The sequence below is a fragment of the Paramormyrops kingsleyae genome, chromosome 5 (assembly GCF_048594095.1).
Source record: "Paramormyrops kingsleyae isolate MSU_618 chromosome 5, PKINGS_0.4, whole genome shotgun sequence".
Lineage (NCBI taxonomy): Eukaryota > Metazoa > Chordata > Actinopteri > Osteoglossiformes > Mormyridae > Paramormyrops > Paramormyrops kingsleyae.
In genome coordinates this window covers 6,640,135-6,783,337 of record NC_132801.1, presented here as the reverse complement: position 1 = coordinate 6,783,337, position 143,203 = coordinate 6,640,135, and the positions used below count along the sequence as shown (strand labels likewise).

General features: G+C 45.1%; 6 protein-coding genes, 1 long non-coding RNA gene and 1 other non-coding gene across 12 annotated transcripts in view; 5 read left to right on the top strand and 3 right to left on the bottom strand.

Moving 5' to 3' along the window:
- The window catches only part of LOC111859737 (somatostatin receptor type 5-like), a 15,219-nt gene extending 13,761 nt beyond the window's left edge, over positions 1-1,458 (top strand). Inside the window, exon 3 of the mRNA XM_023842711.2 lies at positions 1-1,458. This exon is cut by the window's left edge and continues 1,710 nt beyond it. The gene's annotated coding sequence lies outside the window, so the exon portion shown is untranslated.
- LOC111859738 (uncharacterized) lies at positions 1,433-3,518 on the bottom strand. The gene is made up of 3 exons (XR_002841882.2): positions 3,201-3,518; positions 2,904-3,014; positions 1,433-2,619 (listed from the first exon to the last, which is right to left on the bottom strand). It is a non-coding gene; the product is annotated as an uncharacterized lncRNA (long non-coding RNA).
- A 4,591-nt stretch (positions 3,519-8,109) lies between these two features.
- On the bottom strand, positions 8,110-12,219 carry LOC111859734 (protein CutA homolog). 2 transcript variants are annotated; one of them, XM_023842704.2, is made up of 7 exons: positions 12,089-12,219; positions 11,419-11,484; positions 10,649-10,797; positions 9,911-9,970; positions 9,776-9,821; positions 8,677-8,726; positions 8,110-8,389 (listed from the first exon to the last, which is right to left on the bottom strand). In XM_023842704.2, the coding sequence occupies exons 2-7, from the start codon at positions 11,479-11,481 to the stop codon at positions 8,290-8,292; spliced, it is 468 nt and encodes a 155-aa protein (XP_023698472.1). In that variant the 5' UTR covers positions 11,482-11,484; positions 12,089-12,219; the 3' UTR covers positions 8,110-8,289. The 2 variants fall into 2 exon arrangements, with proteins under 2 accessions (XP_023698472.1, XP_023698473.1); XM_023842705.2 differs by having other exon boundaries at positions 12,037-12,136.
- An 87-nt stretch (positions 12,220-12,306) lies between these two features.
- On the top strand, positions 12,307-21,478 carry eif3d (eukaryotic translation initiation factor 3, subunit D). The gene is made up of 16 exons (XM_023842703.2): positions 12,307-12,444; positions 13,530-13,655; positions 13,996-14,041; positions 14,441-14,577; positions 14,786-14,871; positions 15,504-15,576; positions 15,675-15,790; positions 16,099-16,231; positions 16,631-16,778; positions 17,221-17,351; positions 17,907-17,992; positions 18,455-18,584; positions 19,285-19,427; positions 20,174-20,366; positions 21,035-21,128; positions 21,380-21,478. Exons 2-16 carry the CDS (start codon positions 13,533-13,535, stop codon positions 21,391-21,393), a joined length of 1,653 nt encoding a protein of 550 aa, XP_023698471.1. The 5' UTR covers positions 12,307-12,444; positions 13,530-13,532; the 3' UTR covers positions 21,394-21,478.
- LOC111859740 (small Cajal body-specific RNA 18) lies at positions 13,344-13,430 on the top strand. Its single transcript, XR_002841883.1, has one exon.
- Positions 21,479-38,823: 17,345 nt separating the features above from the next.
- LOC111859722 (voltage-dependent calcium channel gamma-2 subunit) lies at positions 38,824-101,848 on the top strand. Of its 3 annotated transcripts, none has more exons than XM_072711971.1 (4): positions 38,824-40,976; positions 86,116-86,199; positions 99,634-99,774; positions 101,264-101,848. In XM_072711971.1, exons 1-4 carry the CDS (start codon positions 40,751-40,753, stop codon positions 101,800-101,802), a joined length of 990 nt encoding a protein of 329 aa, XP_072568072.1. In that variant the 5' UTR covers positions 38,824-40,750; the 3' UTR covers positions 101,803-101,848. The 3 variants fall into 3 exon arrangements, with proteins under 3 accessions (XP_072568072.1, XP_023698450.1, XP_023698451.1); XM_023842682.2 differs by lacking the exons at positions 38,824-40,976; positions 86,116-86,199 and adding exons at positions 94,096-94,320; positions 94,915-96,713; XM_023842683.2 differs by lacking the exons at positions 38,824-40,976; positions 86,116-86,199 and adding exons at positions 94,335-95,141; positions 95,652-96,713.
- A 6,011-nt stretch (positions 101,849-107,859) lies between these two features.
- Positions 107,860-113,080, bottom strand: ift27 (intraflagellar transport 27 homolog (Chlamydomonas)). The gene is made up of 7 exons (XM_023842691.2): positions 112,903-113,080; positions 112,101-112,180; positions 110,401-110,460; positions 110,218-110,277; positions 108,882-108,999; positions 108,657-108,766; positions 107,860-108,174 (listed from the first exon to the last, which is right to left on the bottom strand). Exons 1-7 carry the CDS (start codon positions 112,934-112,936, stop codon positions 108,076-108,078), a joined length of 561 nt encoding a protein of 186 aa, XP_023698459.2. The 5' UTR covers positions 112,937-113,080; the 3' UTR covers positions 107,860-108,075.
- Positions 113,081-117,948: 4,868 nt separating this feature from the next.
- Positions 117,949-138,369, top strand: LOC111859736 (synaptogyrin-1-like). 2 transcript variants are annotated; one of them, XM_023842708.2, is made up of 4 exons: positions 117,949-118,507; positions 130,387-130,624; positions 132,518-132,663; positions 135,688-138,369. In XM_023842708.2, the coding sequence occupies exons 1-4, from the start codon at positions 118,409-118,411 to the stop codon at positions 135,883-135,885; spliced, it is 681 nt and encodes a 226-aa protein (XP_023698476.2). In that variant the 5' UTR covers positions 117,949-118,408; the 3' UTR covers positions 135,886-138,369. The 2 variants fall into 2 exon arrangements, with proteins under 2 accessions (XP_023698476.2, XP_023698477.1); XM_023842709.2 differs by lacking the exon at positions 135,688-138,369 and adding an exon at positions 133,471-134,700 and having other exon boundaries at positions 118,181-118,507.
- Positions 138,370-143,203: the final 4,834 nt, after the last annotated feature.

Genomic DNA, 143,203 nt, shown 5'->3' with positions numbered 1-143,203 from the left:
AGATATCTACACATATTGTAAATAACTATTTAATCACCGATGGTTTTATAACATGTTTTTTAATTACAATTAGAAGCATAAAATAAAGTATTTGTTACACCTTATTATTCATAAGATAAACTGACGTTATTTCATTCCCACCACCAATATTCCCCAAATGCTCATTATCTAACATGGTAATGAGACGGCAATATGTTGATAGGAGCTAGACTTGAGGATTTCCTAAAGAATTCATATTTCTCGCTGGACCTCTTTAATACGCAGTTCTCAGATTCATTCTCCCATCTGTCCTAGCGGCTAAGACCCTTCGCCTTTTTTCCTATATACTACCAAAGCTGCCAAATTTTGTTTGGTGATAAATAACCATAAAGTCCATCTGGGTTTGCATAAAATAAATATCTATAAGGTCAGTTGACAAAGAAACTGAAAAACATTACCAATATGAAAAGGATGACCAGTTCCTCCCAGTGGCTGATCTGAATTTAGTTTATGAATTATGGGAAATGTCAGATCCCATCAAACAGTTTTTAAACAGACTGAGAAAGATCGCTATGATTGAGTCTCACAGGCCGGCAGCTAATCTTTCTGCAACGTGTCGTCTTCGGACTGTGGTTGATACCTAAATACCTGGGAAGTTGCAATTCTAGTTCAGAATCATCCATACATCCATCTTTCAACCACTTGCCCAAGGTAGCAGGTAGCCTGAAGCCAATCCGAGGAAAGCACATCACACAGGGGATGTGACACACTCACAAAACATAAGCAATGGACTTATGCACATATGGTTCTGGAGGAAAGCCATATAGACACAAGGCGAACAGAACCCAATCACACAATTCATTTGGCCGGATTCGACCCCCCGACTAGGGATTTAATTGTTGACAATGTTACACACTAAGTGACTCTGCTGCCCACTGATGCATAAACAAATCAGTCTCGATCACACATTACATTTAATTGGACACATCAACCCAAGGTTCTGGTTTGTGGTTGACAGATTGCATAGCTTTAGTGTCCACCGCACTACTGCTAGGGGATCCAGAGCTACCTCAAAGACGTTCATCTGTCAGCAAGTCGCATGAACCTGAATTGCATGAGTCACGCCTCAAATAACTGAGTAAGTGACAGCAACTTCTGCTGATTGAGTCAGATGGAGGTGCGGGCAACACCGCAGCCGCATCATCGTCTTGGCGTCAGGATCACCAGGGTGACGACCACCCCAAAACTCAGGGGGGCCAATGAGGAGCCGTCTGGCCGCTGGGTCTGTCTCTGTTTACATCAAGGACTACCATATAGGTGCTAATTTATAGCACAACATCTTCTTACCTATTACAGTCAAGCACTACAGGAATCCAGAATTTCCCCTTGGGATCAATAAAGTTAATTTTAATTTTAATCTTAATCTTACAGGTATGGTCAAGGCAGTAAGAAATACACAAGAGATCACAGTAGTCACAACAACCAAGAGAATTTAGTGATTACCCATATTCCCCAAATGAGTTAATAAAAAAAAATATTAAACATTATATTACATGCCAGCAAGATTATGCCAAGGATCATTTAATGTAGATAAAAGCCAACACTGAAAGACAACTACCAGATATACAAGCTGGATGCAGGAAAGGTAGAGGAATAAGAGACTTTATTGCTGACACACAATGGATAGTCCAAAAAGCAAAGGAATACCAGAAAAGGAATGCAGTATAGATGTTAACATGTGCTATATTTGCTACAACCAAGTCTTCAATTGTGGAATGGAATACTTTCTGAAATATTGGTGCACCAGAACATCTCATTGTCCTTCTAAAGAAGGTCTGGACAAAAATCCACAGTCAGGATGAAACATGGAGAAGCGGAGTGGTCCCACATTGGCAAAGGTGTTAGAAAGGACGTGTACTATCACCAGACCTATTTCACATGTATACAGAACATACAACGAGAGAAGCTGGACTGAAAGGACTGTATAGACATTGAAGGACCTACAGTATAGAAAAAAAAATCTTCAAAGTTACTGACTTATCTCTAAGGACTTAGATCAGATTTATTCATAAAAAGATATTTCCTGTGACTTGTTATGGATGTGGAAGCAGAACAACAAAAAGAGGGAGGAAGAGTATCGATGCCTTTGAACTTTGGAGCTTGAGGAGAATTCTATGTACTGCAGGACAAACAAACAAGAAGCTCCGAGCAGACTGAAGCTGTTTTATTTGGGGCTTATTGCAGGAAGACCCAGTGCTTTGGAGAAGACCACAATTCTCCGAAAAGGTGAAGAAACAGGACAGTTAGACAGATAGACTCAAACATCACAGACCACCCATCTATATATGGTCTACATGGTCACCAGCTGTGGTCAGGAACCCCTAATTTACTAGTGAGGACCAGAGAACAGGGTCAGACAGGCTCAGTCTTGCTGAGGGGCCCAACAGTGACATCACTCTGCCAGCCACCTGGTTTGAACTGAAGACCTTCCGATGAGTCCGAAACCACAGAAACACATTTTGTACCTCCACTTACCACTCACCCATTACCCCTGGTGTACGTAATAGCTTACCTCCTCATCATATTCTGCTGCTTATGCTTTACACATTCCCATGACCTCATTTATCTCCAGGCAGCCACCTGCACAAAAGTAAACCAGTGCAGCCCTATGCCTATATTTTGTACCACTCTCATTTTATTTATTTATTCATCCATTTATATATTTATTTATCCCCATAATTGTCATATTTCTGCGTGCCCTAGCATGTGTATGTTTCTGTGTGTAACACCACAAAAAAAAAAAGAAAAAACATCCCTTACAGCTTCTCGTGAATGTGCTTGGCAAATAAAAGGGATTCTAATGTTCTTGAGAAAATTTGTCCTCAAGGTGCTATGCTTTCATGAACACGTTACCTAACACTTACACGAGTGAGTGGAAGGTCTCCGACTTGAGGCCAGCCTCAGCAGAATACTCACATCTGTGGGGCCTTGAGCGAGGCCCTTAACCCCCAGCTCCATGGGCCGGCCGGGCATGACTGTAAAAACAGTATATACACACTCAGAATATAATTTTATATTATAATCTATTATGCAACCTAACCCTAATTAATATGTCCGAAGATATACTCCCTTTAGCAGTAAGAACATTATTATATGTATTATGAAAAATTATACACCTTTTAACTTAATGAATTCGGACAGCTTAACACTGACACTCTCACCTATTTTCCGTGTGTATTTCTCATCCCTTTTCGCCGCCTGCAGAAGTCCCTGCTGTCCCTCGGTGAATACTTTAAACTCCAAGCATGATAAAGTTTAATCTAACTTGATGCTCTGCTTTGACCAAAAGTTGCAAGGGGTAGATTTTTGCGTTTGCTTAATACAACACGGTGGTGCTACTTCGTTTTGCATAATTTTTAGCGCTGCTTTTCCTTCCTATTTAACTGGATTTTTGGCTGGACACAAAACACAAGTGCGGGGAGGGGGGGGGTATTCCACAGTGCAGTCTTTTTTGATTAGCCAGATAACTTAAGCCAGATGTAAGGATTGTCCAATAGGAAGGTCGCCTACCTCTCCTCCTATTGGACAGTTTTCACGTTTGGCTTAAACTATCCGGCTTACTAGGAAATTCTGCTTTGTGGAAACCCTCCCCCCCCCCCAAGTCTATTTGGTTGGACTTTATCCGTTCAGAAGAGTTTTCTCTTTTCGCCCTCACTACGTTGTATTTTGTAAATCGCCTTTTTGATGCTGGTGGCTCATCCGATGTTTTATTGTCCTCCTCGCCCGACACGCCACCCCCTTTTCAGAAAACTAGCAAAATAAATAAAGTTCCTTTTTAAAAAACTAACGTTACCTCTAGCTAGCAATTTAAGCTGCGCTGGGGTGGTGAATGGCGATGCTGCGGCAGAGCGACAGCCGGCGCTGCTGATAAGTAATAAAATAAGCTTTCGCACGTTTGCCGCCAATCAAATAAAAGTATAAACGTGGCCGATCGTCGCTGATGTTTCAACCGTTTTTACCCGTGTACAGATACTGTATATAAACATGACCGGGAAGAAAAAGGAATTCTTGTCCCGGGAAAAACGGGGACAGGTGGCAACCCTAGTTCATGTAGATGACCCCCCAATAAAAAAAAGATATATTAAAAACATCCCCTTCTACCACCATTCCCCTAGTTAGGTCTGAGTAACTAAATCTCCTATTCACAGATACATCTACCAGCTATATCAGGGGTACTCAACTGACTCCTGTCTGCATCCACTGATCACCCAACCAGAGACATGCTAATGGTTGATAAATTCATTTAGAAGATGGTACATTACAAAGAAACCTCAGCGAAAATGTCATTACTGCTGCAGCTTTTACATTCCAGAGGCCAAACTCAACATCCCCAATAGGCTTCCCTGAGGGGAGGGGGTCATTTCCACTAAAAGTGAAAAGGAGTAGCAGCAAGCAGCCACCATAAGCAAAGTGCCTTGACAGCGATGTCAGGTGATATTAAAATGTTACTCCCTGTTTCTCAGTGCCACCCAGCTTATAATGAGCAGCACTGAGGCTCAGGCCGTGCCTGTCAGACCACTGTTTGACGAGAGACAGACTCCGCGCCAGGCGTCTGTGAGACTGACAACGCAACGCGCACTCAGATGAAATGTAGAGATAATTACCAAAACAAAAAGCATTGTGAGAAAATAAAACACATCAGGGTCACTGACAAACACCTTCAAATGACAACTTTGAATAATGATTGTTTTTTTAGCAAACACGTTACAACTATTTAAAAATCAATCCTCTATGGCAACATGATTCGGCACATAAACTGGGTGATTATAACCGACGGTGCAGCAATTTACCCCCATAACTGTTCTATGGAGACCCTGGGGGGAAGTCAGTCATTAGAAATATGGAAACATGGAAACCCTCTGGAATGCAGAAGCTGGAGCAGAAATCAACTTTTTGCTAAGATGACTATGTCACGACCATCTTCCGAATTCACTATTTAAGCCAATATGTTCTATAAATATTTATTAAAAGGAATAACAGATTTTAACCATTTTTACTATGTATTGTGAATGTTTTATGAAGCTCTTGTTTTATAATGCATTATAGATACCTACTAATGCAGTACAAAGCATCCTTAATGCTTATCCCGACTATTATAATGCATTATAAAGCTTCATTGGAGCTTATGAAGAATTAAAATAAGCACCATAATGCTTTATGACTGTTATTAGAACATGTAATGCATTGTTAATTCTTATTTTGACCATTATAATGCATTATGAAAGTATCTATATTGCATCATAAATGAGAGTTTCAAGTAAAATGTTACTGGAATCGCTGATTAAAATCAATTAATACCCATCAAAATAAAAAAAAGAGACACACACACTCGTCGTTTCTGGGGCTTCTGCCCTCCCATATTGGCTTTGACGTCTATCCTAGAGAGAGCGTCCAACCAGCATGAATGTAAATGTCACAAAGATGAGTAAACGAGAGCGGGCAGACCGTCCATATCCAGGCAGCAGACGGACACGTCATGCCGCGCGTGTGATGTGCACATGGAGACACGCGTGCGCGCCGACACGTGCTTCGGTGTCCGTTCCATCTGCAACGTCAAGCTCGGGAGGGGAGTGAGTCATGTTGCTAAGAGACTGCTGATCGGGAAGGCAAAGGAAGATGAGAACGTCGTGTGGTGTCATTAGAGTATAAGCGGGAGTTGGAGGAGCAAGTACAAGTGGGAATGGAGGATTTCATTCAATGGATAATAGATCTAATAAAAAACGCACTATATATATATGATCCCCCAAAGTAACAATATGGTTTTGGTAAAAGCTTAATTTTTGCATCGAGACAGATCTTGAGGCTTGCATTAGAATGCTTAACGGAATGCACCGTAATAAAAGAAGAGATAAGAACAATCTTGTGTGATAAAGCAATCCTACAAGATAGGCCTCATTCTCACATTGGCTCAGTGAATAGCACTGTGGCCTCACACCTCCAGGGCTATAGATGTAATTCCCACATCTTCTCCCTGTTTTTACATCTAGAAAACATGCAGTGGATAGATTAGACGTGTTTGAATTGCCCATAGTGTGTGTGTGCTGCAATGAGCTGACACCCCCTTCGTGGCCTCATGTGCTGCAATGAGCTGACACCCCCTTCGTGCCCCCCCCCCCCTCTCTTGTGCCCTGTTACTACATTTTTGCTTCCAATTATACTGCAGTGTATCTTGTACAAGAAATTGGCGTCAAGTACCTTGCTTAAGGGTGTAACTCTTCGGGCTGCTTGGTGTCCCAATAGCTGCATATTTTAAAGTTATTTCAAAAGTTTTGGACTATAGTTTGTTCCCATATAGGAACATAAGATTGACAGTGGTGTCTCTATTCGGGAAAAAAATTACTTCTTATGCTCAATCATGCTTCTGGGGCTAATAGGCTTTTGTGTGCTTCACAAATGCTCTGATATAATACTGCCACACATATTGGGCATCTCAGTTAATAGTTTTATCCAACACAGGTTATAGTTTTACCAAATTAATGCCCTTTTCTGGAGCAATTAAGGTGGAGCGACTACTCAAAGCAAGCAACACACACGTACAGCCAGGGTGAACTGGAGATACCAAACTGCGTGTGGCATGTGATGGAATGGCACCCCATCCTACGTTATTCCCTGCCTCGCCTGTATAGCTTCTGGGATAGGCTCCAGACCAACGCAACCAAGTGGGCATAGAAAATGGATGGATGAATGAATTTCTAAAGCCACAATTATGCTTTAAATTGACAATCTATCGAGTCTGAATCTTTAACTGTTATGCTACTTAGTTCTGATAGTCAGTGCTAATGAATGGAGGAAATGCTATGTACAGTGTAGAAAGATCTCATCAGGAGTGTGAACAGTCCTCTTCTAGACAGCATGGGCAAAATATGTTGTCATCTCAATGTGATTTTGAGACAGATATTTTCTAAATAGTTATGAATCCATTGTTCTGGATAGAAGCTACCTCACCTGTATAACAGTGTGAAAAAACACTTGACAGCTGAATGGCACATGTTGATTTGTGTTTCGGTTTTTACTGCATGATTGTTTATAACACCCCCAATTCAGGGACAGATTTACTAACGGTTTGCGCCAGCGCAAACCCACTTGGGACGTTAAAACAGTACGGTTGGGATTTAGTGAAGATACGCAGTGAAAAGTTAGCGCTAGAAAGGCGTTAACGCAGTTAAGTTTGTTAGTGGTCATACTGCACACGCATCGGTAGGAGTTCCCCTTCAAAGCGCAACATATGGGGGGGGGGGGGGAGTTTTTAAATGAATCATGCGACGTGATGTGCTACTGTACGTTGTAGGAAATTTACTGAAAATTACGCCATTATTTAAGGCCAGAAAAAGCTTTCTTAATTCGCTCTGTCATTGGTAGACTGAGTCGGTCGTTATTTACAGACTGCGTCTGTGTTAATAAAGTAGCGTATTTTTAGAAGATCACCCGCAGAACTCCCCACTCAGATTAATTGGCGCTGTTCTTTTGATTGCGTCCTCCCGCTAATTTGCCCTGCTTAGTAAATCTGGCCCCAAAATTTCTAGACTTTTAATAAGTTCATATAAATGTAAAAGAAACACTTCTTTTCAATTGCATCACACCATTTGTGGTGTGATAAAACCCAGAAAGTAATCTCAAAAGTTAAATCAAAGGAATGGGGAAATATTTTTATAAACATAAAATATTTATTGTTAATTTAATAATTCTCTCAACAGTAGTTGTGGCTGATGTGTTCTTCGGAATTATCTAGACCTCTATGAAGTACTAAGAAGAGAGAAATCGCCGGGTACACTAATAACACTTAATTAATACGGCATGTTTAAACAGAATGATTTGCACACAGTGTTGTATAATTCAGATAAACAGGGTTGAAGCCACCGGAGAGCTTCTCTCTTGTATGTCTCTGCATAGCGAGGAGTGCCGCACAGCGGGGAAATGTCTCCATCTAGCGACGGACGTGCACCGTGAAATAATTCAGATACCTGACGTTGCCGTTAAACGTTACGGATGCTTTCTAAAGTCTGATAGAAACACCACCACAAAAATAGAGTCCCGTGTGATGACTCATATATATGACAATCTTTAAGGGCCTTTGTTTCGAACAATTTTATTTCCATTTCAGTACAAACAAACAGAACAAAATAGGTATGGGAAATACTTTAGATCAATTCTTTCGGACTGACTTTTTTTCGTTGGTTGATGCATATGGATTCGGTGCCATTTGGAAGATGGTAGCAGCCAGGGAAGGGGTGTTCTGGGGGAGAGGTGCGTTTATTCTGGCACAGTCTCACCCAGCCACTTTAGGTAAGGTGGGTTTCCCTGCTCGATGGGCAGGCTGATCACCTCTGCCACCTCATAGGGGTGATTCGACCTGCAGTCAAAAAAGGCAACATATCTGCCTCATTGACAGCATTTAGTCTGCGGGATTCTCAACAACCAGGCAGGAAGGAAGCACACGCTATATTTTACATAAATAACAGCATGTTAAGATCTTGTTTATTTACACACCCGCAGTGGGAGGTAAAAACTGAAGAGCGACTCATTTTCAAGGGGAGGTTTGAGCACGTCTAAAATAAATCTTAAAATGAATAATTTATAAGCATTTAGTGTCCAATTGTGCATACTTAACCCATAAGGAGATAGCTATTTTCTACTTACCTTACATATTCTGCCAGGGCTGAAACTTTCGAACTTCTGGTTTTAATCATCTGGCATGGATTAAAATCACACCACAGTACCACAATGTCAGTAATTCATTACGGAGGCTACACGTATAAAGTATTTTTAACATTTCAGGCCAAAAACCTTACTGAACTCAACTATGCTCAAAAGACTATTATATTACAGCCAACCATATTCACTTGGGCTTTTAACATACTCCTAATATATTTTACAATGTCAGTTAATCAAATATTTATAGACTGAGATTAAAAGTAGAATTTCACAAGTCTGTAACAAGCATTTCACATCAAATTAACAGTAAATGATTTTGCCATTGTATTGCTGTTGGGGACAACTTGCCCATTTCTTGGTTACTACACCAACTACAACAATGAATCTCCAAAGGTTAGCCAATGCAACTCATAGAAGCTGTGTGTGTGTGTGTGTGTGTACGTGCGTGCGTGTGTATGCGTGCGTGCGTCTGTGTGTGTGTGTGTTTGTGCACGCGGCCTGTGTGACAGGACATAGGACATATTACTCCTGTGACCATCTTTACAATTATCTGCCACAGTAGCCCTTCTGCAGCTTTGTACCAGACAGGATAACCTTCATGTAATGTTGTGAAAACGCGCTACACAAAAATAAATTTGTTGTTGTTGTTGTTCATTCAAAGCCTACATTGATAAGTCCTGGTCGCCCAACACCTTGACAGCAATTCATGGTTTTTCCCTCCTCAGACCTCTCACAGTAGGAATTCACCATGGCCGACCATAAACATCACATTGCCGTTTCTGAGATGCTCTGGCCCAGTTGTCTGACCATAATGATTCAGCCGTTGTCAGAATCACTCAGATCTTTACCCCTGTCCATTTCTGCGTTCAACATGTCGACTTCAAGTAGGCTACGGAATGTTAGCTTGACATCTAATATATCTCAGAGCTTGACACATTTATTAGTCAGCATTATTCGCTTCAAATGGGGGTGGTCGCAAAGGTTTGGCTCATCATTGTATTTAGACACACAGACATTCACACGTATAAATTTTAACAAGCTCTTCACAAGGTGAGCAATGCACGCCAGGAACAAAGACACTCACCAGCAAGACCTCACTGTCCTCCTCAATCTTCCCCTGCCACTCGTACCTGGAAGATAACAGGCAGAGCTCAGCCTTTAGGTTGCCGGCCAGTAGCGGATCTTCACACCACACTGCATTGGTGCAATTCACACTTACACGGATGTGATCTTGGGCACAATGTTAACACAGGCTGCTAGTTTCTTCTCCACCATGCCTCTGTGGAGACAGCATCACACCATGAACACGGGGAAGTAAGCACACTTATATATCAGGTTTGCCTAAAGCAACCAGTATTTTAGTGAATCAATTCAGGTTAATCATCTTCTTCAAGGGTACTATAATGAGCAGCCCTCATTGCACATGAGCAAACAAGCTTCTGGTCTGTATCTATGAACCATCTACTGCCTCTTTCCACTTCTGCTTTAGGTATAATTCTTAACCATCATTTCGTCCGGCCTCTTCTGTTTTCTGCTCAGCACATATGGTGCAGACCTCATTCTCAACGGATAATAACTAGACATCTGATTTCGACAGGATTCAAAAAAAGCTACACTCATTCTGTCTCTAAGGACTAACCGGGATTTTGGTTTCCGATACACTCTCAAAATTTATGAAGCCTTATTTTTGAAAACATTTTCTTTTAATTTTCATTCACTGTCCCCAGATCTCATCACTCCATTTAGTCAGTCAGAAACCCCCACCTGTAAATCCCAATTTTTCAATGTGTTACCAAAAATTCTCTATAAAAGAAGAACTGTTGCTTTAAAGGTGAAAGGTTGTTCAGAAACTCGTTTTATAATAACTGTTTATAATTCTTACTCCTTGTGTTGGTAAACCCATTGTTTTAAGAATATATCAACAGCCAGATATCGTCGCTAGGTTTGAAATTGTTACCTGGCCAGATCTTTGGCCACCTGCTCATTAGGACAGGTGACAAAAGCAGCAGAATGTGTGCCAGACGAATATGTTTCCGACGCCATTGAGAATGCTCGCAGTCCCACAGTTCTCAGCAGCGGGAGCATCAATGCACCCAACGCTACTGTCTGGATGTGCAATGGACACAGAAATAATGATCACGATTGGTTCACAGCCTTCGTTGAAACCCCAACTGAAAATGTCAAGTTACCCAAACACACTTGTAAAGCAGGCAAGGGAAGACATTATTTGCTTTTTAACAAGACGCACAAATGTTTACAACACAGATGCTTTAACTTAGAAACAGTTTACATTTTGCACTGTTTAAATTTGCATAACATTATAGCTAATGAAGAGATTCAATTTAATGTTTGATGTGAATTAAGACACAATCAGTGCACCTTGAGCTTAAGTTGCTGCTTATGAGATACTGAAAAATTGCTGTTGAAATCTAAATACTGTGCAATTCAAGATACATGAAGATGACCAAAGTGAATTAAACTCTAATTTCCATCCTTTACAGTAAAATCTGGGTGCATTTAAAATAACTGAGGGAGTACAATCGCTCCTGAAGTTGCACATTATGAATCTGAGGTGCTACGCAGTTAGACACCCATGTAAACCTGGGCCCAGTACACACCAACTCAGCCTAAACATACAGGCAAAATTGCATGCACTGTAATTCCATACATTTGCTTGAAAAGCGTTTGCCTTTATTATAGTCCGGGTATTTGTTTATAGTAACTTACCACAAAGACGGTTCTTAAGTTTGTGTTTTTCAGTCCCTCTACACTGTTGAGTCCAAAGCGCATTGCCTATATAGAGAACACTATTATTAATATTACAGATGGTGTGTGTGTGTGTGTGTGTGTGTGTGTAACATTCTATGCTGGGTGCATGTGTCATGGTGGTTGTTCTTCGGCGATATGGGGTTAAATTATAATCCTATTATTAAGAAAATAAGAACATGAATAAGTTCATTTCTCCGACGGCAATTTAAAATAACAGAATCCAATTATCTGATACATGAAGCAAGACTGAAATCAATATTTGTTTTCAAATTTATTTTGAGGCACGATAATGGAAACCTAAAGTACATTAAACGGCATTTCTACAAGCATCTTAACTACATCAAAGGACTTCAATAATAACTGTCAACAGTTTCGTCTGAGCAGTTGGAAAAGCTGCATAAAAGCTTAATGTTAAACAAGGGGGTGTGGGCTGGGCTCGCGCCCGCTGAATGTATCAGGCAACTACCCATAGTGTTGCTACGTTAGTTTAACTGGAATATCTGTTGGTGTAAAACTAACACCACCAAATTAAAAAACACGGGGGTATAACAAAACAGCAATAACAACAATGCATACGCAAAAACAGCAGACAGAATGAAGCGGCAACAATCGCACTACGGCCCTTTACCGTCCACCCTTCTCGTTTGTGCAGAAGTTTCAGCCCCAGCTTCCTGCCGTAAAGCGTATTGTTTGCGACATTTGGTTTGTTTCCTAATTAATTGTATATTTTTATTGAAACAACATTGGCCACAGATAATATGTCTATTTACGATAATTGAATATATCTATAATATATTTAATATGGTAATTTTACAGTCTCTTTCTCTTTGTCACTGGTAAAGGCGGTCTGTGACATCACGGCCGGAAACGGATTCTGCTTTACGGCTTTTCCGCCGGCGAGTTTCCAAATTTCTCATACTGGAAGTCGTGGATTTAAAAATTATAAATCCAATAGTCATCCGTAACATCCAATAATACTTTAAGGTAATAAATACGGATATATGTGTGTGAGGGGTATTGGGTAATGTAGAATGTGTCATTTACGTACATTTTTTTTGCATTTGTGTTGTTTGGTCTCTTTTTGTCTTATCTGCTTGACGTTTCGGCAAGTCGCTTCAAAATTGCAATTCTGAACGGTTATTGTAAGTTTTAATTTATGCCGAAGACACAGATGGGAAGTGATTCTGATTTTATGTAGTAGTTTAATTAGGCTGTTTAACCGTAAATATCACGTTTGTTGACTGAATGTAGAGAATGACGTAGTGTAACTAAATTGCTGTGTTTTAGCTGGCATCTATAGATTAAGTTGGCAAATGTGAAACTGTAGTGTCTGCTGTATCAGCATTTTGGATATTAAGTAGAGGCGTTAGTATGATAAATGTCTTAATGCTAAAAGATGCGACCTATTTCTGAGTCCAGTAATAGGCCTCGTTGACTCGTGTAAATGTTTTAATTTGCAGAAACGAATAAAAGCTGTCCAAATTTTTACGGGAAACCAACTATTTGTAATGCGGACGTAAACGTTTTTTGAATTTGCATGTTCATCGTTTCTACTGCCGTTTTTTTTTACCGGCGTTGGGATGCAGCTTAATTCTGCAGGAGTCGCGGTCGTTTCCATGGCTAAGCTGTTTAACCTGTTTCTGTAACGTTATGCCCTGTTGCCGAAAATGTGTAAATGCATGGCATTCCCAGTCAGTTGGTTAGGTTGGGGATTTAAGCCGTTTGCATTAATTCCGTATTCATTGGTCACGGTGTATCATGCGTTTGAAACTGCATTTGCATGATGTGTCTCCAAAGTTACTGCCATTCCGTGTTAAACACCGTATGTTAGTAAGCGATCGTGATCACCCTCAGTGTTGGCATGAATATTTGGCTGTTTCCCGTGGTCTGTGATGACTAGTCCACTGCGCAAGCTGACTTATGCCTTGGGCATGGTTGGAGATAGCAGTGCTGAGCATCGTCTGAGACCATCAGGAAAGCGCAGGCTGATTATGCTTTTTTTTTTTTGGGAACATTGCATATGAATCGATGAGGAAATAAAGTAACTGTACTACCTTCATTCCCCACAGGCTATGGCGAAATTCCACGCCCCTGTCATCCAGGACAACCCCCATGGCTGGGGTCCCTGTGCAGTCCCAGAGAAGTTTAAAGACATGCCCTACCAGCCCTTCAGCAAGGGGGACCGGCTGGGCAAGGTGGGTAGGAGCGTGCCTTAAGCTGCCCGTGACTGTGGCAGGCGACTTGCACTGCCCCTGTGATTCTGTGACATCCTGACCTGAATTCTGCAGCTAAAAATCCCTGGATGGCATTTCCTGTAAAATTCATCCTAAAACATTTGTCTGTGCAATAACATATCTAGCTATATATGGGGAAAGTTAAGCTGATTTTAAGGTCCAATCAACAGGCCATAGTAATGATGTAGTTTGTCAATAATTTTAATATGTGCTAATAGGCGTATGATTCAGTGATGTGTGGCTTAGATGTGTGTTTTGAAGTACGCTTCATTTATCATCTTCACAATTTAATATTTGATAGGTAGCTGATTGGACCGGGGCGACGTACCAGGACAAGAGATACACAAGTGAGTTAAAATGGTTATAGACATACAAAATTTAATCCAGCTTTCTGTTGGATTGATTTAAAAAAATAAATAAATAAATATATATATATATATATATATATATATATATATATATATATATACATACACACACACACACACACACACACACACACTTAAGAGAAGTATCTGGTGAAGTCCATTGCAGTCTAAGTCTAATAACTGTCAACAGTTTCGTTTGAGCAGTTGGAAAAGCTGCATAAAAGCTTAATGTTAAACAAGGGGGTGTGGGACTTAGACTAAGACTACTGGAATCACTCTGGATCACTGTGCCGACAAACTCATTGTTTTAGAAATGCATGTAGAGCCTAATATGTGTCAATGTATGTGAATAGTGACACAGGGATTTGTATCCTTCAGATAAGTATTCCTCCCAGTTTGGTGGGGGCAGCCAATATGCCTACTTCCATGAAGAGGACGAAACGAGCTTCCAGCTAGTGGACACAGCCAAGACGCAGAAGACGGCCTACCAGAGAAACCGCATGCGTTTTGCACAGGTGTGCCTGTCACCCCGAATGCCTCTTATCTCTGCGACGCATGTGTTGCCCTCGTCCCGCCCTGGAACAGGCTCAATCATGGGCGGTGGCTGTATGGAGGGCGTGGCCTGTTTGGCAGTCAAGTCTGCTCAGCTGATTGGTTGCTGTGAATGTGTTCAGTGGTTTTTGACTGACTGACTTCTGTAACCGACCAACCTTCCTTCCCCAGAGGAACTTGCGCAGAGACAAGGACCGAAGGAACATGACGCAGTTCAACATGCAGACGCTGCCCAAGAGCGCCAAGCAAAAAGAGAGGCGAGTAGGCCGGCTGGACTCGGCATGTTTATGTGGGGAGCATTACGCTCTGAACCCCTGTGCTGCCATGCCACCCCCTGCCGTCACACCAGCCCTGTTTGGTGATGGGCGGGTACAGCACCGTGTAGCTGCACCATGTACTATGTTGGCCTTTTGTTTTTCAGCCGCCTGATGATTTCCGTCAGTTCCCGCGTGTGTCTTTTTTTGGTTTACTATGTTTAAATCTGGATAAACAGTTTACCGAAACGCCAGCCTGACGTGGCACTGTACAGTTCTTCAGTACTTGGTTCTTCATAATTTTATTCGTGCCTTTTTCATAATCTGGTTAGACTTTGGGATAGAACGGAAGAGCTTTCATTTTCCTTCCAGTTTTCTGGTCTGAACCAGAGTTCTTATCTGCTTTTTCAGCTCCAGCTTTAGGCGAAAACCTAAAAGGAAAGAGGCTTGTTAAAATCTGGTATTAGTGTTGCATTGAAAATCAGCCTCATCGTGCACATTCACGAAGATTTGAGGCGGCACGCTTCCCTCGCGCTTAATGCCGTAGCAAACTAAAGTGTAAGCTGTGGTCTCTGGTACACAGCGTGGGACTGACCCCCCTCCGCCTGAACTCCTGTCCGTTTCCGTCTGCCCAGGGATCGCATGCGGCTGCAGAAGAAGTTCCAGAAGCAGTTTGGCGTCCGTCAGAAGTGGGACCAGAAGTCTCAGGTAATGAAATCGATTCTGCCATTTGTGGATTTTTGTTAGACGCCCCCCCCCTCCTGTACCTCCCCTAACACTCTAGCCTCCCTATATTTAATGCACAGCTGAAGCCCAGAGACTCATCAGTGGAGGTACGTAGCGACTGGGAGGTGAAGGAGGAGATGGACTTCCCCAGGTTGATGAAGATGAGGTACATGGAGGTGGCTGACCCCGCTGACATGTGAGTGTTGCCTTTTGGTCTCTGGAGCGCCATTAGCATCCAAACTCAACCCAACTTCAGTTTGCCTTCATTTGTGATTCTCTATCCATTGAGGTTTTGGGGGGGGGGGGGGCAGTGGGTTTGGGAAGGGAACCAGAAAGGCTATATGTAGTGTTTATTTTTTGTTCTACTTTAATAAACCTTTAATTGGCTCTGTTCCTTTTTTGCTTTACCTTAATATACCTTTAATTGGCTCTTCCTTTTTTTTGTTTTACCTTAATGTACCTTCAATCTGTGCTCCTTTGCTCATCCCCTAACCGCCCCCCCAGCGAGTGCTGTGGTGCCCTGGAGTACTACGACAAGGCCTTTGATCGAATCACCACTCGCAACGAGAAGCCCCTCAAGAGCATCAAGAGGATCTTTCACACGGTCACCACCACCGATGACCCCGTCATCCGCAAGGTAGGCCTTCCCAAAGGGTCAATTGCTTAAGGTGACTAGGTTTGAGATTTGGATGTTTAGGCTGAAGAGGCTAAAGTTGACCTCAGTGGGTTGAAATGCTGTGCCTATAATCAGATGGTCACTGGTTCAAATCCCAGGTTTTACCTGAGCAAGGCATTAAACCCCCCCCCCCCTTAAAATGTATGTCACTTTAGATAAGTGTCTGCTAAATCAGTGAAATGTAAAATCGCTTAAAAGACGATCGCATTTAGTGCTGATGTCATTCCTGGGTGTCACTGGCCCTAAGCAGGACGAGCTAAGCAGTTGTAGGGTGGGTCTCTTGGGCTGCGTCTGTTCCCATGGCGCCTGTTGCTTGTGCTGCTGCTTGACTAGTTCCTCCCTGTGCTGCTCCTGCCCCAGCTGGCAAAGACCCAGGGTAACGTTTTTGCCACCGACGCCATCCTGGCCACGCTGATGTGCTGCACGCGCTCAGTCAACTCCTGGGACATCATCGTGCAGAGAGTCGGCAACAAGCTCTTCTTCGACAAGAGGGACAACTCCGACTTCGGTGAGCCGTGCTTCTTTACGTTTATGCTCCGCTTGCTTGTGCTGTATGTGACCCAGGCAGTAAATCCATGTCTGACCTCCTGATCAATTATGATTTTAAGATTTTGAGAGGTCCTCATCCACCGCCTGTCCTGACACCAGGTCGAGGATCTTAACCTGAAATCTAAAAAAAAAAACAAAACAAATTGTCATCTTAAATTTGAATGTTGCTTCGATTGCGATAACTAAACCACACTGTGAAGATGTTTAACAGATTTTAGCAGTGCCTCTGGCTCGCTGGATCTGAGGCTGGTCAGATGTGTGTGGTTTTCCCTGAGTGAGGCTTTTCCTCCCAACACTGTCCTGGATTAGCAATCTGATCTGCTAGCGCCATTTGTCATTAAATGGTATTGAACCTGGCTCTTTGACATCTCTCATTGCTTTTTGTACCCCCCCCCTCCCAGACCTGCTCACGGTGAGCGAGACCGCCAACGAGCCCCCGCAGGATGAGGGCAACTCTTTCAACTCGCCGCGGAACTTGGCCATGGAAGCTACCTATATCAACCATAACTTCTCCCAGCAATGCCTTCGCATGGTAGGTCTCTGCTGTCATCCAGACCCAAATGGGGTTTGTTTACGCCTTTGCTTCTCAAGTCCGGTTCTAGGCTAAAACATAAACGATTCCCTAACTTCTAATCACACATAGTCCCTGTAATGTTAGTGGGCCAAACTGCACTCAATGGACTGCTAATAGATGCAACATATAGGTCTCTTATTTGTATCCGTCCATTTATCATTGACACAGTCATGCACGGTGGTGCACTCGCTCATGGGAGTTTAACTTACAAAAAAATGTTCTGAGGGCAGAAAAAAAAAAACTGCTTCAGAGAGGATAACCAATCAGGTTGTAGAGAACTTGGATCCAAGTAACTAGACGAGGCAAGACCAAGCAATCAGATGTCTTAGTCCCGTCTCCTCTGCAGCCTGATCTGTTATCCTCTCTGAACTAATCATTTTTCGTTCTGCCCTCAGAATATATTTTTCTAAATAAAACTCCCATGAGTGATGCCCTCAGGCCAGAGATATTTATCTCCGAGTTGCTAGAAAGTGCTGTGCTTGGAGAATAGTTACTTTTAAATTGCCGTTTTAGGGAGGAGAGCGGTACAAGTTCCCCAACTCAAACCCCTTTGTGGAAGAGGACATGGATAAGAGTGAAGTGGCTTCTGTGGCCTACAGGTGAGCCGTCCTGCCCTTCCCCGTCCTGCCCTTCCCCGGCCTGCCCCTCCCCGTCCTGCCGCTCCTCTTGCTGTAGGATTGTGTGCGTCATTTTAACTGGGTGGCTGCTGATTTATTTAAACGTTCTTATTGCGTCTTTTGGTCGCTTCGGCTCATGGGGCTCAGGAGGAATTCAGCCTCTTGGTCACAAAGTCCTGCTTCTAGCCATTCCCATTCCTCGGCCGCGCGCCATTCCGGCGCTGTTCCCCCTCGGCCGCGCGCCATTCCGGCGCCATTCCCATTCCTCGGCCATGCAGCATTCCGGCGCCATTCCCATTCCTCGGTCGTGTGGCATTCCGGCGCCATTCCCATTCCTCGGTCGTGTGGCATTCCGGCGCCATTCCCATTCCTCGGCCGCGCGGCATTCCGGCGCCATTCCCCATTCCTCGGCCGCGCGCAGATGCAGTGCTCGTTTCTCCGCAGGTACCGCCGGTGGAAGCTGGGCGACGACATCGACCTGATAGTGCGCTGCGAGCACGATGGCGTGATGACAGGGGCCAGCGGGGAGGTGTCCTTCATTAACATCAAGACCTTGAACGAGTGGGATTCCAGGGTAAGAGGAAGCAAAGCTGAGTGTCTGTTGTCCCTCCCTGTCAGTCACAGCATCCATCCATCGATTAATTTCAGAGTCAGCACCACTGGTGTATCAGACAGGCGGAAGAACAAACAAGATAATATTACCTAGTAATGCTTTTATGTTAAACATTCATGAAAGTCAGTTTGAAGGATTCTCTGAATATACTGTCCCTTGTCTTAAGACTTGTTTCTATGCATAGTTCACTGTTATGGATGACAGTATATGGCTGTGTTTTTCATGTATATATAAATAATTTAATTAATGTAAATTAGTTTAATATAAATACAAGTAACTCTGCATGATAATGGGAATTACAGAGATGCTTGGGGGGATGTCATGTTTGTTTTGTTTGTTACAGTTGGGCTCTTGTACTTGTGGACGGACCTGGGGGTCAGATAGACCCGTGTTGTTACTCAGCCCAGGATGGGCACGATCTGTCCTTCCAGGGTCGTTTTATTACAAATGGAAAAGTACCTTTGTTTTTTAATGATAGTTTTTAAAATTTGCTCCTTTTGAAAAGGGAATTTTGAAAGTGTGTTTGACCTTTATTGGGAAGGAGACAGGAACCGTACATGGTCCCAAGTCGATGGGAAGTCCTCTCAAAGGAGTGTGTGTTTGTGTTTCTGGAGTGTCCCTGCCAATTGGATGCTTGTATTCCTCACCCCCCCCCCCCCAGTACTGCAATGGCGTGGACTGGCGCCAGAAACTGGACTCCCAGAGGGGGGCCGTTCTGGCCACAGAGCTGAAGAACAACAGCTACAAGCTGGCCCGCTGGACCTGCTGCGCCATACTGGCCGGCTCCGAGTACCTCAAGCTGGGGTGAGATATCATGGGGGGGGAGCATAGGGGAATCGGGGGGGTAGCGGTTAGACTTGGCCACACATGACTCACGATAAGCCTAAATATTACGCAGCGTTTTTAATGTACGGACCTCCTCTGCGGATGGAGGCCATGTCTAAGGTCCAGAAGCGCATCTCAGCGGGTCAGACCTGGTGGTGGAGATTCCATGTCTGCTGAAATCGTCATGCATGGCCTTTGATGTTAGGGTGCAGGCCCCGTTCATTTATCTCTAACCACGGCACACAAACTGTAAGCTCATTTCTGCCCTCCTGGTCATTTTGTTCAACATCTTTGTGTGTCACTGGTGATTCTTCAGGGAGGGACAGAGGTTTTAGTCCGTTTGCGAGCTGCTTGTTTCTTAGCCTAAGCTTATGGGTTGAGTAGAACCATAAATAATAAAATGGTGGGGGTGGGGGGGGGGGGGAGTGGGTAAATTTTGTTCCTCTGTCCCTATTCCACATTATTCTTAGCTTTTAGTGTTTTTTTTTTTGTTTGTTTTTTTACAGAATTTAGCAAGTATTTTGAAGTAACTTGCATAATTTATGTGGGTTTAATGGAAACCACAGCAACGAAAAAACGATTACCGAAGCCTTCATACATATTCTACTCTAGCAAGTAGTAGCATTAACCTGTAGCTATAGGCCAGTCCAGTATTAATGCACGGTATGTAGTGGGGATACTGGGTCTGCGTTGGGGGTGTAAACTGAGCAGCCGGCTTCCTGCAGGTACGTGTCCCGCTACCACGTAAAGGACTCTTCGCGGCACGTGGTCCTCGGCACGCAGCAGTTCAAGCCCAACGAGTTTGCCAGCCAGATCAACCTGAGCATGGAGAACGCCTGGGGAATCCTGCGCTGCGTCATCGACATCTGCCGTAAGCTGGACGAGGGGAAGTACCTCATCCTGAAGGACCCCAACAAGGTGAGGCCGCACTGTGGCGTCCTGGCTCAGCAGATGCCTGTTGGATGTTTGGATTTCTCTGGTGCAGTGTGTTCAACAAAGTGCTGACGGGTAACTCGTCACTGTTTTAAGGCAGCTTGTTATTAACTGTTGGTCTTGACGTGGAGCCTGTAAGAGTTAAATGGATAAGTTGTGGGATTTAAGGTAGTCTAGGCTAAACTTAAGTGAACGAAGATAAAAAGGTGTTTCTCAATACCAAGAACGCAAAGATCATACTTGTGGTTTTGGCAAGACCAGTCTTGCTAACTTGCTTCCCAAGAACAAGCTTGGATTGGTCTCATTCAGGGAAGATGCAGCCGATGCGTCTTTGATGTTTGAGTAGGAGCAAGAACCACAACCAGGGCTTTTTACGGTCCTCAGTACTTCTGTTCTTGAGTGTTGGAACTGGTCATCAGGAATGGAAGATGATGTAAACGGGTACGCGAGAACACAAGAACGGTCAAGTACGCATACGGAGAAACAGCCCAATGTCCATTTAAACTGTGCTACCTTAAATCTTATAAGCTATCCGGCTTAGCAAGAAATCCAGCTTTGTAATACATGTCCGTGCTCTATTGGATTCAGTGTACCCTGAGAAAATGCTATGAGGCAACACCAGATTGTGTGCTCATGTGTCTTCTGGTCCACAGCAAGTAATCCGGGTCTACAGCCTCCCGGATGGGACCTTCAGCTCAGAGGAAGAGGAAGATGAGGAGGATGAGGAGGAGGACGAGGAGGATGAAGGTGGAGAGGGCTTTGTTATATTTTACCTACTGGAGCAGAGAGTCTTCTCTGCTTTTCTCATATATAATTGAAGCAAGTCTCTGATGCAAGTACTTCAGAAATAGGATGTAATCTTAAGACTGGTTACTCTTTCAGTTTGGTTGTGAAGTTAAGTAGGTTTGTTCACAATTCATTTTAAGCTTCAAACGTGATCGGGCTGCAGGCGGCATCACATCTCCTCACCTTTTATCTCTCTATTCCATGTCCTTCAGATGAGGAGAACTGAGAAGCGGAGACCTTCGACCAAACAAGCAAACCCCTCCGTGATTATGTAATCCTACATCAGTGGTGAAATTAAAGATTAAACAATATTTCAAGCAATTTCTGTCTTTTGTACAGAGTAAATTATCAATATCAATGGTGTGGGGTGATGATCTTACACTGAGCGTCAAATAGGTGAAGGTTTCAGATGGGTTGGTTATTACATGATGCTGCAGACACTGTTTACACAAACTCTTCTCTCCCAAAGGCACATTTGGGTTTGCAGTTTAAGTACCAAACCTTTTTACTCTCTCTGAGTATATTACTTAAATTTTTGTCGTCTTGGGTGGTAAAGAGATTCATTAATTTTTATTGTATCATTCATAACAGGCTTGTTGGACATAAAAGTAAATTGTTGTAGTGTTACATGCGCATGAGGCTATGCTTCTTTTTTAAAGGACACCGGCGTAAAATTGGTATTTTGGCATCATTCATACAACTAAAACTTCCATTGTCCATAGTCTGGCAGGTGCCTGTCAACCCATCTTCTCCGGGTACGCCAACTTCTGCCCGTTTCACTCTCTCGCGGATGGTGCACTCTGTTTGCTCTTTACAGCTAGGGGGTGCTGGTGGTGTTGCTTGGCCAAGGCTCTACGTGACCAGTGTCGGTGCAGGTTGAAGCCCAAGACCGCTGTATTGTCAGGATGGACTTCACTGCAGTTCCGTTGACCCGGAGCCTCTTTTGTTAGCTAAAATGAATCGTTGTGTGGAAACTGGGGGAGTTTTGTGCTGCCCATGTCACAAACGCTAACGTATCTGGGACGTGGCTCACGGGCTGCCCATGACCTCAGGGCAGTGTTCTCTGTAGTGCTAAGCCGTGCGAGAACGTGCTAAGCCGTGCGAGAACAACGGCCTGAGTCCCCACCCGCCAGGCCCGTGTGTGATTTGGCTCCCGCTTCAGCTCGCACATCTGATGTGCCACTGTGCTCTAAATGCATAGCTTTATGTCTCCTCATAATCTGTGCAAAGACTGTTTTATAGCCGCTTTTTCCCGACACTAAGGAGCACCTGGTTCATTGGACAAGTAATATTTGTCAGCAGGAGCACATCTACCACGGTGTACTTTTTGAGTTATTTCCTGTATTGTAATCTGGAAATGGCTCTGTCAGAATCCCGATAAACACCATAATTCTTATGGGAAAACTGCTGTATTACCTCTACCACAGTTGCTAAGGGAGGCTGTGGGGTCACAAGGATGGGATGCTTAGCTGGTGGGGGTGTGTGTGATGATGACTTGGCTGGTGCTGTGGGCCATGCTTTAGCAGGTTAGGATGTTGTGGCCATGATCAGAAGGTTGCTGGTTCAAATCCCTGGGTTGGCAAAGAAATTCCGCTGTTGGGCCCTTAAGTAAGACTCTACTGCTCCGGAGACCGTCTGACCATATTCTCTCACAAAAAGGTCTGTCCCTTTGGATAAAAGCGTCTGCTTATATCAATAAAATGTAAGTGACTATAAAAAAATGGATGAAAATGTGAATGTTGGAAAAACATCTTGTATAAAATCTCAAGACGCATTGAAGCCTCTAGTACTGAATTGCTGGGGTTTCCTAATATGTGCAGCGTTTTTGTTCATTGTGTCCATTCTTCAATTATTCCATTATAGGTGTCCGCAGGCTTTAATTCATGCTTGTGGTTCCAAGACAAATGAGGATATATTTATACTGTTAGTTGGCTGAGTAGCATGTATCTCATTATTCCTAAAAGCTGCAGGTCAAGCAATGTCCGTGAAATGGCTTCGGTGTGATGATTATAATAGTGATATTGTACGAATCGGGCATTATGTGATCTAACAAATCATGGAGCTAGAGGCAGTAGCTTCACCATCAAGGCGGTTCAGGATGGCACACGGCCGAAATGATGGCATTCGGTCGCGTTTGGCTTGTTTTGCGTTGGGGGTGGGGTGGGGAGAGACACCTTCAAACGTTGAAGGGCAGTCGTGTCCGCTGATGGCCTGTCAGGTTGTCATGCCGTTACCCTGGTACGCCACACTGGGGCAATGTGTCGCCGGGTTTGGAGGCCCGGTCTGACAGGAACCGCTGGCTGGTGGGGGGTTGGGGCAGGGGGGGGGCTGCCCGGCACTGGCTGGAGGCTGGCATGTTATCAGTCATGCTTTGCATCCCAAATAAACCCCCCTGGCAAACTGGTGTTAACCTTGACAGGAAGCATGGAGAGTGACACTCGCCTCCCCAAACCGGTGCCCTGTGCAGTCTGACCCTTACTTGCTCGTGTCTCTGTGCTTTATTCTGCTCTGAACCATCTTCTGTCACTTGTGTGCATATGTGTTGGTATTTATTGCTGATCTGCCTCTGCAATCCTTCATTTGCTCACTGACTCACCCGCGATCTCTCTCTCACCCCCCCCCCCCCCCATTTCGTTCCTGTCTTTCAACTCCTCCATCCCTCTTTCCGTCCTCATCCTCACTCACTCCCTTTTCCCCTTCAACCCTCCGCCTCCTCCCCTGCCCCTCCCTAACCATCTCCATCTCTCAATCACAAACCCCCCCCCCCCCCCCCAGCCAGTCAAGGTTAGGGATGTGACCGGTTTAAAAATAGTTCAATAAAACGAAGAGGCAGACGGAGCGGCCTTAGCATACAGAGCAGGCAGCTGCAAAGAAAGAGAGAGAGAGAGAGAGAGACGCCGCGTAATACCACTGGTATGGGTGGGGGCGATGGGGGGAGGAGCAGGGGGCATGAGATGAGAAACAGCGAGAAGAAATAAAACGGAGAAACAGCAAAAGGAAAGTCAAAGGAGGTGAATCGGGTGAAACAAACAGGCAGAGATGGAAGTGCGTCTTTTCGGGTTTGGCCCTGAAAATCGTTTTCTGAGGTGACCCCGTGTTCCTCGTAAAGACGGAGGTCGTCTCTTCAGGTCGATGGACCTTTTCTTTCTTGAGAGAAATTTGGCGTTCCGGAACTCGGAAACGTAACGCGTGTTTTGCCGTCGATGGTTTGGCAGCGATCACGGTCTGATCTCTTGCGCCTGGAATCGCAGCCAAGCATCACAAACCAAATCACGGCGCGCAGGTAAAGTGAGAACTCGGGCGTTGCGATGCGGTCAAGGAAATGCCCGTCGCCGTCTCCATGACTCATTATTTAACAGCAACGTGGAGGAAACATATTGACTTTTCAACATGTGGGTCGGCTGGCATTTCCCTTTATTTACAGGGGCGTCTTGCATAATCCGCTGTCATCAGTTCTGCTTTTCGGGAAAATAAAATTCCAACCTGCTGCCAAAGACTGCCTTCCGATGGAGCTGCATGCACCTGTTACAGTCATTGGGGTTACCAGCCAGCCCCATTTGGTTAAACATCTTCCTCAAGGGCATCTCCACCCCCTACAGCTGTAAACCTCCACTAACACGTCCAGCTCATTAATGACCCTACATGCATCTCAAAATTAGCTGATAATGAGGAAGAGGCAATATCTGCCTTGGTTAAGTGATCTGAATAAAGTAAGGAATTTATTACATTAAGTCATGGGCAGGCCTGTTAATAAACTGGTTAAGTTTTACGAACTGGTAAAATACAAGATGGCTGTTAATGAGGATTCCAGTGTGGGTCTGTATGCAGAACTGCATTGGAATACATGATGATTACCTTACAAAATACAAGCTGGATCTGGATCCGATATAAAGATTTTACACATGGAAGCTAATAAGCTAACGAAATCAGCGCTAAGAACCGGGAAAAAAATTCAGTACTTACAAATCAAGTATTGTGAAATCTGCAATAGAATAACTACCAAAAAAATAGCCGAAATGACTCTGCGTTACACTAATCAGTGTTTAAATGACGTTTTGCATTGTGTACCAGAGATCAATGGCAGTCGGCTTTGACAGAGACGCGCCCCCAGTTCACCCCTTGGGTCGGTGTAAAATGCCATCAGCGTCCTTGGTCGAATGCCCAGATCTTCAGCTAACGCTAAAGCTGCATTTTGCCATAGCATTATGCAGCTTCCTGTGCATGACTTTAGACACCCTTAGATTAAAGTTGTACAGATTCTGAATGAGCTCTCTAGCCCCCAAAGTTGACCTGTTTATTATGGTACTTATCCTCAACCACGTACCAGGTGCTGGAGCCCAGCAATGAATCTAAACCGCATTGTTCTTGTGATGTAACCAGCAGTAGCCAAGTGCTACAACGAATTAGCATCTCCCCAGCAGAGCAGTGTTTAGGCTGGGATTTATTTCTCATTCACTAACAGCATGGTTCCTTCAAATCCTGTTATTTCCAGTGTTGTATCTATTGTCCTACAATAATGTTCATCCCTTCTAAGTCCGAATAGATGATTTGCTGGGCAAAATAAGGGTGAGACAAGCCGGTATGTCAATCAAAGGAGAAGGTATGAGGAACCACAGTTGTGGCCAGTGGCTGAGCACAGATTGTAACCTGTAGACAAATTAAATAAGATGGAAAAACATTATGGGATCTAGTGCTGAAGCTAGTCGTACTTGTTGTTGTCCCGAACGGGTAATGTTAGTGTTCTTTACGTCCTCAAAGTGCCACGACCTTGTAGCCGTGGCTAACGCTAGCTACCAGTGTGCTCTGTCTGGTGCCGTCTCGCCGAGAGGCGCCGTGACCACGTCTCGCATGAGCCGAAGCAGGTCAGCAAAGCGCTGGCTTTTCCTGTCATCCTTAACAAGGGGGCGGTTTTGTCCGGAAAAATATCTGAGCCTTTCTATCGACCGAGAGCGAGTGCCAGATCCAGCCGGGCGGAGGCAGCGCGTCATCGGACCCGAGCTCACGGGCCTCCTCCGTTTTCCGTGCCGCACACCTTGGCTGGCTCGACATCGTAGCGGTGGTGTGCGTGCAGGACATGTGCGTGTTCGCAGAAACGCAGCCCCAGACGAGCAGCGCTGTGTCGTGTATAGTATAAGGTACTGCCTCCTCTTCAGTCTCTCTCTCTCCCTCCCTCCTCCTCCTCACTCTCTTTCACCACAGAACACCGTGGCCTCGCAGCAGCAGACATTGATTTAGAGGAAGGAGAGCCACTCTGTTTGATAACCCCCCCCCCCCCCCCCACCACCAACAACCAACCTCCATCCCTTTTTCAGCATCTCCATTTTTCATGTCCCTTTTTGGGTGGGGGACACCCAAATCATGGAGGAATGCATTCAATACTCAACCTCGCATGCATGCATTGATATATAAATACAGAGATGCACACATGCATCTTCACGTGTTTGTCGCACCCTCAGCGACGTGGTAGAGGCTGCAGCCCGTTTGTGTGAGCACACACACACACACACACACAAGCGTACACGCGCATACAGGGCCTGCGCAGGCACTGCTGCGAGCAGCAGTGATGCGTGGGGAATACAAACAGACCTGCGCAGATATATGCAGACATACATTAAAGGTGCAGTCAGACACATGACCAGAACAGGGATGGCGAGGCTGTTGCAGGCACAGTTGTGGGGGGGGGGTGGGGGGGATGAGGAAGAGGGGCCGTTCCCATGGAAACGGAGCAGTCAGCACATCTGTATGTTTTTTTTCCCCCCCCCCGTTTGCCATCACTTCCCATTGCCATCTTCGCTGTGTCGTCCACAACCGAACTGGGAAGCCTGCATCCCGCCCAGATGCCTCCCCGCTGGGACTCGACCCCGAGGCTGACCGGCTGCCCCCCCCCCGCGGTCCCTGTTTACCTGCAGAGACCGCACACAGCTGCAGCAGCCTTTCTCCCACCAGCGCCGACGGCTTAAGTCGCCCGACACTCTTCGCATTCGCGTCCGTTTGACAAACGCGCTTCACGTGACTCTGGACTCACACACTGCGCCGGTGGCCATAACCTTAAAAATGATTTGTATAGACATTTTAACTCGCTATATTTTACATTCTTATTGCTATCGTGTGACTTCCATATATGCATTACGAGCCGAAGGGGATTGATTATTTGCTTCTTACCTATTAGTCCGCTCCATTTTCTGAAAGGGGGTGCGATCATCCTAATTACACATTTAAAATGGTGGACCTACAATATAATGTGTTAAGTGTTACCACTGGCTTTCCAAGAAAGTGTAAAAAAAAAGGCATAAAATAACATATGTAATATGAAATGAGTATCTTATAATGTCAAAAGCATCCATCCATCCATCCATCCATCCATGTTTCAAAGCTTGCAGAATAAAGGCTTTGAGAGTGAGGCACCTGGACCCTGTCCCATGCAGCTAGGGCACAAAGTAGAGGAATATTCTAGATGGGTTGCCAGTCCATTGCAGGACACACACTATGGGCACCTTGCGGATGCCTGGTCACCTGACTGACAGCAGAGGCGGGGGGTGGGAATCCGGTCTGCAGTCCCGGAGGAGGGGGCTGCTGGGACCCCGCTGAGCCCTCGCCTCGCCATGTGTCAGAAACACCTGAGGATCCTTTTTCATGCCCGTCTTGATCATTTCCATCTGCCTAAATCATTAATGGATGCTGGGCTCCTCCTTGCCCATCTTTGATCCATCTGCTGATTATCTGTGGAGTGTCAGTCAGTATTTCTCCTAAAGAGGGCTTTGTGATTGAGGTCACGGTTTCCATGAGCCCCTCATTCTCTTTTATTTTAAGTTATACCTGGCTTCAGAGCAGTCTTCTATTAAGCCAGATTATACCTTTAAGTATTTTTTGTCCAAATTTAAAACTGAACGGCTGTTGCAGATAACAGATGTGTTTCCATCATTTTGGTTCAATGAGCAGTTCTGTCCAAAGAAGAGGGTTATTGTGTTATTTCAGATTCCACACCTGTTAGCCTTTAAGGGGACAGAGCCAATCCCAGGGCAGACACGCTCACACAACGGGCACTAGTGACACCTGTTAGCCTTTAAGGGCTCAGAGCCAATCCCAGGGCAGACACGCTCACACTACGGGCACTAGTGACACCAGTTAGCCTTTAAGGGGACAGAGCCAATCCCAGGGCAGACACGCTCACACTACGGGCACTAGTGACACCAGTTAGCCTTTAAGGGCTCAGAGCCAATCCCAGGGCAGACACGCTCACACTACGGGCACTAGTGACACCTGTTAGCCTTTAAGGGCTCAGAGCCAATCCCAGGGCAGACACGCTCACACTACGGGCACTAGTGACACCTGTTAGACTTTAAGGGGACAGAGCCAATCCCAGGGCAGACACGCTCACACAACGGGCACTAGTGACACCAGTTAGCCTTTAAGGGGACAGAGCCAATCCCAGGGCAGACACGCTCACACTACGGGCACTAGTGACACCTGTTAGCCTTTAAGGGGACAGAGCCAATCCCAGGGCAGACACGCTCACACAACGGGCACTAGTGACACCTGTTAGCCTTTAAGGGGACAGAGCCAATCCCAGGGCAGACACGCTCACACTACGGGCACTAGTGACACCTGTTAGCCTTTAAGGGCTCAGAGCCAATCCCAGGGCAGACACGCTCACACTACGGGCACTAGTGACACCAGTTAGCCTTTAAGGGGACAGAGCCAATCCCAGGGCAGACATGCTCACACTACTGGCACTAGTGACACCAGTTCACATGACTGCATGTTTTTGGGCTGTGGGGGTAACCCCGTATCGATACCTCAGACAGAACCAGGAATTGGCCTCCCAAAGCCCACGTGGTGGGATGTTGCATTACTACCTTCTCAGCCTCCTCATATTGCACTTTCGGCCATTGATGTAAGGGGTAGGCATCCCTGCTTCTTGCGTGCCAGTATCCAGCATTTTTCCATCCTGCCTGGTCTCTGATGGACCACACCTGATCTGAGGCAGACAGTAACTCATCAGGTAGGATAGAGAACCTGCTGGATGCTGGCCCTCCAGGATCAGGGTTACCTACCCTTGATGTAGGTATTTAGGTTGTATCTGGATCAAAGGTGCAACAGAAGAGCCCATCTTTGTGACTCTTTAACCATCAGGTCCCTAACTCTAACCCTAAAAGAAATCATTCTTCAAATCCCATCATACTATTCTGGATAAGCGACTGGAAGATGGAAGCGGGGGGGGGGGGCATGTATCCTCTAATATTAAATTAGCCTTTTTTCATCCCCATAATATGTCCATCTTTGTATTTAAATTATTAACTTGTCCCCCCTCAACATCAAGCTGTCTCCTACGCTGTCCGTTGGTTGGTTGGCTGGTTGGTTGGATGGATGGATAGACAGATGGATGGACAGATGGATGGATGTCCGTCCTTTTAAATGGAGGAAATCTTCACCATACACCATAAAAAATCTGTAACCAGACGGGCAGAGGGGTTATTCCAGTGGGAAAATGCTACAGCCGTGAGGGTGAGATTTAGGAGACATATTTTTCCTTCCTTCCATGTCACTCCAGGTGCTTGGATATAAGTGACATGGTGCTTGGACTCTCCTCTCACATCTCCCACACCTTCCCTCCTCCTCACTCCCCCAGCAGCCCGGCCAGCTGTCCAGCCATGAATACCGCATCTTCCGTCTGCTCTGATCGGCACACGACTGTCTGCGATCGCTCTGCTCAATCCTCCACCCTCACTGTAGGCCATCGCTCCATTCATCATTCTCTTTCTCTCTCTCTTTCCTCTCTTCCTCTCTCTCTTTCTCTTTCTCTCATTCGCTCTTTCTTTTTCTCTCTTTCCCTCCCTCTCTCTCATTCACTCTCTATTTCTCTTTCCCTCTCTCTCCTTTATTTCTTTCTTTCTCTTCTCCCCCCTCTGCCTTTTTCTCTCTCTTTCCCTCCCTCTCTCTCTCTTTCTTTATCTCCTTTTCTCTCTCTCTTTCCCTCTCTTCTCCCCCCCTCTCTTGGAGTTAAGAGGGGCAGTCGCTCTAATTAGAATGCGGGGGACCAACCCGCTGCTGCAAATTGAAAACATATTGATTCTTGCTCTGCTCTCTCCTCTGTCTGTGCAGGGAGCTAGCGGAGGAGGACAGAAGATGGTGTGGAGGGGAACAGAGGGGCATTTTCAGGGGGGCGGGGGGGGGGGGGGTGGTGACAGGCAGAAACCAAAACGGGAAGAGGTTAACTACAGCCAAAAGGTAGACGGCGTGTTCCAGGGGGCCGAGAGAAAATGGAAAGAAATGGAGGGAAGAACGTGGAGGAGCCGAGACAGATAGATGAGCAGGAGCGACGGCAGACACAGGGAGACGTGGGGCAGGGAGGTTCAGCGAAGGAGCTGTGCAGACGAGGAGAGGAGAATGTCAGCGGATGAGAGACTGAGGATCAGGGAAACGCGAGCGAGAACCTGCGGTGGATATAGATTCAGCTCAGGTGAACGAGGGTAGAAGAAGGGGCCGGTGAAGAACGGATTCAGGCGAAAGAGTGCAGAGCCCCAACACACTAGCTGGGTGATTACCACCAAGTACCATATTCAAGCCGAAATAAGGGAAGGGTAAAGGTCAGAGGCGTGTACAGGTCACAGGAGCACTTACCTAAGTTGAAAGCTGATTGGCTCCCATGTTGCTCCCCTTCCTGTCACTCACTGATTCAAAACAAATCATTGGCTCACGATAAGGCTGGCATCTCTGTATGAATTATGGCCCCTTTTATGCCCCCCACTTTAAAGAACATTGTAGAATCCCCCCCTGGTGAAATAATGAGATGAAGAGTGACTCGTCAGATCACAAGCAGGTTTTGCGGGGTGACGCAATAAATGCGGCAGGTTCCGCGTGCGCTGCTTGTTAGCATGTCTGTCCTCCACAACTGCATCACACGGGAACATAAGACCTGGGTTAGGGTGCCGCTGTCAGACCGCGAAGATCTCCTCGCTGTACCTGTGGCCATCATCTGCACAGCATAGGGGTGATACAGATGCCCAAACACTGGAGCACGTATTCTGCTTGTAGACCGTGAGCGAGGGTGCGCGCGAGGGTGCGCGCGATGGTGCGCGTGATGGTGCGCGTGATGGTGCGCGTGATGGAACGGCACGTACCGGCGCTGCAGAGCCTCGGGATGACTGTGCTCTGTATATAGACTCCATAGAGGATAATTACAATGTATGCAGAAACATCAAAGGGAACTTTTCACGGCTCAGAAGCCTTAATGAGGATATGGCTGCCTCCGTATGAGCTCTGCGGTCCATACCGGGAGCCCCGCAGAGAAGGAACACGGATGAGCAGTGGAGATAGGGGGAGAGCAGGAGCACCAGCCGACTACCCAAATGTTACCTCATAGAAAAGTTAGTAGGAGCTGTCATACTTGTCATAGTTTTATTAAATCACCCTCAACCCCCTCCACCAACAGTGGCTGTTTATCCACATTTGCATATGTATCCAATGAGCAAGGAGAAGAGGCGTTACTGGCCAATCAGTGCCTCCACCTGACAGCCAATCACAGCTGGCAGAATGAACCAATGGGAACTGGCTCGCTGATGCTCAGCGACCCAGACAATGACCACACCTTGCTGTTGTGGAAGCAGGCTCATTTTCCCTGTATTCTACAACATCAGCATGCCCCTCGGGGGTTGAGCAGCCAGTCGCCCATGGTAACCCCCCCCCCCAAAGTTTTTCATACCCCTCCTTCTGTCTTCCGGCTTACTCTTCCCTTTCCCTGTTTCATGCACCATATATGTATATTATGTAGTAACAGATTGCCTTTCACTCCTATCCAGTGCCTTGTTGTGAAAGGCACTATATAAAGATAAATTGAATTCAATTATCTGAAGACAAGCTTCTCAACGAAGGACATCCTAAAGGTGGAAGGGGAGTCAGAACTCATATGGTGGAGGAACTACTGCTTGGTTATGAGGAGCTTTTGAAAAGTGGTTCCTGAGCAAACAGGTGATATGTGGTGAATAATGAGACGATGGGCGTGGAGTTTGGGGAGGTGCAGCGGCTCGGAGAAATCTGCTGAGGGGTCGTCGCGTCTCAGCCCTTGGGAGGGCCCAGGTCCCGTGCCCCCGCCCTCGGGACATCGGCGTGATCTACGCTGACGAATCCCTTGGTCAATTCCCAGAAAGCACCGGGGCCAAGCACACTTCCCCCTAGCAACATCAGGCCACCTGGCGCCCCCTTTGCCCCCCCTCCCACCACCCACCCTAAGGGGGAACGCCAGGCGGCTCGGAGGCGGAGAACGCGCCACAAACTGGAGCTGCCACCTTGCTCCGTTTTGGTCGGAGAATTGTGTCATCCTCTGGGCTCGACCACGCTGCGAATATCTGCTGTCCCTATAGGCCAAGTGAGAGCTTTTATTTTTAAACTGTCCTTGGGACCAGATTGAAAGAACGGGGGGGCTGGCGGTGGCGGGAGGTTTCGGTGCGAGCGAAGAGATGGCTGGTTCAGACGAAGAGGTAGGCCTTAGAAACAGCGGCCTGCCGTCGCCGCTCCCTACCTGACAGCCACAAGCACAGGCACTGGGATAGTTTTCTAATGTGCCTTAAATGGGAACGTAATTGTGGTGGTTTTGACAGGATGACTCAGTAACTGGTTAACACTAAGTGGGACAGAAAACAGAAAATTACACAAAAACAAAAGAACACAACAATTATCTGGGGTTGTGCAGCAGGGCCCTGACTGAATTCATTTCTGCGTCGCGGCTAATGTTGCTTTTTTAACGTAATCGTGTTGTTTTCCGGCGTTTGGTGGCTCAGTGAGTCATATTGTGGCCTCACGTTTTCTGAGGTGGGGGGAGGGTTGATCCCCCCCCCCCCTTGTGGTCATGTGATCCCTCTGTCTGAGTGGGTTTCCTCTGGGTGTTCCGGACACAGGGTAAGGCAGTCTGGAGTCTCTGAATTGCACATATTGTTTGCTCTGTGATTGGCTTCTGTCCCATCCTATGTGTGTTTTCTGCTTCTTTTCAAGGGTTGTCAAAAGTCTGCATTTCCTAAGCCCGTGTTTCTCAACACCGCACTTGGAGCCCCAGACAGTCCGCATTTTTGTTCCTTCCCAGCTCCCAGCGCAACTGTACCACCGAATGTTCTTGATTGTCTGGTTCATTCTTGATTGCTTGACACAAGGATCAAGGCATCTTGGCAACTGGGAGGGAGAAAAATGTGGACTGGCTGGGACTGGATTGAAACACCCTGAGGTTAAGGAAGATTTTCTCAGGGGGGCTGGGATGTCTAGCTTCTGCCCTGACTGAGATCCAGCTCTAACACACTCCGACAGCTAGGTGCGGCGTACTTCAAGTCAGTGATGACGGGGGTCTATTGCCCTTTAAGGACGCGCTAGGTCAAGCCGCCCCTTAGTACCAGGCCCAAACCCCGGGGGTGACACTCTCCCTGCGTCTGAGAGAATATCTGCAGGGTCATCAGGACATTAATCGCCGCTATGTTCATTTATGACGCTGCTGTTTTTGCCCGGCATGTTTCTTAAGCTCTTTGGAGGAAGCTGGGACAGGATCTGAGCTGAAGTGATTCATTACAGACCCCCCCAGCCTTGATGTCTTTTCAACCTGCATCTCGTCGGCTGCAGCACGAGGGAGACACGGTGCAGGGACGGCAGAAGCCTCGTCTGTGCCGCTCCCATATGAATGAATCAAATAAAATTAGCCGGTGGTCCCAGAGGCGCTTTTCAGGAGGCTGTCGGGGGACTCGCTGTTTAGGCGTCCATGGAAGGAGGGGGGTGTCCACTTCCAGCACAGCGGGGATCCTGGAGAAGGTGTTTGACTGGGGACTCCCAGTAATCATGCGCAATTAGCTGCCAAGGGAACTTTCAAAGGGTTTCCTTCTTTTTTTAATATTATTATTTTTTTTAACTTAGGAGTACGGTTTTTCTCCATTCTAAACTCCCAAGAGCTTATTTCCTAGGGGGGGGGAAATACGCACCCCAGAGGTGCTTTGCAGAAGGCCCCCCTGTGAGTGCAGATTGGTCAGCAGGTACCAGAGATGGCTGGTGTGGTGAGCAGACCTGGAAGAGCTGAGCAAAGGTCATACCCTGATGTTGCGAGCAGGAACCGGAGAGATGCTCGCAGATGCAGGTGTGTGAACTCAAACTCCAGATCCTCCGCTGATCCTCCGCTGATCATTCAGGCGGCTGGATACTGTATGAGGCGGCAAGAATTAGCCTGCAAGCTAAACTACCATGAGCTGCTAAGTGAAATGTAGCCCTTTAGCCCAGTTTTAATTGACTCACATTTGACCAGCATGGTCCCCTGCTGAAGTTCTCCTTTGTCTCCTTGAAATGCGTCTTAAGTTTCCGTCTTGCCTCCTTTTCAAAGCACGCCTGGAGCCACCAGATGGGTCAGAAACGTACCGCGCGGAGCTGCCGCGATTCTGGCCCAGTTCTGCGACACAGACGGGACAGGGCTGTTTTTTTTAAGGGGGGGGGAGGGAGAGAGAACAATTTGCCCTTGGTGTCTCCTTGGGCTCGAAAACCTGGGTGGAGGACACCTAGGGCAAGGGAAAAGCCGAAGAAAGTTTCGGTTGTATGGAGTGAGTGGGGGGAGGGGCAGGGTGCAGTTGGGGCAAATCGGTGACCATCGCTGCAGAGAGGCTGGCCCTAAGACACAGGTCCCAACCAACCAAACAAGATGGAGTGTCTGGATGCAGTAATAAACGGTAATAAACGGAAATCAATGGGGATTTTAAACAGCAGAACTCATATAAAAGAGAGTCTTGCTCCAAGATCATCTGTTTTCGCAACATGAATTATATCCATCGGAATTGCTTTGGAAATTCGGCATCATCTAGAGACTGTCTAATTAAAGATTTCAGATGACGAATATTAGGCCTGTCTAACAAGGGCAAGGACATAGATAAAATATAGCATTTTTGAGCACGTCTAGCTAATTAGGTGAAGGGACACGTTGGTTGGGTTAGCTCTGGTCTGTTGTCAGCACCCATCACAGATATAGCCAATGATGGCGCGGCGCAGGGATCGAGCCCCCGTCATGCAGTGAGCTGGAACTCTCATGGCCGGAAGTACCGGATCTGCCTCTTTCCGGTGGTTTCTGTGTGTCTGGGGCCTTGCCAATTACTGGGGTCTCTGTGTTCACCATCGTTTTTGGACACAAGCTGTTATGTTTTTTTTTTGTTTTGTTTCCTTGCTACAATGGTGCCCTTAGTCCTTCCTTGTGTGCCTCTACTGAAAGTTGGACCATGAAAAGATGGGTGCCAAGCAGAGAGGTCGTGGGGGGGGGATGGGGCTGGCGCGGAGGACAGGGATCATGCTAGGCGTCGTTAAGCAGAGCCAGGCCAAAGCAAGGCTACTTATAACATATGAGCCTTTGTAACTGCTGGCCTTCTTTCGGGGGGGAATTTTTTGCTGTAGCCCTCGTGACTCACAAGCTCCGAGTCACGACTGCATCATGTGATCGGGTGCCGCCAGCAGCTGTTTGGGGCTTTTAGTTCCGATGAATGAACTAAACGCAGAGCGATTGGAATAACGCCAAGGGACATTGAAGCGGCTACCCACCAGAACCTGCCAGTAGCAACTCACGACTGATGCTGCTGCTCGGCCTGCGGGGGGGTGATGGACCCCATTGACTGGCCACTCGGTTGTTGTGGAAGGTTGAGGGTTCACATCCCAACAAGTGGAACCCCTAAGCAATTGACCTAAGTGTTCAACAAAGTCTGAGTCGAGCTTCCCTTTCGTGCCGTTGTCCTGATTGGTATTGCAGGGGCCAATCGGGATAACTCAGGTGGTGATCTCAGCTCAGACACTCTACCTGTATGCCTGAGGCTAGAAATCAAGGTAATAGGTAAAATCAGGTGTGTAGATGAGGGAACAGAAGAAGAATATGGCCTGTCTTAGGGAAGAAAGGCTGGGTCATGAACCAATGGTGTAGAAGAGGGCTGTCCAACCCTGCTCCTGGAGACCTACCATCCCGCAGAGCTTTAGTGCAGCACTAATTTAACACACCTGATACATGCAGATAATCAAGCCCTTCTGTAGCACCTCAGTATTAGAGTCAGTTATGTTGAAGCTGACTCTAATACTGAGGTGCTACAGAAGGGCCTGATTATCTGCATAAGCTCTACAGGACGGTAGATCTCCAGGAGCAAGGGCCGGGCAGCCCTGGAGTAGAGGAACCAAGTCTCCCCAGCAAACGAGCGGGTGCAGGTAATACGAACAAACAAGCCAACTTTCACAAGTGAAACTTAGTGGAAAGTATTCAGGAAAGCCGCTGCGATATTTTTCCTGGTGCTCACTGTGTGATTTATCATCATAAAAGTAGCCTGTTGGGTCCTAGAGAACCTCCATCCGTTACCTTATGGGGAGACAACTGGCGTTTAGCAGCAACCCAGCTGTGGAGTCGCGGGCCAAACGGCGCGGCGGTCCGGCTCATTTTTCAGGAGACGGCTGTGATCTAGCTAATGGCGCCCTGTCCCCACCCTCTCCTTCCCGAACGAGGCTGTGCGCGGGTACAGCTCAGGCTCGGGGCAGGAATGACGGACACGCCGAGGTCCGGCCAATCAGCCCAGCCAGTGGGAGACGACTGATGCTCCAAGGTGTGATGGGGGAGTGGTGCTTTCCTTCCACACCGATGAGGTGCAGAACCCTGGGGTAGGTGTGTGATAGCAGCCCAACGTTGCTGAGCATGTAATCAGATTTTTTACATCCTTTTACTGTACCGTGCTTCACGTAGAGTCAAGTTTTGTCCATTTCACATGTCTCAGAGATCAGGGGTGATCTAGGATAAGAGGGGCCACAATACATACAGAGAAGGCAACCTTATTATTAATCAATGATATGCTTTAGATCAGTGACTGAAAGGAGAAGGAGCCAATCAACTTACACCTCCATCAATGAGCCCAGAACAGCATAAATAACATTTTTGTGTGTTTATCACTCCTTTTTGGGTGTTTTATGATGGATTTGTGACTACCACATGAGTGCTGTCATTCTGCTTGTTTCACAGTGTACGTAATTTGTCTTTCAGTGCGCGAGGGGGGGGATAACGACATTGAAAGCTCGACCCCACATGGGACGGTATTCACACCACGACGGGGCACAGTTGGGGGGGGGTGCCGATTCATGCAGCGCAGGTTATGCAGCCCCCGCCACCACCCCCCCAGATCTTGTCCGCTCCCTACTGGGTCCGCGTCAGGATGTTCTGAATCTGCGTCCTGTATCACTGACTGGTCCAGGGCCACTGGCAGACCTGCATGTTAAACACGTCCTCTACGCTGGGGAGAAGGGGCACCATGCAGGAGATCCGCGGGCCAATGCGACGGGCGGCGGCATGCATTGCGAATCTGCTGCATGGATTAAATGTGCGATAAGTGTGAACACGCAGGCCTCTCACCATGCCACCCCTGCTCGCCTACCATGAATATAGACATGGGCTTGTCTGACATTCAAAATCACCAAGGTGCAGCCGGCGGCGGGGGAGGATTTAAGGGGGATCATTGTGGCACATTTGGACTGACACCTTTTTAGAGTTCCCAGCTTTGGTCTGATATTGAATTCAAGCTTTTTCAAAAAGTAAAATAAGCTGCCACATATTATTCGCAAGTTCCAGGAGCCTGTGCAAAGCACAGCAGGTTTACAGACTCACACATTGTGTTTATATTTACACTAGTCTGCTTTCGCAATCCTCAGCCAATGAAAAATCTAAACCCTTCATAAGCTTTACTGGGCCTGTAATCTCCAGACCGGCTTCCCCCTAATTTCTTTCACCACAGAACCCATCAAAACTCACGTCAGTGTAAGTGCGTCGCATCAAAGCAAGGGGGAGACAGGGCGCTTGGATGCGACTGAGCAACAGTGTAACGGCGCGCGCGCGCGTGTGTGTGTGTGTGTGTGAGGGGGGGGGTGCGCGTTTCACCGCTTTGATTTTCGGCCTGGAACACAAGGACGAAAGGCGGCACGAACGCCAAGCAAAGTCTCTCTTTTTTTTGTTGGACACTGACCCAGATTTTACGGGCTGACTGCGGCGAGGCAAAGTTAGGAAGCGTCGCGATAAAAACGCTCGCCTTTCGCTGGAGACGAAGTCAGCCAGAGCACCTGGACGGCTGGGTATCATCTGGCAAGTCGGTTCTTGGTTCGAGTCCCATCACGGGACGATAGCACCTCTGAGCAAAGTGTTTAACCCGAATTACTCCCGTAATTCTCCTACTGTTTGCGGGAAGAAGCTGCGTAATAGTAAATTATATAGAACGTATGGTCATTTTTTGGCAATTCAAAATGACTTACAGTCTTTAATATATTATATATGTCTGCTAATAATTGATAATGTTTTTAATCAGGGATAATATATTACTTGGCAAGGAAGAAGTAACGACCCAATACACATTAGTATGAAATTTTAATAGTGAGGGAAACCCACTGGATGTTAAAAACTCCCCCTTACATACATGCCGCGCCGTCATCCCTGATAAAAACAAATATATAAATAAACACCTACTTACCACTAGTCTTTTAACCGGGTCTTACTGACCCCAACACCCTTCCTTTTATATACATATACACAAGCAACCACCAGTCCCACCACCAGCAGCTCCCCCACCCCCGCCCCCCACCCTCCCGAAAACGGAATTAAAATCTTTAATGTATATCCAGCAACAAGCTTTCAGCGCTGGGATCCACTGGAGGAGCGACACGCACGGTCCGCGTGGATGCATTAAAGAAAATAAATTTAAAAATCTGAAATAACGGAGGAATTAAACACACCAGCAGCAAACTGGGAAGGGAACAGCCATCGCCCGAGAGGGGACATCAGATGTGTAGATTGCACCGATAACCTGAATATACTGGCTTCAATCTGCGCCCCCTCTCCGCACAGCTCGGGCTGTGTGCTGTCAGCTTGGCGTGGTGTGGCGTGGATCTTTTTCTTATGATTGTGTAATTTTTTTCTTCCTCAGCCTCCCACCATCTACCCCCTCCCTACCTCTCATCTTCTGTCTGAACAGTCAAGAAAAAAAAAAAGGAGGCATAAAAAGGATTGTTGTATTTTGCTTCCTATTTAATATATTTTTCCCTCTGATATTTTTTTCATTCATCATACTTTTATCTTACATGGCGCAAGGGCTATGCAAGCGCGTCTATTGTGGTTCCGGTTCTGGGTGTGATTTAAGCGCCGCGGATTTGGATACTCGAGCTCCGGCGACGGCAGTACGACAGGCGTGGAGCGGCTCCGGCGGCGCCCCCCGCTCGCCCTCATCCTCAGCGCGGCTCTATGTCGAGTGATGCTCGGTTCGCGTCGCTGGATGCTCCCCTCTCCGCTCGGATCATCGTCGGCGCCTCTTTTGACAGCAGATTCCCATTTTCGGTGGAGACCTTCTGCGAGATAGAGGCCACATATGGAAACTGGGGATCAGAATTTTAGGAAAAAGGAAAACTAGCGGTTGTTATTTTCATTTATTTTCCCCACTGCTTCATTTCCCCGTTTGTTTACTCATTTCTTTATTGGGCTGGACTGGCCAATTTCTTAAATGATTTCATATGGCAGATATATGTTAGCAACTTGGTTATTTATCTAATTTCTTTTTTCTTGATTCGGGGCAGTTATTAGTGTGTTTGTGTGTGTGTGTGTTTTTTTTTTAAAGATTTTCCTACCCCCATCATTACCCTTCCCCGTTTGTTCCCTTGATCTCTCCATTAATTTAATAGTCAGATAAATGTAAATAGGCAGATTCATAGAGATACTGAGAGATGCATGGACAGCATAAGTTAGGTTAGGAATATACGCTAACCGGGTTTTTTTAGGCGCATAGGCAAAACGAAAAGTAATACAGCCTACATAATTCTCCAGCGTTGTTCTTTTTTAAAACCATAAAATTGTTAATTGACACGCTTCGTGGAAAAAAAAATTGTAATCTACGGGATCATGTCATCACTGTAAGCTGACACCCCCACCTTCTCATTCCTCAGTTTGCGCTGCTCTCGATCGGTACCGGTACCGGTACCGCACACATGCCGGTCAGCACATACGCCGACATACGAGCGGCCGGCACCGGGACACGTGTTACACCCGTTTGCTCCGTTTCCACTGCCGCGCCATCCACGTCACTAATCATTAATCGATAGTGCATTTCCCCTTTAGCGCGATCGCTCTGCAGTTTATTTGCATCAGACTTTTAAAAATTATTTTTGATTTACCTTTGACACGTACAGAGAGTCAGAACGCTTCGTTCTTTTTTGCAGTCGCGGAAATAGTCGCTATAAAGTATATATGTAGAAATAGACTAGCGGTTAAGTGTCTAGTTCTTGCCAGCTCCTTTACTGCCTGTTTTGCAATACTGGGAGCGTAGCGGTAAATAACTTAAACCGGTGTGCAAACAGCGGTCCTCTGCTGGGGTGTTCAGTGCCCCCCATACACACGCGCACACACCCCTTCCTCATTTCTGATCCTTGCTGTCACCCACACAAACACAACCATACGGTTCCTACAGCATCATCGCCCCTCTCCCCATTTCCAGCCGAAGGCGCCCCGTTTTTTCGGTTTTGTGTGGTCCCGCAAATTTACAAATATTTATTTCCTATACGTCAAGAGGAAAGGGGGCCCCCCTTTCATGGAATGCGGGAACATGGGTCTGTTCGACCGCGGGGTTCAGATGTTACTGACTACCGTGGGCGCTTTTGCCGCCTTTAGTCTGATGACTATAGCGGTGGGCACGGACTACTGGCTCTACTCCCGCGGCGTCTGTAAGATCAAGACGGTGAGCGAGAATGAGACCAGTAAGAAGAACGAGGAGGTCATGACCCACTCGGGACTGTGGAGGACGTGCTGCTTAGAAGGTAAGTCGGAGGTTAGTCCTATGGATGAAGGTTTGGGGGCGGAATGGGGGTCGCACCGCATTAGGTCTGGAAAGGATCTTCATCATGCCTGACTTTAAGTATGAAACACTTGTGCCTTCCTTTACTTTCGACAACACAGCATCTCTCTGGCGTTCTTCATTTCAGTTATTTGGGGTGTTGTGTGCCGACAGAAACTGGTATTAAATAATTCTGTTCTCACAGCTTTTTTAATGTTTTTTTTTTGTTTGTTTGTTTGTTTATTAGGCACCTTTAATTAACTGCTGTCACTTATAGACAAGTCAAAAAGACCTCTGTGATGAAATGGCCGTGTAGGGCATTTCTGTCAATAATCACATAGAAAACTATTAAGCTCCCAAAATATAAACTTGAATCATTGCTTTTTGGGGGGGGGATAATGCTGCTGAAAATTATTTTTTAATTCCTTGATGAACTGAAAAGGATCAAATGTAGCTGTTGGTGTATTCCAATGGGAGAGCTTAACTCAGTTTACAGATCCAAGTTACTAACATTACTAGCTGTATTTTTGAATATAGCTGTCAAAGAGACTGAATGTGGTTGATGTGATTTGTTTTCATGGTGAAAGCAAGTATTGTTTGTTACATAATTAAGGCTCTTGAAAATGATGGCCAATGTGTTTTCTCAATGTAAAAAAGTGTGTTTTGCCAAATGCCCCATACCGGCTGTGAATGGACTGTTTCCCCCTTCCTGTTGGAAGCAGTCTTCAGACTTACACAAATCTGCTACAAGGCATTATATTTTGACCTCAATACCTTTAAGGCAAGAAGCAAATCTATCAGGGGAATGTATGAATGATTTCTCGTTGCTCTTACAGTAACACAAACAGCAGTAGGTGCAGTCGGTTATGAGAGAAGTAGCATGCAGTATCGCAAGTGAGAATATATCTTAGTAAGAGACCCTGCAGGCTGAGAAGCGTGGATAACGATCCTGTTCCTTAGGGGGTTCCTGTCTTATCTTCCATTAATCCCATTCCAACATGGTGTGTCTTCCTTGTAAAATGAGTCTTTGGAATGGTAAACATAGCCAGTATAACTCTTTAGTTTTACGCTTTTTTAGAATAGGCACTAAGGTTTAGCTTCTTTGTTCAAGTGATTCTGCCCCTGGGGTATTAATGGGCAGTTAGCTCTCATTCTTTCACCGCTACGCCCCCTGCTGCCACCTTGTGGCAGTAGCTCATCAATCTTGTTTGGAGGTGAGAACATAGGGGTGCTCACTTATTTTGTGTGCATTCCTTTACAGCAAGAGGTTGTTAATTCCCAGGGAACTCTGGGAATACTAAGGATCCTTTGAATCTTCAGCTTGGCTTTTCAACTCAAATAAATGTGTCAGTTGTGTTACACTTGCATTCCATGGTTAGACTTATCTAGCGAAATTTTGAGTTTCACTGGGATTCTGCTTTCCAAATTCATTAAGTCCACGTATCTGTCGTCGATGCAAGCTATGCTCCTGTAGGTTTTCAGGTGTCGCCACGTCGCTCCCGGCGCATCGCTGACTCTCCAGGCGTTGTTCTGCTGCCAGATGCACTGAATCAAATTCTACTAACCAGATGAGTGGAGCAGTAACACAAATGTCTCGACCACGGCGGCCTATCACCAGAGGTGTAATGTAATTCCTCTCTCATTCCGCACACGCATTTCTCACGGCCCTGCTGACGTGGTCGTAAACATTTTTTCCCCCAGTTCTCAAGTGCTCGTTTGGCATTTTGGAGAATGGCGTACAGTTTCATCTGTGACGATAGGTGCAGTAATAGTGCAACATCCGAGCGTGTGGGTGGCGGGGCAAACTGAACAGCTACACGCTGAAAAGCCAATGCTGTTGCCATTATTATCGATCTGCTTAGCAGACAGTGTTTTCCAGCGTGGCTTGCAAAGCTTATATATTGTCTCAATATACAACTCTGTAACTTCTGCGGTGGTCCAAGTTAACAGCCTCACTTAGCCTAATACAAGTGTTTGCTTTGGATTTAAACCTACAACCATCCTCCCTCTTCAGACTTTACTCTAAACCAGGGGTGGGGGACCTGTTCCATGTAGGGCCGACGTGAGTGCGGGTTTTTGGGCTGACCTCTCAATCGGCCAATAATAAATCAGTGGTTCTCAGCTCTAGTCCTGGGGACCCACTGTTATTGGCTGTTATTGGCCAAAAACCCACACTGGCTCTCCATGGGTCAGATTCCCCACTGCTGCTCTAAACAGAAGCTTGTGCTAAATGTCTCAAGATGTAGGCCTATGTTAGTTTAGGTAAACAGGTGTTTCCTTCATATGGATCCTTATGATTCACAACTTGAGTAGCTACTGATACCAAACTAGAGTAGGTACAGCCTTCCTTTCGGTTATTTCAGCCATAAATAATGTATATCAGTCGCACGAATCCTTTCTAAAAGAGCCCTTTCCAATAATTCTTACGCATCGTTAGTATTGCTGAATAGAGCCGTGACCTTGGTCATGTTGAACAATTGCCCATCTTAATTGTCACAACGTAATAAGCAAATTTCTTCTTCCAAAAGTAGGTGTTTTCAGGTGACGTGTAACGTAATTTGGATCTCCTTGCACATTTCCCTGCTGCAAAATCAAAACAAGCATCTCTGGGTTCCTCTTAATATATATGATTTTGCCACAGAATGTGAGGATTCTTTGAGGGTCAGCCGTGGCTTGCAGGCCACGAGGGAGATTGCAGCACTGTAGTGTTCTGACACATTCTGTAATGTACCTATGCGAGTTTATTAAGTGGGCTGGATGTTGGAATAAGGAGGTTATGTAAATGTGCATGACCACTCTTATTTGCATACCCGTTCCCTCTTTAAACCCACATTTAGGTGGGGATTCTATTTGTGGAGTTTTATAATAAAAAAAACAATTCTCATCTTGACCTTTGAACCATGATTCCTGGGCAGCTTGCGATGATGCATGAGTTACTCTTTGCTACATATTGTTTTGAACTTTGCTTTGTGGGCCTTTCATCTGGAATAGTTTTTCTCCACACTGTTATTTCGTCTGTATACCAAAATTCCCATGGCCTGTATTTTGTTGATTACACAGACCTTAGTTGAGTGTAAATGTGGGGGAAATAAGGCTTTCTGGGAACCTCCACTACGTTGCGGTGTTTAGAGAGTAGGGCAGGGTACTTCCTTCCAGCACCTGTAGTCTATGTATATGCCTGCATGGAAATCAAATGGATTCATCTATCATATCAGCGCGTGCTGATGTGTGCGGCAAGAACATCTCCGCAACTTGCCGATGTGCTGCAGTCGATGGGTGGCCATTCCTGCATAAGCCAAGCGCAAACTAAACTGTCAAACACGTTTCCCGTAAACCAGATAACACTGACTTTTAGGGTAAAGTTGCAGGGTTTTGTTGGAGCTTATTGATACTGAATAAACTGTTTGTCATCTTTCATTTGCCCAGACGCACCACAGTGATCCTGTGGCTAATGGAAGCATCTCTTAAGCTGGCTTCAGGTTACCTGTGGCACTGAAATTGTATATTAGCTATTGTCATAAGTACAGTTCTCTCATAAATGCAAGGCGCTATAGACTGTTTGCTTTCCACAGGTATATCACATGCACCCAGTGATAGTATCCTGTAAATATGCCCTCCTGATTGATCACTACTCTAAACACTAATGACACCACTGCAGTGATATTTTATATCATATACTGAAAGCGTATATTTATTGAACCATTGTTTTCTTTACTTATTACATTGCTTATAGTTAGATAGCTGTTGGCATGTCACTGTAATAGCATAATGACAATAAAGACTTTGAATCGTTGGATCAGTTGTATTTACGTTTTATTTGGAACTGACTGTATGAGGCTGCTGATGTGGAGATTAAAGTAAAACACTATGGCCACATACTCTTCAGGTATTGACCATCAATTAGATGAAACATTTTTTCAGAGAATGGCTAAGATATTGTCCATAGAGCTACATCTTGACGGCTGCTCTACGATGAAAAAACTTTGAATTCCACCAAATGTGTTAACTTGGGGGCCCCCTTACTCAGCTGAAATGGTGATTGATATATGTATATATATATATATATATGTATATTTTAACTGAAATATGTTTGATGGTGTTTTCTTAAGCCTGGACTTGTTCTGTTTGCAAGCAGCTCACTGTATCATTAGGTAACACCACAGCAACTGAATCCAGGGATGCTAGAGGTATCAGCGGGAAGATGATTCAACTAAACAAACTGATGTCGTGAATAAAATTACCTATGAAGTTCGAAGGGTCTGGAGGCTGGCAGTTTAAATACATGTCAACAGATTTCGCAGATTTGCCTGAATTGCTCCATCAGTGACGTCTTCCTCAGGGCAAACACAGAACACACTTTAGCAGTTTGCCATTTTTACATTTTCAATTTTCCATTTTTTTTCTGCCCTTTTTATTTTGAACTATGATGTGTAGTTTAACATTGTCTAGTGCGTGTTGTGTGGTAAAGCGTACTTTTAATGTTCGAATCAGCTATCACTACTGTACATACAGGCCTTCTGACCAAATTAAACAGTTCAGATCTCTGACATCTGCTGTGCATTGATGTGTTTGCCTGTTCGGGTTGGTTAATTCCATTAAAAATGTTTTAGCATCCCAAATGCTATACAGCTTTTTATCAAGAGCCACGGAAATGGGTCAAACCAGGCGGCGATGAGTTTTTATTTTATTTTATCTTTTTGAACAGCTGTGGTACAAAAGTAATGAGTACAGTCCAGCCTTATTGTCTGATGTGGTGCATTTCAGAGAAATAACACGCAGGAGTGAGTGTTCTGTTAGATGTTAGACTCAGGAAAAAGTCAAACCCTTGATGTAAACGGAGAATCGGGGAATCTTTTGATACGCTGTGTGTTCGGAAGTGTAACGCCGGGCTCTTTTTTCATTTTTTTGGGAGCTAAGTGCTGGGCCTCCCCCCCCCCCCCCCTCCATTCCCAGCATTCCAGCAAAACACAGGGGCAGACATTTAAATGGATCCAGACCCCCGCGGGTCTTAATTTTGGGGCTTTTCCGGGTCACCGGCTATGTATCGATCGCTAGGGCCAGTCGGATATTGTTGGCCATAAGCAGGACTGCCTTTGTTATGAGACTAAATCAGAGAGCAGAATCACATAGAAGCCTGGACCCCCATCCTCTTGTCTATTTTCATTTTTTTTCATAGCAAATACCCAACATATTTTATAAAAAATATTGTATGTTTTTATTTTAGCAAATGCTCAAAATATCCATATTTTTAAGTATGAATGATAAAGTATTGGCCCTGTTAAACGCAGGAGGTATTTATTTATTTTTTTTTGCTAACATGGCCGAATACACCAGGCTCAGAGGAGATGTGTGCATGTTGGGGGTGGGGTGGGCAGGGGGGGGGGGGCAGCGATGACTGAACAGTGACAAGCTGTGCAGTTATCAGCCGCCTTGGGTAGCAGGGAGAGTCTCACCTTCGCTTGGGCGGCCAGTCCACCTGCCCCAGTGTGATATATTAGCATAGCGGGCGAATTAGCCTACAGCTTTTCCAAGTTTTGCCGTTTTACCAAAGAGGCTCACCGGGCACGTCCTGGGGCTCGGATGACCAGCGTCTGGTCATGGTGCCACTCAGCACCCCAGCGAAGTAGCAGATGCAGCTCCGGAGAGGACCTGAGGAGATACAGCAGTCCTGCGGTGCGTCAGGAACTGAGGGCGGCGTGCCGTGAATCATTATCACGCCGCGTTATTCTGCAGCGCGGCAGACATTTTGACCCAAAACGGCCTCCACGGCTCGCGGTTCAAAGACACAGCGATGCTCTTTCACGAGAATTGCAGCTTTAACCTCGGGGCCAGAAGTGCAGGCCCTTAGCCGGCACAGTAGCCGGAGTCGGCGTCCTCGGGCACCTGTCGGCCCGCGGGAGGTCATGCGCAGCCGTGCGCGACGTCCGCCGCGGCGTAGATGCTACTTAGTAACCACACACAGGCTTTGCCTCATAATGGTGAAAAAGTGGCTTTGAATGTAGTTCTTTTTCAATCTGCAAATTGATATGGGTTAAACACATTCAGTGTTCGTGATATTTAAAATTGTTCTGGCAGAAAAAGGTAAATTCATGCTCACTCGGCACCAGTAACAGGAAAATTAAATGTTAAAATTAAACGCTACTGTTTTCACAGAATTATGAGGACTTTCCTCCAAATGTTCAATCATGCCACAGACTTTATTTGTAGACTTGTGTTCTCAGTGGTAAACTCTCTCTACCAGTCCCTTATAACGTGACACTTTGGGAAGTCTGTCAGACGCTCAAACTTCATGCAGGGGATTTTCAAATATGCTGCTTGATTAAAATAGGGTAAGAAATTGCTTTGGTTCTGGTCAGTATCACCACAACACCCACGGGTCCAGCTCCGGGGGCATGTACAGACCCGCTCGGGGCCTTAGCGGCGCTGGCCCCAGCTGAAAGCTGATTGGCTCCTCGGGTGCCCCCTCACTTGTCACTCACCATTTCACAACATAACACTGGCTAATGATAAGGTCGCCCCTTCTGTATGAATTATGGCCCCTCTTATGCCCTTCACCTTAAGAAATCTTGCCTTAAAAATCACTCCTTCCTAGTTTTCATGTTGCATGGCTGTGCAGCCAATGGCAAAACAGATTTGCAGTCATGATGGGCAAGCTGTGTGTGTCTGTGTTTGTCTGTGTGCGTGTGTTTGTCTGTGTGCGTGTGTGTTTGCGTGTGTGTGTGTCTGTTTCTGTGTCTGTGTGTGTCTGTGTGTGCGTGTGTCTGTCTGTGTGCGTGTGTGTTTGCGTGTGTGTGTGTCTGTTTCTGTGTCTGTGTGTGTCTGTGTGTGCGTGTGTCTGTATGTGTGCGTGTGTGTTTGCGTTTGTGTGTCTGTGTCTGTGTGTGTCTGTTTCTGTGTCTGTGTGTGTGTGTGTGTCTGTTTCTGTGTGTGTGTGTGTCTGTCTGTGTGTTTGTGTGTGTGTGTGTCTGTGTGTGTCTGTCTGTGTCTGTGTGTCTGTGTGTGTGTGTGTCTGTGTGTGTGTGTCTGTGTCTGTGTGTGTCAGTGTCTGTGTGTGTCAGTGTCTGTGTGTGTCTGTGTCTGTGTGTGTCTGTGTGTGTGTGTGTGTGTCTGTGTCTGTGTGTGTCTGTGTCTGTGTGTGGGTGTGTGTGTGTGTCTGTGTCTGTGTGTGTCTGTGTGTGTCTGTGTGTGTGTGTGTCTGTGTGTGTGTGTGTGTGTGTGCATATGCCCTCCAGAGTGTTCCTGTACCCCCTGCCACCCTGACCTTTGGGGACACAGCTTCTCACAGCCAGCCTCATCCAGCTTCCTCCCCGCGGCTCTGTGATCCCTCAGGCCGCTCATGCTGTCACGGACTCACACAGTAGGCCGCCTCACTGGCTCACACCCCCCACCCCCCTGCTCCGCGTCCAGCTGAGGCACCCTGACCATGCCATGTGACTCATGATGCTCCCAGTTCCTGCCGTCGCCGAGCGGAAGCATGTGCATTAGCAATTAAAAAATAATAGTTTACCATCAGCCATCTCCTGGGAGGAGGCGGGACGCAATAGTCGTGGAGAGAGTTTGATATTGGGGGGGCACAACTAATTATTTAAATGCAATAGTCTATTTATTTGGGGGGATGAATGAATCCAAATTAAACATTGAAGGGTATGCCCCTAGGGGGAACTTCTCCACGGCGCCCTCTAGTGGAGGGATTGACACTCATTCTGAACGCACTGGCAGCCCGGATCTTCCTGCCGCAGTGAGGTCAGGATGTCTTCAGTGTAAGCAGGACACCGGAGGAGGAGCCTCTAAATGAGGTTTCCTCCATTGGGTTAGCGGACGTCGGTGATGGATTCTTTCACAAGGGCACAGATAGCTGGCATCATGCGCAAAGGTGGAAATGAAAGGTCCGTCAATCGGGAAGACTAGGACGTGTTGAAAGGATACAAAACTATTTAGGAGAGATTTTTATTGGTTATTTAGGTTTGACCCTTTTTGTTATTGCAATACCACACCTCAGGCAATTTCAGTAACTTAACTTTCAGTAACTTCAATAACAGCTGCTCATTTACAGGATTTTTTTTCGTATCGACATTTCGTATTTGTGTACATCGCTGCGAACGCTGTACTGAGAAGGTGGTGTGGATAATGGCTGCAGGGGCGTACTGGCTTTCCTAGAAGTCCATTGATTCCCAGTTGAGCTCCCATAATACAATGTGTATAATCATCTTTAATATGTTTGAGCAGAGATATTGCTGAAAATAGGCTAGAAAATAAGGATTGTGTTACTCTGGTCATTACAGTAGTGTGATTTAGATCAATAAAAAAAAAGAATCAAAAAAATAATTAAATTTGTGTTTAATAAGACATACTGGGCAGTGGACCCCAGAGTAGTGACTGGCTACAAAGTGACCATAAAGGTTCAGATGGTCACCACCTCCCAGCGACATATCATCATGGCAGCCTCTCCATCCCCATGCTGCACATGATGCTGCAGGGCGGGCAGGTCCCGCAGACCCTGTGTCCCGGGGTCAGGGGTAGCAGGCCCGTCTGCGCCCCTCTGCAGCTTGTGTCCCGGGGTCAGGGGTAGCAGGCCCGTCTGCACCCCTCTGCAGACCCTGTGTCCCGGGGTCAGGGGTAGCAGGCCCGTCTGCGCCCCTCTGCAGACCCTGTGTCCCGGGGTCAGGGGTAGCAGGCCCGTCTGCGCCCCTCTGCAGCCTGTGTCCCGGGGTCAGGGGTAGCAGGCCCGTCTGCGTCCCTCTACAGCCTGTGTCCCGGGGTCAGGGGTAGCAGGCCCGTCTGCGTCCCTCTGCAGCCTGTGTCCCGGGGTCAGGGGTAGCAGGCCCGTCTGCGTCCCTCTACAGCCTGTGTCCCGGGGTCAGGGGTAGCAGGCCCGTCTGCGTCCCTCTGCGGCCTGTGTCCCGGGGTCAGGGGTAGCAGGCCCGTCTGCATCCCTCTGCAGCCCGTGGCCAGGTTGGCTCGTCATTTTTCGTGCTAAAGTTGCACATTTCCAGACGCACAGCCGGGGTGAAGCTGCAGGCTCTGCCCCCCTCCCTTCTCCTTACATTTCTTTGTGAGGGGGTGTATGTGCCTCTATGTGCCCCCCCCCCCCCCCTTTACGGGGTCCGATAGCCCAGCTCCAGGCCTCCTGGCACTCACATAGCAGGGTGGGAGGCTAATCTCCCCAATTAATCTTCATTATCCCTCCAGCTTGCAGGTGAACCACTGAAGTAGATGCAAAATAGTGGAGCATTGGGTGGGTGGGGGGGGGGGGGGGGCAATCACACAGGCCTCGTGAGGCACCCCAACGCATTCAGGTTGGTCACCGAGCATCGAAGACGGGTGACGATGGATATACGATGTCTTCTCGCTACGTCGGTTGCCATGGAAACAGCGACTCGACGCCTCGTCAAACTGGCCTCACGTTAAAGGACCCTCTGGTGAAGGTTTTTGTTTTTCCCCCGCATCCCCTGGTGGTAGTGCAAGGAAATGAAAGCGAGCACTCCATTTTCTGTGGGTTAATGACCAAAAATACAGACTATACCCAACATGACCTTGCGATGTACCAGTGGGGATAGGGGGGTGTGTACTATTTTCAGCTGTTATTGTGTTCAGATTTGATGACACTTGACTTAATTTTCAATCATAATCTCAGTGTTTACACCGCATGTAATTGCGGAAAATTGCTTTATCTGCTCAGTAAATGTGCTTAGTAAATATTTATCCAGAGTGACCTATAATTTTGAAAGGCTCTATTTTTAAAGTGACAAATGAGCTAGTCCATACTTTTCGACAGTTAGATGGGACAGCATGGAGGCTGTGTGTTCAGTTCTGGCCCTCTGTGTGTCTGAGCGTGTTTGTGTCTATCTCTGTGTGTTTGTGTTTATGTGTTTTTCCCTTGAATATACTGAGTAAGTGCAGTTCAGGTGAATTTGTGCTGTGTATGTGATAGTTTCTTCTTCAGTATTTTTTAAACCACAGTAAGTGTTCTTTAAGTATATGTGAGTGAGACAGACACAAACACACAGACCACCATGTGGTATTCCCGAGTCCTGCACCCTGTACTTCCTGGAATATGCTCTGGATCACCGTGACCTTGATTCAATAGGCAATTGCTAGGAAAGGATGGGATGGTTATTTTATTTTATTTTTATTTTATGTAAAAGCAGTTTTGGTAAATTGACCCCATTAAGGGCTACAGAAATTCCCTGCAGGGGTCAGTTGTTCACTGAATTCCTTTATCTTAAATATCTCACTCATACTGTAATGTGATCTGTTGCTGGATGTGATTCCACAAGATCAGTTGGCGGACTCAAAAGGGGAGTCTTTTTATCTTCTGATCACGATACCTGTTTCCCTATAAAGGACAGAATTGCTGGTCAGAACCACTGTAGAATTACCACACGGTGTCTTTTTTGGTATCTGCTGAAATCCACATCAACATTTTTATGCTGAACGGAACTTTGGGGATTAAATCTAAAAGCATTTGGCTTTCTGTGAGATCTAGATGTTTGCTTCCGTTTATTTTTGAATTTTTGAGTCTAACGTATTTGGGCTTGCAGGTGCTGAGGCATGGGAACATTACAACTGGTGTATGTGAGCATGGCTGCATTAACGCTCAGGTGCAGGGTGAAGATGGGATTGTTCAATGGGCTCTGAGTTTGCTGGGCTAATGACCCCCCCCCCCCGGAGGGATGTGTACCTGGCTGATGAATCCGAGTGCAATGGATGATGCAGGGGTGTATACAAGGGAGGGGGCACAGGGGAACTGGCCCCAACTGAAAGCTGATTGGTCCCTGTAATTTCCACTGCCCTGTCACTCAACGATTCAAAACATGTGATTGGCTAATGATAAAATCGCCAATGATAAATTATGGCCCTCTTACATCCCCCACCTTAAAAAATCCAGTAGCAGGTAATGTAGTTCCACCCCCTGGTACTGGAATTGTTTCAGTCCACCCATGGGGTATCACTTTCCCTCCCAAATTCCATGTAATTTGAACCCATCGTTCGTCATTGTAATTATGCTGCAAATTCATAGTGTTACATTCTTCTGGTGTAAAGGCTCCGTGATTGTTTCATCCATTATACGTTGCATTTCCAGTTCCTACTGCAGCATTATTATTGTCATTAAACTCTGAACTGATACTTCTCCCCTCCCTGCCCCCCCAACACACCTAGGGGAAATTCTGCCCGCCATTACAGTCTGGCCTCTACATAGTTTGATACAAAAGCGGTTTTAAAAAACTACCTTTGGCTCCTGTGTTCTCACCTCTGTTCTCTTGCCATCATCTGTATAGGGACCTATGTGTACTCTGGCTATGAGTCATCGGGGTATTTGATTGGTCAGTCTGCTGGCCAATTAGCAATCTCCATTCCCGCTGACTCCCCAGCTGAGAAGGGAGTCGCCGAGTTGCAGTACTCCTGACAGCATGTGGTTTGTTTCAAATGAGTTAATCCTTCAATAAATTATTCGTAGCTGACTTTCCTTTGACGGGGCGGCACTAACAAATCAGACCCCCGAAATGGAGCAGCGTCCATGTTGTCGGTAAAGCTGAGTGAGGTGGAGAAACGCATGTGCAGAAATGACTCCAATGTGTCGATCTGCAAAGGCCGATCGACACAGAGCAGCACGGGTGTGGTGCGGGTGGTGGGACAGGCGTGCTCTACTGCTGCAGGAATCTGCCTCTTCTCAGAGCACGTGGTGACGGGCAGCCATTTGCAAACAGGAATACTTATACAGTCCCTGCCTGTATGCCTGACAATGCAAGACTGCATCGAGACACCATTATATTTCTGTGATGTTTTGAGGTTTTCTTCAGAGAAACATTCCTGCACATTTTGCTAATCTGAATTGTAGATCACACATTTTTGACTACCCTGCACTTTAGACGGCACGAGATTGCTTTAATGTTTAATGAGCGTTTTTCCTCACAGAAACTAAGAAATTGCCGCACGTGAAAAATTGTAGATCGCATACTTTTGACCACCACATAACCGCTATACATAATGGCTGTTTACGCATGATTACTGACCTCATTAATTTTAACGAACTAATAATATTTATCTCGTTAAGGCCGTTTTAAATGCATCGACAGATATGACAGAGCTGTCTGCATGTCGATATGACGATGCAGCGGATTAACTGGTGATTGCGTGTCCATGCGTGACGTTAGGTGAGAAAGAGCGTAGCGACATGGACACGCTCCGCCGCATGCCTCAGGATTACATCATCAACGTGCTCAGCAGATGCCTTTGTGAACATTACTTGCACATACAGCTGTGTGTTTACTGTACCTTGTTCACAAGAGTCTGGGATTTATTTATTTTTTATTTTTTGGATCTGCAGCCGTGACCCGCTTAGTGACGGGATCCCTGCTGGGCCGCTGGAGCGGGAGCGACGGTGTTCCGGGGGCAGCGTGGGGGACGGGACTGAGACGTTCCCACCTTGGCAGAGCCCGCTTAGCACACCGTGGGAAAGGTGCCGACGGTCTGTTCCCTGAGCCTACGGATGGGGCCCGAGCCAAGCTGGAAGGAAGGGAGGCCCTGTGCTCTGATAGGCTACCGGCGGAATGGGAGAGGAACAGGGGGCTCAGAGAAAGACAGGACACATAGGTACGGGGGGATACAGGGAAAGACAGGACACACAGGTATGAGGGGATACAGGGAAAGACAGGACACACAGGTATGAGGGGATACAGGGAAAGACAGGACACATTGGTACGGGGGGATACAGGGAAAGACAGGACACACAGGTATGGGGGGATACAGGGAAAGACAGGACACACAGGTATGGGGGGATACAGGGAAAGACAGGACACAGGTATGGGGGGATACAGGGAAAGACAGGACACACAGGTATGGGGGGATACAGGGAAAGACAGGACACACAGGTACGGGGGGATACAGGGAAAGACAGGACACACAGATATGGGGGGGCTCAGAGAAAGACAGGACACACAGATATGGGGGGATACAGGGAAAGACAGGACACACAGGTATGGGGGGATACAGGGAAAGACAGGACACACAGGTATGGGGGGGGCTCAGAGAAAGACAGGACACAGGTATAAGGGGATACAGGGAAAGACAGGACACACAGGTATGGGGGGATACAGGGAAAGACAGGACACACAGGTATGGGGGGATACAGGGAAAGACAGGACACACAGGTATGGGGGGATACAGGGAAAGACAGGACACACAGGTATGGGGGGGCTCAGAGAAAGACAGGACACAGGTATGGGGGGATACAGGGAAAGACAGGACACACAGGTATGAGGGGATACAGGGAAAGACAGGACACACAGATATGGGGGGGCTCAGAGAAAGACAGGACACACAGATATGGGGGGGCTCAGAAAGACAGGACACACAGGTATGGGGGGATACAGGGAAAGACAGGACACACAGGTATGGGGGGGCTCACAGAAAGACAGGACACACAGATACAAGGGGGGGGGCACAGATACATGATATTTGTATGATAGATTAAGTGCTGTGTAAACTACAGTAAGTTTAATTCGCTCAATTAGTGACAGGTTTAGATTAGAATGGTTCTCTTGAGACGATGATGAAGCAGCAGAGGAAGCATATCGATGGCTGTGGACCACAGAAAACAAAGAGGGGGATTCCCGTTCACATCCAATCCAGTCGGGACTTCTGCCTCGAATCGCAGTGAAGCGCCTTATGCTGATCTTATTACGAGAAACCACAGTGCAAGAGGACAAACGGCAGCAAGGTGGACGGACTCAATCATCACGCCATGGGCAAGCCTGGAGACCCAGACAGACTGCCTTCTGTGTGCTTGGCAGGAGTCGACAGCCAATAGATAGGGCCTAGGAATCAGTCGGCGGCTTTGTGCTGAGTCGCTCACCCTGCCATACTCCTACGAAGCTGGTTAGCAGCTGAAGCTATGCAATGCAAGCAGCACTTTTCTCCTGTTGTGTGAACCCTGAACTTTCATCATGGATCTAGGTAATATCTGCAGGGCAACCGGACCGCACCTCTTCACAGGGTTCATGTTTATTGTCACTTGTTCTGTTTATTTGTTTTATTATTAAGCGTGATCTCGGGTCAGCGATCGCTGCGATTTGGTGTCACTCAGGGCGCTGGGGTTAGAAGGTCGCAGAGTTTGCGTGTCAGCTGGCGCCGGGAGTTTTCCGGCACCGTGGATGCCGTTGTGTGGTGGAAGGGGGCGCCGCTGTGATGGGATTGATGTGACTCAGATGTAACCGGTGATAAAGTGTGGTGAGGACCCTTCTCGGAGTGGGCGGAATGCACAAGTGTAGGGGAAGAGCGAATTTCAGCATTATGTAAGACGTTATGTAACAATACACACACACGCACGCACACAAATATGCATATATCAGGATTGTCCGTGGTAAACGGATCTATATTACGGTTCCCAATTCAATTTAATGAATCTGCATATTGATCCTAACTTTCAAATCCAACACTTGGACCCATTGCATAATATGAGCTGTTAATTTCACGCATTAGTTTTGTTTCCCCACCTGTTGTTTTAGATAAACAGCTACTAGAAAGTGGAGTGGCCGGTGTCAGGAAGAGGTCAGCCAATGGGATGTCAGCAGGCGGGTCTAACTTAGGAATTGGACATGAGACTTCAGAGGACGGTTTTTACATATTGATGAATTGAGGCTTGTTCTCCACAGCTGATAGCCATAGCCAATCATGGGTGGCCATGCCAGTAAATGGCAATAATGGTTACTGCGAATAAAAAAGGGATTCCAGATGACAACAAAGTGATGTATTGTGGGTACTTCTTGTAGTAGACTGCATGGCACCTAAAATAGTTGTGTGAGATCATTGAGCCTACTTCTCTTGTGATTATTTTGGTGTTGCTTCAAGTTGAAGTCGCGACTGGGATAAATGGGGAAATTCAGACAAAATATTCTGTGGCGTTATTATACACATTGGTTAGTTTATTTGTGAGTTTATTGTTTCTGAATACGTCGAACTCGGCACTGATTGTCAAGACATCATAAACCTACTGACCATTTATGTTGAAAACTCAACTTCGTTCCCCATCGCTACTTAAAGCTTGGCCTACTAACCCTGAAAATGGTAAATATCTCTAACTTTAGCCAGACTCTACATGACCCATTAGATAAATAACGGGATATATTAAATCTTTTGTTGCCTCCCCTCTGTAAGCTACACATGCGAGGACCACCCACCATATTGTCAGGCCACACACTGACAACGGAGCCATGTGATTGCAGCATGAGCCTCAAGCTGAGAACGTAGCCATGGCAACTACCAACTAATCAAGTACGGCTGAGCTAACGGAGCCACACCCAGCGGTGTCCTGATTAAAAGTAATGATGGTCTCTCCTCTAGGAGCTGGAGAGCAGGAATGAGAGCAATACAATGCTAACGTATGGCTGGTTAGCAAGTTAGGGGGCGTAACAAAATGACTGCTTATCCGAAGCAGAGCTGCGGCGAACCTTCAGCAGTCGGTTGAAGCGCTAGGTATGGGACGGGGTGTTCTCCGGACAGGGTGCCAATCTATGATGGCCTTTAATCTATGAATCTTTGAAACGAAAATTAATATTTTAGGTTGGTGTGCACTCTCATCTTCCGATATGAGTATAAATGACTAATGAATCATTATTTAAAAACCACAGATATGTGAATGTTGTGAGGTGCGAGTCCTGTATTTCCTGTTTATAAATGTACAATTGTTAGTCTTTTAGGAAATGGATTCAACTAGAGATGTGTAAAATTGTTTTGTCGTTTTATCTGTCTAAGGACAGATTTCCCCAAATACTATGCCTCTCCATTTGGGGCCTGTTGATGGTCTGAAGTGGATTTGTTCATTCTGTTTGCAGTCTGGTTAGTGTGCAGATGGACAGTGTGAATTTTGTCCAAATGGGGTTCTTGGCATGGTGTGCTTGAGATCTCAGTGGAGAGTGCTTAGGGTTTAGACAAGGTGAGTTTGGTGTCTGCATGGAGTATGTTTGGGATTTAGAAGAGGTGTGTTTGGGGTCTGAGTGAAAGGTGTTTGGGATTTAGAAGAAGCGTGTTTGGGGTCTGGATGGAAGATGATTGGGATTGAGGTTGAGTTGACGGTTTAGACAAGCTGTGTTCAGACATGGGGGAACCTCGTACTGTCTTGTTATTTAATCACAGCTCCACTGTCGTCGCCTTGGATTACAGCTTGTTCAGCTGGACGACTGGCCTGACGAGGCACAGCGCATGTAGATAACGGCAGAGTGTGACAGCATGGCCATGTTTGTAGTCCTGAGCGGCACTGGCAGACTCCGGCAGTGCAGCAAATGGTGCTGTTGGTGCAAAATACCGTGGCATTGACCTGGCGCCAACGTGTGGAGAGCCAGGTCGCGGCTAGCCTTGTTTCGTTTGTTTAGTATTTTTAATTTTTCTTTTGTTTGTTGACACATTCCGGTCTCTTACGTTCCAAAGGTGTCCGGCCTGTATGTAAAGGTGGACGTTTACTATTTACAGTAAACCCCTCAACCCTTGATGAGAGATAAACGGCATTTTTGCACAGAATGCAGTGTCCTAGGATTCCATTACACACCGGATTAAACTCATATGGTTGGCAACTGCTGTGCTTGGCTTACAGGCTGTTTTTTTTAGCTTAGTTACGTGTATAATACGGGTTATTAGGGCATTTCCATGCTTCCTGTCACTCTTCATGAAGGGGGGAGGGTGATTTTGGAACTGTGGAAGTGGTTTGTTCTTTTGATTCGAACATGCGTGAAGTTCCCAAATCGGGCTCATCACCCCCCCCCCCCCCCCCCGCCCCCGCCTACTAAGGAAATAATAGGACATCCGATGCTGTGAAAAATGTAGGTTTGCTGATAGTGAAGAAAACACACGACTTGCAGAGGTTCAAAGAGCTTTTATCAGGTATATTCATTGCTCAGTTTGTCTGTTTGCATGTGCATTTGACTGCGCGTGTATGTATGTTTATGTATTTAAAGAAAAGAAAAATCAAATTTGCACTGCAAATACCACATTCTGCATGTTCCTGCTAAGGAAATGGGTGTCCTTGAAGCATGCTCTTGATAAAGGTCACATTTCCTGAATCAGATTAAGTTTTTTTTTCGAACTTGGGAGATGCTTTGGGAAAAGTCGGTGACTGCACCCATGCAAAAGCCGTGATTCGGGCCTGGAGACTGAGATGTTTTGTGTCCGGTGTGGGCCACTGTAGGCTCCGTCTTCTCCTGCTCCCTCCCTGGGTCGGGTCCCCGACCCACTCTGTGTGGCTCCCAGCTTTCGTTTCCTGAATGCAATAAGCAGCAGTATGAATTTTTCACAGGAACTCAGTGTAGTTTTCGCTCTCCAAATCTTCTGGGACTGCATTCCAAGACAGGGAGATTTGTCACAGCAGCGGTGTGTGTCAGAGGCAGGGTCTGCGCAGGCCACCTGTGATATAGTCTGACCTTTGACTGTATGTCTGCGTAGACCACCGGTGATGCAGCCTGATCTTTGGGGGCAGGTCTGCGCAAGCCACCGGTGATGCAGTCTGACCTTTGACCGTACGTCTGTGCAGGCCACTGGTGATGTACAATGACCTTTGACTATATGTCTTCGCAGGCCACTGGTGATGCGGCCTGACCTTCGGAGGCAGGTCTGCGCAGATTACTGATGATGCAGTCTGACCTTTGACTGTACATCTGCGCAGGGCACCGGTGATGCACTCTGACATTTGGGTGCCAGTTTGTGCACACAGATTTCCGTACAAGCCTCTTTTAACACAGATCAACCCAGGCCCACAAACACACATGCACATGCATGTGTCCAGGTGCAGTGAGTCAGACACGTATGCAACCACACACACACACGTACTGTCAACACACATGCAGACTCATAAATCAGTAAAATCTATTTTCCCCGCAGAAGCTCCAGCTGTGTTTCTGAATAACTATGAAAGCAGCAATAGCAGCCGTGTTTTAATGATAAATGCCCAGCTTTGCACAGACCTGAACCCCCCCCCCCTCCCTCCCCCCACTGGGGCAATGATGTCATTTCCCTGTGATGTGACCGCGAATCACGTGTCAGAGAGGAGGGGACAGGAACTGCATTTGTAAGGAACAGAAATCCTTCCTTTTTGACAGTGCAGGCGAATCGGTTCATTGACTAAAGCATTACGATTCTGCCCAGTATAGAATGTGCAGAACTTATGGGCAACACATCCCCAGATTCTGATTTCAAGAAAATCATTGCAGTTGTAAACTTACAATTAATTACTCTAAATGGGACTGAAATTGCAATCTGATATTGTAATTTCCTGTGGATACTTAAACCATTAGGATGTTTAATTTCTTCATGGAGTTGAACAGGCTTTTTTGCGGTTGCGGTCTTTGTCTAACGTCCAGAACAGTGTGTTTGGGGGGGGGGGGGGGGGGGTAAACCGTGACAGTTTGGGTTTTAGATGTCTCGTGTGAAAGCACAGTGATTCGCGGCCGACGGCTGAACAGAAACGCTGATGTACCGCAGGAACGTGCCGGCACTGCTGCCGTAGAGGACGGTGTTGATGTGGGAACGCTGCCTGGTCCTGGTCCTGGTCCTGGTCCTGGTCCTGGTCCTATGGGAGATGGGCCCAGATGGTTCAAAGCACAAACTTAGCATTTCTCCTTATAGTCAATTAAACTTTGACCTTCAGTCCCGCAAACGCCTGTGCTGTATGTTGTTAGCTCACAAGCTACCAGAAGTCACTTGCGAAATAAGGAAATCTAAAGGGAAAAATCTATTAAGCACCTGCCTGGGACAGTAAATACAATTGTAGGGTTTTTCAGGGGTGGATTTAGCTGGAGAGGTAACCCAATTTCAGCTGAAGCTGTACATTTCTACGTACGGAAGACAGACCTGGAAATTTTCAGGCACTGATCATGTGTTCATTTTATCCTCAGTCTAGCACTTTTACAGTGAATAGAAGAGCAACTGTTTTTCTCTCTGCCAGGTTTTAAGCAAAAGTATTTTGGAATTTCTTATGGGAGAATGGTTATTCAGTAGGCAGCATTGTAGCTTCACAGCTCCAGGGTTCGGGGTTCAAATCCCACGCCCAGCTCTCTGCATGCATTTCTTTGGGGAGCACAGCTCTAAAAGGAGCCTTCTGGATTGTGTCTGTAAATTGCCTGTACTGTGTGTGCCTGGTGATGGACTGGCACCCCCTGCCTTGTGCCCTATGCTTCCTGGCTTAGGCTCCAGGCTTGCTGTGCTGGGTAAGTGGTTATGGAAGATTGTCTTGTTGTGTCAATTGTGAAGATGTCATGAGAAAATGTGCTCTTCTTCCCTCCCCGTTTCCTGCATTACCCGGCGAGTGCTTCTTCCTCCGCAGCGTGCCAGGCGTTCTCCTCGGACCCAGCAAAGCTTCAGTATCATGCCCCGGTTTCAGCTGACGAGCCTCGATGCCAGCTCCTCAGTTTTGACGGGATGGGGGTGTTGTTAGGCCTCTGTGGGCGGCTAATAAGCAGTTGGGTCCGTTTCAGTTAGCGGAGATCTCCAGAACCTTCCTCCAGCTCCGAGTGCAGGCTGACAGAGACGCCTGACCCAAATCTAAGTCGGAAAGCAGACCGTGCCGTATGTTGGCCGGCTAGCAGTCGGTTACGTCGACGGCTGCGAGGCGCCAGCGTTGTTCTGAATACGCCGTAATCTGTGAGCGATCGAAGACCTTTGTGTCCCCTGTAGAAAAACAATGGAAGTGAGCCTGTTATGGGAGCCAGGCCTCCCACTTCTGCGGTAAATGTGTCCTTGTTGGAAACACCTTCACGGAGGTGATCACATGACCTTCTCATTAATGTATGGCCTATAAAAAAAGATGGACGACCTTCCAAGGAGGATGGAACATTATGTATGTTTCGTTAGGTATTATGCTACATCATTTATTACATTGTTTATAATTATGTATTTTATTAATCATTTGGTTCTGTCATCTAACACTTATAGCGGTTAGGTTTGACATCTTTATGGACACAGTTCATCGTTAAATGATTTGTATACAAGATGACACAACAGGACCAAAACCTCCAACTTTTGGGTCCTTCACTGTGCATATTGTCCATTTTTATTTCCACTCCTCTGCCTGCAGAATTAGTCAGCTGTTTTGTTTAATCATAACTGACCTGGTTCAGGAAGCTTAGGCCCTGAAACGGATCAGAAATGATACCAGATGTTTCACTCTGTTAAATTTTTCCCAGATGCGACCACTTCCGCCTGGTGAACCATCACCTCCGGTGTCACATATTCTTAAACCGAAATCAAACACAAGTTTAAGAGATTAAAAGATGGCCGAGTTCCCGCCTCATTGGTGGTTTGTTGCCCCTTGTCCATGACCGCAGTCATGTGACTCTCTGGGTTCCCACCCAGGACCTGTTGTCAGGGCCCCTTGGGAATAAGCACGGGGTGGGTGGGAATCGATTTTCACAGTTGGGCGGGACCCTGTGCTGAGAAAATGGTGTGACCAGCTGCGGATTCGCAGACGGCATTAAATGGAGGGATAGGTGAGAAATGGAGAGAGAGAGCGAGAGGGAGGGAGGGAGGAAGGGAGGAGTGTGAATTTATTTCATAGACAATATGTTGATTTCAACAGCATCTTTGAAGATTGAACGGGAAGGCGGAGAGCAGAGAAGAGAAAGCATGTGTCCGGGAATCAGGCCTCTGAACGACAAGGAAGAAAATATGGATTTGGTCTTGGGGGAGGGAATCCAGCAAAAATGTAAATACACAGAGCAAATGCAACAAACAGAAGCATGACTGCAGAGATTGGTCCACCCACATGCTTCCCTCCGTTTTGCTCTTCCTCGTCCCGCACACGCGCTCTCTCTAGGCGCAGCCGGGCTGCCAGGGGCACGTGGACACTCGCTGAATCGCCAATGGCTTGAGAGAGGAAGGCGGCGAGGGAGGGGGAGGACTGCTTGACGCATCTAGACTGCAACGATTGGTTTTTTTTCTACATTAAGGGTCAGGGGGAAAAAAAAAAGAACTGCAGAGAGGCGCCACATTGAATACTGGATGCATTCCTCCTCCTCCTCCTCTCTCTCTCTCTCTCTCTCTCTGCCTCTCCCTCCATCTCTTCATCTCCCCATCGCACCCTCTCTTTCTCTCTCTCTCTCTCTCTGACTCTTTCAGCTCAGGAGGAGGAATCAATAGACACAAATTAATCATTTGGCCTGAGGCGATTTTGGAGAGAGGGAGGAGGGGAAGGGAAGTGGGGGGGGGGTGAGCAGTGGGGGGAGGGGGCAGAGAGGCAGGACACACAAACATGTAAATGGCCCTCTCTTGTGCCTTTTTAAATTGAATGAATTATTCCATATTATCCGAGCATGATTTGATAATCATTTTTATTGTCATAATTACCATGATTGTGTTACTTTTCTACCAAAGCCAAATCAGTGGCTTACATAGCTGTATTTAAATCGTGCCCCCCCCCCCCCATCCCTCCATATATGGTTATTTAATCTGCATTTAGCATTCAGGCTACAGGCTCATGATGCCTATACTACGTAGTGCACTTCTATGGCGCATTGGGGGGGGGTCTTGGGCATTTTGGCATCAGGCTGCTTCGTTCCTTCTCGTTTGGTTCCTGGTGGGGGCGGGGCTGTCAGGAGCTGTGGCCACGGCGACGGTGGTGATGTCAGTCATCCCGTCCGCTTTGCGTCGTGTAATTAAGCAGCGGTCGATAGCGTATGATGAATGGGTCACTGGAGACGGGGTCACTGCTGAATTCAGCCTTTACTGGGAGCGGGGGCCTCGTTTCTTCACTGGGATTCTTTTGAATTGGCAGGATCAGAGATTTAAATGATGTATATGTTTTCATAAACCGCTTTGGATTGTTTAAATCTTCCTGACCTACAGGTCTTTACAGGCGAACAGCTACAGCTGAACTCTCAGACGTGCTAATTCAGTGCAAAGGCCATTTTGGGGGAAATGGAATCTAGTTTAATATGATTTTCCTCGTTTTTAGGGGCTCTGGCTAGGAAACAGTCTTACTGTGAAGAGCCTAAACTGGAGCAAGACTACATTTGATACTTGTGTGCACATGTGAGACCTTTTAAAAAAAGAATAGTCTGTATCATTTGAGAGTTTGACTTGAGGCAGTCAGCCAGCACCAACCAGTAAGAACTAAGCAGGCAAACGATGGATTGTGGGTTTGCACGAGTGGATGTTATATAATGAGAGAGCGCCAGATGAGTGGAGGTACGGAAGGGAGAGTGTGTACATGTCCTATGGTGTCCCCCAGTGTCCCCCAGTGTCCCTCAGTGTCCCCCAGTGTCCCTCAGTACTCTGAGTGGACAGTCCCATACCACACATACTGACAGTTAACCATTTCTTTTAGATTCTAGTGGAACTGGGTAATTTGTTTTTATAAGTATCCCAGCTCAGTGCCGAATCGTACACTTAACTGCAGATACTGTACACCTTTGTTGTTGGAAATCCTGGATCAGTGGAGCTTAAATACAGCGTGAAATGAGTGAAATGAATAAATGGGGTGTGATACTCAATATTTGTGAGAGAAGCGCGGCCCCCATGCAGCCTGCCCTGGAGAGGCCAAAGCTCTGTGTCCTGTTGCTGGTGTCTGCTGACCTTGGGAAGCAGTATGTCGGTCCTAGAGAAGCCCACGTTGAGTTAGTTCTGCTCAACGGTCCGAGCATTTTGCTGTTAGGGTGTCTTACCTTGTACAGGGAAGTTTGTGGCACAGGATGTTCCTTAGATCTGCTCTTGAGAACCGGGTGTTTTGGAGGGTTGTACTCTTGTGTGATATTTGGCACGTGCTGGTGGTGACGGTAGGGTGGGGGTGGTGTCTGTCTCTTTGAGGGACATACGCTGGATGACCTTGTGGCTTTTAGGTTGGACATCCAGGGTAGCAGAACAATCAGATACGAACGTTATCTGCATTTTTTAAGACACAGACTATTGTACTGACCTACTACGATAGACCTACTCTTCCACTTTTTGCCCCCGTTGTAGGATTTCTATGATCGTTCTTTTCTTCTGCATTTGTTCAGCAACAGATTTAAATTTGGAAAATGGGATTTGCTGTGCCTGGTCTTAACCAATTCACATTTCCACATTTATAAAGAGTTTTACTACAAAAAATGCATAGGTGGGCAAGTATTTATTTAATATGCTGCAGACGGCTTAGTGGTGACAGGTTGAAAATCACGATAACGACGGATAAGTGGATAAATTGTCGTTGTTGTTGTTGCGTCTTGGGTACCGGCGCTTGTGGCAGCGAAAGGGAAAAATTTTCAAGGTTTTTGAGAAGCTGTTAAATCAGCAATAATCGCTTGATGTTCGGTGCATGTTTATTGCATTGTGGTACTTTAATCTTCCGGCGCTCTGAGGCACGGACAGCCGCCGCGGGATGAAAGGCCGTAAAACCTGCAGTGGTGCACGCATTTGGTGTCGGTCCCCAGGCTTCTCACGGCCGTCAGAGCCACTGCGTTTTGGGAAAGATGTCGCAGGGATGGTAAAACTAGACGGACAGTTTTATCGGGAATAATAGCTGGGCTGCTTGGAGAACTGGCTGAGTTTGTGCCCGACGGTGCAGTTTTTAATAAGAAGGCATCTAAATTGTCCATAATACCAAATTACAGCAAATTATATTTCACCGTTTAATTAGCGATGCCACCTGACGCAGACGCTGGCTGGCACCCAGGGGGAGGGTGCGGCTGGGTGTGGCACGTCCGCAGTCCTGCCAGCCGAGGAAACTGAGCCCGTGGTTTGAGTTGCGATGGTGAAATCCAGGCTGTCTTTGGATCATCTGCGATAACCTGTGCCCTTTGAAGTCCGTTCCAAGCTGGGGAGGGAATTCGCTTCCTTCAAACAAAACGTATTCACACATCAAAACCACATAATATCGAGTGGTTTACGAGAATTATAATTTTGCCAGTTTATACGGCTTTGTGAACCGACGTCACCGCCTGCTACGTTAGACACCAGCCCATAAAGTTAACCTGCATGTTATTTTCTGTCATTGCATTTAGTCTGTACGTTGACGTTTTTGTTTTATGTCTCACACTAAAAAGAATAAAAAAAAAGAATTTAGAGGATAGTGACAGAGCCCCTGAGAAAGCTGTAATGCTCGTGAGCGTACGTACGGATCGTGGGGGCCATGCAGAGACTGTTTGAGTGAAATCATTTTCTGGGGTGGGGGGGGGGGAGAGGTTGCCGTCGGTTAATTTCGAAACGGCACTCAGGATTTTCAATCATCTGTGCGAAAAGCACAGGTGCTGAGGCACCCCCGTTTTCATGCAGATCGAATCACGCTAGTCTTGTTTAACACGGACTGTGCAATAGTGCTCGAAAAACCAACAGCGAAATCTGTCACGTGGGCAGGAATCCACAAACGGATCATAGTGGTTTCCCACACAACGCGCCCCCCCCCCCCTCCCAGCCCCCCCATCGACAGTGACATATTCAGCTGATTTGTTGCTGAGGTCACTGATCCGGTTGATTGCATAATTAAGCATGTGGCCTGGCTTGTGTGCATGTGCGCGACACAGAAAGAGGTCAGACGTGACATCTTTGCCCTGCTATTTGAGGAAGGAGTGATCTGCAACATTAAATCACTGAGTCCGGTTACCAGCATTTTAAGTGATTGCAGGCTGATTATGTCATGAATTTAGTTTTTTTTTTTTTGCATGTACACAGACATTTGAATTAGAATTTGTGGTAACACTTTACTTGAGGGGGCACAAATAATGTAGTAGTACACGCTTCCTTAATGTATTATTAAGCAGAAACTAGGAACCCGGGTGTAGTGAGCAGCTGAGTGGGCGAAGTCTCGTGCCCGTGGTTGGAAAGTTGCTGGTTCAAGCCTCAGCCTCAGCAAAACGGTCCCATGTCTGTGGGCCCTTGAGCAGGGTGCTTAAGCCCTAGCTGCAGGGGCACCGTACGATGGCTGTTATCCCCAACCTAGGGATGGGGTAGGCAAAGAGAAGAATTCCAATGTACCTGTATCCATGCCTGTGAAATTGGCCAATAAAGGATTTATCATTTTTATCATCACTAAATGTTAGTTACATATTGATCCCGTGTTCGTTCATCATTATTCAATTGTAACGATTCATGAACTTCATTCACTTGCTGTATTTGTTCCTGATTTGGTTTTGAGTGGTGTCTGAGTTACTAAGTTACTTGTGCCCCCTGAAGTAAAGTGTTAGCGAATTTGCTTGTTTATTTAACGTGACACCCCTTATTCTAAGCCTTTAGACTTTATAACTTCCTATAAACGTGATATGTAAGCAATGAGGCACCATGCGGTGGGCAGGGATTGAGATTCAAGTGGCCTGTGTCAAGCCACTGGGTGTAGCAGTGCACTTTTGATCCACGTGGGAGGGTGTCGTGTGTGTTTTTTTGCCGTTAGCTGCTGTAATGCTCAGCAGGTTAGCCCTGTTCCGGTGTTTGGAAGGTCATCGGTTCAAGCCCTCGTCACAGCAGAATAGTTGCGTCTCCGTTGGGCCGTTGAGTAAGACCCTTAACCCCCCTGAAATACTCCAGGGGTGCCTGATAAATGGCCTGACCCTAAGCTCAGACCCCAAGCTTTGCTCTCGACTGTATACATTTCTCAAAGGACAGCAAGATGGGATATGTGAGAAGTAGCATTCTGATGTACCTGTACTCGTGCAAACAGCAAATAAAGCAATGCTTCATGAAGAAGGATTTGTGTTGATGCTCCTCTTTAAGGTGCAGTGTTCCTGTACGCAGAGTCATTGTTTAAACAGTGACCCGTGTGACTCCAGAACTAGAGGGCAGAAAGGCCTTCATGCGGGTCAGAAGCCTTGACTTCTGCCTGCGATTAGTGCATTAGCGGTAGCAGAGAGGAACGGTGACAGGCGTGAAGGAGAATGTTTGGCTCAGGAAACGGTGAGATCACAGGTTTATGTCTCCCCTGGAGGTACAAACACAGACAGAGACCGTGCTCGGGCTCCTGTCAGTACTGCCAACAGACAGTCTGGTAAAAATTCTGCAAAGCGTACCCTCACTCCACTGTACCAACGGCACATGCGGCACAGCACACGCTAAAAGCCGATTTTCTGACACACATTTCGGTAAAAATTAGGTTATGCCAAGCGGGTGATGCGAAATAAAACCTTTCAGGACAGTTAAATTAGGAGTCTGCTCCTTGCAAATTGAAGAGCACGTTACTATGAGCGGTACATAGGGGATCCTGGCAACATAATGATCTCCTTGAAATATATGCTCCGTCCTCTGAAAACCCATATAATATATTTGAGTTACAGTTAGGGAACATGGCAGCAAGGTTTTTCTGAAAATCGAGTATTTGGAGCATTTTCAGCATTGCATTAGTTCGCTTAATCACTGTAAGGCCTGCAAAAGAAAAACATCATGTGTGTTAGATGAATATTTCTTATCGTTGGCGGTGTGATTGCCAACACTGGATTCTAATGGATGCGGCAAATTAAATATATGAAGAACGCGGTACCGAGAAATGGGAGTACAGAAAACTTAAAGACTTAATTTGGTAACGACATACTACTGAACTTTTTGCCCAAATGTTTTTAGATTTCTGAATCTTGCGATGTATTCCTTCAGCGTTTGCACAGGTGAATGGTGTCGCCGAGGCAGTGTGTATTAAGCTCCTTCAGGGGGCAGCAGAAATCTTATCGGTTTAAAAAAGTAGCAGAATTGAATGTTTAGCAGAATAAAGGGCACCCAGGTCTCTGATGCTGTGTTGTGTATCTGGCTGCTTTTATTTTGTCTTTGTAATGTCCTGTATTAATCTAGTCACTTTGCGTAGCAGTGTTTGCTAAGCAGATGGGTAGCGTGATGTAAATGTTTCTCGGTCATGAATAAAACACCAGGCCGCTCTACAGGATTTTAAACCCAAAACTATGCAGTTCTGTTCCTCAACCGCAGAGCCACCTGCTGCCTGATAATAATGAACACTATTTATATGACTAGGTGCAAGAAGATGTAAAATAGCCTCATGTTTTTCTGAATCATTTGCAATCAAAAGTATTTGATGAATAATTATTACTTAGTACTTGCAATATTTTTAAAGATGAACTCTTTTAATAGCCATACTGGTTGAGGCAGACGGATTGGTGAAGTTTACTTGGAAATCATTACAATGGAACATCTCTGAGAGCTGTTGCTTGGTTCTCACTGTGATAACAGACAATGTTGCCAGGTCACAATAATCAAAGAAGTTTGGTTCTCTACGTTATGATAGACAACCTGATTAAGTTATACTGTATCTATCGCATTAGCCAAAAAGGTTTGTCTCTCTGTTACCCTCTCTGTTGAATTTCTGCGACCTGTAGCGTCGCCCAGGGAGCTGGGGGTTAAGGACCTCAGCACGTCTGTGGGTCCTTGAGCAAGGCCCTTAACCCCCCAGCTCCCTGGGCGCCCCAACAGGTGGCTGCCCTTCGCGGACAACTTACTCTTCAAAGAGCAAATTGAGGGAGGCGTAAAGACAATTTCCCCATGGGGATTAATAACATACCGATTATTATTATTATTATTATTATTATAATGGACAGTGGGACTTCATGGGTGCTTGTTATTATGCAATTGCTGCTTCACTTTGGTCTGTGTATTTATGGTGCATATGCAGTGCGTATGCATGGGCATTTGTGTGTGTACTGTATGTGTCCAGGACTTGTTTCTCTAGATGTTTACCAGTTCATGCTTCAAGAGTCTTGGAAAGGTAAACATTTGTTTCCATAATACATCGTTTATTATTATATTGTGAGGACCAAATGACCATTTTTCAGGTTATAGCCTAGATATGGATGAGAAACCTAATCACACACACACTCGCGTTTGTATTCATATCTTTGTAGAGATTTCTATTTGAAAAACCCTAATCCCAGCAATGACGACCTTAACCCCTACCCAGTCCTAACCTTAACCATAAGTAACAAAACAAAATACATGACTTTTGGCATTTTCCGTTTTTTGATTACACTCACAGATTTTTATAAAACTGAGGACTTAAAAAAATGGTCTCCATAATGTCAATATAACAGGTTTTTATCACATTGTAGGGACATTTGGTCCCCATGATGTAATATGTACATCACCACACACACACAAACACACAAGAGGCTGGGAAATAAATCAGCCACTTCGGAGGTGTGAGTCTGCAATGCCAGCACACACATCTTTTTGAAACGATTTCCTCCTTCACTTTGTGTGATGGCAAATGTGTGTAAGTGTGAACCCTGCTTTCATTAATCACCATTTAAGGAGAAAGTAATTTGACAGCCTTTTGTTAAGCTCCGATTCGGGTAAAATATCTTCATTCAAAATGTTATCCTTAAGAATAGTGACGATTTATTTAGCATATGTTTTGTATTTCTCTTTTTTTTTGCCTAAATAGATTTGGAATTTTAACAAAATGCGATGTAAGTATTTTAACAAACATTGTTTTTTGTGTTTGCGGTGATCCCATCATCATAACAGTTATACTTAAATAATGACAAAACCATGACAACAGAAGCATCGTCACAGCTGTAGCGTGGCACCAACCCCCGCAGCTTTGTGTCGAGTGGAGTCACAAAAGTCACTTAAGGTGACTGTCACTCAGGCAAAGAATCTAATAGCGTGGCATTTAGAGGCACCCTGGTGTTATGGAGAAGCCATAAGCAGGAGGCGGAGATGACCTCAAACCGCGTGAGGTCACCGTCGCCCATCACCATCTCCAGGCTTTTGCTAGTACTAAGATCTTCTGTGCCTCCTCTCTCAGGAGGGACGCAGTCCAGGAGTGCCGAATCGAGCAGCAAATCTGCGAGGTCGATTCCTTTAATATCGGTTTGGTAACACAAGGGAGGATGCTTTCTGGGGACCTGGTTAGAGCAGGAGAAAGAGAACATTTCTTCACATTGCTGTGCAGTTTTGGTCCAATAGCCTTTTACTGGAGACATGGTTTTTAATTCAGCATAACAAAATAAGTTTGTATATTTAACAGAATTAATTATTGTAATAATTTGCATGAAGCTTCATGTTAAATAGCTGCATTATCCAGATGTGCTGGGTGAGTCTGCAACACGTCTAACATTTTATTTTGTTCCCTTTTTTATCCAGCTGAACTACAGCTGCTCTTGTTTGTTTGTTTTTTTTTAAAGTTACGGCTGATTCAGGGATTTGACATCTGGGTCGGAGAACTTCCTGAAACCGCGACCGTGGCCAGATCCTGGTAAAAAATAAAAGCCGCAGGAAGTGATTGGGCAGCCCCGACAAGCTCTCACCTGCAGTTTGGGGTGCCTGGTGTTTTCCAGTACCTGTAAGCAAACAAACAAGCAAAGGCCTCACTTTCAGAGTAGAAGCTGGTCGATCAAGCTACATCCAATGCACCAGATCCACTGGTCCAAACCTCAATTTTAAATGTGACTTTAATCATAAACTCTTTAGCCATGTGCAAGATGATTTTCTTGAAACTCTCATGGTTCGTATGCGAATATGGAAACAATTGAGTCTTTTGAAATGCATCTGCTAAATGTGTTAATCGACGTGTAGAGGGTCACGATTCTCCATTGTGTTTATTTTTTTTTCTTTTCACAGGACAACTTTATGAATGATGGAATGACACATTAGCAGCTACGCTTAATGCCAAGTTGCCCATACTGCGGCCTGCATTTGGATCCTGGTGCCAGCAGTGCATGTTCAACTGTTCATGGGCATGGATCTCAGTACTTTGTATTAACGTTAACCTTTTGGATCCTCCGCTCTATAGGTGCCATGCACAAGGAGGCAACACTATGGTTTTGTACTCTTAACGACAAAGGGCCATAGCGACAAAGGGCCATAGCGACAAAGGGCCATAGCGACAAAGAGCCATAGAAACAAAGGTCTACAACGACTGAACAGACATGAAAAATTCTGCCCCCTCAGTAGCTCACAAACCAACATCTTCGTGAAATGAAATAACGGAAATGAAATTAAATGATGAAATGAAATTGTGTGAGAACCAGAATGCCCCATCAAATGAACACAGGGCTAACACAGAGTCTATCTATCTGCCTTTTAACCACTTATCCCCATCCGGGCCACATGGAACACGTCCTGGGCAGTACATAGCTGGGGCGCACCATGGATGGTATGCCAATCTCTGGGCCAGCCTACCCTGTATGCGACACAGCTGGCGTTCACGTAGGGCGCCATTTCATTAGGAGGTGCCAAAGAGTGACTGAAATACCTCTGCTTGCGTTCTATGACATTACCCATTTACACTAGTTTTAGTATTTCACTGTTTTTCTTGTGAAACAGACATAAGCTAACTAGGTAGCATTGACATACCCTGTACTACTGAGATGTTAATATAATTGAACTGACAACATTTGTTTTCTGTTGCTGTGGGAGGTGGGGGCTCAGCAGAATGTCACCTTGAGCACCAGAACACCCAGGGCCGGGACTGACCGGTTTATCGTAGATCACATACAAGCAATCATACTTTATAGGTAGTCTAAAGACGCCAGTTAGGCTACCTGCATGTCTTTGGTCTGCGGAGGAAACTGGAGTACCCAGAGAAAAGGATGTTCAATGCTGTGATAAAGAAATTTAATGTTGCAATAATAAACACCATAACCAGGAGTTAAAGTTTAATCCGGAGCTAAAGTTTGAAGGTCAAGATGCCTAATTGCCGTATTTCTTCAAACGGAGAGACAGTTAGCTTCTGGCATGCAGGATGAACCTGCTGCTCTCTGTATAATGGAATTAGGACAATTGGAAACCCCATCTGTGGTCTGAAAGTCATCTTCAAACGACTTAACTGTCACCGCGAGCATAGCTGAGCGCGCACGAGGCTTTCTGAATGCTGCACGGAAGCTGAGGCTAAACTCTCCGCTCCCCTTGATGTGCTGCTTTCTGTGCCACGTGAAATGCTTCCGTTCACGTGACAGGAGGCGGTGGAACGGTCCATCGTCTGTGGGGCTGGGCACGGGCACACTCGTGGCTCTGTCGCCTGGCATGGCGGAGGCTTGGCACCGAGGAGGCGGAGCCTTCTGCCTCATGAGGAGTCCTACGGGCTGGTCACATGACCATCGATGCTCGCCGTTTTTGTGCGCTGTCTCCTATCCCCCAAGCAGCTCATGCCCATGGGATAAACGTTGCCACTGCAGGGCCAAGAGCCTGGGGAGGGAGGGGGGGGGGGGGGGGCACGAGGAATTCCACTAGTGGGGGAATAGATGTATCGCCACCTCCTGATCTCGTCTGTGCTGCTTTGGTCGTCATCCTTTCCAGACTGATACATTTAAATGGAAGTCAAAGGTGAGGGCGACCACATCTCCTGATTTTCACCCCTCAGTCGGGGCCACACATAATTCCCAAGCAGAGGCTAAATTACTACAACCAAGTCCCCATATTGCCCTCTCCTGGTTCCTCCACCCACCAAGTGCAGGCCTGGGTGTTCTCTTGCTCTCCTGGGGTAACCCCAGGTACTCCTGTAGCAGTTATGTTTATGTGTGTGTGCTCCCTGTGTTTGTTCTACCCTATGCTTCCTCAGATAGGCTCCAGGCTAACTGTGACTCCATACCGGATTGATACTTTTGGAAGATGGATGGATGGATTATCACTACAATAGAGCAGTCCCTTTGCAGCAAACCCCTTGTGGCATGCAGTTATCACTCTCTCTCTCTCTCTCTCTCTTTCTCTCTCTCCCCCTTTCTCTCCCCTTCTCCTTCTCTCCCCTTCTCATCATTTCCATTGCCCCCAAATTAACCCCCCCGCCCCCCCCCCACAATAATCTATATAACCATAATCATCAATCGCTGTGTGTTGACTCCAGTTAGTCATCCTACATATTGACTACATCCCCCCCCCTTTCCACCCCAGCAGCTCTGATATATTTCTGTATTTCCTGGAAGGGGCAGAGGGTTCATCCACCTCTGAGTGTTCCTGGATAATGGGAACGGTTGAGAATCATTGAGACTGCGACCGGATGTGACTGGTTTATGTGTGCCTGTATGTGTGTGTGCGTGGGAGCATGTGTTGAAACCCACGTGGTTTCTTTGGGTTTTTGTGGTCATCTGCATAGTAAATGAATGACAGCTATTAATTAATTTTAGTAATATTATTAATAAAAAGCTCTCAGCTGCTTCTGTACCAGTGAATGGTGAATCCATCTGCTTTGGGGGGAGGGGTTTCATGTGTGGCCAGGGTCCCTGTGCTGCGTGAGTGCGTTCGAGGCACTCCGTCTGGTGTCCGAGAATCTGGCTTCTCTGTGTCTGCAGTTTGTAAATTAAAAAGTGGGTTTGGGACAGAGGTGTGTTAACGGATCACGAGCATGAGAAGGGAAGCTGGAAATGGGAATCGGCGCCGCTTTCCCAGTTTCCGACTGCAGTTTTCTCACTGTGCCGTTGGGATCCCATTCAGGAGCATCAGAATCTTGGTGTTACTGGAGTATGAAAGCGGGGGCCTGTTCGGCGTCGATCGAGGGTGCCTGAGATTGGAGCGTGAAGTCCACGGCCTCGGATGCCTCCCTCCGTGTGCTATCGCCCCAGTTTGTGGGATGGCCCTGGGTCTCGGTGCCGCCTTCCAACGTTCTTTGACTGTGACTTGGATGCTCTCTGTTGCGCCCAGTTAAAATCCCTGCCCCTGAATGGATCTGGGACAGTGCAGATAAAGGTATGGACTCCCCCACTGTCAGCTCTTTGCACTTAGAGTCTTTGCCTCATTTTTTTAGTAATAAAAAGCACATTTTCATTTGTTTCGTTTTTGTTTAGTTTTTACTCGTTTACTCTATTGCATTTCTTAATCTGTAACCAGACATGATTTTGGAACCTATTTAGGGGGGCCTCATTCTCAGCCCCCCTGGAAAATTGGTGTGCCGCATTTCTTCAGATTGAAAGCGACCACACTGCTGAGGACTAAGCTCCCCTAAGGGTCAAATCCTAAAATCGCTCCTGTCTGTAGCCTGTATTTCACTCTATACTGTAGGTATGTTGTCTTGGAAGAAAAAAAACACACATGCAAATTTTTCCATCAATAAATCAGGACCCGGCGAACGAGGCGAATGACCTTGAGGTGCGAGCCGAGCTGGATTAGCTCGCTTTTGAGTGTGTATGTGTCCCCATGTCCGTGGCGTGAACGTGGGCGCGGGGGGGGGGGGGAAGGTTGTTGCCTGATGAGTCAGAATGATGGCAACGTGGGGGGGTGGGGGGGTTTGTGCAGGCCCTTGTTACGGGAACATCCGGTCTGGGGGCCTCTTGTGGGATGCTTCCTCTGATGTGGCTGGAGCTCAGAGACTCGTGGGTAGTTCCAGGTCAGCTTGGTCACCCCCCCACCCCCGCCTTTACCGCAAAGTGACGGGGCAGCGCTGTGTTCTCACAGCGGGTGCCGCCCGCGATAAATCAGCTCTGGAAGCAGAACATCTTCTGTGGCTTGACACGGATTTCTGCGAGGGGGACCGGAGAGTCCACTGCAGGCATTTTTTAGGACGTTCCCTGGGTCCTGCAGTGAGAGGAGGGTGAGATGTGAAAGAGCCCGACCGCTCATGTTCAGCTCCCTCGTGGACGTGATAGGGGGCTCCACAAGTCGGCATGAAAAGTTTCACCCCTAACTAGGATTGAGAGATGTTTAAGATGCAGAAACACTTACAGGGCAGGTACAGTACGAGACTGGAGATGTTTAATTACACTGACCTATATCGAAACATTGATTTTTTTCAGTTTCTGAACTCCTTTCTTAACACAATCATTCATGTACTTACTGTCTACACCTAATATTCCAGTCTACCTCATATATGAATACAACCATAATTTATATTTATCAATTATTTATAATGAATTGTATAATTTATTGTATTTGTGTATATTTAATTTGCGCCTGGTGAGATTCTAACTACATTTAATTGGCTCTGAACCTGTACAGCACAGTGACAATAAAGTTGAATCTAATCTAAACTATTTTTTTCAGGACATGCAACCTGTTTGGTCAGCAGATGGCGTGGTAATTAAGGAAGTCAACATGGGGACAGTAGGTTTCCTTCATAGCCTCCAGCGAGGTGCTTAACCTGAGCATCCCGAAAATATAGTTGGCTAAAGCGAGGAACGCGTGTGTGGAATAGCAAGATACTTTGGATAGAATGGTGAGATATATGGGTCACACTGAATCACCTGCTAAGCATCTGTACTTAGGTCACATTGGGGAAAAAAACATCTGTTACGTAAGTTTAATATTATCAAAAGTTGGCAAAAGAGGAGCATCACTATGAGTATAATGGAATGCTGTATTACATTTTTGAGGTGTGCAGTTTTTTTTTTGTGAAATATGTGTACAATTAATAAGGCTTCCTTCTGTTATATCCATTATGGAGACAGATAGTTCTTGTGGAAATATACGGTTCACTAGGTAGAGGTTTGCAGCAGTAGTTTTGTTTGCCTTTCTGCCGGTGTGTTCTGGCATTGGGGGCTGTGCTTAATAACTTTACTCTTGAATAATGTATAATGGTATAATGTTACAGCATAATATCGCAACATGAATTTGCGGAATATTTAATGTAGTAATTGCAATGTGAAATGGCATTGTAATTAATTCTTTGGATAGGAAAAATCCCATAGTCTGGAACTTCCTTTCCAGCATTGTATGTGCTTGATTGGATGGCTGACATTTGTGGATTTTTTTTTTACTGATTATGGAAGATGCATAGAAATGTGATTTTTTTTGCATGTACTCTACAATGGATGAGTAGATATGTGTTTTTTTGTAAGCACATTCAGAGTCGCCCTCTGATTCTTCCTCTCTTGCTCACGCTCTCTCACATGCACACATTTTCCCTGCATAGATTGGATTGCCTTGCCGATATCAGCTTGTTGAGAGGGAGGGCCTTGGTGCATCAGGTAACCTCAGTACTCCTTCCTCTGACCTCTGGGCCTCATCCCTGGATATTCTTTACGGCGCAGCCAGGGACCCTTTCAGCTTCCATGGGGTCATTGCCTGCTGTGAAAAAGACCTCAGCGCCTGCCGGGCTCCAGTATTGATTTACTACATTGTAATATAACATTGACGATCCACCTCATCTGCGACTCTTCAGCTGTCCGGATGACAGCGTTTTGAGGGGGTGGGGTTGGGGGGAGGGAGGGGGGGCGTTCCAGTTGTTTCATGGCTGTCAGAATGTAATGACCTCATGCAGCTGTATGACGTCTGCATCGCTTTAAAGATAATTGCATCTGACACACTTCTAGAGGTGTAAGTGTGTGTGAACAACCCAGAGCAGACTCCCGGGACCTGGGCTTAGTGGAGCTGGAACAGGGTGAGCTCCACCAGAATCCTCAGGTTATAGCCAGCGGCAGTGTTTGCCACCATTCAAACCACAAATTTGCATTGGGCCCCAGAGGCTTAGGGGCCCCCAGTTGACCGCAAACAGTCACTACAGGGGACCCCAAAGTGAATTTTTAAAAGGGGGACCAAAAACAGCACACCCTACCCTTGTTTGTACTGGGCAGATGATGACTATGGGAAGATGGTGGCGCCGGAGGTAGTGCTATTGTTTGGCAACCGGTAGGTTGCGGGTTTGAGCCCTGGTTCATCCTGACCCTATGAAAGTGTCCTTGAGCAAAACCTTGAACCCCAAATTGCTCCCGGTGTGCAGGTTGGTGCCTTGCATGGCAGCCTCCACCACCGGTGTATGAATGTGAAGCATGGATTGTAAAGTGCTATTAGTATTCATAGGAGTAGGAAAGTGCTATATAAATGCAGTCCATTTGCCATTTATAAAATGTTGCTGTCTTTCTTAAATGAGCCGACTCGATACTTCCGACCCAGATTGACATAGGTGTGAAAATGAGCTGGGCTCCTGTGCTGGGATCCAGTCCATCATCAGAACACACATGGACGGGCAGGTGCCAGTGTCAGCGTGTCAAAGGAAAAACACCGCGGCCGGGTGGGCGATGATGATCAGAGCTCATACAGCTGGGCTCCACCGCGAACGCCCGCATGACGGAGGCCAGCATGCAGTCTCTGACTCCCGCGTGGAGGTCTTTGATGAACGTGGCCGTAATGGTTGCTGTTGTCATAGCGATGACAATGATAGCGATGATTTTCACTTTAGTTTGATGCTAAATAGTGTTACTTAGGGATTTAGGAGCCATTTAAAAACATGAGAAATATATAGTGTAGCCAACACCAAAAAAGCAAGTGGTCATTGCCTTTTTGTTTATTGCAGTTTAAAATTAGCTGGTATCCCTTTCACTATGCCCTGCTTTCCTGAGTTAGGGTCCGTGTCCCAGGAGCGGATAAATGGTTGCAATATGAATTCCTTATGGGTGGCGTGTAGCTCAGCGGACTAAGCCTCTGTGATTGGAAGGTTGCTGGTTTGAGCCTAGCATTGGCAGAACAGTCGTCTGTGGGCCCTTGAGTAAAGTCCTCAACCCCCAGCTCCATGGGCACCGCTGCAGGTGGCTGCTCTTCACTGGCAAGCTGGGGTGGGCAAAAAGAGAATTTCCCCAAAGGGGTCAATAAAGTATCATTATCGTTGTTATTATTATTAGAAAATGAGATTGGAAGGTCATAGAGCTTTCATGTTATTGTGGGGGAATGAAATTTCCAGGATTATGTGAACACTATAAATGACTTTTTAAGAGCATTCTCCATAAGACAGATCACATGCAGGAAACCATAAATATATGTCTGTGGGACGTCTTACACATAAATGAAGCATTGTGTTGCTTCTCTTCACCCCCATCCAACAGCTACGGATGGTTTATGAAATGTGATGTGAAGTTTGTTCCTTTTCTGAAGAGCTGCTGGACCCTAACTGAAGTGGAACCGGCAGCAGCGGTGTGACTTGCGTGAGACGTTCACGCCGCCACGTTACCCGAATGACAGAAGGAGGAAGTGCGGGCCAGCGAGTGTAACAGGTTTCAGAGTAGGTGTGCACAAAAGCGAGACAGAGATGGGTTCCACCGCCCGCCTGGCACCCAGAACTCACTGTTCTCACCTGATAAGAGCGTGTCTTTGTCGCTGGCAGTTAGAAATATGTGCTGTTGCAGGGATAGTTTTACTGACATATCAGCTTGTAGGAGACTTGGTTCTGGCTGTCTTATAGGCCCCGCCTCCCATTTCCCATAAATGGGCTCTGGGCACTCTGGTACCAGTGCCAGGCTCTCAAATCGCACTGTGCATCTTAATAAAGGACGTAACTGCAGATTTTTATTTATTTAAAAAAAGAAAAACAGACTGGCAAACTATAGCAAGGACTAATTGAACATTCCCAATTATCTTTAATAAGTCTTCAACGGTCTTTGTCAAAGGCCACTGTGTGTAGAAGATTTTAGTAACATAAAGCATATACAGGTTAATCTCAGGCGACTGTCCTTGCAAACGGAGGGGGCTAATACCGCATAAACATAGAGTACAGATTTCATCACTCTACGAGACTAAAGCCGTCGCCACCCTGGAATGGTCACCTGGTTCAAGCAAAGCTAGGTATCGAGAGCTCGCATGCCTTTCAGTTTTAGACTTTACGAATTTTTACAGCGGGATATTTTTATCCAAGAAATTGAGGTTATAGTATCTGACTCAAGGGTACAACAGCAGGGCCCCGCACAGGACTCCCAGTTCAGTTCCTGAAGCGCTACGCTACCTGCTGCTCAGCACTTTTTAATTTTGCTCTTGGCCACTCATCTAGGGAAGGGTTTGCGAAACGAGGTCATGTGAGCTTCAGACGCAGCTCCCAGTGTTATTAATAATCCACAGGTTCATTCTTTACCTGTTACAAGGCGGGGAAAACGATGCTAAGATTTTCTTTTTAGTTATGGTGGAAGGAGAGAAAAAAAAAAAAGCAGACAGAAGAGGAAATAAATGAGCGTAAACCTTGGGCCATCTGTAGTCACATTCTTGATGAACAAAGCAAGTCAGGGCCTGGCATCTTTGTGGCCTTATGGGAGGACGTCTCTGTAAGTAATACCAGCTCTCCGGGGTCCGGGGCTGATCTATGGACATCTGCGGAAGAGTGATATATGGAAGCACCCCGAGGCAGACACATGCCCTCAAATCTGAGACCCCGTATTGATCTTCCTATCCTGAGGGTGTCCAAAGACCACATGTCCTGCGAGCAGGTGGGACAGGTGAAGATCCTGGGGTGTCACATTCCCCCTTTGCCAGCAATTTGGCTGGTCATGGTAATTGCAGTGTTTAAGGAGCTTGACCCCACAATCAGTAGTAAGGGGGGGGGGTTAATGTAGCTGTATAATTGTATCTTGCACAATCGGGGATGAGAAGTACAGTAATAACATTACCAAGCTTTCTTTATTGGAGCTAAAATTCTGCTTCTGAAATAAATGGCTCACGTAGCCTTTCTCTGAGATTTTTGCGCCTGTTTTTGGCTTTATTTGAGGAAAACACTCAGCCAAACAATTAGAATTAACCTGCATTTCAGGTTATGATGCACAAGATATGTGTACTGTACTCACCATGTGCTCATAATGTCCACGTTTGACATTCCATACTGACCTTGTAAGATCATCTCATTTTAATCCAGAACAAATTAGGACATTAGAATCTAAATTACTGGCATTTGAAGGTTGCATGCAAATAGTAATGGATATACGAATGTTAAAGTGACTGTAAGCTGTGTCTGCAGACATATGTAAGTAGATTGCCAACCGCTAAATTAATGCAGGGCAGTTTAGCAGAGCAGCTGGTGAAATACAGAGTGTACCGTCAGAGTACGTTTTTAAAATAAAAGGCCATTTCCCCTTAAATTGAACAGCCTCATTCAAACCTCGTTACACAGCATACGATCTGAGTCTCCTCCACTCTCCCAGAATGCAGACGGTATTTATTTATATATTTGTTTGTTTTAATTAGTGAATTAATGTGCTCAGAGCCCGTCCAGTTACTTTAGGCAACGAAACCATTCTCACGCAGAGTGCCTTAACACTCGGCCGCTTACCGGTTTATACTGGAATCACAGAAGTCCCAATTTCATGGATTACTCAGCTTTTAATGTATATCGAAACAAAAAAATGTGTTCGGTAATCAGGTAGCATATTATTCCCGGTGCATGGTTTCAGTCCTGGTCCCGGTCCTGGTCATACATACTGTACATTACAATTTTGTGACCTTAACCTAAAGTACTTATCCAAATTCCTCCTGTAATTTATCTGACTGCATAAATAGTTGCATTTGAAAGTCGTCTGCCAGGCCACCACGAGACCAGTAGCATTAATAAATAATTACCAGGTTTCTTTTTTTTTCTTACGGAGAGCTGTGCGTGTCAACTGTGATTGACAGCACTGGGTCTCTGGGTTTCTCCAGGGAAGCTACTGTGTGTTAGCATCAATACCACACAGCTAAAGACTCCTGCCAGCCATCTGGGATGCCGGGAAATCAAATTAGAGCACAGCTCCTTCTTATATTCTCGTTAACTTATTAGTAAAAAGGCTTCGTCCTGGGCTGAAGTTAAAGTGTTTTTTTTTTCTTTTCATCCACTCACTCTCCAGTTTTGGGGGTGGGGGGGGGGGGGGAGCAGAGGCCGATGTTGAGGCAAGAATGAAATATCGAGATAAATATTGATTAGGTTTTTGAAGATTAAACCATAAGTGTTTCCATTAGTGATTAAGCTTTAATGCTGAGAGTTTTATTTTAACAGAAATAAATGGTTCTGGTAGTAGGAGCTTCAAGGAGCTGATCTGTCAGAAACTGATAAATAATCCTGTTCTAACAGGAGCTCCTCCATGATTCCATCATCTGCTTAAGTTAATGTCACAGATGACGTTTTCTCTGAGATGACGTGTCCATTAATATATTACTACAGGTATCTCTGTAAAATAATGATTAGGGCAATAACTCTCTCTCTCTTTCTGAAAATTTAATGCATTTTATTAAATGTGCGTTACTGAGGCAGTGGTAAGGGAGTGGAGCAGTGGGTATGCTGTTTGGCGTCTCAGGGGAGACGCTTAACCTGAATTGTTTCAGTTAAGATGAAACATACAGCTACATAACTGGGTCACATCATCACACTGGATGAGGACATCAGCCTGACAAATAAAGATCACAGTGCTATGAGCAGTGAATTTTTGGTTTGGGGGAAGTGACTGGAGCAGCAGAGGGGCTTTGTGGGCAGCACTGTGTTTTCATGTGTCTGCCCTGTGATGGACTGGCAACCTGTCCAGGGTGTCCCCTGCCCTGTGATGGACTGGCAACCTGTCCAGGGTGTCCCCTGCCCTGTGATGGACTGGCATCCCGTCCAGGGTGTTCCCTGCCCTGTGCCCTGTGATGGACTGGCATCCCATCCAGGGTGTCCCCTGCCCTGTGATGGACTGGCATCCTGTCCAGGGTGTCCCCTGCCTCGTGCCCTGTGATGGACTGGCATCCTGTCCAGGGTGTCCCCTGCCTCGTGCCCTGTGATGGACTGGCATCCCGTCCAGGGTGTCCCCTGCCCCGTGCCCTGTGATGGACTGGCATCCCATCCAGGGTGTCCCCTGCCCTGTGCCGTGTGATGGACTGGCGTCCCATCCAGGGTGTCCCCTGTTCATCCTCTAATAGGTTCATCACTACCCTGAACTGGAGAAGTAGTGTTGAAGATTGGTGGAAGATTTGCAGGTGAAGTCGACGGAGCTTTTGGCTTGAATTCCACTAGACGGGTCACACTTGGCCATCTGGACAAGGTTGATTACCCTCCCATTAGGACATCATGCACTATGAAAAGTGGTTCACATGGGCTGAAGGTGGGCAAACACTGTGCACAACTGATTCATGGGTTTCTTTGGACTCATGAGGTACGTTTGTGTAATTATATTTCACTGCTGACATAGGGAGCGGTTAAGAACGTCCTTCCCTCCTCGACGTTGAGAGCCACATGCCATATTTGCCCTTTGAGGAGGAGGGTCTGCATTTGATAGTGATGCGTGTCAGGTTATGGTTTAAATCCAAGTAAAGGCTCACCAGAAAGCTATTTAAATTTGAGGTCACAATTAAGGTGACACCAGGCCATCTGGACAAACAGTCACAGCAAAGCATTCTGATCGCTTTGCCCTTCCATCCTCAGGTAGTTTTTGTCCTTATTTTCTTTAAGTCATCACTGGCTTTTTTTTCTGGCGGGGCACAGCATGCCTGTTACCCCCAGCAGACTGGGAACACTGGGTGTTAAATGGACATGGAATAAAGCACAATTCGGCCACCATTTATGAATTTTAAGCTGGTGTGTGTTTATAGGGTCCATTTTGGAACTTATGTTCAAAAGACAAGATGTGGATGGCAAACAATGACAATGGGGAAAATCAATATTACGGTATCTAAAGACCCTTGAGGAAGAACAGTATTATGTTGATCAGTTAGCCAGACTTCTAATAGCTTACTTTTACCATCTACCTGTCTATCTATCTGTTTCTCTGTCTGCCTGTCCATTCGTTCAATTCATTCATTAATTTGGTCTCATAAAATGAAGAGCAAATTTCAAAAACTCACTCAGTCTGTTTTCTGTTGTTCTTGAGATGATCCTGCCAATGACCTGAAGTCAGGCTTCCTCGTCATATGTTACAGCACTGGGAACCAACTCACTCAGTCCCTCATGTAATCTAGTGAAGAACTTTTGTTAAATTTCTTCTTCACCTGGAAAAAAAAAAATCTGATATTCTTCATTTATTAGAACTAAGGACAATTTGTAATATGGTACATGATCAAATGATTGATCAGCATAATGGGAGAGCATCGGCTTTGTTTAACGACACCACGTGTGCTTCACTGCAGGGTACAGGGTAGTAGGTAGTTAGTCCCAGGAGGAGCCCACTATAGTATCCTTGAGCAAGTACTTAACCTAAATTGCTCCAGTGAAAATATGCAGCTGTACACATGGGTAAATGTGTGCTACTCTATGCTGCGTAATTCTGACTTCCATTTTCTTTGGGAGGGGGGCAATTGATGTCAGGGGGAAATCAGGACACCGCAGGCGATGAATTATACCTAATTGGCAGAATGTTAGAGAGAGATGGGGGTGTTTGAGGCTTTCCCAAGGTTCTCAGCAGGTGCCTTGCAATCCGGGTGACATTGATTATCACTTAGATGTTTGCCTACATGGGGCTGTCGATAACAATGCTTTCTGTGGAGTGTGTGTGTGTGTTTTGTGGTTTATTGCAAAGTGATTCACTCAAGAACAGAAACCTGGAAACAGCTGGCAAAACTGACAATTTGGTCACTGATCCCAGAAATTCCTGCAAAACTGCTAATAATTAGAAAAGAGTCAGAATTTTAAGCATTTACTGATGACAGACTGTGGTTTATAATGATCATTTTTATTCCATTTGTAATTTTGTCCTTTATGTTTAGTTGATCTGAACTGTAGGGCTTTAACCAAATAGGCATTAGCAAGGATGGCCAGGTAGAAGTACAAGATGACTTTAAAAGCCTTTTCTTTGCCTTATCTTTGGCTGATTTTGGGTTCTTTGAAAGGTTCTGTAATGGTGTGCATTTGGTTTCTCAATGAAGACAGAAGAGTTGTCTGTATGTGACATGAACTATGTCGTCTGGGAAAACTGACTGCACAGTAATGGAGAGTACGGCCAAATACACTCTCTGTCTGTGAGTGTGTGTGTGTGTGTGTGTGTGTGTGTGGGGGGGGTTAATCATTAAACCATGGGGAACAATGCATATGATGTATTAATTTTATGTGTTTTTATACGGATTTATTCCTTAATAATTGCACTGTATTCATTCACAACCAGTGACTTTAAGCAAGACAGCTGGGCTATTGAACGTGAAGTGTACTTACAAACACTGAAATATATTAAAGACATTGAAAGATATTACAGCTGGAAAACTGCGTATAAAGTTTACTTTACCTTAGTGTTGGAGTTAAGGTTTAAACTCAAATCCACTTTCTGGAATATTTCAGTATAGATCCATACTTCCATACATACATCATTAGGCCTTTTTCTTAGCCTTTCTCCTTAGCTCTTAGTAGGGCTGCCAACTTTGGTCAGCTGGCTGGGGTGAGATTTTAAATTTGAGACAAGTCTGCCCACACATGCACACATACAGTATTTACATGTATGTAAAAGTTTCATTATCTTGTAAATTACCCCAACGCTTTTGATGTAGCTAATTTTAGGTTCATAATGGAATAATATCGATTTACAATAATTTCTTGAGTGAGCGTGAGAATCTGAAAGTGTCACCCCAGATGTGTGAGAGTTGGCAACCCTACCTTAGCCCTTCTCTTTAGCCTTTCTCCTTAGGCCTCTCTTTAGCCTTTCTCCTTAGCCCTTCTCTTTAGCCTTTCTCCTTAGGCCTCTCTTTAGCCTTTCTCCTTAACCCTTAGCCTTTCTCCTTAGCCCTTAGGCTTTTCTCCTTAGCCCTTAGGCTTTTCTCCTTAGCCCTTAGGCTTTTCTCCTTAGCCCTTAGGCTTTTCTCCTTAGCCCTTAGACCTTCTGTTTAGCTCTTCTCCTTAGCCCTTCTCTTTAGGCCTTCTCCTTAGTTTTTCTTTTAGTTCTTCTTAGCCTTTGTTCTTAGTCCTTAGGCCTTCACTTCTTAGTCCTTAGGCCTTCACTTCTTAGTCCTTAGGCCTTCACTTCTTAGTCCTTAGGCCTTCACGTCTTAGTCCTTAGGCCTTCACGTCTTAGTCCTTAGGCCTTCACTTCTTAGTCCTTAGGCCTTCACTTCTTAGTCCTTAGGCCTTCACTTCTTAGTCCTTAGGCCTTCACTTTAACATTTCTCCTAGCCCTTGAGTTCAGCTCTTCTCCTTAGTCCTTCTCTTTAGCCATTAGCCCTTTTCTTTAGCCCTTCATTTTAGGAAATATCTTTAGCCCTTATCCTTAGTCTTTCTCCTTAGTGCTTCTCTTTAATCATTCTGCTTAGCCCTCCTGTCTGTGTTTCCAGCTTCCTCCCTTCCTCACCAGTCCATCAGTTAACTTTTCATCTACCAACCCTTAATAGCCACAGCATTAAACTGTCTGGATTAACGGCGGGTGTTCTGTGGTGCTCTGGGGCAATGGAGGTGAGGAGGAGAGAGTCACCACGGCTCAGCAGCTCTCCGTCTGGCCAGAAATGGTGGTGGGCTTCTTTGCAGCTGACTGCTCATTTGCATTGTCTTTGCATGAGTGGTTTCCTCACTTGACCTCATCTGATCCCCACCCCTGCACCCTCACAGGACCAGAGTGAAATATGACAGATGGGCATCTTTCTGCACATCTGCTACACCTGCTGATGCCGGCCAGAGTCCTAGGCCCAGGTGCAGTTTTGTGGCAGCACTCCGTTGTTGAGCTGCTATTGAGTGCCAAAAGATTAGATCATTGAATCAATCCGAATGGGGTTTCATGTGGGACTATATTAGCAAGCCTACAACTTAATGGAGTTCCGTGCTCTGTCCAGGCCGGGTGAACATACATGAAGTATTGGAAGCAAGCAGGGGATAGAGTAACTGCATACAACCTGGTCTGGTTAATCTCTTGGGGTTCCATGTTGATTGATCATCAGCTCTGTGTTCCAGGTAATGGTAACGATACCCAGCCGACTCTGAAAACCTTGTTAGGATTTAGATACAGCTAGCTGGGCAGATTGCAAAGAGACAAAAGAGGCATTTTTTGGTAATAATTCAAGGAAAGAGGTTGGTGTGCACCTGTACTGTGTCTGCTGTGTAGCAATAATCACAGTGGGTGTCGTCTGTGCCTTTGTGTTGGTCGGGTGAAGGGACCACTGCCTTGTTTTAATAATAAAATCTTTGGGTCATCGGCCTGCACGGTGGCTCCATAGGTAGCACTGTACCCTCACACCTCCAGAGCTGGGAAGTAGAATTATGTCTATGTAGAATTTGTGTGTTATTCCTGTGTGTGATGTGGGCTTCCTCCAGTTATTCTCATCTCTACCTCAGGTCCAAAGACACACACTTAGGCTATTTGGCATCTCCATGTGGTCCATAATGTACTGATGTGTATGTGTCCTTCGACGAGCTAACCAGGGTGTGCCTCTGTCGGGGATACAATCCAGCCCCCCCCCCATCCCTGTCCAAGATAAACAGCCAGAAGATGGATAGATGGATGGATCTTTTGGTTTTCATCTCAATCTTACCCTCAGGGCATGCGCCCCAGAACCTGCTGCAGCCTTTTACCTTAAAGCACTCTTGTGGGCATTAGCCAATCACTTTATAATAAATGGGTTCCTTCCCACCGCAATACCCTTATGTGTCAGAAGTGCGTAGCTGCAATCTGAGTGCGAGTTTCTCCAACCTGTGTACCTCTTGTCCCCTGCAGGCAATTTTAAAGGGCTGTGTAAACAGATAGATCACTTTCCTGAAGACACGGATTATGAAGCAGACCCCAGCGAGTACTTCCTACGTAAGTCCCCTTTTTCTGCATTTCCGAGGGTGCTGGTGTTTCCAGGGAAATCTCCACAGCGGCATATATTAATGTGTTTTTTGTAAATTCCATATTACTTCCTACTGTTTGTTGGTACCTGTCATTCCTCTCAGTTTTAGAGACTGGCAAGTTCTCTCCTGTGCCATGTGACATTGGCGCTCAATTTTGATATTTGAGTTCTGTCATGCAGTCAGCCAGCCATGATTGGCTCTTCAGGCATGTGTGGGGGAATGCTGGATTCTAGTATTTACTTTCAATGCTCAATGTCTGTTCACAAAGCAGCTCCAGGGCCAAACATCAAACACGCTCCTATATGATTTTCATTAGCTTAATTTCAATAGCTTAATTAGTGATAACTATTTTTTTTTTTCAATTTCAACTGCACTGTGAAGTATAATATGAAATTCTTCAAACAAAAGTATACCTATTGAGGATTTATTTAAGTGTTTATCATGTAGCTCAAGTAGAACAAGGGGCATCTTGTGGTTGACGGGGTGCATTCTAACTTCAGCCTGATCCTATGGGGTGAAAATGATAATGATGGTTTGTGCTGATTGGTCAAAGAAAGAGTGAGGATGAGAGACGTCGACCCCACGCAATTGTGGCATTGGGAATGGGGGGCAAAGAGAGGGTGAAGCAATGGCGGGCGTTCTTAATGTATAAACGGCCCGCAAGTGGACGACAGGACTGGGCTGCGGTTCCCCCAACGCCTTGCCAATTAGGACACTCACTTCTATAAATATTTCGGGCTCCCCTATATAGGTCAAGCATCTTCTCTTTGCGCCCATCTGCCTTTGCGTTGGGGCCGAAAGGCACTATTGGAGGGCAGCTGCCTGGGGTGGCGGCACGGGAGGTGAGCCCCCCCTCACATTTCTTAGCCTCTCTGTATGGTGCAATGTCATACTCCCCCACTCCCCGCATGCTGGGAAGCCCCCTGAATCAGCCTCACGCCTCTTACTAAGCCAGTTTCTGCTAAATTGTATCGGCTTTACAGGAGATTCATTAACTGACGCAGCGGGAAGGTAACATCGTTAACGTCCCGCGAAAAGAATTCCCGCTAACGAGACGCACACAAAACAAGCAAAAATAATCCTTTTGCATACATTTTTTTTTTTTTATTCCGCGGAACAGTTATTAAGAGCAATATATAAACTGTGTACACTTGCATTCAAATAAAACTCAGATTTATTGGATAAGCTATAAGGAAACACCGTGAAAATAGATGTGAAAACATTATAGATCACATGAGAGCAAACATGTAAGACATGTGAGACGTTCTAAGAACTGCTCCTTGTGCATGCTCTGCGTCGCTCCTGACAGGGTGCTGCCTTCTCCATGCTGCTGCAGACCCACTGAGGCCTGTGCAGATTGCACGCATGCTCAGTGAAAATGCGACACAGCCAGGCGCAATGAACTGGAATACTTTGGAGCTGGAGCAAAATGTCGCAAATGTTCTTTTTTGACTGCTGACCAAATTGTGTTGTTTCAAATAGATGCTTGTTATAATGTATTTCGTGAGCTTAATTTATGGATCTGGATATACAAGAGATAAATAATGCACCAATAATAGTTGGTCCTTAAATGTGGTATACAGTGGTACCTCGGTTCCTTGAACTTAATCCATTCCGGACTCCGGATCGAATCCTAAAAAGTTCGAGTTCTGATCGAATTTTTCCTATAAGAAATAATGGAAAAACAATTAATTGGTTCCCGGCCCCACAAAATTACACCTAAATATGTTTTTTTTTAGCATTTAAACACAAAATGAACAGGATAAAACAAGAAGAGCATTTTTTTTCTTAATGGCTTCCAAAACGATAAAGATCTTATCCCAACATTACCCCTGTCCTGCCCCGATCGTCCGCTCCTTCCGTGTGCCACGCCCCCTCGTTAACCTCGTGTGGGATCCCCATGTGATCAGCTGTTTCTGGTTGTTGTCATTAGTCCTCTGTATTAAGTCCGCGTTTCAGTTGTGTTGTTCTGCCTGTTCTCAATTATACCCTGTGTTTCCCGATCGCTTGAGTCCTGTCCCTGCTTCCCCAGTCCCGGTTTGGGAGATCGTGACAACCCCAAGCCATCCCCCGACACTGCGCCAACGCTAGACTATGCCATGCGGTCCATTGTTTATTTTTATTATTACTCTGTATTCGTTAATTTGCTCGTGAATAGCAAACGTTTAGGTTGTAACATTTGTACAACTATTACGTAACTTTTTGGTGAGCAATGGCTAACAAAATGATATAAAGTACAGTGTATTACCTGAAACAGTATTTTAAATAAAATAGCATTATCACCAACGAGCGCTGCTACTACAGCAAATGCGAGGCTGACACTGAAGCTTTACCTTTTGTTTCCGCTCAGAGACGTGGTGTGACTCATTTCCTGGCGCGTACAATTTATATTCACGGTTTGACTTCCGATATTCAGATCGAGTTCTAGGTCAAACTGGTTTGTTCGACTTTCAAGAAATTCGAGTTCCTGTGAGTTAGAGAACCGAGGTACCACTGTATTTTGGACAGAGAACTACAACGTTCTTTAATGCAGTTGCATGTGGACCCTAAAAATCATCTTCAGCTGATACACTGATGTAAATCAGTAAATGATTATAAATTCTGCAGGACTTCAACCCTAACAAGCTCTAATCACCTGCCTCGAAATCTGGAGTATACCCAGTCTTGGTAGAGGCATCTGTAAGTTTGGCTCTGTAGCTGAACTTTCAAGTTTCCATTGTTAGAAGGTTGCTGGTTCAAATCTAGTGTCTGGCATAGTGATGTCACTTTTAGGTCCATTGGACACATGTCCCTAAATAAATAAACCTAGAAGTTGTTGGTTTAAATCTTATGAGTGGCAAAGTGGCTGGCTAAAGCATTATAGGAAGCACTGAGCTGAATCCCAGGTTGCTCTCTCAAGTTATTTTTAGAAACTAGATATTTTTATTGTTTAGACTCACATATATCAAATATATGTGGAGCAAACAAAATTATGCCTGTGAACATTTCGCAGGAACACATCACTCTCTGTTTCAGTTGGATCCATAATCTCTGCTGTGTAAATCCTACCTTCGTGCTGGACGGCCACACACTGGCTGCTGTGCTGACTGCATCTGTGATTGTCTATGGAGGAGCAGGCTCTGACGTCCATCGCTACCTCCTCTCCTAGAAATTACAATGATGGACATGGAAATGTATTGAATTAGCAAATAGATCATTTTATTGATTTATAACTACTACTGCCAATATTTTTTAAAACTGTATATTTTAGTTTACATAATTCCAATTCTATAAATTACAGTTAAATAATTAGCTTAAAATTCTGGGAACCAGCAAGCTTTTGGCAAGAACTGTTCTTATCAAGTGTACTAGGTATAGTGGAATTAATCCAAACACGGATGTTTACCATGTGCAACATGGATGTTTACCATGTGTTTCAGACAAAAAGGGGCTTTAAACTCATGCCCTGTTGCTGCTGATTCCTATGTCCAGTTGTTGTGCAGGGCATGGAGCAGTAAGAGCAGCGTGGTGGTATAAAAATAAAATTTGGATTTGGTCAGGCTTAGTTAGGTACTGGTTTCCTACACTGATACAGACCACACGCTTTGACTGTGCCCCCTCCAGGATGGATGCTTCTTTGCTAGGGGTCATAGCAGGATAACAGGGCATCTATCAAGGGCCGACGTCTGGAGATGATCAGTGGTCCTCATCTTATAGCTGGTCACAGACTACACCGGTACACCGACAACACTGGCATGTATACTGACATTTTTTTGGCCAGTCAAATTGCTGAAATTTGGTTCCCAGAAGAAGTGAAGTAAGAAATAGCAGCCTAACTGCTCTCACTGAGAAGACTGGGGGCTAGGAGGGAGTGTTAAATTGGCCAGCTATCGGACCATTTAGGGTGAAGTGCATTGTGATGTAAAATTGGGTAATATGAAGCTCTTTGGTTCCCTGCCCAGTTGAATACACCTCAGCTGTGGTTGGCAACTAACCAGGAAGAGAACTATTGGAGGTAGACAAAGCAATGGAAACACCTAACAATATATTCATATCAAAGATCTTATAAGGACTTCAGCTACTTTATGCTTTCAGAACAATTTGAGTCATTCTTGGAATGCTGTCATACAATTCCCGAACTGTGTGTAGTGGAATTTTCAACCATTCCTCAAGAAGAAAAGCCTTTTTAAGGGATGGGGGAAAAGTGCTTGCACCATAGGGTGTACCTAATTCGCTAAATTAACCTAATTTCTTGACCTTTATAGGACCATGCAGAACAACCTTGAAACCCATGGGAGAGCTGCCCATATCGTTATACCATACAAGACCATGTTTAACAGCTAGCACCCAATATTCTGGCTTTTTCCAAAGATAAAGCTGTCCAGATGCGGGAAACATGAATGAAAGATGACTCAGACCATATTGGTTGTTTCCATTTCTCAGGGATGCAGATTTTCTGCTTGTCACGCCAGGTTATTTGTCTTCAGGCTTTGGCCCTGGATACAAGTGGTTTCTAGACGGCAGGCCTGTCATAAATTCAAGCTCTTTGAAGCTCAAGATGTACAGATTTTGTTGAGTCTGGGCCACAGAGATGCTGATTCAGTTCTGTGGTCATTTTTGAGGCTGTATTTCTGTGGATTTTAGCAGCTCTGCTTTTAAGTGCCTGTCTATTCCTGTCTGTGATCTTACACTTGCATCCTCTGTTCCTCTTTACCGATGCAGTTCAACACATGCTGTCGTTTTTTCTGAGACTGCTTCTTTTGACATATGAAATGAATTTGCAGTTTTTCTGACTAATGTACCTGCAGTTTGGGCCCAGACTATCTGGCCTCTTTGGAACATCGTGTCAACCAGCATTCAACTGTGTTTGTCATTGAGATTTAGTTACTTCACAGTTAGTCCAGTGCTTCCAGTACTTGGTCCCGACTGCTGGTAACCCTGACGACCAGGGAGAGTGGGCAAAGCTTGAAGGAGGAATCAGTTTAGCAGATGGATGAGTGTCTTATTCCTAGCATAGCAAATCTGCAACATTAAAATGAATCCGTAGTAAAGACTCATCGTTGGGGTCAGCATAGGGTTCTATGAGTGCCAGAATGCATTTTTATGACTCCCGATACAAATGTAAAACACTGGGAATTTATTGTCCATACAGTTAAGCATTATTTTATTTGCGCATTATTTTATGTTTTTTTGTTAAACATTATTGAAGAAATGGAAGGCTGAAAAAGACACAAAAACCTTTCAGCCCTGGCAATAATAATATATTACTTTCATTACAATGAATTTCATTTACTGAACTTCATAACAAACTCCTTAAATTTCTGTCATAAAATATATACAAGGGGCTTTAAAGTATTTTATAAGTTCAAGTAAATACTTCACATTGAGAAAGGACCATAAGATGTGTTGTGTGTAGGAATTTGAGTCTGAAGTAATGAAGTGCTTCACAGTGCTATTGACACATCAGTCGACACGGGTCAGTTTTCATTTTTGTAGTATAGGCACTCAAATTTCATAAGTGGCATATCCAAGATCCAGAGCCACAGAGTGGGTCTATCAGGCATTTCTGCAGAAACGTATGCTCAGTTTGTACCTGTGATGGTTCGGCTCGATCCTCACGTCGAGCCATATGTGATTTCTTATTGCTCCATTCCTCTTATCGAGTCTTGGTGATCCCTCCGTGAAATATACATTTCATTCAAGTTTCTCAACATTTATTGCTTAACCTTTTCTTATCCTCTCTAACTTTTTATAGGACATTTTGTTAACAGTTAAGCTGAGCGCTAACTGTTTTGATTGGCCTGACTGCTGCTTCGTTGCATTCCTACAAAGAACTGATGCTGGGGATGCACAACATACTGTTTAACAGTCGTTAAAAATTAAGATATCAGCACAAGAATACTGGTCGATATTGCTGGCTGATATTTCAACATCATGAGTATTTGAAGTTAGCATCACCAGAGCTAAAGCCATAACTACAAAAACATTGGAGATCATGGGCATTGTTTTGCCTATTTTAGCGCCCCCCTTCCCCCAAATAAATGTCTATTTATTGACTTAAGTTATGAATACCTTTTTATATTATATATAATAATATTGTATTGCCTACTGTACATACTGTAATCAATCCAAATGCAACAACGCTTCTCCAAATTCATAATGCCGGCTATGTTTAGGTTCCAGGTTGCATAGAAGAGGTTGCACAAACCAGTACTTCAGTTGGTTGCCAAAAAGTGTAGGCCTTTAGTATTCGACACAGCTCGCAGCGGTGGGACTTCTGAAAGAAAACTGTAATAAGAGAATGAAGGTATATATTGTGACAACTTTTAGCCAAAGCAGGAAATTTATGAAGCTGTACAAAACTTGATAATGTGAAAATCATATATTTTCAAGTAGCCAATACAGTAATGTTATTCTGAACACATTTGGCAAAACAGACCAAGAATAGGAGCTTCTCATGTTACCTCAGGATGTCTAAAATATCTTTAGAAAAACAACAAATGAAAAATAACCCAAATTTTACCGAAATAACCAAAATGATTCTAATCATAATAACAATCATTTTATCCGTACAAGGCTGAAAGGATGTATTTACTAATTTCAGCTGCTAAGCGAATGGAAGGTTTTATATACCTTTTAGAGTTGCCACTTTTGATGTGTGAAAAACCGGGACACTCTGCATGACTTTTTTGGGGGGGGCGGGCATTAAACCATTTCTGCAAAAATACTATGTTAATAGAGGTAGGAATCTCTTATTGCCACTCTTATCTAAATTTGTCCTGACACAGACGCAGTTGCACTCACTCTGAAGTCTGCTGCTGTCCCTCTCTGCGTTAAATACAGATTTTTTGCTTTAATGAGTAAATATATATTGTCGAATTATAATCTATTATTAAAACCTAACCAGAATATGTCCGAAGGTATACACGTATATATATTTTAGTTTTTGTGCTTCATAAAACACTCTGGTGCTACTTTGTTTTTGCATGATTTTCCAGCGCTGCCTTTCCTTCATATTTAACTGAAATTTTGGCTGGAGACAAAACACGAGTAATCGCTTTTTCTTCAAAGTGAATGTGAATGCGAGCGGCAGACCGATAGCTCGCGCAGTTGCTAGGTAATAAGGCAAACTTCGTATTTCTGCTACCAATGAAATAAAAGTATAAATGTGGCCGATCGTCGCTGTGTTTCAGCCGTTTTTATCCGTGTACAGATACAGGATTGGATATATAAACATGAATGGAAGAAAAAAAGAATAGCGGTAGAAGGAAAGCAAGTCAGGTTGGATTTAAAGCTACGAAAAACTAAGTTAGACGTACATTTTCACAAAAAAACCGGGACAATTTGCGTCCCGAGAATGAGCGGGGACAGTTGCTCAAAAAAGAGAGTAGTCCCGGAAAACCTGAACAGGTGGCAAGCCCAAAACCTCACTCAATATTTTTTTCATTCAAAATGAACAACTGAGATAGCCTAGCCTAAACCTAAAAAAATAATAATATAAAAAAAATCTGTGAGGTTTTAAAACCCAACGATCACAGTTTCTATGATGAGGTTTACCGTTGAATTTTACCTTAGACCTCCCGTTTTTTCACTGAATTTAATAGCGCGCTGTAGTTTGCTGTGCGTCTTTTTGTTGTCGGTGAGATCGAGTCTGGCTGAACTGCGTTTCATTTACCATTCTTGTTTATCGAGAATTCTAGATTAACCCACTGCAAAATATATCTACTGTGTTTAGCTTGTGTTTATTGAGGGGGCTCAGTCCCCCTAATTTCCAAATCCTAGACATCACCCGCGACATCATTTTAAATCTGGCCCAGAGGAAGAAATTTTTCTTTTTTCACCATTGGATAAACTCCCCCCAACTTCTCCCCCCTTGGCAAGTAGCTCACAGTTTAGCCGGTTCTGGGTATTAGCGATGTTTGACAGAAATATACTGTATTGGTTATTTGTCGCGATCTTTTAGCATGTGAAAGACTTACAGACAGGACAGGAGAGAGGGATGGATGTGCAGCTGTGTGACACGGCTGAGTGCCCCACGTCCCGTACGCTGACTGACGTGCGGCCATGCTCACACCAGCAAAGTGGGCTACTCCTGGCAGGAGACAAGCAGGTGGATCTAAGGAGGCCAAGAACAATGAAATGCTTTGTCATTCGAGGTTTTTTTTTCCCCATAAAAATAGAATCTCTAGGGATATTTTTTTTACTTAAACAAGGATGTAATTTAAAGTGACTGAAATGGGTTACCATTACCAGTGGGTAACATGGTGTGCAGATCAGCTGTTATGAAGGCTGTGTGAGATTAATAAGCATTTTTAACATCCAAGCCTCCTGAGACAGTGCTGTATTCAGGTAGCACTTTCATGATTTGGCTGTTTGGGCTGTGTGTGTTAAATTATCTTCTAGATATCTTCTACGTATTTGTTTTCCTGTGTGGAATGAAAGGGATGGTGTGTGTGTGTGTGTGTGTGTGGGCGTTTAGTGGGGCATTGATGAGTTAGTGTGTTGTGTGGAAAGTGTGTGTGTGTACATGCACGTTTATTTGTGTGTGTGTGCGCGCACGGTGGAGGTTTCGGATTCATGAACAGACAGCGCAGTCAGGCAGCCAGTTTACGCTGCGGGATGCATAGATCAATATGCTTCGATCCCTGCCCTCGCTCTCTTTGTCTGTGTCCGTGAACCCCCCCCATCCCCCAATTCTCTGAAGCCTCAGGCACACATGTAGGACCTCTCCGACTCTCCGAGACACTCCAGCCCAAGAGTCAGCGCCAGCACTAATAACCCCCTCACAAAAACCAGCGTGTTGTTATTTCCCACGGTGCACAAAATGCCAGTGTATGCGCAAAGGGGGGCTCCGCTTCTTCCCGGGGCCTGGGTTTCATTCCCACCCCCCATCCACGGCACATCGCAGAGGGAAAATGAAACGACCGGAAGGTGACCTTGACCTCGCCATTAACCACGCCTCACTGCCTTGTTCCCTGAGTGCTGCTTCGTTAATTAGGTAGAAGGCAGAAATTAGCCGAAGACAAAATGCCTCTATATAGTGAGGTTCATGTTAAAATATAGTGTTTAACCTAAAAGAATTGACAGACATTGAGCTAAACATTAAGTGGTGTGGCAGAAGATTTCTCAGTTTAATCGTGAGATTAAAGCTGCTGTCAGCCACAGTACGAAGCGAAGGGAGACATTTCTGGGCCGTATTGTTCTTATAAAGCAATTGCTGCATATTAGTGACAATATTATGGACATTTCACATGACAGAATGTCAAACAATTACGGAATTTATCTTTCCAGCATTGAACACACTGCCTGCCCATGAACAGACCATTGAGACAGGACCCTGTTTTCACTGGGCGGAGCGCTATCGCTAGCTTCAGTTACAAGTACCTCATTTTTATTCGCCTACAGCGGTACACCTGTTCCCATTTCCCCCTGTTTCTGCAGGCTGCTTGCTGACTGTTTCCTGCTCACAGTAGAAAGCCACACAGCGTTGATGGCTGAACGGGATCCTCTGTTTCCGCTGCGATGTCTCACACAGCAGTGTAACCAGCAGGGTTTTCCTGCGGAGTAAACCAATCAATGGCAGCACTGGCAGGGTGGCTATGCGACTGTAGTTTGTAGGGTCACCCAAACTTTCCAGCACACAAACATACCCTCCGTGCTCAGGTAAACTCCCTCTCTGGCTGGCATCTGTTCTGATGCTTAGCTTCTGAGAGCCCATCCTACATTGAATCTCGGCGTTGAGCACAGTCACAGCCCACCACTCTGTATGCTCTTTGCTGTTAGTCACTTTTATCCAGAGTGATGGACCCCCAATTCCAACTCATCCCACTGGGCGTGTTTTCTGAAGCGGGTTAAGTAACGTGTTCAATGACGTGAGGTGTGGTTTTTTTCTTGCTTGGGTTGCGGTCAGCAGCCTCTTCTTTACAAGGCCAGTTTTTTAACCTACACCCCGACATCCTGGATCCAGTCCTTCATCCCGTTATAAATAGCCAGATATGCTTGGTTTGAACCAGATGTATTAAAAGGGTTAGGGGTTAGTAGACACACAGTCTAATCAGAATGGTAATCATTGTGCACAGGGGAGAGAAGGCCCACAATGAGAACAAATGGGGTACATTTACTAGAAGCACAGAACACCCAGTTTGATATGATTCTGTATTCTCATTTAAGCTCATGAGCTGACAAAGAAGCAGAATTCTTATAAACAGTCAAACAGTCATGAAATCGTCATTTTCCCTTCCCTAGGAATAGCCTTTCTTACAAGAAAGTGCATGTCTTGTCAAAAAAGTCACTGTCTGGACCATAAGAAATAAGTGGTTGATCACATGACCTGCACCTTCTCTTCATTAGCACAGATTTTTGATTGTGATCTCCTCAGGCTAACATTGGGCTCAGTTTGTGCTGGTTCGCTTATAGCAGAATGGGCCCACCCCATAGATGCTGACAGACCCAGACTGTTCCGGAGGAGTATCCATCTTCTGAGAACATCAGAATTGCAGTTGAGTTGCGGTAGACCAGATGTCCTGGGGTGGGCTGTTTTGGTTAATGAACCCTTTAACTTGCTATTCCTGTGACGTAATAATTTTATTTTGGTTCTGTTTTGTTTTTTGGCTCACACCCAGAGCTTTCTCTCTGCTTGCTCATGCTCTATTGCCCAAGCTTGTACACTACTGGAGAATTTTTCAAGACCAGCCACCAGTTTTCTTTCCTTATGTCTTTTCCTTGTACTGAAGTTATCATTGGCTTTCATTCCTCTCTATTGTTTTTAAACCCATTTCCACTCCTGTGCTTGAAATTCTTGGTCTGTCATCTCATCCCCGTGTCACTTGGGTCTCCCACAACACCGTTGAGGCGAAACAGTGAATCTGAAATGGCCTCTTGCATGAAAGTGAATTAATGAGTGCACGAGTTCCCCGTGATGGACTGGAGTCTCACAAACATCATGCCCTCCCCCGTGATTTGCTCTTCCTGAGTTACAGCCATCCTGCTGGCTGAGCGGTTTCTGAAGATTGACACGTAGTTTCGAAAGGCTGAAAGTAAATGTGTGTGTGAAATGTGTGTCTTTCGAAACAGCAACACAACCAGCCACAAACCCATAAAACTCGCATTAGGAGAATGTGAAAATGAACCAGTTTGTATTGCCTATTCAGAGGCAAATTTCCTGTGACGTGTTGAACCTGTCCAGCAAGTAAAAGTGTGTGGGGTTTTGTTTAAAAGGAAGGTTTAGTCAAGAAGGTTGATCCTTTGTAAAGAACAATATGCATACATAATCTGTAGCAAAGGCTAAGAAATGAAAAACACAACTATCAAATCAATGGCTGAACTCCCACTCAGAGATATTTCTGGACCAGCAAAATAAATTAATATAGCAAAAACACAGCCTTCAGTTCAAGTGAAGTAGATTTAGCTGTACTTAAGCTCTCTCTTTCTGTCTGTCTCTCTCACTCTCTTTCTGCCTCTCTCTTGCACACATACACACAAAATGTGCACCCTGGCAAGAAGACTCTCACACATCTCTCCTTGTACACTCCACACACTCCGATGCATGCACTTGTGAGTCATATAACAGATCATGGCCACACGCATTTTACCACATGTATGTAGCACACGTGTGCATACACAGGACATGTGTGATATTGATGTCCCTCTACATGGAGCTATCAGAACAGAATCCCCGCAGCTCGATTGGTGATATTCTGGGGTAAAATCAGGCCTGGTGTATTTATATCTGGTTAAGGCCCTCAAGGCAGATGACACATTTTATGCTTTAACTTTGGATACAATAACATTTAGCTCATCTGGATTTTGATGTGATCTTCATTTCTAAACTGTTGGCTTAGAGAAGGGTTCTCACATGCAGTTTTATCACTTGCATTTGTGTGGCATCTTCGTTTCCATCTCCAAAGGTTGCCCATTCAAAATGTGCATGCAGCCATTCCTATAGGCCAGTGTTTCCAAACCTGGTCCTAGGAGACCCATAGACAGTCCATGTTTTTGCTTCCTCCCAGGGAGCAAAGATGTGGACTGTCTGACTGGGAGCTAGAAGGGGGCAAAAATGTCGACCCGCAGTGGGTCTCCGAATACTGGAGTGGGAAAAACTGCTATAGGCGACATAGGAAGCTGCCTTGGGCACCAGCTTCTGAGTGGGCACTGGCTTGCCAGCTGATTTCACTTGTGTCAGATTGGGGAGCAGTAGCGGCAGTGATGCTCGCCTAGGGTGCCACATTGGCTTGGACCAATATAGTCTCTGTCCCTGCATAGTCTCTGTCCCACGGAGCCTTGCATCTCTCCCCCCCCCACCACAAACCCAAGTGTGGGTTGCTTGGCATCACCGGATAATATGCTGTAACTGGCCATGGCAGCGCCCGGCTGGGTTAATATGAGCAAGACCGGCGGGAGGGAGAGGAACTGGGCCAATACCCCGGGCACCTTGCATATTTCATAAGACTGCTACCCCTCCTTAACCGGAAGCTTGACACACTCCACTTTGAGCTCACAGTCAATCCCTGGCCAGCTCCCCGTCCATCATCAGGGCTGTCTGGAATTTCCTGGGAGGTTTTTTTTTTTTTTTTTGTCACGAGCAGCCCATGAATGTTGGTTCTTTTTGATTTGTTCATTCTGAACACACAGAACAGCCATACTGCAGAAGACTGCCCATGGCGTGATGTGTCTGTCAGGGCATTAGTCTGGAGGTGTTAGTCAAGGAGGCAATCTCTACATTTTTTCCCTGACTCGCTCAAGAGTTCCCGAATTCCTATATTACAGCTTGTGTCCCTCACTACATGGGGGGGGGGGGGGGGGGGGGGTTGCCAGCCATTGGATCTGAAGATATGCAGCAAAATATGGGCCTACAAGAGAATCCTTCATTTTACTACCATTCTGGGTGTGCATTGTGTTTCGATCGGTTCAAAAGTACACATAGTGTTGCCAGTGATACTTGCTAGTGAAACAACACGTATTGGACGGACAGGTGCATTTGAACATCAACTTGCTGTCGATCCTGGAGCCAACAAGTTCAAGAGTGGCTGTGAATGGTGGTTTACATGCAGCCCCCAGCCCTCTACCCCCCCAGTGTCAGCACTTTAAGAAGAAAAGTGCTGAAGTGGCAGTAGAGACCAAGGGAGGAGATGGGGCAAAACGGTGAAACTTTAATGATGCTGAGGAAAGTTTCTGCTTGCATGTTAAGTAGGCAGCCCCAACTGGGCAGGTGATCCAGTCTGTTGGTACCAGCAGTACTTGAGGCCGCAATATCAAGAGGATTTCTAGTGCCAGAAAGGTGCTTTGTATTGGGGGATTGGGGTCAGGCTACCGTCTTCATTCAGTTCTGGCGAATTTTGTTTCAGGGCACTTGTTGATTTCATACACATGTGCAACCTATAGGGGGAGAGTCTCACTCTCTACCACTGGCTCTTCTCATCTGTAGGAGCTGTGCGAGCATCGAGTATCTTCCCCATCCTCAGCGTCATCCTTCTCTTCATGGGGGGCCTCTGCATAGCTGCCAGTGAGTTCTACAAGTCGCGCCACAACATCATCCTCAGTTCCGGCATCTTCTTTGTGTCAGCAGGTAAGGGTGGCCAGGCCAGGTGAGGCTCCGTGAAAGGATGGAGGATGGGAGAGGGAGGGCGATGAGTGACATAAACACTGAGACAGAGAGCAAGGAAGGGTTCGAGTGGGGGATATTGGCCATTGGGCATGGCCAAGACTGCAGTAACTCCATTCTCGACGACCGACCAATCACAAGAGTGGCACTGGGGTTCAGAGACATGTGCCAGTGAGCATCTGTGATAAACCTCTAATTAGTTTAATCACACTCAGCAACCCCCCCCCCCCCCAACTCCCACCCCCGGTCACCCACAGCTCCACGTCCCAGTTGAGGGAAAGTACGTAAAATAGGACAGAGCGGAAGTACAGCCCAACCTGTTTCAGGACCTGCAACGTGGCCCAGCTAATGGTAGCCTTTTGTACCACAATCAGAATGAGACACGATCCCCCCCCCACTTTGCTAGGCTCAGAGCGACCCATTGGGATTAAACTCTAAAAATATGGTGTCCCTGACACATTCCTCTTGTGATCCATCATCACGCCTTCACAACGTTAAAGATATATTTTTTTGTGACTGAACAAAACATATTTATGATGTTATATTAAATAAAGGTAGCAGGAAAATGAGGGAAGCCTGTGATTGTGTTCCTGTTCTGGTCCCAGAGAGAGTTGAAAATCGGCTTCCGAGGGCCCCGTGTCTGAAGCGTCAGACGAGCCCTCCTGCTCCAGTGCCGGCTTGGTCAGCTGGAGTCATCCTGACATGTGGTGGCTCTTTCCGCCACATGGATTTACACGCCTGTGTGTATTGGCTCCCCGAGGGCAGAGAGAGACAAACTGCAATCTGCAAGAGCAGTGTTTCCCAACCCAGTCCTCAGGGACCCACAGACAGTCCACATTTTTGCTTCCTCCCAGCTCCCAGTAAGAGGAAAAAAACTGGACTGCAGATCCCTGAGGACTGGATAAGGAAACACTGAGCAAGAGCATCATTGTGTGCGAAGTTGATGCATGCAGCTGAATTGCGAGAACAACTTGGTGCTTTTATTCAAAGTCCTTTACAGATTTAAATGTTTCACTCATTTATAATGTTCGATAAAGTCCATTAAGCTTCATTATGGGTGTTGAGCATGGCCAAATTTAGGGGGGTGGTGGCCACTGGGCTAAGCAACCAGAAAAATTGTTTGGGTCGCCGACGACTCGGGGACCTGGTATATAGTCCAGGCTAGCTCACTCATAAGTCCTGCCTTGCTGTTGGGTGTAAGTACAAGACCCCTCATGACAGTTCGACCAAACATGCTGTAAGTTGTCACTTTGCACCCTTATTCTCATAGCCTACATGTTGTTTGTTGACGCCCCTTTGGTTCCTTATGCTGGGTATTGATTGAGCACCTATGCCAAGGTCCGTCAGGATGATATGGACCATCTCTATTCCAGCAATGCATGCGGAAATCCTTGACCATCTCTCTCTCTCTCTCTCTCTCTCTCTCTCTCTGTCTCATTGTTTCTCTGATCAGGCCTCAGCAACATCATTGGGATCATTGTCTACATATCAGCCAATGCGGGGGACCCCTCTAAGAGTGACTCCAAGAAGAACAGCTACTCGTACGGCTGGAGCTTCTACTTTGGTGCGCTGTCCTTCATCATCGCTGAGATGGTGGGCGTGTTGGCGGTCCACATGTTCATCGACCGGCACAGGCAGCTGCGAGTGGGTGTTGCCCGTGCCCCCGACTACCTGCAGAGCTCGGCCATTACGCGCATCCCCAGCTACCGTTACCGCTACCGCCGGCGCTCACGCTCCAGCTCGCGCTCCACGGAGCCATCACAGTCCCGCGACGCCTCGCCCGTGGGCCTCAAGGGCTTCAACACGCTGCCGTCCACTGAGATCTCCATGTACACGCTCACCCGGGATGCCCTGAAGCCCGCGACCACGCCCACCGCCACCTACAACTCCGAAAGGGACCACAACTTCCTGCAGGTGCACAACTGCATCCAAAAAGACCTGAAAGACTCATCCCACACCAACACAGCCAACCGACGCACCACCCCAGTATGAGACTGTCCCACGGTGGAGAGGGTGGAGGGCAGGGAAGGGGTGGGGTCGGCGTGGTGGCGAAGGGGGGGGGGAGGGGGTTGCATAGAACTGAGGAGGAGATACAGAGGAGCCCCGAATTCTACAGATAAGATGATATACAAGTTTCCATGTCAAAAAAAAAAAAACAGAAAAAAAGTTTTAAAAAAGAAAATGCATGATTTTCCCATCTACCATTATTTAAAAGAAATTTTAAAAATGTTTGTAAGACATGAACTGGAATGAAATCTGGATGAATGGGAGAATAGGGGCAGGAGATCTGGGGGGGGGGGGCAACCAGGGGTGGGGTCAGTGAGGAGGTGGGGAAGGGGGTGGAGCAGACGGGACCGCAAACCCTCCCTCTTCACCCATCTCCGCCCTTCCACTTCTGTCTTTTATTTAATGTATTTATTGATTTTTTTCCTTTTTTTGCATTAAAACTGTGAAACCACCGTGGCTTGGGATTCGGAAAAAAAGTGGCTCAAACCACAAACAAAGTTAATATATGTATTAATTTTATATATGAATATATATATAAGTAAATATGTTAATAAATGACTGACTCCTGACACACAGAACAAACTAAATGAACTAACTGAATATTTGTGGAAGCTGAAGTGAGAGAAGTCATCTTGACCAGCTGCTTTAAAGACCGAAAAGAGACAAATAGCAATATTCCACAACGATGCTGCTGTTAGATCCAAACGCGCAAAGCAGTAAATGTTAGACAAATTCTATTCTTTTAAATGAACCTTCTCCTCTTTTTCTGGGACCCTGTTCCCTGTTCTTTTTTTCTGTCACCAAAGGAGAGTGAATCTGACAGCCCCGAGGCAGAAGATAACCACATAAAAAAAAATTAATAAAGCATAAATAGATTTTAAAAAATAAAAGCGAGGGAAAAAAGACTGATTTGGGGGAGGAAAAAAAGGAAAGGAGATCAGGGAGAAAAAGAAGAGGATGCAAATCAAAAAACAAGAAAAAAAAAACAAGTATTAAATACTACAGGAGCTGAAGCTGAGTGACTCACAAATTTACATGCATGCTAAAAATTTACAGCAAATCTGCTCTTGAGAAACTTAAGTTTTAAAGGTTATTGGTAATTATAAGGAAAAAAAATGATGACGCCGAGTTTAAAATGTTTACGTTTTGTCTGTAATTGTACTTGTCTTTTTTATGATTTTTTTTTGGTGGGGTTTTCATTTATTTTATGCTTTGGAAGGAAAAGCAAACTGCAATGAGCAAATGACCTTTTTTAATTTTTAATTTCTTTGTACATGTGTCCTTTTTTTCGATTTGAAAGCTCACACAGCCTTAGCCATATTTTTCTGCTCTGAGTTGCGTTGTGTTGTCCAAACAGAAACGGTCATTAAAGGTGCCAAAACTGAACAGTCCTAAACTTAGATGCATCCAGACCCCGTGATGAATAAAATTGGAACCCCAGAGGGAACAAAAATGATCCCGGTCCGTTTTTTTCCTTAATCTCTGTGACCCGTGCAGGGCTTCTAATGACTTAATGAGAGGTCCAGTACGTGGCTTGTCTGTGGGTCACAAAGCATGATTACTGAGCCTTTTTTTAACAGGTACTTAACTGGATGGTCCAGGTAACCACAGCATTACATGCAAATCAGCCTTCTATGTCTGTTATCTGGCGTTGTGGTCTGTGACTCTTCCAGAGTGTCTTATTTCAAATCGTTTTCAAGACAAGAGGGCCAGGGACTCTTCTGGGGAGGGGGGTAGCAGAGGGCCCAGTGTTGGTTTTGTCATGGGGGCCCAGAAATAATAATAAAGAGTGGGCCTGATTCTCCAAAACTTGGGGTTTCATGGAAACTATAATGTGCTTGTAGAATAGTGTCGAACTCTACCTGCAGATGTGTGGGCATGCTAAATGATGAGGCCGTGTTGATAATGCTGGCACCCCCAGCAACCTGTTAGGGGGGGGGGGGGGGCAAGTTTATAGGAAGACACGATCTGCTTATGAAACCGGTGAGAAGATCTGGGCTCACATGACCATATCTTTGGTGGGAGGCTAATGGAACCTAGGAAGACGACTGAAAATAGTCCTGCCGACTCCTGGACTACATTCATTGCCGGAGCTGAAATTCAGCACGTGCAAGGCAGACATCATCAGGTACGATTATAGTTCAGGATGTTAAACTACCAGGGTCAACGTGGACACGGTTGATCCTTCTGCATCACGACTTTCCCCACGAGAGATTAAACGGGAGTTTTGCGAAAGCCACAGATGACTCATGAAGGCCATCAGAATACACACAAAACGTTTAGTATCTCATAAATGCGTAAAATGTATGTAACAATGCACAGATTAGCCTATCACAGACACAGATTATACAAATATTTTACATGGATTTATATGGTCCTGCTGAGACTGCTGCCCCTGCGACCCAACCTCGGACAAGCGGAAGTTAATGGATGGATGGATGGATGGATTTATATGGTATTGTCTCTGACATTGTTATATATATTATTACCTAAATTTGTATATCTATACAAGACTAATAATTATTATTCAGTGGCAGACGGACAAATATGTTTTCCCTGATTCAGTTCCCCCTGTCTTTTCGTCCTTCCTGTCATTCTTGCTTTTCCTTCCTTCCTTCCCTGAATTTCTGTATCCCATCTCCTAATCCTAGGCCCATCCATCCCCGTAAAAGCACACTCAGGCTGGATTAGGGATGACGACTTGAATGAATGACAGTAGTTGTGAACCGGGGTTGAGAACTTTGGTCAGCTGGCTGGCATGAGATTTTCAATTTGAGGCAAGTCTGCACACACATTTACATGTATGAAACAATTTTATTACCTTGAAAATAATCCTTAGGGTTTGAAAATTGCCCCAAAGCTTCTGATTGAGCTAATTTTACGTTTATAATGGAATCATATAGATTTGCTGTAAAATTTCTTGCATGAACGTGAAATCCTGAAGGCACAAGTGTCACGCCACATGCGTGAGATTCGGCAGCCCATTCGACCATAACTGTACTTGTGCTGGATGGTTTTACCGCCTTGCCTGAATTACATGGGAGACTTCATTGTTTTATCCTGTGGAAAAACATGACTGTCTGTGCTCTGCTCCAGCATACTTCAAAGCACAGCAAGTAAATAAGACTTCTTTCAATGTGTAAATGCAGCCACATCCTCCATTTTACACACTAGCTGTATATTAGTACATGTCATTCCTCCCCGCGTAAGGTCTGGAGAATTTATGAACACAAGCTTTTTAGACAAGATATGAATATATGCTGAGTGTATCTGTGACTGTCAGCCCCACTGCATAGTCGCATACATTCTCTCCTTGCGATTTAGTGTGGAGCATCACAGTTTGAGTGCTTCTGTGTTAGCATGTGGAAATCTCTATACTTCACTCTCTCGCTGCCGTGCATCCTCTCTCCTGGTGGGATGATCAAAGCCTAGTATGTCTCAGCCGTGTAAGAAAGAACAGGGTGGAAGAATAGTGTAGGGTAACAGTGAGCGTAGTGAAGGCAAGATCAGCATACCACCCCCTTTTGGCTTGGAGGACGAATTGTTGATTCTTCTAATAGGGGAAAAAAATACTTGTTGCATAAACCCACCAAGACCAAATGATATTCTAGACGTTTTGGGTCTTTAACATTTTCAATAGATTTTTTAAATTAATTCTAAATGAATTCAGCCTGATGTATAACCGCACCACCTTTATAGAGATTCCTATTTCTTGGAGAGATCACTTAAGCCAGAAAAACCCAAGGCTTGTGCCCATTTGCCCTATCAGAGAGCATGTGTGACAGCATTCCGGTGCAAGTCCACACTCACCGATCACGTGTATCATTTGCTCAGGCCGTGGCTAGCTGGGAAGCTGCTGGGGATGCGTGTTAACGAAACACCGTGGAGCCAGGGAACAGCTGCAGAAAAGGCGCTCACCTGCGTTTTTGGGTCAGGGACTGTTCGGGGCAATAGAACAGTAAGTACTTTCACAGAGCGGAGAAGCTGCTGGACAGGGGAAAAAAAGGAGATAGGAGCTAATTCAGCACAACCCTGGGCTGAGCTCAAACCCGTGACGTCAGACTGTAAGTCACCTCCTCTGTCTTCTGTTCAAAGAAAGAAGATATGTAAATGGCTGAATTTGTGTCTTAATGGCAGCGGGACCATATACGGTTCCGGCATAGCGGGAATGCAGAAAGAGAAGACCTGACACCTCAGTGGCAAAGTGACTTTAACTCCAGACCCAGAAGAAAGTCTTGGTGTCTCCCGGAATCGAGAGAGAGAATGAGATAGAGAGAGAGCGAGCTCTGTCCTGTTTGATGGGCTGCCAGCTACACCACCACTATTGGACAGGTGATGAACCATGCCAATTAATGTTCGATCTGCAGTCCTGTCTCTGCTTGTCGGGGTTGAAGCTGTTCCTCACTGACGAGATGGATGTTCATGTGTCGGGTGTAAAAGACAACATTTGATGCGGGGCTAATATGATTGGCTTATTGCACCAGAACAAATAAGTTACAAAGGGGCAAAAAAGGGTATGAAAACAAGGTTAAACAGCAAGGGCAGGAAAAAAAAAGTGAAATTCCCTTTTTACAAATCAGTCTGAAAACTTTATCTCATGCACCCTCTTGTGGTGGCACCTGGCACTACAACAAGGGCCCTGGAGAGTCAATGGCAGTTAAGGTTGCGCCTCAGAAAACAGGTGTGGAATACTAATAGGTGCACAGCAGTGCACAGGAGCTGCAGCCCAGCAGGTTTAATAACACTGTCGGTCTCCCCCGGCCAAGGGAATGCGGACAAATGATGTTACACATGGGGGGTGGGATAGAGCCCGAACAGCATTTTGATAGCTGCGATCTTCACACTCAGGCTCCTGCCTTGTGAAAGGCAGCAGGGCACAGGTTCTCGTACCCCAGGCCACATCCTCCGCAGATCCAACACAAATCGTTTTGAGGGCATCAAAAAAAAGAAAAAAATGGCATGCAGAAGAACCGGGGAATGGGGGAGGGGGGGGGGGGTCCAGGAGGTCTGCGGCAAACGGCCCCATCACACATCCACCCACCCCCCCCCCCCCGTGGGGCAGAAGTCACTCCTGGACTCTGCTGCTGTGCCTGGGCTCGTAAACAGATATAATTACAGTACATAAGTATTCAACACGGCTGCTTACCAGGAGTCGCAAGTCAATTTTGCACAAAGCTGTCTGCAAAAGGCCCACCTCAAAGGGTGTCTGTACTCTGAAGCACAGTTCCATTCCCTTAAGCTTTCGGGAAACCTCACATTTTCAGAAACCAACATGCATTTTTAATATTTATGGCCTTTCACCAGACATGTACAACACCCCTTGACTTAATGATGAGGCTGCTTTGAAGCAGATTACGATAGGCTAAGTGGAATGGTCGACCTTGTCAGCTATGAAAAACGAACAGATATAGGATTTTGACCTGAATTAAATTTGAGAATAACTTTATTTTCATTATTGGCCAAAGGCGGAACTTCTGAAAATATCCAAGGATATATAGTGCTGTGCTGGAATTTCACGTGACACACATTGGGAACATCTCACCATCCCAGGAGGACACAGAAGTTCACAGTTTTTTTTTCCTGACCAGCCAACAGGTTTTCCCACAATGCACTGGGGCATATGATATAACATACTGTTTAAAATCCATTATATCATAGCACACATCACAAATACAGCCAAGTGCCCTCTGTCAGGTCAGCGGGTTAAAGTTTAACTAGGCTGGACCTGCTGCAGAACCAGTGAAATGGGAAAACAGAGGAAATTCATTTTTTTTCCTTTGGCATTTGTAGACTGCCAAGCCGTCCTCACGGTCACATGATTTTAAACTCTTTCTACGACTGCTGCTTTGCTGAACAAAGTTAAATGATGACGGTATCCAACAGCAGGGTACCTCCTAAGAACTGAGCTCAGAGTTTCGTTACAACCCACACCCCTTTATCCACCACCGAGAAAAAACATTCATTACGAGATGAAGTCTACAGTGCATCAGAGGCTGTCATGGCAAGTGCTGTTACTGGTTGATCAAAAAACGCCACCAATGGTAACAAAAACAACTCGCTTTTTAATAAGAGTCTGACAACAACAAATTTAGTGATGTAAAAGCTCAAATAGAATTACAAAATTATAAATATACAGAAATTCATTAACAGAATGACACTGAAGTCTCTGCACTTCAAAGCTCCTGAAAGCCATGGCGGAAGATTCCAGTCCAGGTTTATGTTACTTTTGGGTGTGGAGAGTGTGCGGGATTTGCAGATTTAGGCCAGGCTGTGGATCACCTGAATCCGGTCCTGGTACATGCTGTAGAAAGCTTGGGCGAGACTGACAAAGGGGGCTTCGCAGGTCTCAGTCTCCTTCTGTAACACACAGGCAGTCATACACACACAGCCTGAATATGTGTATGTGTGTGTGTGCATGTATTACGTATGTATTACATTGTGGGGACCAAATGTCCCCACAATATCACAAAAACCTGTTATTTTGACATTGTGGGGACCATTTTATCAGTCCCCATAAGGGGAAATTTTATAAAAATCTGTAACTGCAATCAAAAAACTAAAAATGCCCAAAAATATTGTATTTGTTTGGTTACTTATGGTTACCTTTAGGGCTGGGTTAGGGGTTAAGGGTGTCATAAGGGTGAGGGGAATAAAGCAGGACTATGGTAGCGAAATCTGTGTCCCAAATAAACAGCATCAGCCGGTGGATGTACAGCCCCAGCATCTTTCCTACAGGTTGAGGGGTGTGACAGCGCTTACGAAGGTGTGAGCAGAGCTCAGCGCTGCTGCCAGAGGGGGCAGGACAGCCGCCGCACGTGTGGGAGGGCATGTAAACTCACAGCCGAGGTCTCGTGGTACTCTAGGCCCTGGCTTTGGGCCCAGTTCTGGGCCACGGCCTTCTCCACCTCCCGCCGCGACGAGAGGTCCGACTTGTTGCCCACGAGCACCCCTGCATGGTATAAATGCACGTGACCATCAGTGGGCCGGCTGCCACCCCCACCCGCTGCAGGTAAGTCCGCCTCCCCTCCCCCATCCAATATCCCAGCCCTTCTCATCCAGCTTACCTGGGACTTGCTGGCCCTGGCTGTTTGTCCTCACCCGCTCCAACCAGCGACCGCAATTCCTGAACGACGCCTCACTGGTCAGATCAAAGACTAGGCACAGCACTGACGGCTGCCCCCACTAAGGAAAGGGGGACAGACACAGCTGTGAGCTCTGGGCCCTTCACGCCAGGATGCCCTACTACTCCTATCAGAGCTGACGTTACTCCTGACGCCAAAGACGGACAACAGCTGCTACACCCAACTCCTGGTTTGTAGCTACAACACTTACAAACTCTGCCCCCACAATACTGCTGTACAAAGGCAAAAGAAAGTAACTGCATATTTGCAGCTATGACCAAAATTGGATCTCTTAGGCTGTGTTTTATCTTGGGACAAAATATTAGTTGTATTGTAATAATAATAATAATAATAATAAATTTTATTTATAATGCACTTTTCATTAAAACAAATCTCAAAGTGCTCAGTTTTGAAGAGAACACTATCATTTACTGATTTGCTACACATTCAGTTAGACAGTCAAACTCTGAAGCCCCTTTTCTCAGTTTCAGTGTCAGTGTAGTTACCGTGTTATGCCTTCATACGGCAGGATACCTACGAAGGGAAAATAGAGGCATATGGTTTTGGTTGTACTACATGAATAACTTTTGGTATAAAGTTCTCTCCTTTCAGAAAATTGATCATTGGAATTGTATTAATGTAACACCCTAGAACTATGACTGCCCTAATGACAGAAATAAGTAAGGCATAAAATTAAAATCGTAACACATGCATGAGGTTGACATTTGCATTTAGTAATTACAGAGAACACCCTATTTGGGATGCTAGTACAACATCTACAACCTGCCTCGCGTTATGATGTCATTCAACGCTGGTACCAGTTTTTACGCCAGTGGAAAACCAACACCTTGAAGTACTGTACTTTTGGGACTTTCTTAAAGTCCCAAAAGTACGGTACCCGGTGTGGTGGAGAAGCGCCCCAATTCACCAATCCACATGCAAATTCCACACATATGTAGCTGGAAACAAAGCCCTCAGCCCAAAAGCTGTGTGGTCCCGGTGTCACCACACAAACGAACTGCTACCCAGAAACCAAGAACATACTGTATGCTGTCACCAGAACTCAGTTTCAATTAAGCCTCTTTAAGATAAAAAATATTTTTATCTTTAAGATAAAAAACATCTACAAAGTGAAATATTACTGCAGGATTAGCAAAGACAATGAAAAGCTGGACATTTTGGCCAACTGCTACTAATGTGACTAGAAGGACCTGGGCAGATGTTTTTTGGTGAAGTTGGGTCAAGTGAGGACGAGTGAACGGCATGATGCTGCCCTCACCAGCTTCTCACATGGTTCTGCGAAGGTCTCCTTCCCAGCAGAGTCGAAAATGAACAGCTCCTACCCAGCAAGCAAAACAAAGGTGCGGGCAGATTAAGGACACGCAAAGGACTCAGAAATCCAGTAGGACCCTATCAGAACCATATGGAACTAACAAATGGGGGGGGGGGGGGGGGGACTCACCACACTGTCGCTGCTGTCTGGGATATTCACAGATTTCACCAGAAGCTCCACTCCCGCAGTCTGGGGAAATTAAATCCACAAAGTCAACCATTATCAGCCCTGGAACTCAATGCTGCCTCCATTCCCCTGCAAGCCCTCTAGGGGGCGCTGTGCCTCCATTCCCCTGCAAGCCCCCCAGGGGGCGCTGTGCTATTCCACCCTAACTGTCCTTATTCTGAACTGAGGCACTCGGTTCTTTCCAAAGCTCAGGTGTATTAGGATTCAAAGGGACTGAGACACTCCCCCTGGTCCTGGCGAACTTCCCTTAAAAGCCTAACACGCTGACGAAGAATTTATTGACTACACATTTCACCAAACTGCACAAATTATTTTGAGAAAGGGGCTCCTTATTTTCTTCGGAAGCAAAATAAGGTAACAGGGATGATTCAGCACTTTAGGTGACCAAATGGGTAAAGTGGTGAAAGTTGCTTGTTCTCAGACCTCCGGACTGTTGGCTATGAAAGTAAAGTAAGGCACTGAGAAAAGAGGGGGAAATATATAAACGCTGTATATAAACACAAACAGTGCAGAAGGGGAGATCCTTTCATGGGTGAAATGTGTCTTTTGATTTTGATGGTTTTAACAAATAATACGTGCAAAAATTTAAAGTAAACAAACTGCTCTTGCCTCAAGTCATTTGTCAGCGTTAAGTAACAATGCCACAGCGTGACCGAGCTGCGGCCAGGGTAATTTACTTATTAATCATTTAAAGCCATTGAGGCAACTGCTGTGTCAACAATTTCTAAATAAAAATCCATAAACTTGGCAAATTAGAATGTCCTGATGTGCAGCTAATTAATATATCTGACTTTCACCGACAGTCTTTCATTAGGTACTTATAGGCATGGTACCATAACTGTGAAATAAAGCGTGGAAAATCTTTTGAAATGTTGATGCCTGGCTGTGAATTTCCTTTTTTACAGGGTTGAATGGGAGTGCTCATTAATATTCATGAGATAAGGCCTACCTGATTGGCCAGTAAATGCCTTAGAACAGGGCTGTCCAGTCATGCTCCTGGAGATACACCACCCTACAGAGTTTAGGTACAGCCCTAATTTAACACACCTGGTACAGATAATCAGGCCCATCAGTTGCATCTCAGTACAGCTACGTTGAAGCTAAGTTAGCTCTAATACTGAGATGCTACTGAAGGGCTTGATTATCTGTATCAGGTGTGTTAAAATAAGTCTGTACTTAAACTCGGCAGGATGGTAGATCTCCAGGAGCAGGGTTGGGCAGCCCTGCCTTAGACAGAAAAAACAAGTAGCATATGCTAATGAAGGGCGTTCACCAGCCAATCAGGTAGTGCTTCTCTGATAAATAGTAATGATTTCCCCCGAACCACCCTGTAAAACTAAAATTACCTCGCCGGCCAGCCCTCTTTCATGCAGCGTGAACATCGGCTTTGGTCTCAGTTAAGCCAGCCACGTGAACACCACGCCCCCGGCCCCTGCTCCCTATAATTGAATTCCCTTACAGAAAATTCACGATATATTTTAAATACATTAAATAATCGCATATATGCTAATAACATTTTAATTTTTGTTAGTTCTAAGCATCACCACTGCAAAACAAAGTTTAGCAATGTTTATTATTGCTGTCATAATTATTACTGTCAATACACATTCGGCCCATATACAGGCAGTAAGCGGGCAGCCCACCATGCTGTAGTTCCTCTGGAAATGGGCTCCGTCGCTGCGGAACATCTGACTCAGGGCACTTTTCCCCACGGCCGAATCTCCTGCGCCCACACAACATATTAAGCTGTTAAACTCTAAGAAACTACACACAAAGCACAAAACCCCCCAAAACAAATACACTAGATAAATCACTTAAAAGAGAGTAAGTTCTGAGGAAGCAGAAGGAGACAACTGCAAAACTATTGCCAGATTTGCCGGTGGAGGGTGCCAACTTCAACCATTACGAGCCACCATTTGGATTGGTGAAATAATTTGCACGGGAATTATTTGTTAGATAGGGATCTTAAATAAATCTCTTGGATGAAGTCGTGTTCAGCACTAGTCCCGAGTTCGCCAGTCAGACGGATGATACGTTCTGCACGAAAAGTTAACGGTAAAATCCGTTTAATTTCCAATACCATTGTTTAAATCAAGACCTACTGGATCCATAGTGAGTGATCATAGCACCAGGTACAGCCCATTTATTTGTGGGATATAATCCTGTCCCCTCGTATAACTAATTAAATCAATGAGTTTGGAAGGAAATTGCATACAATTGTACTGTAAACTGGCTAACAAGCTAGCCAGCAGTCTCGAGTTATCCTCAGCTATCCATCCAGGATCCAGCTATTATTCTCCAAGCGAAAGTGACAAAGACATTTGCTGAAATCAGATTTTTTTGTCTCTTTGTCTGATTTTCAGATCCGATTACTATTAGCTGCTAGACGCAATACACATTGTACTGAAATAACCAGCTAGCCAGCTAATCCCTGTTACAGCTTACCGACTACAATGCACCTCGCTCTCAGCTTCACCATGGTATAATGCGGTTCATAAAAATACAAAATTCGTCAGCACGAACCCCAAAATGTATCTCTAATCGTTTTATTTTTGGTAAAACATTCTCGAAATCAAGTTTAGTCCTGTTACTTAGCTTAGCTAGGCGTCTCTTAGCAACCGAAAGAACGATCCCCATTGGTTAACTTACTGAAAGTGTAGGTGCGTGAAATATACTATTGGTTCTCCTTCTTATAATGCGGACCAATAGACGAATCACTGATTCTGAAATAAGGTTTTTTATTGGACAACGTGTTCTGTAATCATATCTAGAAAAACTAAAATAAAATAACTCCTACGCCTTAAAGTTCTGTTCGGTACAGCACACGACTTTACTGCGTACTGGCCTGAGAATTAATTACATCATATGATGTCAATGGCAACATTGCAACTGTGTGTGCAGATGTGAGGTGTGTTTCTGTGGGTTTCCTCCAGTAGTCTAAAAGCATGCGGGTAGGTGAATCGGTGTCTTTAGATTGCCAGCAGTGCATGTTTGCCCTGTGATGTACCAGCAACCTGTGCAGGGTGTCCCCTGCCTCGTGTCCTGTCCTTTCTGGGATGGGCTTCAGGGAAAAAATATAAAATAATTTATTAATGTGTTTTGCTTTTTTAAAACCAGTCATTTCCACCATTATTTCAAAAATCCCTGGAAGGCTGTGGCCCAGCAGGATGTCCAGGTGTTTGTAAAATGACAAGGCCTCGGGGACTCGGTGACAACAAACACGCTAAGCTGAATGCAGTGGCTTGCTGCCTGGCTGTAACAAAAGCCTGCAGGTGCTGCATTCTCTTCGTGACTGAATAATATTGGCTCATTGAGGCTCAAGCGCCTCTGATGCATTGTGACAGGAGCAGAAGTGAAAAGCAAATTCAATGTGGTTAGTATCACTCTCTGGATCTGCCGAAAAATATTTTGATTGCGATGCACTCAATTTCGCCAAAGAATCTGAGTTCCTGTACTATGTATGCGCATTATATTTCGCGAGTAGCTCTTGAGGGCAGGTTCTTACCTGCAAAAGATATACAACCAGGTGGCATCCTGCACTGCAAACGCAGTGCAGATCAGAGCCCATCCTTCACTGTAGCTTTAACTTTCAATAGCCAGAGAACGAAGATTATGGCTCTCTCAGGGAATGTGCGCTCAAAGAATTCTGCTATTCAGCAGAGCTTGTGTTAAGTGTTTCTCCAACGAGAGCCAATATTGTTCCCAAATGTGTTGGAAAAAACCTTACACCATACCGAGTCAGCAATTTAATATTATTAATCCACAGAGATGCCCCTGATGTCATCAGTACGCTCCTAAAATGAGACTAGACTTATACACTATGGTGGAAATGCAGAGCTGTAATACCTCTCCACTATGTTTAGGAAGTAGAGGTTAACATGCCTTTCAGACTCGCACCCTCGTGAACTTTTCGAAAGTCACACAACATTACACAATAGTGGCAGTGAAACCTCACTGCATCTCATCACAATTTACTGATAACAAATACACTTTAGACACATTTGTATTACTATAATTCATCCATAGATGTATATTATATGAGTGAATAAGTTTGCTCTACATTTATGAATATGGTTAATATATACTTCACTGCAGTATTTTAGCAGGGAATATTTTTTAACCGTACAGATTAGTACAGACATTAAACACTAATTAGACCAATAAAGTGAGAAGAAAATGGGCTGGAATAGCAACTACACCATTCATAATTCTTTTGGAACTGAGTTTAACATGCCTAATGTATAATTTACTGTATTACATTTACATTTACTTTCATTTCGCAGGACGCTTTTGTCCAAAGTGACTTTCAAGTCAGGCAAACGGCACATTAAAAACATTCATGCTGTTAAAGAGTCACCTAGACATCAGAGCAGCTAGGCTGAGCTTCCAGTGAATGATCAGCTACAATGAAATTGCAGATTTCCTATCATATTTCAATCTTTAATTTGCAATATCCATTTTTATTGACAATCTATTGTCAAATGTTCTATACATTACTTACAGTTCTGAAAATAATACGACCAATAATTGTTAATATGCATGCATCCATTCATTGATACTACTTATCTGGGTCGTAAGGAGCCTGGGGGATACCCCAAGAAGCGGGTCGGACCTGATTTCCTTTTTATTTTTGGGGGGGAGGGAACCCATACAAATACAGAGAAACTCCACACACTCAGAGCCAGGGTTGTGAGGCATGAAGGTGCAGTTCCAACCACCAAAATATACTAATGTAAAATGCTAATATAATGTGATAAGATAATACATCAACAGATGGATTTGTTGCCAGGAGGCAGTCTGTGCCTGTCATGGCAGTAATACTAGGACCCCCTGGTGGACAGATGTGGTGAGAGAAGACGATAAGCTGAAGGAGGTGGCCTTCAGGGCTATGCTTGCATTCGGGTCTGATGAGGAAGCTGAGAGGTCCTGACAGAGCTGCCGAAAAGGCAGACACAGGAGTGGGAGCTGGTGAAAGAGAGACTGGGGAGACGGTGGAGAGGGAGGGCTGTCCCAAAGTACCCCATGACAGTAAAACAAGAATGTTGGTCCCTATTTTTAGAAAGGGTGGCCAGAGGGTGTATTCCGGTCATGCTTAGTCTCCCTGGGAAAGCCTGAGTATTTGAGAGTCTAGCCTTGCGTTTAGAAGGAACAATGTGGATTTCAGGCTGGTCATCGAATAGTGGTCCAATTCTTCTCCCTCGCATAGCTGTGTGAGGGTTTGCGCAAATATGCTGACAGTCTATAAGCGTTTTGTGGACTTGGAGAAGGCGTGTGACCACATGCCCTGTGACACTCTGTGGGTGGTGCTGCAGGAGTACGAGACACCGCGCCTTTACTGCCTGGTGTTCTGTCCCAGTATGAATGCAGAAAGAGGTTTTCTACTTCCTTAGCCCCAAAACTGAAACTGTTAAGGGTAGCTGTTAGCATGTGGCAAAGGGTGTGTCTTGTCTCCTCTACTGTTTGTGTGGCAGCCCTGCTACTTGCAGACGATGTCATACTTTTGGCATCGCCCAGCCAAGACCTCCATCACACGCTACAGTGGTTTGATACCGAGTGTGAACCGGCAGGGATGAGGGTCTGCACCTCCAAACCCGAGGCCATGGCAAGAATCGATCACTTCCTTCAAAGCAGGAGTCTGCACTGTGTAAAGGAGTCTAAGTAACTTTACTTCATGTTTTATGGGTGATGGTTAGAGGGAACAGGAGATTGACAGGCAGATTGGTTTGGTAACATACAGCTTTACTGGTCCCTACATCCTCTATTCTCACCAATGGTTAAGTCTGAAGTAGAAGCAGTCAAAATGAAGTTTCTTCACAGGGTTGAGGGACCTTGACATACAGCCACCGCTTCTCTGAATAGAACGCTTAGTGGTTCAGGCATCTTATAAGGATGCCACCTGGCCGGTTCCCAGTGGGGCTCCCCAGCCTGTCCCACAGGTATGGGCCTCAGGGAAGACCCAGGACATGCTAGAGGGATTCTGTCTCCCAAATGGCTCGAGAATGTCTAGGGATCCCCCATAATAAGCCGGAATATGTAGGAAAAAATGTGAGGCCTGATCTGTTCAACAAGCTACCGGTAAGATCCTGACCAGGAGAAGCAGCAGGAAAATGACATAATGAGATATTACATTTCATTGTTTTATTTAGTCATGATCTTGTTTCTGGCATTTTTACGGATTTGTTTTTCTTGCACGTTTATTGCATTTCAAAAAGAAAGCTTCACCTTTTCTGTTCAGTATGAAATAATGTCAAATTCTGATGTTGAAGACTGTGGTCAGGAAGGCTTTGAGTGGTAATTTCATATAATGGGCAGTGCGTTTGTTTTGTTATATTTTAAGAATTTTGTGTATACAACAGATAAAATGATCCTAGAAAATGGTTGGAGCAAGTATTAACTATGTTTACATGTATATATGCAAGTCTATTATGCCTTTTGCGTTACATCTGCGGGAGTGTGGGGTTTGAATCCTAGTGCTGCTGTTTCCTGTGTTTGCATCCTCTGTGTTTACAGTACATCCTCTCCTTGGGCTTCTTCCTGCAGTGCAAAAGCATGCACTTAGATGGATTAGTGTCCCTGAATTACCCATTGCTTTTGATTGTATGTGCAAGTGTATGTCCTGTGATAGTCAGGCATCCTGGCCAGTGCACAGCCCTGCTTTGTTCTCCATGCTGCCTGGCATTACCCTGTCTAGGATAAGCAGCTGAATGACAGATGGATAATATGTGCAGTATAGGATTTTTTCAGCCTATAAAGTTTTAAGATTGCAAACAAGTAAAAAAATATATAATCCACTTATAGGTATGAGTCATCGGTCATCAGAGCTCAGTTGTGTTGAGTAAAACACTTGTGCAAACCTCATGCACATTTAACTCCCAAAACTCCTAAATTGCAAAATACTTACAAGATGATGCTGTCTCTAAGCACTGATTTCATTGCAGGATCATGTGTTCTTGTCAAAACCACAAGACTAATTCATAGAACTGACTTCTCTTTGCATGACTCATCTTAATAGAATACTAGAATACGAGGATTTCCAAGACGGCCATATTACAAGACAATTCAAAAGTCGATTTTATCAAAGCAACTTGTTGTAACATGTTGTTTGTTCGTTTGTTTATTTATCTTTACTCAGCAGCAGTTCAAGTCTATTAGTCGCAACACCAAATCATCACAGATTTGAAATGGCATCCTACTTTCGTTACAGATCTACAGCCCCACTGCTGTGTAAATTCTGCGAAACCTCAGAATAAGCTGTTCTAAATACAGCACGAGGTTTAAAATAAACTGATATATTTGTACTCCATTTTAAATTACAATCAATTTCGGACGCTTATTAGGATACTGTTCGCAGGAAACCCACACTTATTCTAAGGTAGACGGAAAACAAGTTCCGCTAGGGATTTAAATGAGCAAATGAAGCGAAAGCAGCGCCCCCTTCGTGCACTTTGGTAAATTTCTGTGTATCCTAATTAGACCTGATTTACACTTCGACGAATAACAACGTTAGTGACATATTTTGAAAAACACAAATTGCATCGTCTCTGGAAAACCTCGTAGCTTAATTATTTTATCGGACCGGATACCCTGCTATCTCATGTATTCCATTTGATGGATTCCTCCTTCTTTGCTGCCCGCACCCCTTTTTCTCCACCCTAACGCTACAAACCTGCATACATACACATACAGAGAGAGAGAGAGAGTGAGAGAGAGAGAGAGAGAGAGAGAGAGAGAGAGAGAGAGAGAGAGAGATCACAACATCACTATCATAACAAGGCAGGAGCCGGGTTAGGGGAGGCTGACCGGGAGAGAGCAGGTGGGTGTGAGAGGCGCAGATAGGGACGGACTGACTGCCTGTCAGCCGTGTTTCATGAACACGGGGCCTGATTGCACATAAACCCGGCGGCGGCTGAAATTTAGCACCGGTCTCACTGAAGGGGAATCCAAGCGAAAGATGGAGGGAATGGCGTACGGAGCGGGGAAGGCTGGCGGAGCCTTCGATCCGGTTACTTTCATCCGACAGCCGCACACCATTCTGCGGATGGTGTCCTGGGTAAGTGGCCGTAGAGACCCGGGGTCCATTACGGTTTACATCGCGCCCGTTGCATTGCTGATACCTATCAACCACTTGTATTGGTCCCTTGCAGATACATAACTTAACGGGTGCTGAATATTTACAAAAATCCCTGTTTTATCGGCTGTCAGACGTAAATTTAATTTCAGGCATGGAGCGCTGATATGTGACATTTTAGCTGGTGTTGTGACAAGGCTGGACACAGAAGATGTTGGTATTTAGTAGCAGATTTTAATAGAACTGATATTTGTATCTTTGAATCTCTGGTTATAAGATTTTGAAAGAGAGACTGAAATAGTATAGGCTATGTACATTTTGACACAAGCTTCACCTACCTCGTTTACCTAAAATCTCAAGATCTAGGCAAAATATTAACGTAAAGCCGAAAACCGAAACAGTTGCAATATGTAATATCAGATGTGCACTAAGAGGATGGCAGGTTTGGACTCCATGTTAGTTAATTAATTGCCGTTTGTTCAAACTCGTGTCTGCAGACTCCGCCACTTTACGAGACGCGCGAGCTGCGCTTCTGGGCAAATTAGGCAGGTGAGTCGAAACGGGAAAAAAAATCATGTGGATCATAAGATAATGAGCATAGTGGGTCCCCTCCCGGAGCAGGGAGCAGGAGCCCCCCCGCAGCCAGCCGGCGATGCTGGGTTTCCTGCCTCAACACGAGATGTCAAGGTTATATCTGCTTCGGGGCGCAGAGACTCAGTTACACCACACAGCCCAAGGGTGTAACAGCACAATATAACATATTTCCATGCTAAATTCGTCTTTACTTTCACCCACTGGTTTACTGCATATGTAAAAAGGTAAGGTGCCCCCTTCACCCTGCATAATAGTTTTCATGTAATCAGCTGTTGAACATTGCCGGTTACATTACTTTGATTACAATCTGTCCCCAGTACATTTCACGTACTCCGACACTTTGCTGGCGAGCTGTGACATCCTGTCTATAACTCAGTGCTTATTTTGCTTGGCATCAACACGCATTGTTTAGATTTACACACCTCAATCCGAATCCGAATCGGAACGCTTACTAAACACACGCCGTATTTCGTATACAGTAGGTGGGTTTGCACCTTCCTTAATTAAACGTAGTAGACGTGAATGACGCAGCTTTGTCCTGACTTTTCTTTCCTGTAATAACCTCATTTTGTATTCGCTCTGATCGACAGTCTTGGCTGTAAAGGTTTCATTTCCAATTCAATCACCCGCTTTTTCCAAGGACTGATGTTATCTGTGCTTGTCTCCTCTTCCTAGATATGAAAATAACGATGATCCAGATATTGTAAGCATTAAGCGTGCAGTGAATTGAAATGGGACAGCTATCCGAAACATACTTAATGAATTTAAACCGCACTTTAAACTTTCGTATCTCTATTTGTAAACAAACATCTGTAGAGTGTTTAACGTGGAAGTTACTGCCTAATCCTGGAAGATTCTAAAGAATTACACTGTAGTGTAATTAGTTACGTAATTTTATTTTAATGTTGCGGGTATCATGGTAAGGATTTAAAAATGCTTTAATATGGGTATGAGTTGATTTTTAACAGAAAAAAAATCGTGTTGTTTCCCCCCCCCCCAGAATAAGCTTATGAAAAGCCTATATAGCATGTAATATATGATAGGTGTAACAACTGGCATTATTGCTAATTATTTAATCTGTTAACAAGTCAAACCGGAAGCTGGGGTATTTGTGTTTTCGCGCCCTGTCACGTGGTTGCAAACACGCACATGTGGCTCGCGCTCTGTAATAGTTTGATCTCCTTGTGTGGACAAATTGTGAAAGACTAAGATTGCGAAACAATTCTTATCACGTGTAACTTTGTGACCTGTATGTCCTTTTCTAAAAAGCGGTTTTGACCCACAGCTTTTGTATATGTTCAGTGCAGTTCCAGTGACTTAGGGCACCTGGGAAACTTGGTACCACCATGGAGGGTGGCCCGAGGCTCAGTGGGTAGCACTGTTGGTGTGTTCCATTTGACCTTTAAAGTTGGAATTTCTGAGCTCCTAGTCCGACATTTCAACTGGAACACCCCCTGAAGTCGGACTTCCGACTTGGAAAGTCGGAGGAACCTCAACAATCCCAGCCTCAGAATTCAAGATGGCTGCTCCAAGCATCCTTTGACACAGTAAAAAGCTGTAGTAATCATACTGTACTTATGTCTTATCTGTGTGTCATTAAATTTGTCGTACACACAATACTGTCCACCCTCTATCCATGGACATGTCGCTGTGGTGATTGTATGTGCAAAATACTGTGTAACGTGTTATCAACTTGTATCGCTAACAATGAACTTGACTAGAACTGGTATTGCTAGTGGCTAACGTGGCTAGTTGTAGTGGAACATGGTTAACTTGGGTGTGATGTCATTCCCAGCTCCTCCTTCTAAGGTAAATGGAAGGCAGCGTGTCTCCTCACCCCTGTAGGGTTCCATGTTCTCGTGTCAGTTTGTGCCCTGCCATGGCCTGGCATCCCATGCAGAGTGCCACCCAGCCTTTGTGACCCGCAGTCCCCAGGATAATGAAATGCCCCCCAGAATATGGCTGGATGGAGGTTCAATATAACAATTTTTTATTTCGATTTAATAACTAGGACAGGGTCACTGTGTGGTGTGACCCAGGGGTTTGTGTGCTGGCTCTGTTAGCTAGATTCTATCTGTACAGAAATGTAATAATATGTCACTGTGTTTCAAGGGCATATTGAAAGCAGGTAGCGTGGTGGCTAATCACACACAGTAACCCAGATGGGGCTACCTTAGCTCTTTGGAGTTCCCCCGGCTATCGTGACTGACCGGAATTGTGCCTTGACAGTGTCTAGCTGTATAAATGAGTACAAATGGTAAGTAGGTCTGGCCAGATGCGTCAGCTGGCTAAGAGGACACTAACAATGATGAAAGCTGTTGGTGATCGTGCTTCAGCTTTCTCCTCGTTTTCCTGTGCCTTTTTCACCGCTCATCTGAGCCCAGTGTGACACTGATTCTGTGGAGCTGGGGGCAGAGCCCACGGCGAACCTGCCTTTGCGGGACCGGGAAGCTGGAGCGGAAAGGCCCTCATAATGAAGTTACGACAGCCGCTGATCACGCACGAAAGCGTGAGGAGAAAACCAGGCACCCAGTCGCCGTCTCAAGCCGGATAGGCAAAGGCGGCTAACAGATTAGTGTCGGTAATGAGATAAATGTAACAGCCAGATTTATCGTCGGTGTTGAAAGGACCAAGGAGCCATGTTGCCATTGTGGCTTTCTCCGACATTATTGCATTGATAAACAAACAGCAAATTTTAATCAGGCTACTGGGCAATTATATGTAAAGGGCTATTTCATGTCACACCCATAATGCTGATAAAACACTGTATTTCTAATGCAAATATATGTAATATATGAATTTTTGAGGTTACATGAAAAGATATGCAAATTGACTCTAGTAATGATAGCAAGTTTCTCAGTACTTTGAGTAATTTTGTTTGCCAATAAGTATAAATGTTACATTCATAATGCAGGAATTGCCCTGCTTCATTCATTAGTGTTTGGCTAAATAAGTAAAATGTCGATTCCGCTCTTCAGTCTTACTCTCATATCAGCTTGTCTTTAAGGTCATGGGTAGGAGGTGTGTTGGTTCCTAACATCGTTCTGATGACTCGTTTCTCAAGTTCTGTTGTCACTCAGAATTAGATAAGCTGATGTTTGTGCAAGAGCAGACCAGCCATTATGAAAGCCAACAGTGCCGATTTCTGCTCTGAACTGCATTCATTTTAAATACAGTGAAAGCCTGCATGCTGCATAAACAGGGTGTTCCTTCATAATCAGGGTGTTCCTTCATAATCAGGGTGTTCCTTCATAAACAGGGTGTTCCTTCATAATCAGGGTGTTCCTTCATAAACAGGGTGTTCCTTCATAAACAGGGTGTTCCTTCATAATCAGGGTGTTCCTTCATAAACAGGGTGTTCCTTCATAAACAGGGTGTTCCTTCATAATCAGGGTGTTCCTTCATAAACAGGGTGTTCCTTCATAAACAGGGTGTTCCTTCATAATCAGGGTGTTCCTTCATAAATGGTGTTCTTTCTCACTGCGCTGATCATTACAGATGCATTGCGTTCTGCATGTGAGATTGCATGAAAACTGCAGATTCGTTCATGCGCTGCTTAATGCTTTGATCTTGAGGGTTGGTCTCAGTGTGCTGCCGTGCATGTGTAGTCATGTGGGCAGGTGTGCTCTGTGATCTTTCTCAGTCTTATGACTCAGATGTGTCGCTCAGAGGTCTCCGGCTCCATCTGAAGACAAAGGTCATAGAGGATTATGGTGGCAGGTGCGGGGGTGTAGGCTGAGGAAGATGTTGAGCGAAGCATGGAATAATGGAATGTGGCAGAGAGAGAGGGGGGGGATGGGGGGGCTGATCTCAGCTATGCATCAGTGTTTATATGGGTCAGCAGAAACAGTGTCCTATGTGTATTATCTATCTATCCATCCATCCATCCATGTATATTCAGAACCTGTTTTTTCAATTCAGGGTTAGGGGGCGGGGCTCTGGAGCCTATACCTGAAGCTATGGGCACAAGGCAGGGAACAATCCAGGATGGGGCGCCAACCCATCGCAGGCTACTGTGTTTGATTCACTGTCATTGAAATGATTTGCACTCAAGTTATGAATGAATCCTCTTCTCAGTCCAATCAGGTGACTTCAAACTCAAAATTGACCAGTTGATTAATTTGTTCTATGGACGGGTGAGGGAGTGACACATCATCACGGGTTGCTGTGAGACTGAACCGTGATCACAAGTACACTCAAAAAGTGTTAGAGAATCCTACTGAAGTGTCTCTGGTAAATAACATCCGAGGCCCCTCACCTGTGTGGTGTCAGCTTTCAGGTTCTCTTCCTATACTGTACATGTGGTCATGCAGTTCCGCGGAGTTTAGCTTGCTGTTTGACCGTGAACCGGTGTGTTTTTGTGTGTGAACACTGTGTGACTGACAGAATCGCATTCTTTTCCACGCCTCTCGCTTCCCGGGATTGACTCAGGATCACCGCTGATGGGATAAGAGGTTATAGGGATCAGATGGTGCCTGTATTGTCGTGTGGAGAAGAATGCTCTAACCCTGCAGTTTTACCAGAGTAGTGTCATGGGCCAGGTGCCAGGATGTGTATACATCAGCTGTTGGTTTAGTTCAGCATCTGGGTTCCAGACGGGTTGGAGTTCTGCTGTGAGTTCTGTCACCAAGCCGTTGAACACGCCCTGGCCCCTGGGCCTACGTCCTGGAGACTCCAGGCATTGGAAGTTCTGGGTTACCGTAGGTACATAATAGGCCTGCAGTGTTAGCATCCTACAGTAGTATGGCAAATCCATACTTGTGTGTGTGTGGGTTATGTATGTATTACATTGTGGAGACCCACAAGGTCATAAAAACCTGTTATTTTGACATTGTGGGGGCATTTTTTTGGTCCCCACAAGAGGGAACTCAATTTTATAAAAATATGTGACAGAAAAAACTAAAAATACCGAAAGTCTTGTATTTTGTTTGGTTACTTAAGGTTATGGTTGGGCTGGGTCGTCATTGTTGGGATGAGGGTTATGCCCACAGAAATTAATGGAGAGTCCCCACAGAGATATGAATTTGTGTGTGTGTGTGTGTGTGTGTGTGTGTGTATGTGTGTCCAATACCAAGAAGCTGGTACCATGAATGCCTGTCCTATTTACCCCACTGACAGGCGGTAACGGTAGCAGAAGCAATTGTGGCAGAATAGACTAGTATCAAATAGAGTAGAATAGAAGCAAATTGTATCAAATGCAATAGGATACAGAATAGAACCGGCACTTTGCTGTTCATTGAAATAGAAAGTTTATGTAATTCCACTGACTAGATGCACACAGCTGGGTGTAAATGCACTACAGAGTGTTACAAGTAAATGAATTGTACAAAATCAAAGGAACTCAGCCAAAACAGGGCTACTAACCGTTCAAAGTGCTGCTCGAAACAACCGGCAGCATTGTAATAATCTGGCCTTTTCATACCTGCAGGCTAATGAATCTAAGCTGCTCTAATCAGATAATGTTTTATGTAGAAAACAGCCAAAAAATGTCTTTTTTTATATATTTATCCTACCAGTGACTAATATTCATAATGTAACTCACTCATACAGAAGGGCATCTTAAATGAAGGTATAACAATACTATCTTCACACTACAATACTAAAAAAAGGTATAACAATACTATCTTTAATGATACCTGCAACTTTATATCTCCATAGTACAATGCTTCACTTTCTGACCTTTTTAAGAATTTCCAGGCACGTCGACGGGTGAACTAATGGATTTTTAAGTTGAGAATGTGAATTCTGTGGTCAAGGGGGTTGTTTCTGAATGCAGAGCGACGTGCTGCATGCAGTGGGCCAGTTCCAAACAAAAAATCTACACAGCACGGGCACTGCAGGACCTTTGATTTGGCCAAACAATACAAGGTCTGTTGCATAAACAACAGCATTAACTGTGACTCAGCTGGGCCAGTTTTCGGCTATCCTGCTCCATGAGGGATTTCCAGCTCCGCTTCACGGCTCAGTGTGAGACGGAACCAGCAGCCCAAACTGCAGTCTGGCTCAGTTTATTATTTTTTTTAACGTAGCCCTGTGAGTCCCTGAAAACTGCTTCCTAGGTTATATTTCTCCAACAAGGAACTGAGGGAAAACGTTGAAAAAGTTCCCTGAGAGGGTGGGTGTCATTTTCTGGGTTCAGCTCTGCGGTTTATTGACCACAGTGTTTGGTCAATAGGAGCCACAGGAGACTGGCACTGCCCTGCCAGCCCAGGAGACTCACAAGCTCACGGAGCAGAAGAGGGAGAGGGACTGTGTCGTGCCCGCCTTCTTTATCTGTGTCGGTCTCTTTTGAAGCTCAGTTTTGCCTCCCTCACTCCCCCGAAGCTCAGCCCTGTGGCCTCTTTCCAGACTTCCGTTTCCGTGGGCATCCTTAGCGGCGGCTGCGAATCCCACGCTGCTTGTCCCAAACTTGAACCATCCACCGGTGCATGCCATCCCTCTCCCTCTACATCTCCTTTTAGACTTCTGCCCCCGATGCCATACAGCAAGCCAGCGCTGGCATCTGCGGGCACAGTCACAGCCCTGTGGAAATGCAGACGCACTGCAGAGGTCGTGCTAGAGGTGTAGGCCCAGTTGAAAAACTAAACGGGTACACGCTTACCCCATGGTGAAGCAGAAGGCCTTGCAGGGGGCCAGTAAAGTAAACGTGGACACTGCGGTACAGTCATGGAGCTATTTTGGACAAACTCCAGCAAGTAAGTGTTTTTCAGGTGCACAGGATGAGTGGGTGGGGTTTTTACATCGCCTATTCCGTAGGCAACGAATTCCAGCTCCAGATTTCTTTTTACTTGCATTGATTGTGTATCTCCCTTCTCACGTACTTCAGAGTAATCATGTATAAAGTTGGGAACAATGTAACTATACAATAATAAAAAAATATATATACAGTATGCACAAAGAGGAGCAAAAAACATCGCTCATCTCACAGTGCTGATTTCTGGTCTCTTTTCCACTAAGAATGGTAAATGCTGGGTTGCTATGCAAATATGGTGGTTATGGACGGTTAGGCAAATATGCTCTTGTGTCATGTGGTCTTGCTTCCGTCTTTCGGTCACGTGGTTGGCCTCGCCAGAATCTTCGCCCTTCCCACTGGCAGGCCGTGCGGACTTGCCCGTGTGCCGTCTCGCTAACCCAAAAGCCTCCTCCTGGTGGTCACAAGATCAGATCCTCACACAGCACCTTCACAATGGCTGCTTTCACGGGGAGCCGGGACCTTGTGATCCGGGCCGGCCCAGAAAAATTAGGCTGATCATTAGGAGGTGAGCGAATGGAGCAGGCAGGAAGTAAGATGGCTGTCTCGAGGCAAGCAGGAAGTTTTATGCTGCATATGTGTTTTATATGTGAGTAGTGGTGGCTTAATGGTTAGGGAAGCGTGTTTGTAATTGAAAGATCGCTGGTTCGAATCCCTGACCAGCAAGGTACCGCCCCCAAGCACTGCTCCCCGGGTGCTGAATTAGCTGCCCCCCGCTATGTCATGACATCACATATGGGATAAATGCAGAGGACACATTTCATTGTGTGCTGTAGTGTGTCAACAATGACCACTGATCTTTAAATTTTAAATTCTATGTATGTTCATGTCTGTCTGCATCTCATGTATCTATAACCTGTCCATCTTCTAGAACTAGAAGAATAGATTACAGATTTTCTCATTAGCTTAGTCAGCCAAGTGAAATGGCTCAGTCCAGGTGCTAGCAACCATGTCCTGTATTATTCAAATGCATTTTTAATACCCGAAAAATAAAACTTCCATTGCCTAGTTAGAATTGAATTTCGGACCTTTGGGCCATTACACTTCTAGTTGAAAAGTCTTAAGACTTTGGCCTATCCTTCTCTTTCAGCCTCCGACCTCACTGAATACTGCAAGATTGTTCATTGTGACGTAATCACATGGTATAATTTAATGGCTCCCTCATTAGTCATGCATTTTTGCCATATTTTGGAAGAGGAGGAGTGACTGTATGAGTAAGATTGTGTGTGTGTGTGTGTGTGTGTGTGTGTGTGCGCGTGTGGGAAGGAGAGAGGGGTGGGTGGGCATGGTCCTAGGGGGAGAAAAGGCAGGGTGGCGGAGATTGAGATGAAGAGACAATCAGATCAGTGGGGAACTTGTGGGAAAAGGGAGGCCATTTTTTATTCTGCAGTCTAAGAGAGCAAATGGCTAGCGTAGAGAGATAGACTGTTTTTATTGTAGACCAAAATAAATAGCACCAAAATTCAATCAAGTCATCTGTGGGGCACGATATACCGTAGCATAGCAGTGCAATCCGGAGGACGATTCATAACCAAATCAAGCCTTAAATCACAGCCTATCCGGTTATGTTGTTAGGGGGGGTGTAATGTTATAATGTGGGGGCTGTACTTTCAGGGCAAATACAGGAACCACGTCTGTCTGTCCAGGATCCAACTCCCGGGTGAATGTCTGTGAAAGCAGACGGCCGGTGTCGAATTCATCCCATGCCTTCAGCGAGCAGTCTGCACCCAGGCCCGCTCTCTGGATGGCTTATTGAGCCGAAAGCAGCGGCCACCCCCAAACCATGACATTAGCTATCTCCCTGTCAATAGAAAGAGCCTCCCAGGAGAGCGGGGGAAATGGGCCGAATGTAACTGGATAGCGTTCCTGCCAAAGCAAACCACAGCCCTAGTGGTGCTACAGTTCGATCCATCGACTGATTTCCCAGCAGCCCTTGCTGTGACCAATTTTTCTACTTAGCATAGTTATGAAAATGGCTCCATAACCGGAGGCTAAGACTTATGGCATAAAATAACTTTTGAATATCAATGTTGCATTAAAGGAAAATCAGTATTTCACATTGCTTGGTAATCTAGTGGCGTTTTGATAAATAATGAAATTAACCGCTTTGGTCTGGGGGGGGGGGTTCCTCTACTTGCTTCGACCCACACGCATGCTGTTTCATCATCAACCTCAGATCAAATTTTATTTAATATCACTTATACTACGGGACCGTTGAATGCTTGAATCTGATTGGCTGACGAACGTTCTGAGGTGTGCAATTATTTTCAGGGAAACGCACGGCGAACGTAGTTCCAGGCAGCTCTCTTGACCGTATTACAGTTCCATATCACTTCGCATAGTTAACTTTAATAACGGAAATTAGCATACAGTACCTATACAGCACACAGGACTAACAAAAACAACAACATGACAGACGATTTTCCGAAAGTAAATTTTAATATTTACGGTGAATATGAAACTTTCAACAACTGGGCTGCAGCAGTATTAGACAGTCCAGATGAAAAACAACATAAACGGAAGCGGACATCAAAGGCAGCCAGCAACAACAAAAGACATAAAACGATCAGCGAAGAACAGCTAGACATACTCGAGGGAGAAAAACACGAAGAAAACACCAAAAAAACAACAGCTAATGACGTTTTGGAACTAGCAAAAGAGTCGTTGGATGAGATGCGGAAGAAATAATCCTACTCACAATAGCGATTTAAGTAGAAAAACCGGACGTATCCCTTGAAATATATCATCTGATCGATGTCTTGAGGTGTGGCAACCGTAGTATAAGCGGAATAATTGACTCCGGACCGTTGAATTATTAGAAAAATAATGCACACCCGAGGTGTGTCGTCAATTATTCCTTACATAATTAACAGGAAGGATCATAGCGGGGACCAAGGTTTATTTACGAGTCTTTTGGCTGGCTAGGGCTCAGACGTATCGCTTCAGCTGCTTCCTAGGGTGGTACCTGAACATGGCAACCCTGTAAGCGTGCAGGCACAGGAGTCGCATGGCAACCCTGTAAGCGTGCAGGCACAGGAGTCGCATGGCAACCCTGTAAGCATGCAGGCACAGGAGTCGCATGGCAACCCTGTAAGCGTGCAGGCACAGGAGTCGCATGGCAACCCTGTAAGCGTGCAGGCTCAGGAGTCGCATGGCAACCCTGTAAGCGTGCAGGCTCAGGAGTCGCATGGCAACCCTGTAAGCGGGCAGGCACAGGAGTCGCATGGCAACCCTGTAAGCGGGCAGGCACAGGAGTCGCATGGCAACCCTGTAAGCGGGCAGGCACAGGAGTCGCATGGCAACCCTGTAAGCATGCAGGCACAGGAGTCGGCTCGCAGCTTTGAAACGGCGTGGATCACAAGGAGCCCTGCTCTCAATTATGCAGTTATGCAGTAATTTTTCGTCAGCAAGCTTTGCCCCCATTAGCGTTCATTCAAGCCTGGGAAAAGGAAACATTGCTGGAATGTCCAGCTGTTTTAGGGATAATAATTGCTGTATTACCCCCAAACTAGATTCTCCTTCACTGCCAAATTTCTGCAGAACAGGCCCGATTATGTTGTAGGAGCTACTGCTGGTCTAGGTCACATTTCTTGACATCATTTGATGTTCTGTGGCATCTCCCACCGCTCCCTCCATTGCCCCTTTCCTATTGCCATCTGGAAACCATATTAAAGCTAATTTATTGAGGCTGACATTTGCGGAAGCCTTTGGGATCAAAATCATATTTCGACAGTATGGAATGGTGCTAACAGTGCTCACAGTGACATAAATTGAGAGATTTTTCTTCTAGAGACCTCATGTGCACAAACACATTACCCATCACATTCATTCTTGGGCCCAAATGAAAATGAGTTAAGGGGCTTTTGTAGTTCTTTTGGATTTATTCTAGTTTTGAATTTCACAAAAAGCAGGGAGCAGCCAAATCCCTTTAGCACATGTACATATAGATATATACACATGGTGACTTTTATGGTTTTGTCAGTTACAGCTGGTTACGTTTTAGTGCCCTTTAGTTCTCGGGCAGAACTGCTCTACCTCCCTACAACTGAAACTGACAAAAAAACAGTTTTGATGTTCATGCAGGTCAGCACGGCATGTTAGCAGACAGCGCTAGCGCTGAGGAGCTAAAAGCAGTGAGCTGCGCTAGCGCTGAGGAGCTAAAAGCAGTGAGCTGCGCTAACGCTGAGGAGCTAAAAGCAGTGAGCTGCTGGCACATGGTTTTTGGGGTGGAGCTACAGTGCAGTTTACAGTGGGGACTCTTTAGCATTTAGTGGATTGGGGAGGATGTGGCAGGTCTTACTGATGCTGACACACTTTTCTCGCACGCGGTGAACATTGAGAGATGATGAGTGAGCTGTGAAGAGGCTATTCCCATAGCGATAACTGTTCCCTGGCTGTCGCTGAGCTAATATTAGTAGCATCAGTGCTGCCTTGGCAATGTACAGCCTGAGGTTATGCTTTTACCCCGTGTTTTTACCTGTCGTTTTGGTCATTTCTCTCCCTCCCCATCCCACAGCTGTTCTCTATCGTGATCTTCGGCTGTATCGCCAACGAGGGCTACTTGAACCGCCCTAGCGAGGTCGAGGAGTACTGCATTTTCAACCGCAACCAGAATGCCTGCAACTACGGCGTAGCCATGGGAACGCTGGCCTTCCTGTGCTGCATGGCCTTCCTGGCTCTGGACGTCTACTTTCCCCAGATCAGCAGCGTTAAAGACCGCAAGAAGGCCGTTCTGGCCGACATTGGGGTGTCCGGTAAGGTTACATCCTTGGGGGTGGGGCAGCTTGGGTGTGGTCACTTCCTGTTTGAGCACATGCCAATGTTCATATCCCGGAAACATAACACGTGTACAAATATGCCATGAGACATCCTGCAAGTAGCGGTAGCATGTGCTTAAGCTATCCGTGGGCATCGTACAAAATAACTACTTTTATTAAGGTCACTTAATAGCCTTAAAGTGCTTGGAGGGTAAGTGCAGAGGTTTAGCTAACAGTAACTGGCGTTAATTGATAATGCTCAAAGTTTTTGGCAAAGGAGTTGACCTTGTGGTATTATTAGCTTTACATATCTCTGCAAATAGCTGTAGTTGTCTGATTTACATTATAGTGCTGGGCTGCTCAAACTTTTTAATCAACGGTCCGCATTAGATTTTATTTGCGACATATGTCCCTAAGTACGATGCAGCCCCAGCTGTTACCTTGTGACTCCTCCTGCTGTCGCCGTCTCTCCTCAAAGGCCACATGCTGCCTGCCGCTGGTCTTTGTGATGCTGCTCCAGTCTGCGGCATGATGAGTGGTGATCAGCTCATTCGCATTCTATTATACTGCTGCTTGACTTTGCGTTTTCGTTCTCTATGAAGCATCATATAACCACGTGTGTCATGGTGACTGCCAGGCAAAATAAAAAATTACATAAAGTAAAATATGAAGTAGACGGGCTTGTCACTGTCAGTCAGGTTTATTTTGTTCTATTTTTAAATGATTTTTTTTTGCTTTCCCGTAAAGATCCACAGTATTTACACAAAAAAAGCAGCTTTTTTTGTTTCGGCGATTATTCAACATCTTACCTTGGTCCTCCTTTTTATAATTTTTTTATTTTTGCCGACTGGGTCAGTTATTAACATCAAGCTCTTTGAATGGATGACAATGTGAGCATCAGGGTAGCGTAGCAGTAAAGGATATGGGCTCATTTCCCTGGTGATGCTCTGCTCTAGAGCTGGCAAGCAAAATAGTGTATCTGAGTTGTTCCGGTAAAAAATCCAGGTGAATTCATGGATTGAGGTATCAGCAAAGACGCTCAAAATGGCGACTGAAAAGTGCTACAACAAATACTCGAGATATTAAAAAAATTTCAATGTAAAGATTCAAGAAGAAAAATCTGCATTTGAATAATTGGTCAATAACCTAAATTTGCATCCAGTGTGCTGGCAATGAATTTAATGCAATTCTAGATAAGAATGCAATTCTTATCGCAAGTAACACACATGGCTGGAGTCAAGCCAGTCCCCCTAGCACTGAATGTCAACAAAGCTCTGGAGTGTGAGAGCATTTTCCAAATGTCGGTGACATAATGTTGTGCAAAACCCAAATATACAGAAAAAAATCAGCCAAATATTCGAATGTGAAAATATTCCAAAGTTGCAGCCCTACATCTGAATGTGTCACGGCACACATTAGGCCTGCAACCTTAAAGATGTACCCCGCAGTGCAGTTGGAGGGCCTTTCATGGCTGATATGAGTGAGCGCTGGGGCACAGTCATGCTGGAACAGAAAAGGGCCTTCCCCAAACTGTCCCCACAAAGCTGGAAGCATAGAATTGTCCAAAATGACTTGGCATGCACAAAATTAGGTACATGAAGACATTATTGGTTGAGTTTGGTGTGGAAGAACTTGACTGGCCCATGCAGAGCCCTGACCTCAACACCATCAAACACCCTTGGGATGAAATGGAGCGGAGACTGCGAGCCAGACCTTCTTGTCCAATATCAGTGCCTGACCTCACAAACACTGTTGTGAATGAATGGGCAAAAATTCCCACAGACACACTCTTGTGCAAAGCCTTTATGTGTGTGATTGTGTTGTGGTGAAACTGTCACGCTAGAATTTTGGATATCTTCATAAATTAAATTATTTTGTATTGTCTTTCAGCATTTTGGTCCTTCATGTGGTTTGTGGGCTTCTGCTTCCTGGCGAACCAGTGGCAAGTGGCTAAGACGGAGGACAACCCTCTGAGCAAGGGTGGAGATGCTGCTCGAGCCGCCATCACCTTCTCCTTCTTCTCCATCTTCACTTGGGTCTGTACCATCTTCTGCTTATTTCACGGGGGTCGGAGGACTCTTTGCCGTCACCTCCATTTTCACATGTTTCAGATTCTTAGTGTCTGTGTTCGCTTCATTCTGCATCTGTGATAGCTACTCTTCTTCTCATTTGGTCTGTTTGTGGTCCTCAGTGCCACACTCTCAGCACCAACACTGCTGTTCCATGCATTTCCTCTTTTTGTGAGATGAATGGTATTTTGTGACAAATAGCATTTCAGGGTGGTTATAACTTACTTCACACAGGTACTTGTGGCTCGGCTGAGAATCTCTCCTAATCTCTGTGTTTATCTTTCATTAACTAATTGGGTAGGTTTGCCTAATGCTCTAGGCCAGGGGTCTCCAACTCCGGTCCTGGAGAGCTACCATCCAGTAGGTTTTCTATCCTACCTGCTTTCTGATGAGCCACAGTAGTTCTCAGGTAAATACCAGGAATAGTTGTGGCTCATCAGAAGCCGGGTAGGATAGAAAACCTACTGGATAGTAGCTCTCCAGGACCGGAGTTTGAGACCCCTGCTCTAGGCCAATGTTTCCCAATCCAGTCCTCAGGGACCCATCGTTGGTCCATATTTTGGCTGCCTTTGAGCTCCCTGTCAGGCAAACGTGGACTGTCTGTGGGTCCTTGAGGAGCAGATTGGGAAACGCTGCACCAGGCAGGCCCATTGCAGGCTTGAAAATCCAACCGCAGCCAAAAATGAACAATAGCAAGGTCTGCAGTGAAGCAGTCTTGCCACCGGTTCTGAATACATCACTGATGGGGTTTCGCCTGACTTTCTGTCTTTGTAGGGGGCTCTGACACTGCTGTCCTTGGAAAGACTAAAGAGGTTGTCTTTTGAAGAAGAGTACAACAAACTTTTCACCTCCCAGCCTACACCACCGCTAGCCTAACATGCTAACACCCTCCACACTGTTACTGAGATCTAGCCCTCAGAGATGCCCAAAGGCTCAGCAGAATTATCTGGCTCTTTGTGGGCTTTATGATCTTTATTTGCCTAAATGCCTGTGATTGTTTTTGTACAATTGCCGGTACAACAAAATTTATGCCTTACTAATTCATGTCAATAGAAATGTGATCCATCACTATGCCATTCTAAATTAATGGTATTAAGTCAGTGGTTCTCAAACTTTGGTCACCATATACAACCTCAGAAAATATTAGGTTCTCTGCATGCCACCATTATAACAAACGTCATAAAATGAGATACCTTTGCATACCACTAGCAGAAGCTTGCGTGGCATAGTTTGCGAACCACTGATCTAAGTGGCGCTCTCAGTTCTTAGTTCCTGTTTTTGATATTTAAAATAGTTATGCTTCTAACTTATTCAGATTAGTTTCTGGTCCGAATGGAGGGGAAGGGGTTGTTGACATTTTTGTAATAAGTCATAGGTTTACTAAACTGCTAGTTAAGCTGCGTAGTTCTGAGACCGTCGTTCGTTTTTGACCATGACAGCATCATTCTTCTGTGAGTCAACAATTCCATCATGAATCTTCTGTTGGAATTTAATGAGGTTAGGTTTTTATTTCTATTGAGGAAACAATGCATTCACATTTCCAAATTAGTCTGTCGTTGGCCTTGCTTTAGTCTGACCACGTTGGATTCTTGGGGATTTCCCCAATGCTGCAGTATAACATTCAACACAAATGCTGAGGATCTGGGATTCAAACTGATTCCTGTTGGCGGAGAAGGCTGAGTAACTTAGCCTAACCAAATATAAGTGTTCAATTGCGTACAAACGTTCATTTGCCACATGCAGTTACAATGTATGGTGGGAATGTAGTCTTCTGTATTAACAATGTGAACCTTCGCCCCTTAACATTCTCAGAAGACTAGCAGAGTAACATTGTTATGCTACACATAATACACTCACGCAAAAAATAATAGGCAACAAACTTTCAAACAAATTGCATAGTTATCTATGACATTGAATGATTTTGCACCTTCCGTTTGTGGCAGGACTCTGTAGTCATACTGCTTTCCTATTGTTTTCTATTATAAACCACATTACTTTCTGGAAGAGCCCACAGACGATTTTTTTCTGTTTCCCTTTATTGCTGATTTTTTTGTTGAAATCAAAGCGTGCCTTATCGGTCTTTGACATGCCCAACTCATCACCTGGCACAAGCCAACTCCGCTGTCCCAGCTGTTTCATACCTCACTCATTCCCTCATTTCTAGGATCACAAGCCATAAGCTCCTTCTGATTCCCACACTTCCATGCTGAAGATCACCCTTTGCTGCATCTCACCGCTGTTGATCATAATGCAGCTGTTTCTAATGCTGGTTGCCTTGAATCAGAGTCGGAGCCTTCGGACAGCTCAGGTGTCATGGTTTATATTGTGTTTTTCCCTCCCCGTGTGTTTTTATGAATGCTGTTCATGTTGCTAATCCATGTACGTTAAAACACACTGGAATGTGTCCTGTTGAATTGACATGAGCTGCACATTCAGTCCTGTGATATGTGTGTGTGTGCAATATGTGGGTGTGTGTTAGCAGAAGAAGGGATGGATGAGAACATGAGACAGGTTCTTCAGCGCTCCTTGGATCTTTGACTGCACTAATCTGACTAATTGTTGGCTTTTTCTACTAATCAGACTAATTATTTTCTCTTTTCTTGTCCCTTTCTTTATCCCCCCCCCCCCAAAAAAAATCCTATGTCCTTACTTAAAACCGTTTCTCATTATGAATTACATTCCTACCCTTCCACTGGCTTTAATCTATCTTCTTAACCATTGCACGTTTGTGAGTCCGCCTTATTTTTTCATTCCCCAAACCGTCCATCAATCACACATCCATTCCATCCCTCCTTCCGTACGTTCACTCAACTTTCCATCCTTCTGTACATTCACTCAACTTTCCATCCTTCCATACATTCACTCAACTTTCCATCCTTCCGTACATTCACTTAACTTTCCATCCTTCCGTACATTCACTCAACTTTCCATCTACCATTTGCAACCCTACTCCACTGTCTCTCTGCTTATCTCAAACACTCCAATTTCAAGGCTGGTCAAGCATTTCTGGCGTTCCAGAGATACAAGCTGGGGGCGGACTCTGTCCTCTTCTCCCAGGACTATACGGATCCGAGCCAGGATGCAGCCGGTGCCCCCTACAGTGCATACTCCAACGGCGGCTCATACCAGGAGCCCAACACCGATGCTGCGTTTGACAGCTCTGTAGGGTACCAGCGTCAAGATTACTAATTTGGAGTTTGGACTGTTTTTTTTTTTTTTTTTTTTTTTTTTTCTCGGGGGGAGGGCAGAACTGCTGAGAGGGATGGTTGATTAGCAGAGCGCAGCCTCATGTCAGTGCTTGTAACTACTTCGTCTCGCCTTCTGAAGTCTCCATGTTAACTGGCCATGTGTGTAGCATTCAGCATTCAGCATTCAGTATCGGCAGATCCAACTTAAGAGCTGAGCCATTATGGTGGGTGCCTCAAGCAACTCAACGTGCACATTCTAAATCTGACCTAAGAGATCATAGAAGTTACTGCCAAATGTCACAGATTTGTGACACATATGCCATTCTTATGGACGGAAAGTGCCTGGGGGGAGAGGTAAATGATAGCGAGTAAACAAGTGAGAACTGAATATTTCAAGTGCTATTAAAGGTCACAGAGGCCTTTAGGCCGTGGCATGTTTTAAACATAAATTGAAGATAGAGAGTACATTAGCTGTCTGCTTCAACCATACACCAAAACTGCATTTTCTCATTTACATCATGATTTATCCTTTAGTGGAGAAATACTTTTCTGATATGCATTGTGTTTTATTTTTCTGTGCAACACCAGCCTACCAGTGCCATGCTGGCAAGAAACACTAATCCAGTTAACCCAGATGAATGTGTACCTGGTAAAGCCTGACCTGCTGTTCATGCAAGCACAGCAAAACAGAACCCAATACTACTGCCGAAAATAGACAGGACGTTCCTCTATGGTTCGTCGACTTAGTTTACTGCAAACTGGGGTCAGTGTTCCCTAATTCAAAACACATTAAAACGCTGATAAAGCTATAAGATGATGATGATTGTCTACCTTCCCATGAATGTTCTTGTGATTTATGAATGTTTGGAGCCGGTTCTCTTCACTGTGGAGTACAAAGGTGGTTTGAATGGCGAAAGGTTTGACTTCTAGTGTCTGAGCTCGGTCTTGTGCAGCAGGTGTATCGTGCTTGTCGTACCTGTATTGATTTCACGGTGCTTTTTGGCTCTAATGACATGCCGTCCATGCTGAAAAAAACAGCTTGACCTGGTTAAGCCGCTGGTTGACAGAGTCATGATATTTCACCAGCCTAAGGTATGTTTTTGCATGATGGTTTGATGGTTGATCTGGTCACACCAGCTTCTGATGGTCATTCTAACTGGTTTAGCTGGCTATACCAACGTGATAAACTTGATAGTCTAGCCACACCAGCATGACCATCAAAGACCATCTCAGACCATCTCAAACTAGCTAAAACTACCTACCAGCATTAGCTGGTTTGTTCAGCAGGGATGTCGTCTTCTAGCAGGTCTGCCATGTCTTTCCACTGCCGTTTGTCTTTTTTCTTTGCTTTCATTGACAAGGCCCAGAGTCTTTTGGGTGCCAGTCAAAGCGAAATGGAATCTGATCGTCTGAGTTCCTTCTTTTAACGCTGTCATTCGCTACCGATCTCCTCATCAAGCAGGATACTGATTGGAATGGCATTGTAATCAGGGATTGTGAAATAGGGAAGGCTGTTCTGGCTTTAGGCACTTTGAAGATCTTTATTTTTATTTTGCTCTTTTTAAAATGTTGTTTAAATGTACAATTCCAGCCAGACGGAAGTAGGAGCAGGCAAAAGTTTTGACAACTTGTAGCATAGGAATATTCTCACTGTAGATAACATTTCAGATCATTATGAATGCATATCAGGATATCTTTTGCATCGAAATCCATCCAAATTATGAAATAAATGGAATTTTTAAATGTAAGCTATATAATACAAAACTGAAATTTGTGCGACCATAATGAATAATAGGTAATACACTGCCGGCAAAAAAAAAGTCACCGTTTGAATTTAAATCTGCAGGTATTTCATGACTGAATCATTATTACAGCTCAGCAACATTATGTAGCAATAAGGTGAAGTCAGCTGAGTACTTGGATCTCCTGAATGGCCAGGTTATCCCATCAATGGATTTTTTCTTCCCTAATGGCACGGGCATATTCCAGGACGATGACGCCAAGATTCATTGGGCTCGAACTGTCAAAGAGTGGTTCAGGGAGTATGAGGAATCATTTTCACACATGAATTGGCCGCCAGAGTCTTTGAGATGTGCTGAAGCAGAGTTTAAAGAGTGGTTCATCTCACCTATCATCAATAAAAGAGCTCAACAAGAAATGAATGCAAAACAAGATAAAAAAAAAAAAAAACCTGATGTTGCGTAAGCATGTGGAAACAATGCAGTGACTAAAGGCGGTCCAACGAAATATTAATGTGCACAACTTTTTTGGCGGTGTATAAACATCCTGTAAAGTATGTACCCAAATATATACTGTTTCAAAAGAATATGTTACTTAATTATTTATACATGGTATTATAATAGTTATGAATACAGTATGACATGATGTGTTATTGTGTTCTTAGAAATTATTTCCTTGTTTTTGTAAATGTTTATTTTGGAATAATTATAAATAAATAAACAGGAAAATAATGTGACCAAAATAATCTTTTGCCTCCCATAAAATTTTGTGTTTATACTGTTTTAATTAACACAAAATTAAACAGCCAGATGTCCAACTTTAATTTTTATATACAACACAGTTTCCAAAAAAGTTGGGACGCTTTGTAAAATGTATACAAAAACAATGCAATGATTTTCAAATGCATATAAACTAATATTTCATTGAAAACAGAACAAAGACAGCGGATCAAATGTTGAAATAGACATTTTATTGTTTAATGGCAAATACATGCTCAATTTGAATTTGAAAAGTGGGGACGGGGCAAAAACACTGGGAGAGTTGTGTGATGCTAAAACAAAAAACCTGTTTGAATACCTCACAACTACTTAGGTTAATTGGCAGCAGGCCAGTAAGATTATTGGGTATAAAAAGAACGTCCCAGAGAGGCAGAGTCTCTGTGCAATGGACTTTTTTGGACATTTCAATATTACATCAGCACTCGTTACGCCAGTCAGGGCTACGCTGGGCATTCGTCATATGTTACATCAGCACTCGATCGTCACGCCAGGCAGGGCTACACTGGGCATTCGTCATATGTTACATCAGCACTGGGTTACGCCAGGCAGGGCTACGCTGGGCATTCGTCATATGTTACATCAGCACTCGTTACGCCAGGCAGGGCTACACTGGGCATTCGTCATATGTTACATCAGCACTCGATTGTTACGCCAGGCAGGGCTACGCTGGGCATTCGTCATATGTTACATCAGCGCTCGATCGTCACGCCAGGCAGGACTACGCTGGGCATTCGTCATATGTTACATCAGCACTCGTTACGCCAGGCAGGGCTACGCTGGGCATTCGTCATATGTTACATCAGCACTCGATCGTCACGCCAGGCAGGGCTACGCTGGGCATTCGTCATATGTTACATCAGCACTCGATCGTCACGCCAGGCAGGGCTACACTGGGCATTCGTCATATGTTACATCAGCACTTGTTACGCCAGTCAGGGCTATACTGGGCAATAAAAGCTTATTTATATTTTCTGAGGTGTCTTTCCTTATTTTATATGTTTTGTTTGATGATTAGGGGCATAGCTAGAAATTCTGCGCCCCACCAGCAAAATGTGTGTGTGTGTGAGTGTTGGGGGGGGGGGCTCCGGAGCTTTTGCCAACCAACATTAGACCCTATAAAGGCCAGGCCCCCTCAGTCTGCCAGGGTGTCCGTGTTCCCCTCACGCCCCTGACTGTTAAAAAGTAAATCCTATGGCAGGGGTATTCAACTAAAATTTAAAGAGGTCCGGTTAGAGAAAAATTCTTGAAGCAAATTAGGTCCGGAAGATCATAATGTCTAACTATTTAATAGTGTGATATATATTTAAGTAGCCTATTAGTTGCATCAACATTGTATGTAATCAGTACCTGACTGTCAAATCAAATTAATTCAGTACAATTCAAAAACGTTTTGACATTATTTATTGTCACGTGACATAGAACTTCGGCCAGCTGGCTGGACTGAGATTTTCAATTCGAGCTGTCTGCACACATGTCACAGTTCTTACCTTGTAAATAATCTGCTTTTGTATTTAACCGTGTAAATACACTTTTGACGTAGCTAATTTTAGGTTTTATAATGGAATTATATAGATTTGCCGTAAGATTTCCAGCATGAGTCTGAAAGCGTGAGTGTCATGCCAGATGCTTGAGATTTGGCAACCCTGAAAACGTACATTTTTTGTTTCACATGAGTTTATTTATATAACAGGTAACATTACTTTATACATATGTTAAAATGCAGAAACTTCAACGAACATGAAATCAACAATACATCTATTTATCCAACGTGTATATACAGTACATATTGAATTTGAAAACTTTTCAGCTTTATGATTTCAGGAGAGCGCAGCCACTCTGTTAGGAACATTACGCTTTTTGTTTGCGGGTGTTTTAGCTTCGCTGCTGCTATTAACACGAAAGGCACATTGGCGCAGACAAAGGGCTGCATACGCCGAACTATACGTCTTGCTTGGCGTTTGACGTTCATTGGCGTAGGAAACGGCGGTTCTACTGCTAAACCACTACCAAAAAGACTACAAACGCTGCGCCGGTTAAAATAAAAGCGCCCCATCAGGTTTTAAATAATAACTAAATGTTTTGGCTGTCGGTCCGGGTCCGTATGGGACAGCTTCTGGGTCCGGATCCGGACCGCGGTCCGCCTGTTAGTGACCGCTGTCCTATGGTGTCTTAGACTACATTTGAAGAAGCTGATTAATCTTTAAAAGTGACTAGTGATGCTTTGTGCTTCTCAAAAACATAAATAATAGGAGGCTGTTTCTTATTGAATCACAATCTATCCAAATATATTCCTCAATCCACGGTACACAGTTACGCTTAGATTCTGGTATCTGATTTTGTAAATTGAAGACTGTCTCCCCCTTTTGGTGAGATTGCCTACAGCTTCTATGGATAATTTTTTCCAACCCGGTCCTCGGGCAACCCCAGACAGTCCTCGTGATTGCTCCCCCCAGCTGCCGGTGGGCTGTCAGGGGGTCACCGAGGACTGTATTTGGAAACACTACTATAGGTTATAAAACAGGTCAATGCTTTAAGTTACTTAGAAAGTGGACCCATATGATATAAATGGGTCCTGAAGGGTATTGATCTTGTACTTCCAGAAATGTGAATGTAAGTAGTTTAGTTTATTTCCAGTAGAAATGGTGAATTATTTTGCGATGGTTCCATATTTTGATGCAGTAATCATATATATGGCATATTATTATCTAAAGAACGTAACGAAGAATAAAAAACGCAAGGTGACTTAGTCAGAAATTTGTATTTTTACGCACTCATTCATCCTCATTCATGCCATTATAATCTTCGGCGAAAATCCGTTAGCGTGTTTCAGAAATGAATACCTAGTCTTTCAAAAACATGTATGTCTTTAAATTGAAATTCTAATGCACAACCTGAACAAGTACACGTTTCATTTTTGTTTAAGAACCCAGGCAGTCCTAAAAAAAAATTAATCTTTGTCTGTTAAACATAGCCTACTTCTTTAATTTTTCTCCCTCACTTATGTTTGTATTCTTCCAATTTTTTTTTTTTTTTTTAGAAATTTTGTGACTTTTTCAAAGAATAAGAGAAGTATAACCTAAATGCCGTAGAAGTGTCTTTTTCCTTACACCCATATGACACATACATGCAATACCAGAGGTAGACACGAGGGGGCAGCAAATGTCCATATTTCTACTTCTCAGTACTGGGTATTCAATATACTCGCCTCAGAGATTGTTTCATAGTGCCTCCTTTTTTAATTGCAATATGTCTATTTTAATTTAAAAGAAATCTTACACGGTTTTGAACGATCGCGATACTACTCTGTACTGTATTGTATTTACATAGAATTTACATTGTATAGGTAAAATTCTGTAATCTAGGCATGATTTAAAATATACAAGTTCGGAATAGGTGTATATGTAAATAAGAACTTTTATACAAGGGTCTTGAACGTACGCGGTTTTGGAGTTTCGCACAGTATCACGGTGGGTTGTGGAACTTACCGTGTAAGATGCCGGAGCACTGTTCAGTATGTTCAGTATAACAATATAACTCAAAATTGTCCAACAATATCGCTACATGCTTAAGATTGCAATTGAAATCAATTACAAGCATTTAGAGTTTATATGTACATTCTGCTCACTTTGTGTTTTTGGTGGTAGTAGGTTGTCGGTGTAGACCAGGGGTGCCCAACTCCAGTCCTGAACAACTTACTGTTTACTGATCATTTTTAGAAAACATCATTTCGGAGTCTTGTCAAAAGTCATAAATCTAAATGTGTGGCAACACACAGGAGAAGGTAAGAGCGTTTTATTTGTTTGCACAGGTCACTTCAGGGGTCCTTAAACTTGACTTAGTCCCTGATCCTGACAGTGTGTCCATTACAGTTTGTATCTTCTTTGTTAAAATGTGGTTTGTGCGGTTTCAGAAGAACACGGTTTGTATGAGAGGACACAAGTACATCTTCCAAAGTAAGCATGGTCACCAAGTCCAGTAGGAGGTCAATGTTAAAGTTGGGGGCACAATAAACAGTGCTTTACTTATGTTTATACAGTATTATTTAATTCTATTTAAATTAAATAGAACCTATTTAATTCTTTTCTTAAATTCACAACACAAAAGAGGAGTGAGGTGAGATGTTGTCACCTGCTTATACTCCCGATTCACACTCCATTTCTATAGCCTGTGAAGTAGAAGCCTCCAGAATCAGCAGGAATGTATACTGCATGACAGATGTGATGTCTATATTATGGGATAGAATACCGATTCTTTTTGTAAAATTGAACATGAAACCATCTTATTTTTGGTTAACTATGACTATTAACTATCAGTCTCCTAGATGCTGTGTACACGTAACAGTCTTCATTTTCATTTCATTTTGTTGGATTTAAACTCAAATACAAAAGTCTGCTCAGTGTGTTCCTTATAATTCTTAGAAAAGGTTTTGGCAACAATTGTGTCCAGTTGTGTGACAAATATTTCAAAGATGTTTCAGAGAACTGTTAATGAGACCAGACTGTAAATACATGTAATTTATTTTACTTGTACTTTAATCATTTAGTGAGATTGTTGTAAATTTTTTTGTTATATATTGAGTTATCCTGTTATCTAGTGAACCTTATGTAAAGGTAATGCTAAAGACAACAGAGAATGGCTGGCAGTATCTCCCTGGGATATGCGCTTCACTCTTCTTATGACCATATATGGCTTTTGTGGTTGATGCCAGTATCTCCCTGGAATATGCGCTTCACTCTTCTTATGACCATATATGGCTTTTGTGGTTGGCGCCAGTATCTCCCTGGGATATGCGCTTCACTC

Coding starts and splice junctions, on each gene's coding strand:
- LOC111859736 (XM_023842708.2), top strand. CDS start 118,409: ATGGAGGGAATGGCGTACGGAGCGGGGAAGGCTGGCGGAGCCTTCGAT. Junction 118,508..130,386: donor TTCTGCGGATGGTGTCCTGG/GTAAGTGGCCGT, acceptor CCCATCCCACAG/CTGTTCTCTATCGTGATCTT. Junction 132,664..135,687: donor TCTTCTCCATCTTCACTTGG/GTCTGTACCATC, acceptor TCCAATTTCAAG/GCTGGTCAAGCATTTCTGGC.
- eif3d (XM_023842703.2), top strand. CDS start 13,533: ATGGCGAAATTCCACGCCCCTGTCATCCAGGACAACCCCCATGGCTGG. Junction 14,578..14,785: donor ACCGCATGCGTTTTGCACAG/GTGTGCCTGTCA, acceptor TTCCTTCCCCAG/AGGAACTTGCGCAGAGACAA. Junction 16,779..17,220: donor GAGGGACAACTCCGACTTCG/GTGAGCCGTGCT, acceptor CCCCCCTCCCAG/ACCTGCTCACGGTGAGCGAG.
- LOC111859734 (XM_023842704.2), bottom strand. CDS start 11,481: ATGCGCTTTGGACTCAACAGTGTAGAGGGACTGAAAAACACAAACTTA. Junction 9,822..9,910: donor GTGCCCAAGATCACATCCGT/GTAAGTGTGAAT, acceptor GTTATCTTCCAG/GTACGAGTGGCAGGGGAAGA. Junction 8,390..8,676: donor GCCCTGGCAGAATATGTAAG/GTAAGTAGAAAA, acceptor TTTTGACTGCAG/GTCGAATCACCCCTATGAGG.
- LOC111859722 (XM_072711971.1), top strand. CDS start 40,751: ATGGAATGCGGGAACATGGGTCTGTTCGACCGCGGGGTTCAGATGTTA. Junction 40,977..86,115: donor GAGGACGTGCTGCTTAGAAG/GTAAGTCGGAGG, acceptor TGTCCCCTGCAG/GCAATTTTAAAGGGCTGTGT. Junction 86,200..99,633: donor CCCCAGCGAGTACTTCCTAC/GTAAGTCCCCTT, acceptor TCTCATCTGTAG/GAGCTGTGCGAGCATCGAGT.
- ift27 (XM_023842691.2), bottom strand. CDS start 112,936: ATGGTGAAGCTGAGAGCGAGGTGCATTGTAGTCG. Junction 110,278..110,400: donor CAGACAGCAGCGACAGTGTG/GTGAGTCCCCCC, acceptor CTTGCTGGGTAG/GAGCTGTTCATTTTCGACTC. Junction 108,175..108,656: donor AGTACCACGAGACCTCGGCT/GTGAGTTTACAT, acceptor TGTGTGTTACAG/AAGGAGACTGAGACCTGCGA.